At 38.3% G+C, this 115406-nt stretch overlaps 4 protein-coding genes and 1 long non-coding RNA gene across 6 annotated transcripts; 1 reads left to right on the top strand and 4 right to left on the bottom strand.

The window, feature by feature from the left end:
• Positions 1 to 10176: 10176 nt before the first annotated feature.
• Positions 10177 to 24477, bottom strand: golph3a (golgi phosphoprotein 3a). Its single transcript, XM_084414317.1, has 4 exons — positions 24021 to 24477; positions 16587 to 16718; positions 15735 to 15849; positions 10177 to 12460 (listed from the first exon to the last, which is right to left on the bottom strand). The coding sequence occupies exons 1-4, from the start codon at positions 24234 to 24236 to the stop codon at positions 12036 to 12038; spliced, it is 888 nt and encodes a 295-aa protein (XP_084270443.1). The 5' UTR covers positions 24237 to 24477; the 3' UTR covers positions 10177 to 12035.
• A 1805-nt stretch (positions 24478 to 26282) lies between these two features.
• On the bottom strand, positions 26283 to 45846 carry mtmr12 (myotubularin related protein 12). The gene is made up of 16 exons (XM_084413909.1): positions 45576 to 45846; positions 42547 to 42604; positions 40989 to 41128; positions 39461 to 39533; positions 39207 to 39343; positions 38990 to 39077; positions 37278 to 37401; positions 36776 to 36845; positions 36536 to 36633; positions 36064 to 36188; positions 35856 to 35934; positions 35694 to 35764; positions 35262 to 35431; positions 32725 to 32901; positions 32286 to 32444; positions 26283 to 28573 (listed from the first exon to the last, which is right to left on the bottom strand). The coding sequence occupies exons 1-16, from the start codon at positions 45798 to 45800 to the stop codon at positions 28001 to 28003; spliced, it is 2367 nt and encodes a 788-aa protein (XP_084270035.1). The 5' UTR covers positions 45801 to 45846; the 3' UTR covers positions 26283 to 28000.
• A 275-nt stretch (positions 45847 to 46121) lies between these two features.
• zfr (zinc finger RNA binding protein) lies at positions 46122 to 68100 on the bottom strand. The gene is made up of 20 exons (XM_084413908.1): positions 67928 to 68100; positions 67627 to 67708; positions 64948 to 65230; positions 64366 to 64510; positions 63926 to 64141; positions 57266 to 57504; positions 56446 to 56646; positions 55842 to 56142; positions 55536 to 55729; positions 55312 to 55431; positions 55050 to 55195; positions 54807 to 54969; positions 53719 to 53930; positions 53485 to 53635; positions 53043 to 53184; positions 50381 to 50478; positions 49424 to 49519; positions 48323 to 48434; positions 48007 to 48104; positions 46122 to 47822 (listed from the first exon to the last, which is right to left on the bottom strand). The coding sequence occupies exons 1-20, from the start codon at positions 67962 to 67964 to the stop codon at positions 47640 to 47642; spliced, it is 3219 nt and encodes a 1072-aa protein (XP_084270034.1). The 5' UTR covers positions 67965 to 68100; the 3' UTR covers positions 46122 to 47639.
• A 5366-nt stretch (positions 68101 to 73466) lies between these two features.
• sub1b (SUB1 regulator of transcription b) lies at positions 73467 to 78626 on the top strand. Of its 2 annotated transcripts, none has more exons than XM_084413258.1 (5): positions 73467 to 73610; positions 74910 to 74979; positions 75101 to 75220; positions 75854 to 75962; positions 78268 to 78626. In XM_084413258.1, the coding sequence occupies exons 2-5, from the start codon at positions 74911 to 74913 to the stop codon at positions 78345 to 78347; spliced, it is 378 nt and encodes a 125-aa protein (XP_084269384.1). In that variant the 5' UTR covers positions 73467 to 73610; position 74910; the 3' UTR covers positions 78348 to 78626. The 2 variants fall into 2 exon arrangements, with proteins under 2 accessions (XP_084269384.1, XP_084269385.1); XM_084413259.1 differs by having other exon boundaries at positions 73538 to 73610; positions 74907 to 74979.
• On the bottom strand, positions 75998 to 78261 carry LOC311293177. Its single transcript, XR_014627898.1, has 2 exons — positions 77727 to 78261; positions 75998 to 77583 (listed from the first exon to the last, which is right to left on the bottom strand). It is a non-coding gene; the product is annotated as an uncharacterized lncRNA (long non-coding RNA).
• Positions 78627 to 115406: the final 36780 nt, after the last annotated feature.

The following is a 115406-nucleotide window of genomic DNA, read 5'->3' as shown; positions in this document are numbered from 1 at the left end:
AAAACAAATCGCCTCCCTTTTGGTCAACTTTGACAACTCTTTCACAAAGGATGCAGCAGAAACAGTACAGTAAAGGCTCAGTTTTAACACATGCACGCGATTCGCCGTGAGGAGTGACGCAGGGAGTGGGCGGAGCGACATCGCTGCTGCTGGATCTGTCTGTAAACACAGAGCAGTTGTAAAAATGCCTTGTGGTAGATTTATCTTTTTATAGCAGTTTTAAGCTTTAAAAGATTTCAAGTGGAATTGAAACTGTCAAACTGAGAGCCCATACAGATGTGCCTCTTTTTTACATTAACCCCTGAATAAAATGTTTGAGCTGGTTTAACTGAAAGCAACTTTCACTGACATAGGCTATCTCATAATATGTTAGTGCCAATGTTTTGTCTCAAGATGCACACCAGTAATGCTTTTTTCTAAGAAAAATGTAAAAAAAAATCTACTTAAATGTCCTAATTGAGCTAAGGCTTAATCCTGGCTTAATCTAAGCCCTGTCTGTGCAGGCCTAAATGTCTGAATTGTGTGCTGTTAAAGACTTAATGATATTGTAATTGTTCTAACAGTCGATATTCGACTATAATGTAAATCTGTTTTATTCTGTTTTATCATTAACAGCAACAATTGGAATCAGATTCGTTTTTTTCTAACTTTATAAGTAAGTGCATTTTTGGCGCTATAGTTAAAGAACCATAACCACTGGGAATCCCCAGCTGAGTTTTGTCTGGGCATGGCAAATCAGATCATACAAGTCTTTATTGAAAGGCTTAGGACTCTTAACTCCTTTTCAGATCAGACTTGCCCTGCTTTTAACTATCTCATTCATTATCACATGCCTATAAACTTAGATACACAAAATACCTTTTTAAAAGTGGCACTTTTGTGAGGAACTGTTAAATGTATGAAGTGATTTCTTAGGCTTAAAGGAATTTCACTGTTTGTTTCAAACAGGAACGCGAACAAAATGTCTCAGAACAAAAACTTGCCAATATTTTCGTTTGCTTTCAAACACAATTGCATGTGAACATTTTTGTTTATGATTTAAATGGTGATTAGAAATATTATGACTAACACAGGGCTGTTGATTTGTTAGCTTTAATTCTGCTTGACTACAATTGTTTCATATCACCTCAAAATGAACATGTTGTGTTTATGTACTTGTCAGGAGATGGCGCTGTAGTTCACATGTTGATACCTATAAAAGGTGTAGAGTAAGAATGGAGGGGTGCACCTGCTGCCTAATCATGTACATGGCTGGCACTGTTATATTGCTTGTGGGTTTGAATAAACCTTGAAGAAATGAGAACTTTCTTGTCTTCCTGATTACTTGGACCTAGACATAACAAATTGGCGACGAGGATTTTGCTGTTCTATATGAAAGATGTCTGCTGTTGCTTCTTTTCCTACGCCATTCTTACCATGTCCGGGTGAGCCGTCTATTCCATTTGGCGTCTGGTTGAAGATGTTTGAGAATTACTTACTTGTCGTAAATGCATCAGGAGATGACTGGCCAGTTGCAAGAAAGCGAGCGTTGTTTCTTCATTGCCTGGGAACAGAAGGGCAGAGACTATTCTATACTTTACCAAACCCAGGAGAAACAATGGAGGATGCTATTGAGACTTTGAAACTACACTTTATTCCTCGACGTAATGTTGTGGCTGAGCGTCATGCATTCAGAAAACGAATTCAAGCACCAGGTGAAACAATCCTGCAGTATGTTGCTTCTCTTCGGGACTTAGCCACCACATGTGAGTTTGCATCTAATAATGATGAAATGTTGCGAGATCAATTAGTGGAGAATGTAAACAGTCATCGTATTAGAGAACGTCTGTTGTTAGAGACTGATTTGACGCTTAACAAGGCTATTACTATTGCTACACAAATGGAGGCTGCTGGTGAACAAGCTAAACTTTTTTCAAATCAGACTTCAGTACCTGTGCAAGCAATACAAGCAACAAGTGTGCCTGCTGTTGATCGTTACAAAAGACAATCACTTTTGAAACCTCTGCCTGTGCCTTCAAAGTCTTTTGCTACTTCCTTGGCTCGTGCATGTTATCGATGTGGATCTACAAAACATCTTGCAAATGATTCCAGATGTCCTGCAGTTTCTGTAAAGTGCAATAATTGTCAAAAGTTGGGACATTTTTCAAGAGTGTGTCGTTCACAGCAAACACATTCTGTACATGAGATTGAACTTCCTGAGCTTCAGATTCTTTACATGCATGATTCAGTATCTAATAAGATAAAGTGTACTACTACTATCATGACTGCATCAGTCTCTGTACCTGTGGAGTTGATTGTGGATTCTGGATCTTCCGTTTCCATTCTGCCTAAATCTGTGTATGAAAAACACTTTAAACAAGACTCTTTGCTGCCTCCTGCTGTTAAATTGGTGACGTATTCACGAAATCCAATACCAGTGCTTGGTTGTCTACCTGTTACTGTTACCAGAGATAATATGACCTGTAATACTTCAATCTTTATAGTCGAATGTGGCACTGCTCTTCTTGGAATGGATTTAATAAATGGATTGCATCTCAAGTTTGAAGGTTCTTCCATACTTCCAGGACCGACTCCGTCTTCAGCCTCTGTAATGCGACTTTCTGCTTCTGTGCCTGTTACTAAGCTAGGATGTGCAAAAGGATTTGAGCATAAGGTAAAAACTTCTTCAGTGGAGAAACCTGTACGTCAGAAACTCAGACGGTTGCCATTATCTGTTCGAAATGCTGTCAGTGATGAACTTCAACGCCTTCTTGACTTGGGTGTTATTGAACGAGTGGATGCATCACCGTGGATTTCTCCAATTGTAGTTGTTCAGAAGAAGACCGGTGGTATTCGCATGTGTGTAGACCTGCGAGAACCAAATAAAGCTGTTGTTGCGGACAGTTATCCTTTGCCCCATATTGATGAGATGATGTCTATGCTGCGTGGAGCAACTGTCTTTTCTACAATTGATTTAGAGAATGCTTATTTCCAGCTCTTGTTACATGAAGAAAGTCGTGATCTGACTGCATTCATCACCCATGAAGGACTATTTAGATTCTGTCGAGTACCTTATGGCCTTGCTTCAGCTCCATCTGCATTTCAGAAAATGCTAGCAACTGTATTACAAGGATTGCCAAACGTAGCCAATTATTTGGATGATGTCATTGTCTGGGGACGCACAAAAAGTGACCATGACCACATGCTTAAAGTGGTTCTTCAGCGCATACATGATGCTGGCTTACAGTTGAATGATTCAAAATGTCACTTTAATAAAAGCAGTTTGCGCTTCCTTGGTCATACTGTGTCTGCACAGGGTATTCACCCAGATGAGGATCATCTTAGTGCAATGCTTCATGCTCCTGTTCCTAAAGATGTACATCAGCTCCGTTCCCTTCTTGGATTGTTGTCATGGTACAATAAATTCATTCCAAATTTCGCTACAGTTGTAGAACCATTGCGTGCTTGCATCAGACAAGGTTCTGAGTTCAGCTGGTCAGATGAGGCTCAGAAGAGTTTCAGTACTGTAAAGGAGTTGTTACTCCAAAGCCCTGCTTTAGCATTGTTTGACCCTAACTTGCCTATTGTCGTTTCAACGGATGCGTCAGATTATGGACTAGGTGCTGTATTCTCTCAAATTCATGAAAACAACACAGAGCACATTGTTGCATTTGCTTCAAGAACATTGTCTACTGCAGAACGCAAATATTCAACAATTGAAAAGGAAGCTCTAGCATGTGTCTGGGCTGTTGAAAAATGGAGAACTTACCTTTGGGGTCGAAAATTTCTTCTACGTACGGATCATCAGGCCTTGACAGTGCTCCTCTCCTCTAAAGGCACAGATCGCGCTGGAATGAGGATCGCACGTTGGGCAGAGCGACTTTTGTGTTTTAACTATGAGGTGAATTATTATCCTGGCTCTCAAAACCAAGTTGCTGATTATCTTTCACGCCTACCCTTGCCTGCTTCTGATGAGGATCTCTCTGATACTGAGCCGGAGTTTGTTGCATTTTTGTCTTCTGAAATGTCTGCTGTGTCTCCAACTGAATTTGCTCTTGCCTCTGCATCATGCTCAGAAATGACTGCATTACGTGCTCAGATTGTTCGTGGATGGCCCTCTTCATCAGCTGCTGTGGGGGTTGTTCTACGTCCATATTTTCAAATACGTCATGAACTTGCTGTGCAAAAGGACTATGTGTTTAGAGGGTCACGTCTTGTTGTTCCTGTTGCATTGCGACGTGTTTTGGTGAATCTTGCCCATGAAGGTCATCAAGGAATAGTGCGTACGAAACAGCGCATTCGTGAACTTTACTGGTGGCCTGGTATTGACTGCTTGGTTAATGAACAGATCAAGAATTGTGAAGTTTGCTTGTCTTCTGATAAGGTTACAACTGTTCGTGCTGCACCTTTACAACCTGTACCTTTTCCAACTATGCCATGGGAAAAAGTGGCTGTTGACATTGTTGGCCCATTTGAAACCGCTACCTGGGATTGTCGGTACATTATGACATTGATTGACTATCATAGTAAGTGGCCAGAAGTGGCATTCACTTCTTCAATCACAAGTAAAAATGTGATCAACTTCTTGACGTCAGTTTTCAGCAGATTTGGAAATCCTCATTACATTGTATCTGACAATGGATGCCAGTTCAAGTCAGTGGAGTTTGCTGCATTTCTGAAAGATCGAGACATTCAACATATATATACGTCAGTGTATCATCCAGCTGCAAATGGAGCTATTGAGCGATTTCATAGAGTACTGAAGAGTTCTATTCAATCTGCTATTCTGTCTGGAAAGCCATGGAAATCAACAGTGACAGACTTTCTTCAAACTTACCGTGCTACTCCCCATGCTGTTACTGGACGGTCTCCTTCTGAGTTACTCTGTGGCAGAAAGTTGCGTACTCGTCTAAATGTTCTCCCTCTTCCTTTAACTTGTAAGGATCCTGCTGTGAGTCAGAAAGTGGCATTGTCTCAAAAGAAGATGAAAACATACACAGACCTCAAACGAAGAGCCTGTACTCCTGAGTTCAAACCTGGAGACTGGGTGCGTATAAAAATTCCAGTTCATGTTCCAAAGGGACATCCTAGATTCTCAAAGCCTTTGAGAATTGTACATCAACTTGGTCCATGCACTTACCAGTTATCAGATGGAAAAAACTGGCATGCATCTCATCTTTCTCCAGCTTGTGCACCTGTGGAAAATGCCATTGATAGTGAACTGGTGTCCTTGCCCCTCCAGTCTGTTCCTTCCTCTACGGTGTTGCCTAAAAATGAACTTGTGAACTTGCCTAATCAAATTGCGTCTCCATCTGTTCCTGTAAGGTCTTCTTCAAGAGTGAAACGCCCTCCGCGTTGGTTGCATGATTATGTTACGTAGTACAAAAGACATTGATTATTTTGTGCTAAATGAGAAATTAATTCTAGTTCTAATATGTCTGGTTACAGAATGTAGAATATACTGTTAAACTAATTGAATTGGATGTACATTTTGTATAGATTTTGCCTATTGCACCAACTATGTAATTTGGGTGGAATTTACAATTTTGAGTAAAGGGGGAATGTTGTGTTTATGTACTTGTCAGGAGATGGCGCTGTAGTTCACATGTTGATACCTATAAAAGGTGTAGAGTAAGAATGGAGGGGTGCACCTGCTGCCTAATCATGTACATGGCTGGCACTGTTATATTGCTTGTGGGTTTGAATAAACCTTGAAGAAATGAGAACTTTCTTGTCTTCCTGATTACTTGGACCTAGACATAACAGAACACTTGCCTATTTATTCACCTGCATTTTTATTTATTTATTTTGCTCCTGCAAAAAAGTCGGTAAGTCATACATTTGTGATTTTGAGTCCCCAATATGGCACTTAATACAACTGATGGAGATGGAGCTCAAAAATGTGCTCAAACCTTGGCTTCTATTTAACTTTTATTTTTACTATTAATATTTCACTATTTTACTACTATTCAAAAGGCTGTTCGGCAGATGAAGTATTGCACTCTTCAACTGCAGGAGTCTATAGAAACAATGGACTCGCAGGCATTCTTGGGCCCAGGTGGTTTTGATTTGGGAGGCGCTTATGTGCCTTTAGGTCATTTATTATTTCAAGGGAAGTGAAATTAACCATGAAGACAATGTTGCACTTTCAGACTGCTGGACACCCACAGATTGACCACTGGTCCTGCCAAGTTAAGGACAGCACGTGAGGAATAAATTTCATCATAAAGGAAAATTATTGAAATGGAATAGACATTAATCGAAAACTGAACAGGCAATGCATTTACAGAGTACTCACCCCTTGATTTTATTTCTGCATTTTGTTATACTTCCAAATTTTAGCAGGTTGAATAAACAATAAATTCAACACAAAGCAATCACCCCCTATAAAATTCATGCTGTGCACATATTCCTCTAGTAGCAACTACATGAGTCGTCTTAGTTATGCCTGCATGAGCTTTCCACATCTCAATTCTTCAACACAAATTCACTCCATCTCTGCCAAATTAGAAAGTGTTGGCTTGCAGCAATGTTCAGGTCATACCTAAAAATATTAAATTGGATTAATGTCTCAGCTCAGTCGGAACCATTCCAGAATTATAAGTGTATTTAAACTATTCAATCATACTTTTTTTCTGAGTGCTTTATCATCCTGCTGGAACATGAATTTTTAATCAAATCCAGAATATGTTGCTGCCACCATCAAGTCCCATAGAGATGTATGGTTTTACCAGGGTGTCTGTGGTAAACATGTGCTTTGCTTAGACTCCTCTTTAATATATTTTTACTTTTTTCCCTTCGGGATTTTGTTGCATGCTTTCTAGTAACTTCTACACATGATTAAAGGTTTGCTGTTCTACACACACTTTAACAAAGATGCCCAAACTTTGAAGTGCTAAAAAGACAAATGGACATCTTTGCCCATTCTGTCCCTTGATATTTTTTAACTAAGAAACTTTTATACAAAACCATCATCACCAAGTTTTTTTGTATTTTTTATTTATTGCATTAATGATTGTAAATAACGTTCAGTGTCTTTGCAACAACATGCCGTGTTAAAGTGCCCCTATTATGGATTTTTGAAAATGGCCTTTCATGTAGGCCTAGTGTGTAACATAGCTCTAAGCGAATGAAAACATCCTGCAAAGTTTTAAATCTGAAAGTGCACCCGTATATAAAGTTATTGTCTTTCAAAAGGAAGAACTGAGTCTGAGTCAATGAAATGAATCGTTTTTCAAACAAGTCATAAGCCGTTTCGTTGTGACGTCAAGATGAAATGTTAGCATATTGCCTGCCCACTTATTGCGCACACAGACACCAGGAAAAACTTGAACCTCAAACACTGCAGCTGATTCCTGTGGATACTGGATAGCATCATGTCGAGAATACACTGTGCTCTACAATGTGAAGGTAAAGCCAGTTCCACTGCCCAAGGACGAGCATGTGAAGAATCAGTGGTCAAAATTCATCTTTACCATGATACCACAACAGTATAATCCTAAACTTTTGCTGTGTTCCCTTTATTTTAAATATGACTTCTTCTCAAATCTCGGAGTTCAATGCAGGATTCACAAACCGCTTGCTCTTGAAAGATTTTGTTCAAAATACTTAATTTTGAGTTTTACATTGTGTAGGTCTCCTGCTAACTGGCTAACTCACGTTATCACTGTCTTATGCTAATCAGTTGTGGACCACTATTACCTAAAACCTTGTCTATTAATGCAGATTGTCTGTCGTTCTCACTACTTTGAGTAAAGTTTAAGCATGGAGCAAGATTTGTTTTTACCAAGGTTTATGTTACATCAGTCATTCACGCTTGGCTAATGTATGCACTGTTATTGATACAGTTTCCACGTGTTCACCGCAATAAATTAGAAAAATACTCGGTAAATAAATAAGTACAAGTAAAATAATCGGTTTGTTGATGGGTATGCACTTGTTAATGCTGATGGTGAGGAATTACAGTTGCAACATCTCATAATGTACCTCAAACTGAGTAGTGTATCACTGAGAAACGTCCTGCTCGAGTCGTCCTTGAGATGGAGGTTCGGATTGAATAACTAGTTCTTCGAGTGTTTCATCATCGGACTCGAGCTCGGATTGATATGGTAAAATCGACGTCATTGTTCGTTACTGTGTTTAGTTTACAGTGTAGCCTCAGGACAAGCAGAGCTGACTTTGTTTTGGCTATGGGCGTTTTTGTTTTCGACGCGCGCGCTGTACGCGGTAGACCAATCACAACAGACTGAGCTGTCTGGCCAATCAGAGCAGAGTAGCGAAAAGGAGGGATTTAGAGAGACTGATTCATCTGACGAGTCGTTTGAGAATCATTGAAAATGTGGTGATGTGCAAATATATGAGAAAATGAAAGGTTTTTTTATTTTATTTTTTTACCTTTGAGGCATGCAAACCTGTTGTAGGAGACTCCAAAATAACATTAGGAAACTTTAAAATAGCATAATAGGGGCACTTTAAATTGTCACTTAATTTTTTTTTTTTTTTTATACAAAAATCACTATCATGTTTCAATGGTTTTGAAACTTATGTATGTATTTATTTATTTATTGCATGATTAAATAAATTAGTGTTCAGTGTCTTGGATTAAAACATGCAGTTTCAAAATAAATTATCAGTGATGAGTCAGTGAGATTAATTGTGCAATCAAGCAGTTGAACAGAAAAGTATAAGGTCTTCATAAGAGATTTGCCAAAACAGATAATGATTTATAAATATTTCTTGTGTTGGTAGGTTACAGCAGATAAGAGATTACCGTGAAGCTAATCCTTACAACGAATCTAATCCTTACAACATATATTTTACAACATTGCCTAGATTCTTAGAGATTCTCTGAGATGCAAACAGGAGCCAGTATCACATTTGCGCTTACTTAATTCTGCATTGGTTTAAGCAATTCTTGCAAGTCTGTCAATCAGATTGACCACATTATCATATTATGAATCAATTTTCTGAGAAAGTTACAAAGTATAACAGAATCCTGTCAGCTAACAGGGTGAGCTGCGTGTGTGTGTTTATATATATATATATATATATATATATATATATATATATATATATATATATATATATATATATATATATATATATATAGCAGAGACTGGTTTTTAATCACTGGATAAGTCAACATAATCACACACTTCCAAGTCTCAACATTTCCAAGTGAGTTTATGCATGTCAAGCGCTTTCCCTTTAAGGAAAAGACAGAATTTTACATAACTATGAGTCATCATTGACAATGCCAGAGAAACATGTTTCAACCATATTGAAGGATGAAGGTGTTATGCTCGCTTCTGACCCTTTGGCTGAGCATTTTCTTTCAGCGTTAAGAGATGAGCTCAGCTGAGATGTTAATGCAGTGAGGCTATTGCGTAGGCAGACACGGCACAACCTTCCACCACAGCTGGCCAAACGTCTGCAGAAACCAGACATCACACCAGGCCAGGCACAAGAATAGACCAGACTCAACAACACTATATATTGTTTGTAAACAAACATCCACTGCTATTGGAAAAATACCACTCAAAGACTAATTGAAAAATTACCAAATGAGAAATGTGTGTAAATACAAGAACCCTGACGTAAGAAAACCCTACTCACAAAATACAGTGGAATAAATCTGTTTACTCTCAACAGGGTAAACACAAACTCATTCTCAATAAGCGTTTCAGCTTTGGGCTTTTATTTTTCTAGTATCATAGCAATGATTCTTTTCATGCTATGGAATGAAATGAAATAAAACTGTCAGCAAGCCAACATACCTCAACTTAAATAGCTGAAATGCTCATTAGTGGTTGTATAAAGTAGTTATATAAAGAGTGTTACTCAACGGTATAACTAACAAGTTTCAAATGCTTAACTTTAAGAGTAAATGCATCTGTCCTTCAGAGAATATGCACAATGCAGAGGCCAACTGTAGTCTGACATGGATGAAGGTGAGCTGCAATCATGTCCCCACTACCGTTCAAAAGTTTGGGGTCAGATTTGAAAGATATGTATATTTTTATTCAGTGAGGGTGCAATAACTTTCTATTCATCAGTGAATCCTGAAAAATAAGCCATAATCATGGCTTTTTGTCTTCTCTATGTGAGAAATAAAACTAAAACGCCATGGCATGTAACTAATCTGATGCATCAAAAGCAGCACTTCTTCACAAAATAAATAACAGATGATGTTTGAGGCACTTTCAAGACCATAGTTTATTTCATTGTAATAAGAAAGTATATACATTGGGGTCCCTTTATATTGAGTCCTAAAGCTACACACGATCTTAATTGTCTTTTACTCCGAGACACTTTTCAGACAGGTGAAAATCCCATAGGTCGACTCTTCCAAACAATTGGTGGATTTCCCAGACCATCGCTACATACAATTAACTATTGTGAAGCAAGCATTTAGCATCATTGTGAAGAAAACAAAGAACAAAACAAAAGCATGTTGATTTAAATTATTGCTATAAAACTGAATAAAAATCTGCATAATGACAAAAAAACAACAACATTAGAATATGGTGATTGAATGAAGGCTTTCTCAAAAGATTTTCATAGCGTAAAAACAAAATTAAGACATGCTTGTGTAAGCTTTTACATGCCAAGCAAAATTAACAGGTTTGATACAGAGTTTGCTCATGTGGTAAGCAGCATGATTACATAAGAAACTATATACAGATTTAACTAGATTGGGACAGAATGCAATGTCAATCAGCAAATGATAATAAAATACTATCAAAAATATACTGACTCGAGAAAATGGTGGAATCTGCTCTTACATATAAAAGTCACATTATAAAGTCTATATATATATATATTTTTTTTATCCTATGTTTGTTTAGAAGTGTGAGTACATGAATTAAATCTTTTGACATTCAAAACCATTTCCATAAAACATCTCTTAAAACCTTGAGGACTTGCCCTTACATAAATCAATAGAAAAATATGAAAAGAAAATTAAGCTGTATGCCATACAGATGTTTTTTTATTTGCAGGGAGGACACAGATTCCTTTATTAAACTCTTGTGGTCCTCAAATTAGTTTCTGGTAGGCATATACAAAAGGTATGAAGACTACTGAGCAACCGAGTAACAAACGCTTTCTGAATCTAGCTCCATTAATGCCACGTCACAAAGAGCTACAGTACATCCTGCACCTTGAGAGCTATGCATCCTATAACCAATCTCAGGCACATAAAAGTATTTGAAATTCATAAGTAACACAAGAGAAAGCTAATGAGGAGTCACAACAATAAATGTGTGAAGAGGTAGAGTTTGAAGCATTCGTGGGGTGTTTATGGACCAAACGGAAGGAATCGCAATGGTAGAGCTCTCATAAAAGATTGCTGATAATCCACCCAGTAAATATACTTGACAGGTCCTCTAACAGCCTGAACTTCGTCACTCCTCTCTAAAAACACTGTTTTTTTGTTTTGTTTCAGTAGTGTTTTTTGTTTGTTTCAGTAGTGTGAATGTGAAGCTGCTAGCGCTAGCACACTTGCCACAAACCACTAAAATGTTATCACATCAGGATTTACCTTTTTGGTTTCTTTTCAGGCCCCATTATTAGTATGAAAACAAATTGACAACAAATTGAAATTAAAAATATGATACACGGTAGTGTACTTTATTTTCTTAAGTATCTGTTGTGTCTTACCATACGCAGATACTGCTTTGGCGTACACAACTTATGTCACAATGAATCAATTCCAATTAAATGTATGAAACTGATGACAAAACATTGTAAGATCTGTTAGGTACCCATCACGGATGTCCAGGCAAGGAAACAATGTGCAGCAATGCAAAAATGTAAATGTTCCAACAGTCTATGGTGAGAAAGTACCCAATTGCATTCAAATGAACAAACGATTAAAGGAGGACAAAATACACCGGACAAACAAAAGAGAGAAACCCAATGACAGATCTTGCAGAGAGAGTAGGGAGGAAGGGAGATATCTACAAGGAAAGAAACCAAGACTCCATTTTGATGCACCAGGTCAACCACTTCTCAAACCTGATTTAACCAGTCCAACCGTTTTATTTTCCATTGCTTCATTTAGTGAAGGCGGCCACCACAGCCCACAGCAGCTCATTGGTGTTGTTCTTCATGCTCTCGCCCTCAGGCTCCAGGTCCAGCAGCTGTCGTACTCTCTTCATGGCCAGATCGTACTGGTCATCCAGAAGCGGGGCAAACGCGTTCTCTAATACATCAGAGGAATGGGCTAGGAATATAAGGGCCAGAATGCGTTTGTCCATTCGATGAGGGTCGTTCACCCACTTGTCCAGCACGGCCTCCTGCACCTTCTTAATAAGGCGCTGCTTAATATTATTATTGGTAAGGGGGTGTGTAGTCATGTCGAACAATAGGAAGTTTTGTTTCTCTGTTGTCAGGACGCCCTTCTCTACGAGATTCTTGGCCAGGCGTTCTCGGACGTTACGCAGCTGATAGTGAAGCTTCAGCGGGTTCCATGTCTCGCCTGCAAACGACAAGCACTTTCAGCACCAGACATCAACTAACATTCACTTTACTTGACAAGGACAGAGATCCTTTTTTTTTTTTTTTTTTTTATTGCTATGGCTACAACTTACAATACCAAAAAGTATCACGAAAATAATAAAAACTGACAGAAAAGGCACTGTGGCAGCCGTTAAAAAGTCTGGCGTAAGAGGTACAGCTCCCATAAGGCTTGTATATTTGAGACATTTCACTGTGAAGGACAGAGATGGAACAAATCAGGCCTGTTTGCACCTTGTGCAGTTGCTGCCAAAATGTATTACATTTATTTTAGGAATTAGGAGTTTTTAGAAATGTATTAAAACAGAAATGTAAATAAAGATGATTTCATCACTCCTTTGACAACAGCAGCACAAGGTGAGTTCAGAAGAAAGATATTAGTGTGTTACTTGAATGGACTTCACTGTTCTTAAAAATGCTATTTTCTATTCCATTTATTGGCACAGCTGTTAGACATAAGTCTATGTTTACTTATAATTATTATTATAAACGAAGGGTTGCACCATAATTCTAATTCTAGTCAATATCAGTAAGCTGTTATTTATTTTATTAGGGCCAATAACCGATAAACGGTTAATATAATAATTCTACATTATGCCTAATTAAATAAAATAAACACTAAGAAAAAAAAAAAGGTATTTAAATGCAAGTGTATTTAGGCATAGCAATATTAAATGTACTGTATGAAAAAAAGGATATTAATTTTGTCATTAAATTTATTAGTGCTTTTATTGATTAACTTAACTTTAATTGAGCATTAGATGACAGTAAAGGTAATCTAAATGTAAAAAAGGGATACATGAGCATGCACAATTAAAGGGACACAAAAGAAGATATTTTGAAGAATGTTGGTAACCAGACAGTTGATGGTAGCCATAGAAGTCTATAGCCGCTTTCCGACCGGAGGAACCTTTTCACAGTTCCTAGAACTATTGGCTAAAGTACCCGGATGTCGGCGTGTTCGCACCGCAGGAACTAGGAACGATTTTAGTTCTAGGAACTCCATTTGGAGGAACTAATTTAGGTCCTACTTCAGAGTAGGGTCTAAACCAGCACTATAGGAACTATCCGTGACGTTTGGTGTACGCTGATTGACCGAACGCACGCGGAACACCAGCAGCCGCCATTTTTTAAAACAGCTAGAATGTAAACACACAGATTATAGCCTATATATTTACTCCATAAACTAACTATACAAACATGGAAAACAGTGATAGATGGGTCTCTAAACCTTTATGCTGAAGAGAAAATCCAACGCAACTTTGAGGGGACCAAGCCAAACATGATTATGTTTATCTGCCCAGCTAGCAACACTGGACATCAACCACACAGCATAGGCTAATAACCTTTTTTCATATACTGTCTACTTTCTATAACAGTTCTATCTAATAACATATTAAACAGTCTGTTAGACAGATCGCTAACTTATAAACACAGAGAATGCGAGCATTGTTTGCTCTGGCGTTCTCAGCGCCGCCAAAATAAAGGTCCGTCACGCCGTCAAAATAAAAGTCACCGTGCCCTTAACCCTCCTACCAGTTCCTATGGCCGCTTGGCCAGTGCGAACGCAAACAGCAAAACTGAGTTTGGGGGAGAGTAGTTCTTAGAACTGTTTAGAAGTGGACAGTTCCTAGAACTAAGTTCCTGTAACTACTTGGTCGGAAAGCGGCTAATGGCTACCGTCAACTGTGGTTACCTAAAAATTTCTTCTTTTGTGTTCAACAGAGGAAAGAAACTCATACAGGTTTGGAACAATTTGAGGGATAGTAAATGATGACAGAATTTTATGTTTTTGGGTGAACTGTCCCTTTAAATATCTAATATCGACCAATACCATTACCTATATAAAAAACTGCTATATTGTGCATCCCTATTCTAGTTTTCGGGTAAACACTTTTTTTCAAGAGTATAATCCCATTTATTGACAGCTGCTCCTACAGGCTCATTACATTATTAATAGTTTTAATATGTTTTTGCCGATGTTTTGAGTCTTTCACAAGTTTCAGACAGAAATTTTGAATGCAGAAGTCTAGAGTCCCTTGAGCGAGTACCACCAGCTCAGTTGGTCAGCTCCTGTGCTGAAGCAGAGAAGCACAGACAGCACAGGATCAAAGCTGGCTGTGCTCAAGCATTTGCTAGTCATCAGCCTGCAGTAATTTATGGCTCTGATCTAATTCTGAGCACATTTTTATACACCATCTAAACGAGGATGGCAGCTCCTTCTCTCAGGTGCTTTGATCTCACCCTTTGACCCTTCGGCTCTCCATACTGAGACATTTCCAACTGAGCTCATAGCCACAGTAGGTCCCAGAAATCTCTCTCAATCATTGGACTGAGATTGGAGTGAGTCTGGATCCAGATGTTTTATGCGCACCAGGCAAAGTATATTTAGCAGGTAGCAATGGTTAAAATTGTTCAATTTAATACAATTTGGTTACACTTTATTTTAAAGTGTCATTGTTACAGTGTAATTATATATTTAAGTACTGAGTAATATTTAGCAACTACATGTACTTACTATAGGGTTAGGGTAGGATTAGGATTTGGTTGAGGGTAAGTTGCATGTAATTATGCATAATTTACCGTTATTACTATGGTCACTGTAAAATAAAGTGTTACCCAATTTCACTATTGTTCAAAAGATTTGTAATACTTTTATTCAGAAAGCATGCATTCAATTAATCCAAAGTGACAGTAAAGACTTTTATAATGTTACAAAAGGTTTCTATTTTAAATAAATGCTTTTCTTTTGAACTTTCTATTCATCAACATTGATAATAATAAGAAATGTTTCTCGAGCACCAGATCAGTATATTAGAATGATTTCTGAAGGATCATGTGACATTGATAACTCTAATAATGGTTGCTGAAAATTCAGCTTTGCCATCACAGGAATAAATTGCATTTTTAAAATATATTTAAATAGCAAATAGTTATTTTAAATTGTAATGGTACTTCACAATATTACAGTTTTTACTATATTTTTGATCAAACAAATGCAGCCATAGTGAGCTTTAGAGACTTCTTTCAAAAACATTTAAAAACATTACGACCCCGAACTTTTGGACAGCAGTATAATATAATAAAAAAAATAGCCATTAAATAATAATTCAATAAGAGTTTAAGTTTTTAGAGTGTAAGCGTTTTACAGTAATATTTATGCTGTTCTCTAAAGCCAAGGTATGGTATTGCTGAAGTAATTAGGGGAAAAAATTCAGTTCTCAAATGATACTCACCACTGAGCAACTCTATCCAGCTCTGCACGGTTTCGGGCGGTTGAGTGTCTTTTATGTGTTTTAGAGCCTCGTCCAACAGCACGTCCCCAGTTGGAGCATCAGACTTACATATAATCTAAGAAAAAGGAGAAGAGAAACGTCACTGAACACATTAAAACATTATACTGCACAAAAGCACCACTGACATCAAGGCAGAGAAATCATGAGGGTAAAATCATGTGAAGCAGATGAACTACTTCAACTGAAGACCAAAGAGTTTTAATTCATGTATTAAATCTAATGCATTTTCCAGGGATACATCTGAGCCCAGTTTAATAATAAAAGTTCTCACTTCCAACAGCCAACACCAACCGCAAAAAGTGACCTCCTGACACACAATTAATATCAAAGTGCTCCCTCTTGTGGTAGAAAGTGTCCAACACAACTGTAAATGTAATGACACCAGAGTGCTGAATTCTACAAGCACATAAAGAATATCATCTGAATTTGTTCAGTCCAGCTGTGTTTGTAGAAACCTGTGCAACTGAACCTGTACCATCAGTACAACCTATCTGAAATGTTTAAATGACGTTCTGGGAGGATATTTTTTAAAAACATGGCTCTGTATTTTCTTTTTAGTCCATACAATGAAAGTCAATGGGATCCCGACATTCTTCGAAATATCTTCTTGTAAAAAGTCACACAAGTTTGGAACAACATGAGGGTGAGTAAAAGATGACAGCGTTTTTGTTTTGGGGTGAACTAACCCTTTAAATGTGTGTAGCAAGTGAACACAGCTGAAGGAAGCATCCAAAACAGGAAGCCTCTCCCTATCGTATGATCATTTCCAGCGTGCTGAACAGTGTGCCTTACCTTCCGGGTGAGCAGGCTTTTCCTCCTCATGCCACAGGCCTCCAGCTGCAGTCTCCCTCGTAAGGCCAGCTCAATGAGCATGCAGCCCCGCAGGCCTGATGAAATGCAGTCATTCCAGAAGGAGGTGTAGCCCTTGCACATAAACAAAACCAAGAAAGTCAGTACAAATGCCCCATCAAGGTTCAGAGCTTCAGTGCAGCTATACAACTTCCATCCGAATGGTTTGTGAACAAAGAAAACTTTTCTAAACAGTTTACAGATGACTCAAAATGATAAACACTGCTAATATGGACTCCAGTTGTTTTGTGTGAAGACCCATCATCACACAAGGATCTAATTTATGCCTGCACAAATAAGACACAAATCCTAAAAATAGCTTTATTGTAATTTGTGAAAAAAGAACTGTAATTCAAATATGAATTTAACAAAGAATTGCAGTCTAAACATGTTATCAGACAAAATATGGGGAAGATTGATAAAGTTAATAATCAAAGTTTGAAAAGTCACCTACAGAAATTTGTATGTAATTATACTTAAAAACTAAAATGTCATTTTCAAATCTCCCAAAATACTCTAATTTATCCCCAATTTTCGTCACCATTTATTTTTAGGGTGACAACGTTGTCAAAACGATCCTTGTTCACACAGATCAGCGAATACGACTAAAAACACTGTGTTATGCTGCCAAGTCCAGTAGTTGGCGATGTTACTTTGTAAAGAAAGCCTAAATGCCTACAGACTGAACACGTAATACGCATATGCAGGACGTCACCGTTTTCATAAATTCGCGTTTTTGTAGTTTACACTGAGAAAATAACGGTATCATTTTGAAACCCGTTTTCAAAAGTTTGCATTTCAGGCTCCCAAAACGTTGTTGACGTGTAAATGAATGGCCAAAACGCATAAACGGTCTTACTTTTTTAGTTAAAAATGGTGTGTAAACAGCTCCTTAGAGTTATCTGAAACCATAGTGAACATTTTGTGGTGCTGTGTGGTAAAACGGAAGAGGTAAAAACAATGCCTGTTATTTTCACTTTGTCTAATCAGCTGAAATGAAAATGTATACTACATACCATAATAGTAATGATCACACAACTTGTTGGAGTAAAACATTTGTGTAACTATTGCATTTCTTTGAATTGCAATTCAGTAAATTTCTCCTGTTGTCATGCCAGTTCAACTTCCTGTGGGGTGTGGACAATGAAATTGTCAATACTTGAACTAAATTTATGAAATAAAATGGGGAATTTTCCCCAACACTGAGGGATAGTTATGATGTTAGTTTTCATTTTTGCAGCTCCATCTGCTGCAGCGTCATGTTCAGCAGTGGATGAAGTGAGCGATGGATCCTTCCAGCACTAACAAGGCCTGCTTTGTGAAGGTCCAGCCTCCCTATCCCAGAGGCCACAACCGGGAAACAACAGGCCTCTTTTAAGGCACTGGCAACACAGGCAAGTTTGCTCAACACATGCAAAACCCCAGAGTGATGCACAATGAGTAAATAATCAAGTCAATCATTTTGCACACATCAACAGGAATAATAACGTAATAAATCATTATATGTTGTAAGTTTGAAAAGTTCTAAAACCAGAAATCTAACTTTTGTTTCCACAGATAATTTGCTTTAAACTGAAAATTAAGGATGCACCGAAATGTCAGCTGCCGAAAATTATCAGTCAAAAATGTCATTTTCATTTTTTTTGTCCGAAAGAGAAAAAAAGGCAGAAAAAATATGGCGCCCTGCCCCTCCTCTCCGTGTTCAGCGATCAGGTTGCACTCTCGTGCAGCATGTTTTGTAACTTAGCAAGATGCACAGCTTCGAAGCAACTGCTCAGTGTTCCGCTCTGTGTGTGCGGATGTGCTCTGCTCCCTACGTTCTGTATGTGCACTCAATGTTGCGCTCAGTGTGCACGCTCTTAAAGGCCCCCTGAAATCAAAATTTAAGTTTGTTAGCTTTTAGTATGAATATGTTAGCCTTGAGTTTATGAATAAGCTGGTGTGTTTCAAAACAATGACAAAATTTGCAATTACGGATTCGCTTCCATGACGTAGTCTGTGAGGTAAACTAAATGCTATTGGCTATTTGAAAAGGGGGAGGAGCCATTCAATATGTCCCGCCTTAGCTTCCTGTTTCAGTGGAAATGACGTCAACGCCTCATACAAAGCTGCAAGTTCCACGGCACTTCAGTGGGCCTTTAAGCCAGTGTTATACTTTCTGCATGCGGAAGGATCCGCTAGGGTCCCCGTGACGTAAAAAATCGTCATCTGAGGGTGTACGCAGAGGCTCTTTTGGGACATCCGCGTGCCTCACTAGGCTACAAAAGCATCAACTGCACATGCGCTGGAAAAACAGCATGGACGTCGAATTTGAAGAGAGGGTGTATGAAGAAGTCCGTCGCTACCCACACCTCTACAATCCGACGTTAAAACAATATAAAGACAGCCAGAAATTGGAAATTGCATGTGTTTAAGTGTACACGCCGATCTACTGCGCATGTGTGGAACACGTCTGCCGAGCGGAGCCCAGCATACACTTTCAGTAGTATAAATACAAGTAGTCTGCATCCGTGCTTTCCAAACGCTCCACTTATGCAATCACGATCACCGCAAAAGCAAAGGCCGCTCAAATAACGTGCCAACATGAAATTTATCTGGACTTGTTTCTGTTTGCAATAGCCCTCCTGTGGTGTAACATGGTTCACTGATCCACTCCCTGCTCTGCTCAAATGCTTTGATAATAATCTTTCTAAGACTATACTTTATTTTGATATTTGTCAAAAAATAAATCTGTTAAATCTGATTCTGTTGCATAGAACTGAGTAAAGAATTATACAGTAGTCAACATTTGAAGTGGATCAAAAAAGTTCATCAAAGTTGTCCTAAGACAAGAACAGGTATTGTTCAAAGTTCATGCATAACTTTGATGAAAGGTTTTGATCCACTTCAAATGTTGACTACTGTATATTGATTTTAATATTTTAATATGGGCCTATTTTCTGTCCATTTTTTGTGTTACTTTAAATAATTTTTTTTAAATTTTTTTATTCAGATTCAGTAACATTATTGATTATTTAATTTAAAAGTCTAATAAATAAAAAAACTAATTTAAAATGAGACATTAATAATTATTTAAAAAGTTTCGGTTTCGGCCCAGAATGTTCATTTCAGTGCATCCCTACTGAAATTGTTCAGAAAAAATACATTAAAAAAAACATGAGATTCAAGCCATGTGTGTAGTGATGACATACATCACGTTTTTTCTTTTTCTTTTTTTTTTCTAGTGGAACTTAAAAAGAATCATCAAATGTCAAAGTTGCTTTTTCATACAACAAAAGTGCATGAGGAACAAGTTCAGCTGAAACTGTGCTTGGTTTATGAAAAAATAGCTCATATTAAGAACTACTTTACACTTTAAAGACATAAAAGTACTGTTCAACTGTACTGTACAGTACTGTACTCTACTGTTCAAAAGTTGTTGTTTTTATCAGCAAGGATGCATTAAATAAATGAAGTGAGAGTAAAGAATTGTCTTTTCTTCCCAATTGTGATGTATATCCGAGGAGTGAAACTAGAACTGGCAAAAAGATGTATAGGACAGGATTTTGTCCATTGGGAATTGATTGGATCATTGTGGTTTGCTTTTGCTGTGGCAGGTTACAACATTGCTTCTTTAAACAACACAGCACTCAAACTCAGGAAAGGTTGGTCATGGTTTTCTTGTTGACACTGTGCGCAAGTCCTCTGTCCTGCGAGTACACTAGATGTACTTTGTGCTCTGACAACAACATAAAGCCAGAGTAAGAGCTGAGCTGAGACACAAGCAGACAGTCATGATAAAGGCTCAGTAGGCAAAGGCAGCTGTATTTAAACATGGCACAGTCACAACTGTCGGAGGAGATTAACCACATGCAAAATAGCCCCTTCATTTACTTAAAACTGAATTTTAATGTGTCTTTTACACAAATAGATATACTGTGTAAAATAAACAATATGGACATACTACAGGTTTAAGGTTTGGTTTAGTTTTAGTTGCTTGTTACTGTAGTAAATACAAGTAATGAGTAACAAAGAGACATGAAAGAAAAATACAAAAATAAAATAATTAAAACCATTAAAAGGCAGGATGAGCAATTTCAGAGAGTATAGCAATAGCAAGCTAGTTTTAAGAGTATCCCACCCTCCCTTCAGAGAGCTCTCTCCAAAGCGTCACAAGAGACAGCGTTAAATTACCTCATGTGTCAAAGAACATAACATTACAATAATGAACGTAAACAACTTATACCACCCGACTGCAGCGGATTCATTTCGTCAGTGATAGTGTTGGCATAGAAACACATAATTCCGAGGACGTAAACAGCTCTGAGTAGAAGGTCACGGGTTGCCCTCTCTTAATTAGTGATACACCGATCATGATTTACTGGTTGATAAAGCAGCAAATTTATTTGTTGTTTATTGGCTCTATAACAGGCAAACTGGCCTTAAATATCAGTAGCCATTTGAAATTAGAGGCAACCGCTGCATTTTAATCACGATCGAAACAAAGATGCTACACACGTAGCATGAGCAGTTGTTTTTGATTTGAATTAGATTGCATAATTTCAAGCAAAAACAGAATGGTCTGACTTTAGATTTGTGAAATAATGTTACATTAGACACCTGCACAAAACAAAAACAGCATACGGACTGAATGAAAATGTAAATTCACTCTCTGACAGTAGGTGGTGCTTATGGAACATCAGCGGTTTCTTTGGTAACAAAGTGTTTATGAAAAACATTGGCTTTTCATGTCAAACACATTTCCCCCCCAAATTCACATTACTAAAATGCATTAGTGTAATATAATAATAGTAATGTGCATGATACTAAAAAAAATCTCCAAGGTTTCTTTTCTTTCTTTTGACTGTGGGATGAAATATGACCCAGACATGTTTCAGACAGGTTTTGTGAGATTCTCCTAGAATCAAGCAACATAACCAATAGCCAGAATATATTACAATTTTACAGAATATTTTTTTTGACAATGTTTCAACTTCTACATTTGTTGCCAACTGCCAACCATAAGCATGAGCAAACTGTAGACCTGGAAGTTGGAACATGCTATGTTAATCCATTTATCCTTTCTGCAACTTTCCATACAGATAAGCAAATCTTAGTGAGGCCTCGACAAGATATTCAATGTCTGAAAATGGCAGTAATCTAAAACCCAAAGGAAAGCTTTGTGAACAAGCGACAGGAATGCTCCCTTCTGTGTTGTTCTTGGGCAAAACAATGTACTGTTGTTAAACACACAAGGAAGACTTCTGCAAAACTAATATACTGAACAAAATGTACAGTAGCATGACACTTCCAGGAACAATGTAAGATGTCGAACTGATCTAAACATGACAACAGGGAAAGACACTATATCTATCTAAAAGTCAATTCGTTAGAAATCTCTCTGTTGTGTGTTAATGTGTCTTTTGTTGTCCTGACTGTTTTATGCTTTTGTGTTTGTTAATATAACTAATAATATAAGAAGAAATCTCTGTTGTGGAAAAATGACACAATGATTCCAGGTTTGAGAGGCCAAGATAAAAAAAAATGTACAATTTGATTGCAGTGTGTTCTACAAATGTATTGACAGTGTCTCGAGTAACCATTGATCAATCAAACCATTAAACTCCAAAACCTTGTATTTGACATGTAAAACACAAACAGAAACCTGCTGTGTGAGGTTTGTGGACAAAGCAGGATCCAAGACATATTGCCTGAGTAAAACACTGGTCATTTTTCTATAAGCTACAATTAATTTTGAATAGTACCCAAAAGCCATTGCTGTTGAGAGCATAAATTAAAGTAGGGAGTAATTCGATATGAATGAGCTGTAAAGAGAGGTGTCTTCAGTAACACTGCCCTGTCAAATGCTTGCTCAACCAAAACCTAACTACAAAGGCCAGACAATGAGCTAGGTGCAATTCACTACCTACTATAAACCTTAATTAAGGGTCGGTCAATACACCAAACTGGCTAATTTTAGATGCTTTGCCTCTTTCCCTTTATTAAGAACAGTCATATTTGTTAATCCCCAAAATCAAAATACTCATGACCTTCCCTCTTAAAACTATGAGAGTAACAACCAATAAAACCCACATTTAGAAAGTTCTACATTTGTTTTTTTTTGTTCATAGTTTAACGCCATGATGCCAGCTACCCCGGCTATATTCATGGCGAGAAAGAGATTACAAATTCTAAAACTAGATCTGGTCTTTCTTCACTTAAAAAAAAAAAAAACCTATATATCATAAATCATAAGAGTCAACTGAAAATAAAGAATTCTTACAGAGTGGTGTGATAATGGATTAGAAAGTTCTACATAATTTTATGGAGTATGTCCTTCGCTTTTCAAACAGATCCTCCATGTTGGTGACCCTCCCTCCCAATGAATGGTTATGATCAGAAGTTGTACTAGCTTACAACTTACTAAATACTATTAGCCTATTGCCTATTAGCAAGTAAACAAAAGGAATTGGATGTTTAACTCCACGAGAGATGTTAAGTTATTATTTTAAATCAATATTATCTAATTTAGAATAAAAATGTCTTGACATTTGGCAGTCCAAACAAATGATTTGATGGATGGTTATCAACGGTTGTCAATGGTTATCAACCCACTTTGGATATTTTCCTTATTGTTGATTTGATATATATGCCTACTTAAGTAGTAGTAGAGGTTTCAAGTTTCAGATCCGCATCAAAAGGCAAACTATATAAATAAAAAAGTAAAATAAACCTTGGATTTGTCCAAAACACTTCATGTTGTGAGTTTGGATTTACATGCTTTGTTAGAATATGTAGGCTAGAACATGTGGGTGACTAGTGACACTAATCTCAGTGGGCGATGAAGGCATTTCAACTACATTAATTCATCAAAACTACATTAATTCATCAATCTTAATAATAAACAAAGACTTCACATTTTAGTTTCTTAAAGCAGCACCGTATCTGAAACCATCATACTGAGCTTCATTTGGATATGACAAGATAATGTCATAGCATCTTAATGTCACAATGGTTACCATTTTCTATAGGAAGAATACGGTGTACAATTTAAGTATTAGACAGTTAAAGGCATAACTCGTTATTTTAAACTATGGTCTTTACGCAATGTCGATTTGTTTCGACAGTCTGATGGGTCAGAGAGATAACTTGTAACTGCAGTGGCAAGGCAAGCTAAAAGCTACATTGCATCACAGAAATATTGTTGTTTGCTTTTAACTCAAAACGTCATCAATTTAGAAAAGAAAAGGAGTTTAAAACCCCCCAGATTGTTTCCAGCTGCATCTTTCTTTAAAGAGCTCACATATTAACTATGAAGCACGCGATCGTGGTGAGTGATGATGAGAGATAAGAACAGACAACTACTAAAAAAATAAATAAAGCAAAAACAACAACAACCTCGCGATCTTTCAAGCCCAGCAGCAGTACTTCCTCCATCAGGGTCAGTCTGGTCTCCTTGGCATCGCCGCTGTCGTCGTCGTCCTGCTCATCTCCTCGGCGGGGCTCGTAGTCCTCGTCGCCGGATCCGCGCTCTCTGTCTGCGGCTGCAGCGCTGCGCGAAGCCTCGGTGCGCCTTTGCACCAGGCCGGAGCTCCGCTGGGTCAAATTACTCATCTCTCAAACACACTAAAACAAAACCTCCTTCCCAGACTCCTGTCTGAGAACAGACTGGATTATTCAGTCCGATGCATAAATGATTCCCGGGGTGAATAAAGGTGTGTTTAGGGATTTGTTTTGGAGAGGGGCCCCTCGCGATCCCAGCCGCGGACCGTCGCTGATTCCGTCAGGTTTAATATGGCGACCTGACGAGTAGCTACAACAGTAGATGTGGCATCTCAACATTCAGGTTGTATCTGAGGAGGTGCACACCGAGACAGCATTTTCAGAAGGTAGCACCACCAGAGTTTTTATAGTTAACTAAAACCATTAAAAAACATTTTCGTTACTTAACCCTCTATGGGGCATCGTTTAATAAATGACGCGAAGAAAATAGCTTTTTAAAATACAATAATAGTAAACAAAAAATAAAAAATACATTTTAGTAATATTCTGTATAACATCCTCTTCAGTCAATACAGTTAAAATCTAGGTCTATGTGCTTGACTTTTTTTGTTGTTGTTTTTTTGGCAAAAAGAAAGTAGAGATATTAGTAAGGTCATATGCTGTCAAGGCAAGTGAGTTAATTTTAAACTAGAAAATGCATATAAATTCCATTATTTTTTTATATCTATCTATCTATCTATCTATCTATCTATCTATCTATCTATCTATATATATCATTGCAAATCCAAATGTGTTTTCTAAAGTTTTGTTCATTTTTAATGCACATTTTGTAAGAACGAAATCTCAAAAGACCAAAAAAATAATAATAATAGCCTCTCGGCCTGTTTTAGGTTGATATTATTACGTTTTATAGAAGACAGAGAGGAAAAGCTGTACCTTTCCCAGAAATTACTGATGGTAGTGATGGCAGTGTATTAGAAATTGAAGTCATAGAAGACAGGAAGACGTTGAGGATCAAGGAGGATAGAAGCAGTCAGAGATGAAGAATATAAGTCATAGATTGTTGTGGAACTCAGGCATTTGGTACATTATCCTATGCTATGCCAGTTTGGAAAGTTTCTCCAAAATGACTAAACAGGTCAAAATCGAGTTGTGTGGAAAGTGTGGGCTACACTGAAAAATAAGTCTTGTTGATTATCACTTGTGTTACAATCATTGATTTGGAATCCCAAGAAAGAAACAATGTTAAAGAATCTTTAATGCTTTTTGAAACACTATAAGACATGGTTTCATACTTTCCAGGTAGTGAAGTTGCATCTGAATTTGAGTCAAGTTTTTTACATTTATACATGCGAGTTTCAAATGAATATTGAAGCACAAGTTGAAATGGAATGTTAATAAAGCTTTTTAATGTTTTTTGAAACACTAAGAACTTTTCACTTCTTTTCAGATAGCAAAGATTCATTTGAAAGTGTGTGAAGTTTCAGACAATTTGCCAAAAATAATTTACCCTATAGGACAAAGTCAGTTAAAAATGACAGCACCCTAAAAAAAGGTAAAAGGTCTGATGTAGAAAACTATTTTTGGAAAATGATTTTAGTCTTAAATAGTCTTAAAAAAAAAATATATATATATTTTTTTTTTTTTTTGTATTTTTTTAGCTGTAATTTCACAATTAGACCCATAGAGGGGGTACAATAATAAACGTGAAAACATTCAGCTAGGTGCCAAGGCAACATTTCTCATTTTCATTCATTTTAACTTGTAGTAAAAATAACTAAAATAAAATAAAAAACTATATAGACATAAATAAAAAAACTGTTAAATGAAACAAAAACAGGAAATATAAAACGAATACTAATAAATATTAAATATAAACTATAATAGTATCTCAATGACACTGGAATAACACTGGTAGCACACTGTTTTGAGACAGACTTAAACTGGTACCATTAATAATAATTTAAATATTTTGTATTTAATTATATAAACATTTTTTTAGGTGACTTTCCAAGTTGTACGGTACATTTCTTTCCAGCCTATTTTGTTTGTCTATATTTATAAATGTGCACTTTCAAGAGAATCGAACGAAAAAACGTTTGTCAGAACCATTTGCATTAAAAGTTGCGTTTTACAAGAACTGATCATGATCACAAATCATTGATCTAATCTTTTATTTCAATCATATTCTGTGGACAAAAAAGAGCAAGTTACATACTCCCATGTGCTTACATAAAAGTATTTAATGCTACTTTTACATGAAAATTATAATTTGAAGTAAATAGTCCAAAATAAGCCAAACTCTGATAATGTGAACTCTAAAGTTGGTTACAGCAAAATACAAAACAATTACAGTAATAAGTTTCTTATCCAGCTCGCATCACTTGTCCTACACAAGAGCAGTGCTGAACTGAAGTGAACAGAATCAGATTAACAGCTGACTGACTGTTCAAGTAACAGTGAATTACTGGCAAAGGAGCAGTAGTGCAAAACAAGGGTGAAAGGGTTGTAGGAATCTGCTTTCTCCACACCTTTGCCAACAAATAACAACTCAGTGCAATGCTTACATCAATTTCATTACATTACAATTATTATGGGGTGGAGGGGAAGGGCAACAGACAGTTGATTTGTGGCAGTAGTTCTGCAGGCACCAGTGAAAAGAAAATAAGAAGAATGTGCACAAATGCAGATACAGTATGAAAATAGCTTATGCCTTAATAGTTATATTTGCAAAGGCTTGCAGTCTACTATGAGGATTTACTCTTAAATTTGTCAGTTGAATCTTGCTGTGTAAGTGCTGATTGAAACTTTCACATCCTGTTGTAATGTCTATTTGCATGATGCATCTGTCATCATAAGAAAAAACAGAGTTACAATTTAATTGTGATGATATTAATATTCAGCTTTGTGTCTTTTAAAAATGTCCCATACAACCAATTACAGCATCTAAGGTTCAATAAAATGAGTCAGCCGGTCATCGGACGGATAAGAGTCACACAGTGTACATCATACAATAAAGCACTGAAACTCTGAGACAGCTGATCTCATATATTGTTCTCTACTTCCTGTTTTCTTACAGAACAAAAGCCATGTAAACATTAAACATTTATATACCCCAGAGGTTGACATGGTATCTGAAAAAAGAAGAAGAAATCAAATTGGTCCATAGTAAGCATAGTCTAATCTTCAATAGATTTTAAATGCAACAGTAACAATAATATACTTGTAGATGGCTTCACACTATTTTCATTGCCTAACCTTTTTTAGACGCATCTCACTGCCATAGATAGCTGAAAACATGCTAGAGTGAACACTGCCCACTTTTAACCCCTGTGGCGGCATGTACAGACTGAGCTCTGAGTGCATGGATGTATCAGAAGTTATAATATGTGAGAGGTCAGAGAAGTCAAATGTATTTATAACTCTTATATTTGCTATTATTCGTTCATCCATAGATCACTGGAATGGAATACTGTATGTTACTTGGTAAAGATTGTATGTAACACTGTGCACTGGAAAGGCTGGAAGTTCAGGACTATATCCTGTTCCTGTTTTGTGACGAGCAAGAGGAAAATGCTAGGTGTCGTTCCATTAAGAACATCAAAAACAACAACAACAAAAACACTCAAATAAAAGAGCTTAAATCCAGTTTGTTTTCAGTATAATAGGGCACAATTGGTTTGACAAAAGCCTATTTTCCTTTCCAAAAGGACTTTAGCGCCAAAGGCACTTTAAGCACCATCATCAGGATTTTAATCTGGATCTGACGAGGCCAATATAATCCTGATTTATATTATAATTATAATTTAATAATATATGGACAAATATTTAACATATGGGTGAAAACAGATTCCCTGTTAAATCAAACTCACAACCTAACTGGCCTCATCCTCCTGACTAGCTAGGTTGTCAGTTACCATAAGGCTTTGCATAAGACCTGTAGGAATGATGGGCTTGAAAGATCGGTTGCGGCTGTAAGCGAAGGGGAACGAAGATGACAATCGTCCTGAGGAGCCAAACGAGAGCAGCCGGTGCTGAAGGTGTGGACGGTGATCAAAGTTAGCAGCTTGCGATGCGTCTCTCTGCTCCAGCACACGCTTCAGATCCTGCACCTGACTTAGAAGTTCCATAAACTTGGTCATGACGGCGATGGAGCCTCCGCCCTGGATGTGCACCTCAGGTATCCAGCGCACGTAGCGCTGCATCCAGACGCGGACAGCCGGTCCATCCAGACTGGGGAGCAGGAGGCCGTGATAGTCCAGAGGACGCTGTTGCCAGGACTCGTAGAACTCACGGGTGGCGGCCACAGGGGAGTCAGGAGAGCCCATCCAGCGACTGATACGCTTCACTCGTAGCATCTTTTTAAGGCTGTCGGTCTCCTCCTTGAAGAAACCTTTCTTGGGTGGGGTTTTGAAGGCTGTGCTGGGTAAGGATAACTGTCTTTGGTGCTGTACATTTTAAAATAAAGAACTATTTAAATATTAGTCTGCAAACAATTTATGCACAGAACGAACTCAACTTAGATATTATTCAATATGAAGAGCAAAGTCAGAAAAACAAATTAAGCCAAAGACACAAAATTAGGGCAAAATTGGGTAAGATGCCCACCTCACCTTTCACTTTCCTCAATCAGCATTTGTGAGATTTATTCCATCTGATATAGATTTGTATGGTAAAAAATAGTTTTTTTTATTTTGAAGCAAAAGATAAAAAAGTGAACAATTGGGTGTTTTTATTATTTAAAGCATAAAGTAACGTTTTCTTCTGAGTGAAATGGAAATAATAATAATAAAAACCTAGGGCGGGACTAAATAAAAATTGTTTTGTGTTCACATGCTTTTTTTACATTTTTTATAAAGATATTAATTTTTATAAATTATAATTTAATATTTGTATAAATAAACACAGCAACAATCCATAAACAATACAAATTGTCAATTTTGATTTAATGGTGACTAATAATAATTATAATTCATTAATAACTCCATGGCTTATATGTAAATGTATTATTCATCTTAAGGTGTAGGCTAACTCAGACATCACTTGATCTAAATTCATAGTTTCTTGCTATTATTATCTATCACTTTTTTTAATGTTCAGTATTTTAGATTTTGTCTGTACATAATTCAGATTAAACAGTGCAATTCAGATGTCACTAAGTGAGATTCTGTTATTTGATTTCTCTATCATTATGCAATAATTCAAGTAATTCTAAAAATGTATTAAATATAGAATAGATGATATCAGATGCATTTTTTAAGTGTTATTAACTGTTATTTCTCTTAATAATATATTGGATGATGCATCATCATCCTGTACATGTTGAACTTATTTCTAAATATTACAATTTAGCAGTAAATTAACACTGTTCTTAATTGGGGGCGGGGCATCTTTCCCTACATTATTAAATTATGTAAGGGCCTGTTTACACCTGGTCAGATGGCAATCCGATCGTGAAAATACCAGGTGTAAATGTCCTCCGAAACGCTTTTGAGACCAATTTAAATCCGATCGCTCAAACCACTTCAGCAGATGAGAGTTTTCTATCTGCTTCACTATGCCCTGAAGAAGGCTCCATGCCGCTACGCGTGGGCATTTTAAAGTTGTCCAGTTAGGACATGTCATTTTTGTAATAAAGACTTTTTAATTAAGGAGTGCCTCGGTTATCAGATAATTCTTTCTCTACACTTCAGCAGATGATTAGAGATGCAATCTAGATGAAACTGGACAAGTGTAAATGCATCTGGTTGTTGAAACCACATTTGTACATTTTAACAGTAAAAAATAAACGTGTGAGCGCGTGTTGTAGGCTATATGACATGTTCTAGCCAGATATGACAGCGCTACTGCAACACGCATCGCTTCAGTATCTCTTCAGCAAGCCGACGTGCAAACTGCTGCAAATGAAACTGAAAGCAAGTCGCAGACGTTCAACACACAATCATCTTCATTAAAAGTAGTGAGACTAAATCGAGGGCTTGGAGCCAGAGGGGCGTAAGTGGCTTTTGACAAACTTTACAGGAGAGACAAAACAAAATTTTAACCACACTTCAATCACCTGTATTATTAACCTTAAAGCGATAGTTCACTTTGAAATTAATTTTTGATATGTTTTAGCTTACCTCAAGGGCATCCAAGATGTAGGTGTCTTTGTTTCCGCAGTAGTTTCAATTTTGATATTTTTAGGTCAAACCGTTCTTGTCTGTCAGTCATATAATGCAGGTCGATGGTCATTGTCTCAAAACACAAGCACAGAGTCCAAATTAAAACAATTCCCCATCATAAGTACACATTGATGGCCTAAGACACGAAACGAGCGGTTTGTGTGAGAAAACGAACAGTATTTATATCGTTGTTATCTCTTGAAAACAGCACACGTCCAAATGATCTGACGCCGCGGGCGGGTATAGATATATACATAGATGTCGCCTTGGCTACTGCAGTTCATTGGAACGAAACCGTAGCCAAGCGGAAGGCGACATCTAGTGTATACATCTATACCCGCCCGCGGGCGGGTATAGATATATACACTAGATGTCGCCTTCGCTACTGCAGTTCATTGGAACGAAACCGTAGCCAAGGCGACATCTATGTATATATCTATACCCGCCCGCGCCGTCAGATCATTTGGACGTGTGCTGTTTTCAAGAGATAACAACGATATAAATACTGTTCGTTTTCTCACACAAACCGCTCGTTTCGTGTCTTAGGCCATCAATGTGTACTTATGATGGGGAATTGTTTCATTTGGACGATGGGGAATTGTTTTAATTTGGACTCTGTGCCTGTGTTTTGAGACAATGACCATCGACCTGCATTATATGACTGACAGACAAGAACGGTTTGACCTAAAAATATCAAAATTGAAACTACTGCGGAAACAAAGACACCTACATCTCGGATGCCCTTGAGGTAAGCTAAAACATATCAAAAATTAATTTCAAAGTGAACTATCCCTTTAAACCACAAACATTGTAACCACAGGCACACTTACATGAATGAGTATTTAAGTAATAAACTTATGGCATATTAACACAATGAACATGTTCTAAAACATTTTAAAATAAAAAAAAAATATATGGAAAACACGTCAGATACGAATTTTTGGCACCAAACATTTCCAAGTCTTCTATGGACATATTGGGCGTATCTGCTGAACAATGCAGAAAATAATTGGTCAAAAGGGGAATTGCTTAAATAATTAACACTTGAATAACACTCATTAATTAATTAATTAATTCATTCATTCATTCATTCATTTTTCATTTCACTTTTCCATTCTGGGCATCTGCTGAACAGTACAGACTGTAATAAAAGTCACTGAACTTGCTAAACACACTTCTGATTGGCAATTAATGAGTTGTTCAATTTATTTCATTACATTCATTCTTTTTTTTTTCAAATACTCTATACAAGTGACAGTTCTCTCGTGTTCTTTTGACTCATTTCACTTTTCTTTTTTGTTCAACCATTTCAATTACTCTGTGCGTCTATTCATTGACCACATCCAAAGAATCATGTCACGTCTTATTTGCTTTTGTTCACTAGTTTTAGTTCTACTCACTGTCCACTGTCAGAGCATTGTAGAACTCTGCGTATGTGTGAGGAACACCCTCACCTACATGTATTTTTCAGAGCCAGAAGGGCGTTGTGGACTTGCGCCCTTTCTGGCTCCAAACATTACTCACACTTTTGTGTTAGGTCTTTGTTTTGTTGCTTTATTCAATACAGTTTGATCTCAGATAGGTCTTTTTGGCACCATTGGATAGAGCTCATCGAGACCTTTATTTTGATATCAATAACTCATATTCGACCAAAATGCCACTTACGCCCCTCTGGCTCCAAGCCCTCGAAATTATCTTACCAGTCCTGACGGTGCTCTCTCTCCTATTGTGGTCTTTGATCTTGAAATTAGCTGATGATAAATAAAATGCAGCTCATATCTGTTACTTTCGTTGACGTGATTTCCGTTAAATTTGCATATAGCCCGGGAATTGTAGATCGGATTTATATTGGTTTTGCGGAGACAAATTGATGTGGCTAAGTGTAAATGGAACCGTTTTAAAGAATCAGATTTCAATCAGCAAAAACACAGGAAGTGACCAGGTGTAAACAGGCCCTAAAACGGGTAAGAGATAGTATAGCATTTCATTCTCTCACCTTGGCCTTGTGAGGTTTGCGTACAGCCTTCTCATGTTTCACCTTCTCTGAATACAGTGGGTTAAAGAAGAAATTCTGGGCCTTGCTGTCAAACTGCACCGACCAGTCCCACACTGTAGGGCAGTTCAATGTGCCGCTTTGTGCAAGTGGTGACTCGGCCTGCCAAGACAAATCAAGCACAGGCAGTCAGCAGGAGGCGTGCCGACTGCATCAGGGAGGCAACGGTCACTAACTTAAGAACACGTAGACTAACGACAGCGTTACAGAGGGCTGACTGTTTTCTTTTGAGCCACTGTACTTCTATAGAGGCCTCTAATACTGTTCATCAGGCAATGGTGAATGCGGTACTCAAAATGCAAAATAGTGTAGCAAACTGACTCTAAGCTGCAATCACAACATCAAAATAAAATATTTTAAAAACAAAATACATAAGTTCTACCTTCATAACACTTTCTCTGTGGTGGGCAGAGTTGAACAGAAAGGTGCTGAAGACTGGCACATGAACACTGTCGGACAGCACAGTCAGGTAAGTCTCTGAGAACTGGAAAGCCGGGCTGTGCTGGTGAACAAGCTGCCACACACACTCCAGGAACAGGAGGAAGACTGGAGAATGACACTGTGCATTGAGAAACAAGAATCTAATTAAAAAGACAACGAGGATGAGAACAGATCATCAATCATTCATCATTAAATGAACGATTGTTGATCGCTAAATAAATCCTAGTAGGGAGACCAAGATGGTCTCATTCTGAAGGGATTTATTTTGCAATTAATATTTTTCATGTTAAGGGACATCCTTATCCACCTTATTTTGCAACACGGAAGTGTACAATTTTCTTGAATGTGCGAGACTTCCAATTCATTAGAGACCATAGGCAAATAACTACTAATAGAATTACAAAGTGCTGTAAACTGTAAAACTATTTGCGCTATAAACTGATGCGTTTATGATTATGATAATAAAATTTAAATAATATATAAAAGTGTGCAATATAAAGCAGTATAATGGGCTGTTTTTGTCCAGTTAAAATAACTGGAAGCGAATGACACCAGAAGCCAGATACAATCAACACATGGCTGTGCCTACTCTAACGTAAAAAAAATAAGGTGGATAGGAACACCCATCTGGAGGGCAAAACAGGGCTTTCCTCCATTGCCCACTAGTTATTTTTAGCAGGTTTGTACTAAGTACTAATGTAGTAAGACAGTGATATTATGATGATTATGGCTATGTCAGGCAAGTAGGTCAAACCAGAATATAAACATAATGCAAAGTTTTCCCATAGTAAACCTTTATAAAGAAAACGTCTCCGGTTACTATCGTAACCTTGGTTCCCTGAGAGGCGGGAACGAGACATTGCGTAGCTACGCTGCGGGAACTCCTCCCTTCTCCACTTTTGTTGAAATCTTATGGGCTAACGCCAGCTTGGAACAGCTGGCCAATTGTCGCAAAGTATGCAAATACTGACAGACTCGCGGGCAGTATAAAATGCATGGGCGCGACAATTAATTTGCGTCAGAATCATGACTGAACGCTGCACAGGTGATCGAACAGCTAACGCAATGTCTCGTTTCCACCTCTCAGGGAACCGAGGTTACGATAGTACATTCCCGGTCCCGCCCACTGCCTACGGCGAAGATCCGGCTCAGGGCGGAGCCGCAGCAGGCTGCTCAGCCGATCTTGGGCGGGACGAGTTGCAGACAAAGAGAGAGGCCTCGACGAGGGCTGGAACGAGCAGCGGGGCAATATTTGTGACTCATAGCCTTCGAGCTTCTGCGCCTCAGAGAAATGCTCAGTAACTGACTTCACGGCGTCACCAAGGAGGCCGGAGGGAGTGATTGGAGCCTTTCTTTTTTCAGTCAGATGAGCCGTGAACTTGCACGGCTTAGACTGCAAGCTGAGATCCGCGCCCAGAGACGAACGGACGGGCACAGATGCATGGCGACGGTCTCCTCGACGGGGAGCATGCGCACAGAGCCGTGGGCTTCCGTGGGCTTGGCTTGGCGACAGTAGAGGACTATGGCCCCAGGCTCGCTGGCGGCAGTGAGCCTCGACCCCGTAATAGCAAAAACCCTCTCGAGTGCGCACCTGTAGGTCGGCGCAGTGCACGCACGTGGAGTACAAGAAGGCCTCCTCGGCGAGGGCCAGGCCCAGGCAGGCGGCGCAGTACTCTTAGGTCTGGGGCGGGTTGATGGGGCCCACACAAATCCTGCAAAGGTTAGCCATTGGATGCGAGGAAGAAAAGGTAACTAGTCCTCAGGTGCAACTTCAACGATGACAGCGTGAAGAAAGAGATTCTGACGCAATTGTCGTGCCCATGCATTTTATACTGCCCGCGCGACAATTGGCCAGCTGTTCCAAGCTGGCGTTAGCCCATAAGATTTATGGAGACAAAAGTGGAGAAGGGAGCAGTTCCCGCAGCGTAGCTACGCAATGTAGAGTTACCGCTCTCGAAAGGGAACGCTTAACCATCTTGTTTTGTTTTTTTGAGAGGTGATCTAAATATTCGTGGCTTGAAACAGATGGAAAATTGACAGGCCTGTGCTGCAGTTTATCTGTTTTGCTCTCCAGGTCTATTCACGAGTAGCGTGACTAAAAACTATGAATAGTGACCGGTTGACTGTATTTATGTATATCACATGGTTACTTAGCAAACAGGTAAATAAAAGGACACTGATTTTAGTTTTTTTATATGACAAGAAAAAACGTCTGCAGGATGGAACAAAAAACATGATACTAGTGCAGGAGATCGGTTGAACGGGCAAATGTGAAATGCTAATATTTGAGGATTTGTTCAGTAATCTTCATACACGAGTCATTAGACATGACATGATTTTACAACCTCATAAAAGACATGTTTGCAGGAAAAAAAGCCTTCAGAGGTTAAGAATAATACAAATAGGAAAATATAGAACAGTAACTTTCCACTAAACCTCTGAAGAAACAACAGGCAAGAACGAGCATGCAATAATTACCTCCTTGTCTTTCTGATGGAGGTGATTACATCGATCCAGGAAGGCATGGCAACCAGCCACCCACTCCTTCTGCACCAGACTCTGGAAACCCATCAGTGTTCTGTAATAAGGGTCCAGCATTATCTGAGCCAGACTGGAGATCACACAGCACAGATCTGTTCCCTCTTCCTCTGCAATCAATCAATAACAATAAAAAACATCAGGGGATACAATCTCAAAGTCACAAAGATCAATCCATCGAGGTTTAAAAGTACTTTATTTTTTAAAGGTGAGGTACTGTAGTTCTCTCAGACACTTTAACCACCTCCAAAAAAACAGGTGGTCCAATCCCAAACTCACACTATTGGCCAACATGTCAGATTGTTCAAACAATCACAACAATGTATTGAAATCACAATACAAGTCAATATAGTTTAAACATGGTTGACTTACCTGTTACAAGGACATTTGTGTTGTCTTTATCAATACATTCAACCACCTCTACTGCTTTGTGGAGACATTGCCTGTTGAGGACATTAAATACAGTTTGTTAATAGTTTCATAGACTAATACTAGTAAATCACACAATCTAATATTTTATCAATGTTAGCTGACCTAATAATGTCTAGCCATCCTGAGCTTTCAAGGGAAGAGAACCATTTCACATCTGACAACCAAAAATCGGTTGAATTATCTAAGAGACAAAAAATTTAATTGAGTCATTATAAAGTGACTGCAAACAAAATACCCATCCTTTCATTTTATATTTGAGGATTTGTTCACATTTCCTTATAAAAGAGATTCGGTGTATTCTGTGACTCACCAATAAGAAAGAATTGTTTGAACTTGTTATATGACTGCTGGATATCTAGGATCGTAGGAAGGGATTCTGAGAGGTCCTCTGTTTTTACAGAGTAGAGGTAATTATGTGCGACTGCATTTATCATTCTGCAAAAGAAGGGGGGGGGGGGGGGGGGGCAGAATTTGTCAATGTGAAGGTACCAGTAACAGTGAAAATAAGACAATACTTTTTTTTTTCTTTTTTTTTGCTGTGAACACCATGTTACATGACTATTTTTTTTCCTATGGACACCATGTTACATCACCAAAACACAAAAAGGTTATATTGGTTCATGCTGATGGTGTCTAGAGCACTACTAGATAACATGCATGTTGTTCTTTGATAAAGAGTGTCAGCACCTAAACACACAGAAACTTAGGGCACAAATAACCATATCACAGCAGTTTGATTGATTCCAGAGGATAAATATGAGTCAAAAACTGTAATCCATTACGTGTCCAAGTGCTTTTGGAAATCCACTTCTTCCTGTGTCAAAGGTGGGAAAGATGCTTTGAAGAGAGCACAACCACTGTGATGAGACCAACACCAGATCTAAAGAGGAAAATAACAGGGAACTGACCTCAATTGCATTCAACAATACAAATGACAACTTGTATACAAATGCCAACATTACAATTATAATAACATTCCTAAAATTATTTAAATGTTTATATTCTCTTAAGATAAAACTCACTGGCAATCCCTTCCCTTGATAGATGAATAAATCCTCAAGTGCTAATGGGATGACAAAGTACTTCGGTAACCTAAAGACAATGTCAGAGCAGTGTTTTTGTTAGATACATTTATTTCACTTTAACATTTTCAACGTGTGACATGCTATAGATCACTGAAAACAATTTAGCTAATTATTTTATAATTAATATAGATGCATGCATTTTATCCTATATTAATTGAGAGAATACATTGGATTTCTTGTGAAAATTCACATTTATTCACTGCAGGACTATTTAACTTCTAAAAACGGACTAAATAAGTTACATCACCTAAAACTATTTACAGTAGTTTTGAACTACCCAAATATAAACACTGTAGGATTGATCAAACAAAAAGCTAGGTCAGTAGCACATAAAGACTATGATAGATTAGAGACTTGTTATGGAAAATGCACCATGTAATAAAAACAGTAGTAAGACTTTATCAGACACTTTATAGCCATCAACAACAACATTAAGTACCTTTGAGAGAGCTCAAAGTTCTCATTTTCTGTCACCAATCTGCATTTCGCTTTGGTCCGTTTCATTTCCTGTGTCCAGTCCTCTGGTGACTCAAACATAATTGTCTCCCGTTTCCTTTGCATTTCTGCAAATACAAAAAGCATCTTGTGTTGTTCCAAAGTTGACTAATGAGAGTTAAGCTATTTAAAAACTAAATAAAATGATCCTTCATTCTAAAACTAGTCTGATAGTCGAGGGGGCAAGTGTGAGAGAGTTTCGAATCAGTTGTTGGAATTCTCACTCTCTCTACCCGACCAGTGCAGTGTTGTCACCAATCTTAGAGTTGTTGATCACATACAGGGCTTGACATTAACACCCGGCAACCCGCCAAATGCGGGTGTATTTCAGCAGTGGCGTGTAACGCAGTCACTCCTACTAGCCACTTTGGTGGGTTGAATTTCATATATAATACATTTTTAATTGAAGTCTTTTGAAAAGCCATCTGAAATAATAAACTAAGTGCAATGTAGTGTTGTCAAAAATATACATGTTTCGATAAATAGATACTGAAATATCTGAAACGCATCCAATACTCATTTTCCGCAGATTAGATACACGATACCAACTGTGCTTTCTAGCTCTCACATCTCTCCGACAGCGAGTTGACACACAAACCCGCCTCCCCTCACTCACTCGTTTCATTTGCTCCGGATGGATATTGTTGGTGTTACAGGGCTTGAATTACAGTGTGGGATTGCGCATAATTTTACTTATTCAGGCAGATTTTGTGCTCACACCCAAAGTGTGCATGCATAAAGCCGCCTCTCAGGACTGTATGGAGTTATTTTTCACTGCCAACTGCGCTTCAACAGTCAAAATACACACAAAATAATGTCAAAATGCCGGTCTTGGCAAGTATTCACGCAAACGCAGTCAGTTGTTGAGAAAGAAAACGCATTTGTAACAGTATAATGGATCCATCGTCAGGTCTTAATGTGACAGCACCCATACCCAAACATACATGTTGCCAAATTATGAGATAGCGTTAAAAATATATATATATATGGCAGTTTTTCCTCATGGTATCGATGTCAAAATTGTGGCCAGTGAAAATGCTGAGTGGCTAGTAACTTTGGAAAAAGGCTGGCGGGCACAAAAGTTAATGTCAAGCCCTGATCACATACATGTTTTTCAACAAAGTTTGTCATTAACTTTGCTATTTTATTTGACAATGAAGACTTTAAAAAGCATCAGTTACAAATTAATAATGCCTTGTTTTTCTTCTCAAATTACTGCAAATTAAATACCAGGTCATTCTTGTAATTTAATGAAAAATATATATTTTTCCTGATACATATAAATCCTTGTTGAGCCACTAAAATCCAGAAAGATGATCTGGAATATATAATGTCTATAAAGAGAAACTGACTGTTGTTCTTGCAACCATCTGTTGAATTCCAGTTGCATAGACTATGATCAGAATTTAGCAGCTGGTGCTAGAAGTCCAGTGCTGGGTGCATGTCTGCATTTCAGATGTGTGCAAAGTTCATGTTCTGCATTAGTGTGACTTCATGAACTTCTCATGGTGGTTTTCCTTAATGTTGCATTAGTGGTTACATGTGCTATCAGATAATTGATACTCAGACAACAGCTGTATTTAACCAACAAGTGAAACTATGGAAAGTAACAATAGTAACAAAATGAAAGCCTCTAATATGAGCTAAAATCTGTACCTGGGCTTGGTGTCCCAGCATAGGAAAAAGCAAAGATGCACTTTAGAGATTTCTCCTCCAAACAATGGTGAGCAATACCCTGAAAGATCTGGAAAAAAAAAAAAAAAAAAAAAATAAAATAAAATAATAATAATAATAATAATAATAAAAAATTGCACAAGGAAATGTGTAACACTTTAAAACATATACATTTCAGTCCTCATGTTAAACAAATTACCTTTTTGGTATCTTCCTCCTTGGTGTATGTTAGGCAGAACTGAAAGACGCGTAGATCTTTACAGTGAATTATTATTTTGGATGGGTATTTGTTCTTCACAAGACTTCCTGTTATCAGTTTCCTTTTTTCATCATACACTTTATAAGAAATGAAACGTTTTTCAGTACTCAAACATTCAAATAAAAAAAAAAGTCCCTTTTAAAACATGAATAGCTCTATAATCATTAATGATAAAAAGTAAAAACGATTATTACCTCCATAGATGTGATCCACACACATTAATGGAATGTCATTTTCTCCATAGAGTTTGTTTTTAAAGGTCTTGGACTGGAACAAAGGTGAGTGACACAACAGCCTCTTATTAAACTTTCACAATGCAGACAATACCAAAGTATATAATGCTTGCGAAAGACAGTGATTAACAAATGCTCAGTCAGCTGTGAAAGGTGCATTTTTATACAGCACACAATAACTAACAGGAAAGGCAGATGCTGTTGCCTTGTTCAGTGGGCTGCATCAAACTTTCACACAATATTTTATTTGGGAAATCACTTCCTGCTTAGCCACCTCCAAATAGAAATCTGAAAGTAGCCAATGAAACCTCTTGATACCAACCAACACTAACATCTGGCCAATAGCTTTCAGCAGCATTGTTTTGCAGCTTTTTGCGATTACTGATTAGATTAGTTACGTCCTCATATATACCGATGTTGGTCAAAAAACGAACTGAAAACAAAAATACCTGGCACTACATGAATACCTGACCATTTGAGCCTGATGTAAGTCACTGGTTTCCCACCAGAATTTCACTGCCAGTGAGTCAGACACTCAAGTTCCTGAAATGGCAGCTAAAGTGAGAGCACTCACAGCACAGTTCCTCATGCAAGGTCACCGAGCATGCTCTTAAGACAGCCAGCGTTTCAACAAAGTGTGATTCACACTTTTTCTGTTTACTCGTTTAGCTGCTGCTTTTATCTAAACCTGACTTATAAGTGGCCTATCATACAGGAGCCAACAATATAAGCCGATCCGCAGTGCTTCATTTATTTTGGCTATAAAGCTTTTGAAGTAACAGAATATTCCTGTACACTGTCATTTATCCAATCTCTCTATAATCTACCATTTAGGTCCAATCTTTCGGATGCATGTGAAATTGTTTTGGAATAGTATAGTATGGCAGTCAGTTTAATTAGTTAATTTAGCACAATTATAAATAACAACAATAATATAATATAATAAACAATAACAACTTTTATTAACACATTTAGTCATACCTTCTGACCTGTCTGCAACTCCTCACTTAACCTCATCTGCATAGATTTTTCATAAAAATGTTTAATTGATAAACACCTCTAATAAATAGCATCCTTATCATTAAGATTACCATTATCTAGATCACTTGTTATCTTTTCTTCCAACCACACTATGTACAAGAATGCTGCAGTCTACATACAGGAAGTACATGATATTTTTTTAAGCACTGTGGCTCTTTGTTCGGTAAGCCTGAATTAGAAATGACACATTGTTTATTAGGTGATTGCATTCTGCTATTCACTCAGTAGATGTGAATCAGCATTACATTAGACCGCTTTTTTCCGAATATATATATGTTGATTAATATTTTTGTACTATGAACAGGAAAACTCTCACTTCAATTCGTAACTATTTTACGTTGTGGTGAATTCGCATGATCTCATTCCTATATTTTCATATGATTTGTTTATACCCCACTGAGGGTTAGGTTTAGGGGTGGGCCTTCATGCTTTTAAAGTCGTACTTTACCTTCTCTTCCTGTGTCAGCTCATCACTTAAGAACGTAACACGAAAATTGGTGCAGAACAACGTGCCAAAGACGCCACGCTGGGAGAGATCATCTTGAGTGTATTTGAGAATGGGGTTGGCGCTACAGAACACCACTTCACCTAAGATGCAACAGATCAGCAAAGTCATGTCACATAAGCCCTGTTCAGACTGTCAGTCCAAATCCAATTTTTATGCATATCCAGTGATGTGGTGTCTTCACTTCTTTCACTGTGCAGAAGAAACGGAAAAATAGAAGCTCATGCTGGCCTCTGTTTCATTAGTTAAGTTAAAGAGGTTATTTAAGACTTTATTGTCATTGTACTGCTGTGCAAAACAATGAAATAGTTTTTTGTATCCCACGTTCTCAGACATTTACATAAAACAACAACATAAAAAAAAGACATATAAAAATGTCAATATAGATAAAACGTTTAAAAAATCAGATAAAACAATTAGTACGGTAAAAAACACAAAACAACAACAACAACAACAGACTGTTTAAAGTGCGTAGTGCAATTACAAATATAATTTATAGATGGAAGCCATTTAGGAAGTGTTCAATAGTTAAACAGCTCTAGCAAAAAAAGCTAATTTTCAGTCTTGCGGTACGAGAATAAATTGTCCTGTATCTCCTACCCGGAGGGAGGTAGTGTGCCTATGCAGGGTGAGTGGGATCTCTGAAATTTTTTGAAGTTCTGCTCTGACAACTGGACAAATAAATGTCCTCAACAAATGGTTCGTTGCAGAGCCCTCTGTTCCTCTCTTCTACAACTACCGTGCCAAGATGTGATGCAATATGTACACTCTCCACTGCACATCGATAAAAGTTCAGAAGAAGTTTCTGAGGCAATCTCCTCAGAAAATAAAGACGTTGTTGTGCTTTTCCAATGACAGTGGAGGTGTGTGTAGTCCAAGAAAAATCCTCTGTAATGTTCAGCCCCAAGAATTTAAAACAGGGGACTCTCTCCACAGCCACTCCATTTATGAACACAGGACCAGTAGTCCAGCGCTGCAGCTACACGTCATATTCTAAAACACAACATTGCAAACCCCTCCATGTTGTTTTTTGGCATAGTCCCTCCAAAGCAACATCATTGCGATGGAAATCAACGCAGATATTCCAGAAAATGAAAGAGAGCCATGGGACACACAAATCAGATCTGAACAGTTACGATACACAGTGTGGACAGTCAATCATTTAGATCTGATTTTAGTCGTATACACAAATAATCGGATTTGGACAGACAGTGTGAACGAACAAGGCTTTAGGCAATAATACAATGTCAGACATAAACACAATGCCAATTACAGTCTTGTTTTGTGGTGTGCAGAGCTTTGAAGAAATGCTGTATCTGCAAAATTTACACTAAATGAGATCTCTGGAAGTTACAGTCTGGATTAAAGAGCAATTATAAATCTGAATTGAAAATTACACCCAGCGTACCACTGACACAAAAATCTATTTTAGATTAACTGACAATAATACAAAGAAAAACCTGAGATAGCAGAACATTGTGTGAGGGATTTAATGTTTTACCTGGTAGCAAATCAGGATGCTTCTCCTTCTTTGGCAGGTCTTTCTCCAATTTTATTTCCTAGAGAAAACAGGAGCAATACAATTATAATATAACTGTAAACTTGATTATCTAATAAAATATCTTACTAAATGACATTTTCACAGTTACCATATTGCAATATAATGCCAAACACACCAGGTCACATTTCAAACAGTGCCAGACTCTAAGTAAGTGAATAAAACTACAGGACATCTGCTCTGTAGCAAAAACTAAAACTGCTGCATGCATAGTACAGTATAAGAATATAAGAGTATTATAAGAATGAGAAACCTTCACTGTCATACATTACATTAAAGGGATAGTTTACCCAAAAAATATAAATAAATACATTATCTCATCATTTGCATGCCCTCACATTGTTTCAAACCTGTATGGCCTCTTTTATTATATTTAAAACACAAAAGAAGATATTTTGAAGAATGTTGGTAACCAAACAGTTTTGGTGACCACTGACTTCCACTGCATGGACAAAATAAATAAATAAATAAACACAGTGACATTTCTAAAAAATATCTTCTTTTATGTTCCACAGAAGAAAAAAATCATGCAGGTTTGGAATGACATGAGGGAGAGTCAATTTTACCTTTAACATAATGACTTTAATGTAATATATGAGTAATATAATATAATATAATATAATGAGAACTGAGTCAAAATTGAACAGCATCTGCACTGTACAGCAACGTCAGTACACTAAGACTGTCAAGCCATAATAATTTTATCTCTGGCACCATGAATTTTAGCAGCAGCCCTGTGATATCCGCAAGGCATGCTTTGCAACTTTAAAATTTAAATGAGGTCAAATCCTTTGTTATTGGTTAGAAGATATAAAAGTGGCTGCAGATAACTGCAAAATCAAAAAACTAATGCCAGTGTGTGAAAAATAAATTGTACAAGTTCAGTCGAAATAAAAAGGATAAATAAAGGAAAGGAAGCCATCAAACATCCTGCTACCACGAAGCCAGCTGAAAACCTCAATGGGTAAAACTTCACAAACAGTCCCAAGCATCTGGGACACTCCTTTTCCTAATGACTTCCTCAGGGTGAAAATATTCTCCTAAAATTTGCCGTAAATGCACATGGTCTTGCCATTTATGTAAATGTTGCACGACAAAAATGGAATACAGTGGGTCTTCATTAATATCCAGCCAGTATCCAGCAAACAAAATGGGGGAGAACGCTGTGAGATCTGACCAAGCCCCAATTTCTGATCTTCAGAAAGAGAATTAGTTGAACTCTTCACATAAGACCAGGGGCCATATATATAAAGCCGCTCAGAGAAAAAAATGTAAGCGTATCAAAATTCTAAGAATGGTGCAAATATTAGTCTTATTCCTAAACTTAAGAATAAATGTGATTAATAAATGTTCCTGTGTTAAGAGCAGCTTCTAAATTATTTAAGAGTGCTGGAGAGGTATCCTAACCTTTTTAGGAGTAACAAGATGGCAGCAGAGAGGAGGAGACCACACACTTTACGAAAAAGATATAATGTATTGGAGTTATATGATGAGAGGAAGTTGATAAAACGATACAAGCGTGATAGTCAAGGTATTCATTTTGTAACTGACCTAGTAATAACTTCTCCCATTATACAATTCAATGCTCTAACTGCAGAAATCAAAGTATTAATGACATTTTTTGGCACCTGGACAAATGCAGCAGTGCACCAGTGATGACCTGGGCTCAATCAGTCCACAGTGAGCAGAAAATAGCACTATTGTGCCACTAACCACACCAAACATACAGTAGTGGCCAAAAGTGAAGTCTGGAGGGGATATTTGTTTTTAATGACCCTACAAGTTCAATTAATCAATCAAAATATGAGGAAAATATTTTAAATATCAGGGAAGAACAAAACTCTAAACTGGGTCAAGGTATTTATCTGACTAAATTATTTGGAAAAAAGGCAAACTACAGCTAAAGGTTTTATTATACTATGCAAAAAAATACAATGAAATTTAACAGTGTCTTAAACTGTCATTCTGCCTAAAGCGACAACATTTACATATGGCAGATGCTTTTTATCCAAAGTGACTTCCATTGCATTCAAGGTACACATTTAATCAGTTCAGGTATTCCCTTGGATTTGAACCCATGACCTTGGCGTTGCTAGCACCACACTGTACAGTTTGAGCTACACAAAATCTTCTCATGTTGTGCTCCAAAGAAAAGAGAAAGTCATACAGGGTCCGAACAACATGAGTAAATAATGACAGTTTTTATTTTTGAGTGAACTATCCTAGTCTACTACACCTTTAATACTGAATTATTTTATAGTATTGTAATGTTTTCATGTACTAATCTCTCTAATACAATGGATGAAAAACATTGATAAAATAAGGGTTTTACCTTTCTATTGTTAAAATATGCAGTACAACAATTCGTACCATCATGCTTTCATTAATGAACAACAAGAACTCTATTGTCCCTCAAGACACAACCCATGACATCGGTTATAAAAGGACGTCCTGCTTTCTCTCTCTCTCATCAACGCACTGCAACTTTCTGAAAACATAATCAAGAAAGGACTTCAAACACAATCACATGTCAGAGGCAAGTGAAGACACTCGTGAGTCGTGTCAATAAACATAAAATCGTTCAATAACATGGATTACTATCTCCAAGTAGACTGGAACGTAAAGTTGAGGACTTTTTTTGGTAAACTTTTTAAAAAGTCCATATAGAACTCAATTTTAGTCGTCAGTGCGAAGGCAGTCAACTTAGAAACTTAACTGAATGAAAATGTGGTGTTGTTCGTTCAATGTATTTTCCCATGTGAACGAAACGTTCGCAAAAATGAGATTTCCCTGTTAGTCTAAACTACTAGAACAAGTCAACATTGTCAACTTCAGCATGGCACACTAACCCCCGCCCAGTGCACGACTGTCCGCTGTTTCAACTCGTTTTAGCCCAAACCAGTGTCTCCGGCTTCTTTAGAAAACATCGTAGCCTAAGAGTATTACTACGTTACTTGAAAGCTTTCGCTTACCTCGGGTGTAACATAAGACACAAACGACGGTTTAGAAGACTTCGCTCCTCCGCTCCCCAAACTCAACATTGTGCCACAGTATCCCGCTTCCCGAGCAGTCAGGTGGAAATCCGGGAGAGTGCGAACACAACTTTCCTCCCTCTCTCTTTGCACAAGCAAGCGCGGATTTCCTTTGGTTGGAAAACAAACCTGCTCTGACAGCAAACCGCGCCCATTCGACGGCATTGGCTCTTTATGGACAAACGGTCCATTTTATACTCTGGTCAAGAACAAGCCGCTTTTTCCTCATTGGATGAAAAGGCTGTCAATCTTCTGCGCTTCCTCGTTGCTGACCAAATCAGCAGTGGTATTCAAAATGGCCTACGCCCTAAAGTTAGAGAAGGTTTATGCTTCAACATCTTTTGTTTTTTTTTGTTTTGTGTTTGCACATCTAGTGTTTTTTCCTCATTTCATCAGTGCACAGACTAAAGTAGTTCCTCATTAGCATAACAGGAAAGATAACCAAGCACCTGTGTGGCAATCTAGAAGTAATACACAAAAATGACCTAGATTTGAATCCTTTAATCTGTGAGTAACATTCTGAAATATCAAAGCAAACAAAACCAATAAAGATAAACCAAACTAAAACTTCTGGTTGAATATGACTCTACATGTATTTCAGTTATATTTCATAGGATGTATAATTTCAGAAATGTCTTTATTATAAGCATTGTAGTAGTACCTTGACAGTGAATGACAAGCATCAAAGGTTAAGTCTACATCAATCTGCAGTTACAACACATATTTCACTTTTGTTCCTCCCGTCAACAAACTCGAACCAGAAATCAAAATTAACAGCAAGCAACTACACATCTATAAACCAGTAAAACAAAATCCATAAAAACAAAACATAAAAAAACATTCCTGTGCTTTAAAACCATACAGGCATTTGTTTTGAAGATCTATTGCAAGATTAGATACAGGCTTTTTAAATGATCATATATTAGAGATCATACAGTTATATGATCACATTTACAGATACATTTAGGGTTTACAATAATATGAACACAAAACACAGGCAGACCTGGGTCAATTACAAGATCGATAGGAAAAACAAAGTCTTCGACCTTAAAACACTCCAAATGATCACCCTTTGAATACTTCCTTGAGTGAATAACTAATCTGAAATGGGCCTGTAACTCAAGATTCCTTACATTTTACAATTGGTAGATACTTCTGGTATTTGGCCCAGGTCTGATTTCAACGGTTGGTGTCTTGAGAAATGTGAGAGCTACACCACAGAGGCACAGCTATCAGCAAACTTACAGCCTAACTTTGGGACAAGTGCAGCTTTACATCACTTGCAAGCATATAGAAGGAATGAGGTCCTAGAGAGGTTAAGGACATTGGTTAGCCAATGACAAATTTACAAATGGTTAAAAGCCAACCCAGCCTTCAGAATGCACTAGCAATGGAAAATACATGCTTGTATAAATCCACGTCCAGTCAAAGTTATCACATTCATCACAACAGGACGAACCCGTTGCATAAACCAACCATCTTATCTTTGATCTTGCGTTTTTAAGAGGAATGTCTCTAAACAAAATAAATTACGAAAACACCTAAACAATTTATTGCAATGCCAAGGAAGCCATTGTCAAAGTTACGTTACATGTGTAACTGGAAGGATAAGATGGACTTTAAAGAATCTGTTCCACATGGACATAAGTGCGCAGCTCAAACTTCTAGAAATGCCTAGCCTGAAACACATAAGAGATCCAAATATGGGGAAAGATCACATCCAATGTGCTAAAAGGAGCATGAACTTAGGCTCAACTTCTCTAGATTGTGCGCATCTCCAATCTTTAAACCAAGACACCAGACTAAACTGAGATGGGCTAGAGTCTGTGTCAAGGAAATAAAGCCTGGCATTTCCCCAAGTGGCCATAATCGGGTCTTTACTAGTTCTTAAAAATATATTATCGGCATGCACAGAGATCAACAGAAATAGCATTTTGTATACCAGGAAAAACAGAATTTGAAACGGATGCAGGGTGAACAGGGCTAGTTGTACTGTAGTGCACTTCAGAACCCCTCGTAGTCCTTCTTGTCCTTCTTTCCTTCTGCTTCAAATCCATCAGTGCCATCACTGTTATCGCGACGCCTCTTGCGGTTATTTCGTACGTTGAAGCGCGAGTTCATCTGGGGCAGGGGGTCCATACCCAGAACCTTGTGAATCTGACGGAACGCCAGAAGCCTCAAGGCAAACTGTGGAGAAAGCGGCTGGTCAATACACAAACTGAAAAAAAAAATGCATGTACCTCTCGAATAATACGAGACCATAACTGCATGCATAATTATACAATAACTGTCAAAATACATTTTAAAATATTTTTAAATGAAGTCAATGCATGACGAAAATATTCTTCAAAGCAGTTACTGTGTACTCCACCTGAGCGCTTGACGTTATGTCCTCTCTCTGCTGCTCTTCCATGCTAGCCAGTGTATCTGTTGGATTCTTCTCACAGGGGTCTATCAATCCTGGAGCACCTGCATTACAAGGAAAGGCATACAAGCCAGAGATCATGTTAAATTAAGCACCTAGATTCTCAAGTTGAATTTTTACGCAACAATACGACTAAGCTGTCAGTAAATTAATGCATCCCACATTTTCATTTTATGCAATGGAAAATAAACTGATTACATAAAACTTAAATTTTTTGACTATCAACATAAAAGCTACAGATATTATCAGAGGGCCCTCTTACCAGACAGCAGAATGCCTGAGGAAATACATTCAAAGACTCGTCGCAGAGCATCTCCAGGGCTCATCGGTCCAGAGGCACTGCTGATGGCCTTCTCCACCAGCAACTCCATAGCCTTGAAAAGTCAACAGTCACTTAATAGAATCCACAATATCAAACTTGCTCTTAATAATGGCACATTAAGCAGCAGTTTACTCATAAGAGGAAGACAGGAGAATGATAAAATGAAGTAGGACTGAAAAGCAGCATTGTGCTTTTACAACCTCTATAGCAGGGGTGGCGAACGTCAGTCCTGGAGAGCCAGTCCCGCAGAGTTTTGCTCCAACCCTGATAAAAGTTCACCTGCCTGTAGTATTCTAGTAACCCTTCAGACCTCGATTAGCTTATTCAGGTGTGTTTTTGAAGCAAACACTTCTGATTAGGGATGAAGCAAAACTCTGCAGTACTGTGGCTCTATAGCAACAGTCTTAGGGATGCTAAATTACAAGTAACAAAGCTACACCAAGGACAGTATAAAGGAGGGAATGAAATTGGGGAGAAACAATCCCTTAAAATAGTCAGAACTTAACATGGTGGTTTGTAGGAAAGGCCTCTCATACTACATGGGATAGCTTTCCAAGCTTGCTTTTCAGTAACGTATGAAATCGTGAGTAATGTAGACAGGAACAGATCTATGCATTGTGTTAATGCCAGCGAAACAGGAGTCAACAGCAACTTAGCATTGTGATATGCTGTGTCCATCACTGGAAAAACTACACCATTTTAAAAACACCTGCGGTCATGTAAAAGTGTGGTCACATTTGTCATTAAAATTCATAATATGAATCCACAGAATCAGGATTTTTTGCATGAGGGTTAAAGATTACCACCTGCAGATTTCATAACTGGTTCAAGTTGGTCACACGGAGTCACAGACCTGCTTGGTTTGAAAGGAACTTGTTTACTACACTATTGACAATAGAAAAAAAGGACCTTCTTTTACATGCAAAATTTCACAAATGTGACCACACTTTTAAGCGTCTAATCCCCAACAGTGTGTAACTATGTATGAACGGAGAAAAATGTGCAAATGGTCAATGGCCAGGCATTTCTGTCTTAACTCACCCAGCTAGGAAAGGCAGACCAGGTGGGTACCCGCTGACACAGGTCACGCAGTATTCGAATGACAATGACACATGACTGGAGCCCATTAGCCCTAGCCTTCAGTGCAGTGAAGTGAAGTCAAGATTAGTTAATGCACAGGAGTAAAGACATACAACATGGCAGAGTTCAGAGAGAGGTGCAACACTACTGTTCACAATGGAAGCTTTTAACTGGTTTAAAAACAGCTGGACCAATTGACTTTTTTTAAAGCTGCCATTCCCAGCAGTATTTTACCTCACCATTAGTACAAGAGTTCAAAGTTTGCAAGATTCACTTGGAATGACTCCTTGGTAATCTTGTAAACCTTGACCTCAATTGTCAAATACTTCACAAACATATACTTTCATTTTACAAAAGATCAGTTTGCAAGAGTAGTTGCATAGGAACTGAAGCAGTCAAGGAAATCTGCTTTACTTTGCCTGTGTATTTGCGGAGATGGCAACAACACAGTAAACTAATCAGATATTCCTTTCCTCTCAATCCCTATTCCCAAGAAAAAAAAAACAAAAATAAAGAAAAAAAAGAAGAAAAAAAATAAAAAAATAAATAAAAAAAACAAAAACAAATGCTCAACATGAAAGCTCTTATCGATGACACTTTATGCAAAGGTATTCTGCAGCCTTATGGAATCATTTTACATGCTAAGTATTTAATATAAGACTTATGAATAAATGACATGTATGCAAGGATGCTTAATTTGTTAGGATCAAATCAGCTCATATATACAAAAACAAAATGGAAACGATATAGTATCAATCACCAAATTTTATACTGCATCCTTGTATCACTTTTTCCTCCCAAAAAAATCAACTTTGAGGTTTAAAATTTAAAAACAAAAGACTAAACAACTTAAATGAACACATAAAAAGGAATACATCTCATAAGGCTACAAGAAGAAAGTAAAATGATGTTCCGAACCTGGAACCACTTAGCGTGGCGTAGGGCAGCCAGAGCGTCAAGGCATTTTTGCCTGTCCAAGACGTCCGCTGGGTCTTTCACCATACTCGAGGTTACATCTAAAAATGGATCGAATTGTCAAATGGTGGTGAGGAATGGGTGTTTGACCAGGTCAGAGAGACTGCCAAGAACACATTGCCACACATACCAGTCTGTTCCTGATCATATATCTTTCAAAACGTAAAAACCTGTATGTGTATTTCACATTTCACCCCATATGCAGAATCTTTCAGATCTTTTCAACAACATTATGGATCAGCTACACTTGCCATTGGGTGCACTTCTATTTAGTCTGTGATGTGGTGTTGAAAGAAACAGGATAGGGACAGATGAGTCCTGAATTAAAAGGCCTTTTTCAGGGATAGAAGCGGGTGGGAAAACACTAGAGAATGTGGCATTGCGATGTAGGATTTTATAATTAGAATAGGAAAGGCACTCATGATTTTTTTGGTACTTTGCATATAGTGAGCATGACACCTATACTAGCAATATAAATCTCTTGATAAAGATATCAGTTATGGCTCGTCAAATCAATGCTCTGCAATCCACCATTTGAAATTGATGGGAATATGACAATGCATGAGTTTCAAATGCTAAAATATAGTGAACTGGCCTTGAAGTCATCATACTGATACAATCCGTAATTGCTACTAATAGCCGATTCACACATTAAAACATCCATCTTATGTAATTTTTCATCATCACATAGGTTTACAAATATTAATTTGGCCTACTACGTACCATCCTGTTTATTCCTTATAGTATAAAAAACCTTTAGGATACATTAATTTGTTTTGTTTTTTTATGCTAATAAAATCCAAAAATTGGTTGCTCTAGTTTTCCAGTATCAGATGTGTTGCATATGTGGAATTTTAAACCACAAGTCCAATTTGAATGTATTCGGGAAGTGTACAATTCCCTCATCTCTTGCCATCTTTAACCAGCTGACTTAACAGTTGAGGCTAAAGTTCTTCTTTTGCTATGGTTCTACCAATTCCAATTCCAATGTCTACATTGTAAAGTTTGAGGGATAATGTTATGAAAAATACTTTGAGGATTCCATTGAAAAACAAAGTCACTGTACTGATCCAGAAACATTGGAAAGATAATGGGCTACAAATGGTACCCGATGTGTAAATCATGATGATGTAAAACAGGGGTATCAAGGGAGATGTGTAATGTTAACAGCTGATGAGTATTTGGAGCAACCCACTACAGTAACATGGCAATGGTAGGTGTGGCAAAGTGTTTGAAGGTATTGAGGAGGGGGACCTTGGTCAAAAATCCTTCCGGAGCTGGTAGACGTAGCCTCAGATGGGAGACAATTTGCTGAAAATGCAAGGAGGCTTTGGGCTGGACTTGAAAAGCTTTGTATACATGAAGGCAGCAATGCGTGCTGGCAAGAAAATATGAAGCTCCCAGCAAGAGGATTAGGACATCACTGCATGCATACCTGTCATGATTGGGTTTGGAGAACCCCCATTTCTCAATTTATACCGAAGGCTGTAAAACCCCAGGTCCAACCAAAGATTCCTCTATCAAAGCCTTCTTCCCAAAAGCTGACTGATACTCCCCTAAGGAGCTAAACAGGAATGGTGGCATGGCCACAAAGCCTGCATTTAAGACTTTCAGCGACTTCTTACCAACTAATACTCTTCGTTGTAAGGATATAAAAAGACAAACGGGTTATTGGTGCTTGATCTACTACTTGGGGAAATGTGGCATTTTGTTTAATCATACTTTTGTTTTGTTTTTTTTCATCTAAAGGAGGAATTAAAGTAACACCTGTTTGAAAGCCAAATTTTGCCATTTATCAAGCTCTATATTTGGATTGCTTCTCTCAGGGGAGCACTTTCATTTTGGAACAGGGGACCTTAGAATGGTGAACATTTTCACCACCAGACGAAAATAAGATTTGTTTCCTGTGGGGACATGGTACACATTCCATTTCTATTCAGGAACTAAATCAGGAATTAAGTTTTGTTTGCGCAGAATATTACCCCTGAACAAACTCTATGACCCCCTGAGAAAGAAAATGATTTTGCATAGGACACAATCCCCTTGAACACAGGAAACAAAAATGAATCTTACCCGGGACTAACTAGACTTACACAATGCAAACACTTATCATGCTTGTTTTGGGTAGAGCTTCAAGAGCACTGGAAAAGGTGTTACAAAGAGAGGACCCGGAGCACCACTGCTGGCATCGGAGATGGTTGGGGAAAACCTGGCAGTGTTGAACTCGGCTCTAAAGCAACTTGAAGCCACTTGAACGGGCTTCAATCCTGTTATAGTATGAACATCACAGGCTTCAAATGAAATAAAGTATAAATAAAGAGAAAGAGGCACTTTACCTCAATGGGTTAACTTTTAAAACTGTCGGTCACTTATGTATGGCCAAGCTCAAGCACATACCAGGTTTAATATTTACTACTTTCAAACCTTTTTTATTTATTTTTTATTAAATGCTCCAAGTCCAAAAGGTGCAAACATAATTGTGCCAGTATTAACATCTACTTCCATCTCCACAGTGCCAACAGATGGGCTCTTTAGGTTGTCAAAATCAGCATAAAAATATTAATCTGATAGGTAGTCGGTTAATGTGAGCAACGTCTTTTCCAACCTCCATCCCGGGGGTTCTCCTCTCGGATGACGGGTGAGGTGAGGGTGATGGTCACTTGCATCTTGGACTCAGTGCAGGAGGTAAGGATAATGGCAGCCTCTTGAATGGAGCCTTTTACCTCATATTTCTCCGGTGTTACGATCTGAGAAACACATGGGTTAGCAGTGTTGAAAAAGTCACAACCATCTATTTAAGATTGGGCAAACCTTGACCCACAGTAACAGGTGGTGCAGTTACTCTACATCCTTAAAGGGTTAGTTAGGTCATAATCTTAATTTGTGTTCCGAAGATGAACAAAGGCTTTAGAGGTTTGGAACGCCATGAGGGTGAGTAATCAATGACAAATTTAATTTTTGGGTGAACTATCCCTTTAAAGCATTTGAAATGAATATTGCAGGTAAAAATCTAATATTTTGCGGTTTACACTGCATTGAGCCAGTACCGTGAGCTGTTTAGGGAGATGTTCCACAATGCGTGTGAGCAGATTCTTGGTTGGCTTCTCAGAACAAAGGAGGACCAGGTTGACATGCGTGTCTCCTCGCAGAAGCAGCCCCTTGGCAAGAACACCTACTCGCATCACTCCTTTCAGCACCCTGCAATGCACAAGAGGTCATGTATAGCTTTGGCCTTTTTTTTCCTCTCTGCTTTGAGAAACATTAGAGCACTCTTCTCCCACCTGTCTTTGGGAGGCTCTTTCTTTTCTTTGTCCTCTTCGTTGCCCTTTACAGTTGTATCTTGGTCAGTAATGATGTCAGAGACAAGCTTAAGTGCTCGCTCAGTGATTGATACAATCTTCTGGATGGCCTGGAGCTCATCCTCAGATGGGTAAATAGCTGCATGTTTGGTCATCACATAACGATCATCCGAAGAATCAGGGCGACGTGGAGGCTGCAACAAAAACACGATGTTATAAACCAAATAGGTTTACGACATTTCAGTAATAGATATATGTTCACAAAATCTGATGATTCCCTCTTAAAAAATCTGATGATTCTCTTAAAAAAACAAACGACTAAATGTGCAACAAAACTAAATTCACTTCAAAACTGATATACTAGTAAAAAAATTAAGCTGTTTAATGTAACTTATTTTAGTCAAGAACTTCCTAATTTTTGATAGGTAAGGGCCATTTGACCATATGGATTGTTTTCAACCAACCATCCGTTTGTGCAACAAAGAACCTCATTTATCAGTCCCATAAAGAAATTTGTGGAAATCTGTGTAGACCTTTTTGCAGCCAACTACACTACCACAGTCACACGATCCTTCAGAAATCAATTCTAAAATGCTGATTTGGTGCTCAAGAAACTACTTACTTTCCACAAATATTGAGCAGCAAAACCATTTATAAAATTGATAAGATTAAGAATACGTTTTTTTCTAGAATTCTGAGCAGAAAGTTAAAAATGGTTTAGTATTTCTCTGTAAAGTAGAACAATGTTAGCAATGTCACATAATATTCTTTGAAACCATTTTCTGTTGCCACCTCCTTCTCCCATTAAAGTAAAATTAATATCATAAACGACTAATCTACTAATGGCTTAAATTTAAGGACTACTAGTAGACTAGAACTTTAGTCGGGGGCAGCCCTAAACTTGATAACTTTTATTCAGCAAGGATGGCATCAAATGTAATTCCTTTAAAAATATATATATAAATATCTTGCACCTTGTAGGTATAATATATCTTGTGTATCTCAAACACAAGCCACATGTTTTGGCAAATCCAGCACATTTTATCTCCATAGCAGTTTTCAGGACTTACCACTGGTCCTTGTGGTTGAGGAATGGGCATCCCAGGCCTCACTCCAAGAAGACCAGGAGGTCCAGGTGGACCCTGTGGATAACCACCATCAGGAATTCTGCGTCTTTCATCCCAGTGGTGCTCTTCCTCCATACGCCGCCAATACATGTCCTCTTCATAGCGTCTGAGGACAAACACTATATTTAGGACCTCTTAAAATTCTCAAATGCAGATACTGACATAGAGGGAGAAAAAGCGTCACACCTCATCTCCATCCTCCAGCGCTCCTCTTCTTCACGTCTTCTCCAATACTCTTCCTTTTGCATCTGCTTCCTCATCTTTTCCTCTTGGATCTTCCTGGCTCGGATGCTAGGTTTCACTTCCACCTGGAGATCTGGGTTCACCTTTTTCTACAATGGTAAAAAAAAACAAAAATCAGCTACACTGAAATATCACAACCATTTAGATTTTTCTGCATTAATCAAAAGGATCACTGCAAACTAATCCCACTAAATCACCCACTAACCTTATACTGTAGTCGATGTCTCCTTCCTTTCAAATGCATTTCCTTGGCATTTGGGTCATTAAAACTGCATTCACACAGTTTGCAGTGGAACCGGATAACCTTTCCTTCATCATTCCTTACCTAAAAAACAAAAAAAAACAACCTTTGTTTGCACTTGGCTACATGACTTAATTACTTTCATTTCCACATAGGAACTTTTCCTTATAATAATTTCCTTCTGATACCTCCTCTACATAGTCATGTCCAACGGGCTGAACATCACTCTGCAGGGCTGCAAGTGCTGACTGAGGTGACAGAGGGTCAAGTGTTTCATTCTTTCCATCCGGTTGTGGTGCAGACACTGCAGACTGTGCAGTTTTAGCTGCCTCAATCTTGGATTCATCATTTTTAACAGCAGTGGTCTGTAATTTGTTTCCACCTGTTTTGGTCATGCAAAGAAAATAATGCAATTAAATAAAAAAAAACAAATAAAATAAATAAAAGTACCATAGGATCAGTCAAAGAACAAATAACATTTGTTCAAGACATACCAACAAAGTTGATCTTGGGTGTGTTGACTTTCTTGACAGTGGTGCTGTTGACCGAGACACTGTTGGGCACTGGACTCTTGCCCTGTGCAGCTGAAGCCATGTTGTTGACCATGCTGCCAGATTTTAAGTAAGAGGCAGAAACAGAGGAAGCAGAGAGGTTGGACGATGTGCTTGTGGAGCTGTTGATGTTGGAGCTGGTAGTCTTATTGGGGGCTGCAGTACTGGAGGTAGAGGACTGGGAAACAACACTGGGCTCGGTGGATGGTATCGGCTTTCCTAGCTTGGTATGCAATTTCACAACCTATAGAAATAGAATGCAATTAAGATATTAGGCGGATTTAATAAACATCCCACCCACTTTTTGAAAGAATCCAGTGCTATGAAGATTTTTTTACTCATTACAACTTGGCATTATATAATCTAGTATGCTTGAACTAACGCATCATTATTCCCCTTCAAAAAACTTGTATATTGTAACTGACAGACTCCCTAAGAGACCCTCTCTACAACGGAGAGCCAGAATTATACGTGTTCTAAAACAGAGCTGCCAAAAACAGGCTAAAGCAGATTATTATGTGCTGAAATCAGAAAGTGAGTCATGTACCTTCTGGTGTTTGGCTCCTCTGATGTGTGCGGCGTAGGCATCTGCCCCAGTACAGGACACATCACAGAGCTCACAGCGTAGCTGATTCTGTGTGCCGCGGGCGGAGCTTCCGCCTCCACTGCTGCTACTGCTGCTCTGCGATACTTTCAACGCGGCTTCTTTCTTTTTGTGTTTCTGACCCTCCAGATGCTCCTTATAGGTCTGAAAAATAGACGATAAGACATATACAGTAGGTGCCACAATTCATGCAAGTATCTGACCTTTTGTTATGAGTGGTGCGGTTTTCACCTACTACAAACACTGTAAATCTGCTTTGAAACAATCTGTTTTGTATAAAGCGCTATATAAATAAAGGGGACTTGACTTAATCACATGACAGATGCTCATTGTGTTTTCGGTACACTATATGAGGACATGACCATATGAACTTCACCTCTAGAGCTGCTCAGAGCTCACTCCACGAGCATTTCATTTAAAAACTTGAAGAAATAATTATAATGAAGCTGTTAAGGAATCACAATTTTTCCTCCATGTTTCCTTTTTTAAAGTACACCTCTGCTGTGTAGTTTGACAAAAAAAAAAGCAATTAACTTTGCACATCTGCAAGTACTTATGATAATTTTCAAATCCCAATGCAATAAACTAGAAAGACAGTTTATGCTTTTGATGACTGAAAGAAAATTAATTTAATCGAACCATTTTCAAATTTAATTCATGGAACAACAAATAATTAAGGAAAAAAATTAAACCAATTCAAGGCACTTACACATGAAACAAGCTCAAACAGCAATAAATTCATTCATTAATTATAATAAAATACCTGTGGTCCAGCACAACTGATCTTGCAGACATCACAGTAGTGTATCTGTGGTGGTTTAGGGGGCTGTTTCGGCTTGAGTGTTTTGTTCTGGAAGGGAGTTTTCTTTGTAAAAGTGCTGCCGGTCCATGCGGCAGTGGCTGCTGCAGCGACGGCCGCCTGTTTCTGCTGCTGTTGCTGCTGTTGATAGTAGGAGGAAGCAGCCGAATACACTGCAGCTTCATAGCCAGAGTATGACGTTCCTGAACATACAAAGAGTAACAATTATTGGCAACAGCACAACTGGAGATTGATAGGATTGCAATGTAATTTTGAAGTTTAAATCTATAAAACTAGATACGGTGGCTCAACTGGTAGCGCATGACACTAGCAATACCAAGTTCATGGGTTTGGGGTTGATACTAGAGCCCGACCGATATATCGGCAGGCCGATATTATTGGCCGATATTAGGCATTTTCCAATCTATCGGTATCGGCATTTATAACGGCCGATAAATTAATATAAAAAAAATTAAAAAATTAAAAAAACGGACGAAACAGCCTTCAATCATGTCATGAGTGTTTGCAATGTATAGTTTGTCGACCAGAGGGCGCTCTACAACGTCCTAGTTGACAACACTCGTGTATAACGCGCCACATATCCTGCAGCCTGCTGATCCAGCCAGAGTCAGGGAGAGAGAACAACGGTTAAGTGAGTTCATGGTAGGGTGACCAGAAGTCCCGAAAAATTCGGGACAGTCCCGAAATCTGAGCTGTTGTCCCGAATCCGGCCTTAATTGTCCCGAAAATTACACTTAAGCAAAATATTGAGTAGATATTGTCTGATAAAATATTAAAAACTGTCCGTGGAGATTGAGTCGTCCTGCAGCCAGCCCCCGCCGGCTGCTCATTGGCTGCGGCATCTTTTGTTTCTTTTTTCAAAGATACAGAAAGGCGCGAATTTAGATATGCATTGATAAGCTAATTTTAGAGAGCGCAAGTTGCAGCCGCCGCGAGCACAGTGAATGTGCAGGCAGTCATAAAGGAGTGAGGAAACAGAATTGGTCGCGGCACTGTGTGCAAAAAATACTTCGGCCTAATGTCTGATGTCGGGTTACACAAAGCAAATCATCTACACAATTATTTAGTTTTCTTATTTAATGACGACAATTTAGTTGTAGGCTAATAATAATGTTGGCATAAGGCTTATTTGCGTTCGCTATAGCCTGAAAGGTCTGATTTACGCACGGTAACAGTGAATTTTTTTTTATTTTTTTACAATTTGAGACGCCGAGAGAGAGCGAGCGAGAGAGAGAGCGAGAGAGAGAGCGAGAGAGAGCGAGCGAGAGAGAGCGAGAGAGAGCGAGCGAGAGAGAGCGAGAGAGAGCGAGCGAGAGAGAGCGTTGTTTATCAGAACTTAACAGAATTTGTCTCCAGTCCTATTCAAAGTTATATTTATGAACCAAGTCTTTTAAAACTGGTAACTTTGATTTGGTTGTTGTTGTTGTTATTTTGTTCAAAGGACTTTACGTTTCATATCTTAAGTTTGTATATATACAGCCCACATACATAGAACAGGCAGATATTTTGCTATTGAATGTTGTGTAAGTGCAGTTTATAGGAAATGGGACTAATATCCAGTTTATTTTCAAAATCTAAATATCGGCTTATAAATCGGCTCTTTGAGTTAATATCGGCCCCCAAAAATCCATATCGGTCGGGCTCTAGTTGATACAGTATTAAAACATACAGACGGGGTGTGGAGAGGGAAGCCTCGTCAATGAACGCTACTCAAAATTAGGCTGGAATCAAATTTAAGAGTATAACTGGAGAGCAAGATGCATGAAAAATTACTTATGCTTATACTTACACTTTAGAGTGTACTAGAAAGGCATTTTACTTCCTTCAGTTGGATTTTAATCAAGCATTTGGCTGAACTACTCATCTTTTAAAGGGGTTCTTTAAATTATGCCCTTTTACGAAGTCTTGATTTTGTTTTTGGGGTGTACTAGAATGTTTTCATGCTTGATTGATGAAAAAAAGATTTCACATTTTACATTATTATATCATCACATTTTACATATAGCTCCTCTATCTCGTCTGGATGAACGTCGTTTTCGATGAAGCCTTCGAAAAACGAAATGTGCTGTGATTGGTTAGCTGGCCCAGTGTGTTGTGATTGGCATCGCTTAGCGCGTGTTCGACTGAGCATAAAAAAAGATCTGCAAGGTTCCAATGCTCAAACAGCAACATTACACACTAACTAAAGTTGAAAAAGTGAAAAAGCATAATAGGACCTCTTTAAATGAGTAGGGCTGTCACGATTCCTCGATTTAATTTGAGTACTCGTTTAAAGAAAATCCTTGATTGCAATTTACCTGTGCTGATTATCTGACAAAATACCAGAAGTGGCGCAGTCTACGGACGAGAATCCATGAATCTAATTATTAGACTGTTTTCCAAGGCTGCACGATATATTAAAATAGTGCATAACAGTGATATACTGTGAACTCCTAGGCTGTTGAACCCAGCTGTCATGACTAAATTAAAATTACATGCATGCAGGTCACACGAGTCTCAATTCACAGTAAATGCTGCCCCACATAAACTCTATAGTATTGTATTTGTTTGGGTTTCCAATAACATATATTTGGTAAAAAAATATAATGTCTGACGAGCTTTGGGTTTTACTGTTGTCATTTACATTTGTGGAGATGGTCTCAAACTTCATCTCTGCATGCTGCGAGTTTGGATTGCTTCAATTTATCTGAGAACGCAACATGCGGCATCTCATCAGATTTGTAATGCAAATCATTTATAAACCTACGCCAAAACAGGATAATACGTCAATATCCTTCTAAGCCGATGTCCTTTATGTATTTTAGCAGTGTTGTTCAATAAAACCATATGTTTACTTGCTTTTGATACTTTATTTGAACCAATTATTATGGTTTCATTGTTATATGCATTTTAAAGGCTATTGTTCACCTTAGGTTAGGGGTGTAATGGTTCACAAAATTCACAGTTCGGTTCAATACAGCAAAAAGAAAGAAATTCCAGAGAAATTTCAGGGCACACCTGAAATCAACCTGCAGCGCAGTTATTCACATTTTCCACCATTTTGACTATTACTGACAAATACCGTGGTAATAAATAGACTTAACTTACAGAAATGACAATGGGCAGTTTTATTTTAAGTTTGCAAGGCTCCAGATTAGGGATGCACCGATCCACATTTTTTCACTTCCGATCCGATCCCGATACCTGAATTTGGATATCGGCCGATACTGATACTATTCCGATACTAGAGCTGTGTTTGCTTTAATATTATTATAATTTTTGTTTATTTTATATGATGCTGAAATAAACTTCTCTCAACAGGCAACTTGAGGCAAGTAATAATATGTTATGTACGTAGCCTATGTATGCATGTATGTCCCAAAAGGCAACTTGAGGTAAGTTATAAGGTCAGAAAAACAAGAAATCCTGTTAACAGGAATAATCCCATTCTGAAAACAAATATGCAACTGGGGTTTCAAATTGATTGTCATGTCAATATTTATTACATTCCCAAAATGTCAAATACTTGCGTCTTGAAATATAAGAAAAGTGCAAGTGTAACGTTATACATCTTACACACACACTATCTGAAGGGTGATCCTCGCTCCGATGCAGTAAATGCTCGATCAACATCAGCATCGTGCAAACAAACAAGTGGATTTTGCCTCAGACGCGCGTCGATTTCGCTTCAAGCTTTTGCTTTTTACGCACGTCAATTTTTCTCTGGACGCGCGAATGGATTCAAAATATTCAAGCGTCCAACTAGACGCGAATTTGACGCGCTATTCGCGTTTGGTGTGAACGCACAGTAACGTGGTACTTTTTTAAATGTTTGATTGCGGTCGTTGTGTTGTACGACGCGAGGGAGCTTCAAAGGACTCATATTATGGCGTCATTGCAAACATTGCATTTTGCTGTCTTGCTCTGCGGTGTTTCCAGTGTGAAGTATATCCACACAGCGGACGTTGTTGGCTAGCCGCAAACTGCGGAATGGATTTCCTGAGCGGGAGCGTGTCTCATAACTCTGTGTCTCATTGAGCCGCGCCTCCGTTCAGGAAATCCATTCCGCAGTTTGCAGACAGCTAACAGACTAGCCGGCAGGAATCACTTTTGGAGTCATTTCAGCAGACGTTAAAGCGAGCGCAGACATGACTCATGGATATCGGATATCTCCGCAGGTTGGATCGGGAAAATCCGATACGTGAATTACGCTGGTATCGGGTCCCGATACCGATACTGGATCGGATCGCCCCATCCCTACTCCAGATTATGAATAAAAATGCTGCCCTCAAATGTTAGTTGAAATAATTCAAAAGCATAAAAAAAAACCTATTCATTTAATTTATATTTATATATTTCATCCTTCAAAGATTACACCATTTATAAAACGACATTTAAATATGATAATATTTAAAGGTACAATATGCAAAAAAAAATTGCCGCTAGAGGGCGCTACATTCCAAACAACAACGGCGTAGCTTGATGACGATGTGAAGGAGCGTGGAATGATGGGAACTGTTGTTTTCAACTCCACCGTGGATGTAAATCAGTCAGACGGGAATCGAAAAATCATGTTCATGGATGAGGCTAAGTTCTAGTTTTATAAATGTTGCGTTTAATGACATGCTTTTTGTGGCGAGGAGGGCGTGGTTCAACGCGGTCTGTAATGGGAGAGAGAAGAGACGAGCGGGACGCAAGTAGATCAAGTGCAAATGACGAACACCTGTGTCTTATTGCAGTGATCGGCGTGGAGAGACCGCTTATAAGCCGCGCGCTGGAACGAGAGAGAGAGACTGAAGAGAAAATTGGACGCAGAGAAAGAAAACCGGTGGATCCGAGCTCTCATTTTTGAACTGTTTTGAGCCGTCGCGGTTGCCACGGTGAATGCGCGACTTTTGTTTGTTTTGCTTTATTTTAATAAAGTGTGAGTCCCAGTCACGCCGACCCCTGTCTTCTTCCTTCCTGACTCTTGAACCTCATCACACTTTTATTTCATTAAAACGAATTAACCGCAAGAAAAGTAAGGTTTAATACTACATTGGTTATCATAGATGTTACTGTATGTCAAATTCACTGTTGTGATAACGCTGCGCAGTTTTAATTGTGTTCTAAACAAATGTTGTAAAAGTACATACCCACATCATTTGACAAAATATTGATTAATCTTTGTATAACACATGCTATTTACATGGCCATAATGTATTGGCCAAAATGTATTGGGGGGTTGTTTTGAAGAAAAAAAAAAAGAAAAAAAACACACTAAAGTCTGTAAAGCATTGAAATAAATATCAGTAAATACTGGTAACTAACATAATATAATAAAGTTGAATCTATTTTTTTTTTTTTTTCGTTTAATATTTCCACACAAAGGCGCGTGATATAGCCTACCGCTCTGCGCTTTGAGAGGGATGTGGGACACGAGCAGGAAAGAGACCATCGATCTCTTTTCTGATATCTTCATGTTTTCTACTTGTAAAAGGTATGAAGAGCGAATTTATCTTCTACAAGGGCAAGGCATTTAGGCTGTTTGCGCGCTGCCAGAGAAAGCAAAACTAAAATTCCCCGCGCGTGTGAAATGAACTTTACGCGCCTTACCAATTACCATGTCTAATAACAAGCACAAACTGTGTTAAAAAGAATTTGACGTACAAGTAAAAATGTAGGCTCTGACCTACAGCGTTTTTCTAGGCTACTTTACCACAGTAAAGAATACGAAAATAATCGACCTAAAAGCGAAGGAAGAAACGTTTATAATTTGGGTGAGACGCGACACGCGAGTGAAGATATGGGAAAAGAAAAAAGAGATTCCATGCAGGGATGAGTCGCGATTTTTGAATATTCGATTAGTTGATTTAATTATAGAATATCTAATGTTCTAATGTCTGTCGTGCGATCATTCTCTAAAATAAAATCTCCATGTTCTGGTGCCGATGCAGCGGTGACGCGTTCATGTAACCGGAGGGTGACGCTGCCAATAACGCACATAACAGCTGTTACAAAGAACCGGCAAAAATAATGATTATGAACATGTCAAATATAGCAAGGAGACATTTGAATTGTTTATTAATAAAGTGTTTTGTGTGTGTGTGTGTGTGTGTGTGTGTCAGTGTCGGGCTGCAAAGATGAAGTTGACGATGCTCACTCTTCGCAGTGAACGCGAGAGAGAAATGCACACTTCATACGGAATAGAAGCATATGCTAGTCGGTTTATTTTCCGTTTTGAATTGTTTTGTTTAAAAGTAGACAATTCAAGCTTTCTATAAGGAATAACTATTGGAATATTTTTCAATTCGCTGATAATCGGGTGACCAGATCGCAAACCAGAATTCAAAGCCGACAAAGCTTAAGTTTATGGGCTCACGTACAACTCTCTCATTCGTCATGAATTAAAACTTTTCCAAGGCTGCGATATAACATTTAATTGCTAACCTATTATTTCTTTTGTAAACAAAGCTTTGTGTGTCATAATATTAATGTAAAACAGCATTCATATACAAAAAAATTTTTTAGGCGAACAACCGCCGGTACTACTCAGCCACCGCGGTGGCGCTTTACAACCGCGGTGGTGCGGTTGTCAAGTTTACCGGCACAGCCCTACTTTGAATTGAAGCATGCTATTCTTACCAGAGTATGTGACTGCATTGGTGCTGTAGGTGGGACTCTGAGAATATGATGGGACTACAGAGGCAGCTGCAGACGGCTGTACGGCAGAGGACACTGGGTAAATGGAGAAGGTTGAGGTGGCAGGGCTGGGGGTGGCTGGCTTTATAGTTGTAACCTGACGCGTTTGCTGGGTCTGGGTGTAAGGAGTGGCGCCTTGGCTGTATCCAGTTTTAGGTGCTAGAGGGAGGAGTAAAACAAAGTTGTAAAGGATATTTTGCAATACAGATCATTTAAAGGGTGACCTGAAGAAGATTATTGATTTCATTCTGTGCCCTCAGATAGCATTGGAACACAAAGGCTTTTCACATTTGGAAATGAACAGATAGGAGAGAATTTACAAAGATAAAAACAGAACTATGAAAATATTTTTCCATTTAAATGCCAAGATGTGTCCAGCGTACCGGTCTGATAGTAGGATTCGGCCACAGTCTGTTGTGGCTGGGCTGCTGCAGCAGCCACAGCCGGTGTAGCCACAGGTTGCTGGTAGTATTGTTTACTGTCATATGCTACAGCCGGAGCCGTAGAACGCACATATGAATAGGAGTCCTGCAACAGTAAAGGGACATGGTCAAGTGTTTTTAAAAGTTATGCTCCACAAGGCTACATTTATTTGATCAAATACAGTAAACCTATTTCAATTTTAAATAACTTTTCTATTTTAATTATATATTTTAAATTGTATTTTATTCCCGTTATGACACAGCTGAATTTTGTCAACAGTTGTGCTGCTTAATATTTTTTTTGAAAACAGTGATACTTTCAAGATTCTTTGATGAATAGAATGTTCAAAAGAGCTATTTTTCAAAATGGAAATCTTTTGTAACATTGTAAGTGTCTTTACTGTCAGTTTTGATCAATTTAATGCATCCTTCCAGGATAAAACCAATAATAGATTTTATTTTTAATCTTGCTGACAAACTTTTGAACAGTAATGTACTAAAGTAGAACTAAAAGTAAAAAGCAAATTTGCTCCTTTCTTTTACCTGATAGTTTTGTGAGGTGACCGGAGGTGGTGGTGGGGGTACCTCCTGCTGTCTCTGTGCATACCCGTAATCCGTGGCAGCGTGGGCTGGCTGGTACCCTGCATAAGCAGCAGCAGTAGCCGCAGCTGCTACAGCGACTGGTGCAGGCCTAGCAACAGCAACCGTGGCGGCTGTAGGGGCGTATGCTGCCGCTACAGTGTGCGCCGCCACCGGTGCTTGATGCACAGTATAGCTGGCCACTGTAGTGGGATGGGTGTATGCTACCCCAGCGGCCGGCTGCTGACTGCAGGGGAGAGGACCAGAGTCTTAGATGACAACACTGACAGCTTATAGTCTGCCAACTTACCAACGTCTGTGCTGAACTAAAGCATGTGCAATTATTTAATATAAAATTAACAATTGCAATTAATATCTATAAGACATAAGGGTAGCTGACAAAATACATTTGGGAAGTTGACATGAGATCTAAAATGCAAGGATTAATTATACATGTTAACATTTTTTACTTTATTTAAATGACAAGAAAAACTTTAGAATTCTGTAGATATGATATTTTGGGATGTTCACGTTAGCATTCAACTTGCTCCATAACATTTTCCCCCAGTTTCACAGAGAAGGCTTAAAGTCCGCGTGAACCGGAAGTTGAAAACGAGTTTTCTCCAGTGCTGTGACGTATTTCCCAGTGAAAAGGAATATTGAACAGAGGGCAGGGTTTTACTCTAGCGCTCCTCCTCTCCATCTCTCGCTCATTACAGACTAACGGTTTGAGGGGAGTGGTTAAGCGTTTCCCAAACCAAGCCGTCAAACATACGTCATCAGGGAAGGTCCTCCAAGGCAGAGGGGAGGGGCATTTTCAGATTTTGATTAAAGATTACAAAGCCAAAAAAAAATTGTGTGGATTGACTTGCACGGATGAATTGTTCACCACAAAACTAACAATTTAGGCAAACAAAGTAAATATGGTCAATTTTGAATTCATGTGGACTTTAAGTCTAGTCCTAGAGTAAAAAGCATTATTTGAGCAGTCTTAACTGAAAGCAACATGTAATGACATATCGTAAAATGTGTCAGTGCCATTGTTTTTTCTCAAGATGCACACCAGTAATGTTTTTTTTTTCCTAAGACACGTTTATAAAAGCTACTTAAATGCCCTAATTGAACTAAGGCCTAATACTGACTTGGACTAAGCCCTGTCTGTGAAACCGCGCCATTATATTGGAGATTAATTCATAATAGCCTTTTCTGATAGCTGGACTTAATGCACCAAATCCATTGGCTTGACAGAAGATACATGTAGAAGATCAAATCAGTGGATTAAACGATTTAGTGCAGCATTTTCTTGATAAAAAGGCAGACAAAATGTCATCCGAATACTAATTCTCTCTTGCTCTAATCGTCAATCGGTCTAAAAGCTGAAATCACACATCTCGAGCTATAACACACCATAGGCATCTACAATCTAGGCATCTAGAAGAGCTAAATTAATCAACTTGTCTAACCACTATCCACCCATGTATAAACTGTAAATATTTCCAAAATGTCTAGCCATCAAGCTCAATGTAATAGCAAACACTAAGGCCTTGGAAAACTGGTCAGAAATATGATCCAGCTTATGAGAAATAATCAACACATGGAGCAGTGGCAAAACACCTAAACAGGAATAGTATAATTACTCTTAAAAACAAGTAACTGAAAAATGAAAAAAACTACTCAACCTAGGCCTACTAAACCCTTTAAAAAGTGGATCAGGACAGGAGTGACATTCAAAGGGTCCTTGAGGCGCAAGACGTCGCCCTTCCAAAGCACACACAACATTTATAATTTATTCGGCTAGATTTTACATTTTAGTTTAACGACGATAAAATGTCAAATCAGGTTTTGTAATATTGTGGCGCGACCACGTAAAATTGCCTTTTGCACTTATGTGTAAAGAAAAACGTCGAGCTGGACGCGCATGCGCAGAGCTGCTCTAGTGCAGAGCTGGAGGAGAGATGACTGACAGCTGCAGTCTACTTCATTTTGGCTGCTCGGACTAAACTCAGTTTATCCAAACAAGTGAATATCAGAATGAGTTCACAACAGTGTTAATATCCCAAAAACGTCGCGTGTTGCAGATAACTCAGAGATAGGAGTCGTGTCTGCTCCTGGGGCAAACCAGTCTGAAGGGATTTAACGTAAACAAGTATTTACTGAACCTCGGCCAAAAGTTTCAAACCAAAAATGTTACATTTATAACTAAAATGTAGATATTATAACACCTGTTTATTTTAAACTATGATCACCGGTTTAAATTCTGCACCTGCTGGTCACAACACCGAATGTTAATATACAAAAATAGCTTTAAATTATATAGCGGTATTATAACCTCTTATTTGTAGTTTGTCCAGTAATTACATTTTTCCCTATAATGCTCCCCAGAATAAAAAAATGTAAACGCCTCTCCCTATAAAAACAAAACAAAACAAATATCACACTATATATAAACATGGGTATGTAAAATGCGTGTGAGAATGCATTATTTTCTCTTCAGCCGTTTATCTCGAGGCATAAAGCATAGCCAATCGCCTCCCTCCCCTACCCCCACCCAAATCCAGCAACAAAGGCAGCGGGGACAAATCCCACCATTACTGTACCATCACCACCATCAGCGCAATCCCCATTAAACATCGTGGCCCTTACCTGTACTGGGCCGCCGCACCGTGGGTAAATCCAAAGTAGTTGCCGGTGGCCATTTTGGCATCTTCACCAAGCCGGCTGGGCACTGAAAAAGAGACAGATTCATGGAGGGTAAGCGACTGTGTGAAATGGCAACCATGATGAAGAGCCGTATCATGCGGAGGAAGAAAACACGCAGGAAACTACGACGACAGAAAGCCGACGATCCCCGCACAACCGTAACATGATCCCAAACACATCCTCTCCCCTTTTGAAACGCACACTGATATCTCAATGTGCTTTTAAAAAAAACAATTGTACTCACCATAGGTGAAGGAGACTACTGGACATATGGGAATCATTGGTTTCCTATTCTCTAACGAACTCTGACTCGTAACCCTGCCTTTTTATATGAGAAGGTCGTACCAGGATATGGCGCTTACCGCTCATGCGCGTTGGGTCTTGCGATTGATGGGAAGTGTAGTTTTTCTTAAATCCAGTTTCAAGGTCGTTGACTACAATTTGTTATTCTGCCTTCACGTGCAATCGGAAGTTTCCTACTTCCCACTTCTGAAGTCGTGATTACAAATTTTGACTTGAGAGGACGCAAACTAGTATTTACGATAATTCCGAGCACGTAAATGGCATTAAGCAAAACATCTATGATTTTGATTCGGAAGTGATAGGAAGCAAACGAAACGAAAAATGGGCCATTCTACAGAATTGGAGCAAACTGCTGTCCCACAACCAAAAAACACATTAAAAAAGCATTTAAGTATTCAAATTTTAGATGTTTACTAAGATCCTTTTATTATCTATTGAATCCCACAATTGATATAAATATAAATTGATATAAATTGGTAGGTGGCTGTCCTGAACCCTAACCCCTAAATTTCAACTTTTTTTTTTTCATTGTTGTTTTTAAAAATATATTTTTGATTTCTTTTAAAAAGTCAAGTAAAAAAATAAAAAAAATAAATATATTTTTTATTTTTAAATCATTAAACTTTAAGTAAAAAAAATGTGTCCCGCATTTTCATGTCACTACCGAAACAGTGTGTGTTTGGGCTAAGACTGATTTTAACCACACCCCTACATTTTTGATCAGGAAATAGTCTCTCATCTTTCGTTGTAGATAGGTACCATCATTTTGAGGGAAATGTGTTAAAAAGTCTGAAAATCTGTGTGTAACTTTAAGGAACATCACTACCAAACAGTTTTTTTTTTTTTTTTTTGCAATTAAGCAAACTTTTTTGGATGTTATTCCATAAAATTTAGTTTTTATGTGTACAACTGTTCAGAACTGTGCTAGTTAACTGCTGATTAGCATCTTTGAGCTATGCTCAAAAGTATAAAATTGTCACTACTGAAACAGTCATGACCGAAACATGTCATCATTGTTTTGGTAGTGACAAAAAGGAACACATAATCATTTATTTGGCGGAAATAAACAAAATTTTAGTACAGTTTAGTACAGTACATTAGTATCTTAGTATGTTTTAGTAGTGTTTTAGTATGTGAGTTAAAATTCTGTAATGTGATGTGGTCGCTACCGAAACATTACTGTCACTACCGAAAATGTGCCATTACGACCGAAACATGGATGTTTTGTCTAAAATAAAGTATATTGAATTATCAACTAAGATACATATATGTTTGGTTCAATGTATAGGCTATTCAAACTAATGAATCCTTAACTTTGAAATCAGTATGATTAACTTAATGCCAAAGAAAGATTGGATTCAAAATACAACAAATCTTATAAATTATACTTGAAATATTGTTAAAATTGTAATTGTTATTGATTTACCTGTGAAAACATTTTTTTTTTTAAATAGAAAAATATATATTTACAAGGTAGATGTAAACAAAATATTAATAGGTCAATATAAGCCTTCTTATGAAATTATTTATTATTGTGTTTCGGTAATGACCAATTTGGGGAGAGGAAAAATATTCCAAAACTTTCTGAAATTACAATATGATAATTAACTGCACAATTACCAGAAACGTGTACCTTGGATATTATACAATTTGCATACATACAAAATTTGTGGAAAAAGACTAAAAAATGTCAAGACGTTTCCAACTCTGACTTTGAACAAATTCTGTAGAATGGCCCATATACGAAACAAACTTAAATACTAAATATGCTGAGTTTATTCAAAATAATTTGCCATAATGTTTTAATTGATTTTAGATCAATTAAAATTTGAATGTACACCATATTATCACTGTTGTTTGATTCCTCTTAATGTCTCAGTTCTTTTGAATCTGTTCACTATAAAACATGTTTATTTGTTTCAGCATTACATTGCTATTTTGTGTTATTGTTATGAGTGAGTGATTCACTCAGCCAATTATTTGTAAAAAATACTGAGCTGATAAAATATGTATGAAAATTGCTCCCTCTGTAGACAGAATACGAAGGTATAGGCAACAAAAAGGCTTGTTTTGCATGCATGCCTACAAACTCTGGAAAGAGTGTTTAAAGCTAGCATGAAACAGAAGTTGTGATAGTGTTTTCTTTCCTATTGTGATGTATCCAAGTGAAACGGCTTACAAGAAAAAAGAAAATTGGGTGGGACTTGATTTTGTCCATTAGGAATTGATTGGATGGTTGTGGTTTGCTATTGCTGTGATCTCATGTGAGTGACAGGTTGTCCCGCCCTCACGCCACTGACGCCAGTGAACACACCATCAGAGAAGAGATACTGCGTTCAGGAAAAGTCCCTTTCATGCAAGCCATTTCACTCTCCGGCCATCTTTGAAATGCCTTTCAGGGAGTTCAGTCATGCAAGTAAAGCTCCTCTTTGAATGGAGAAATATCAAATTCTCCAAAGCTGTTCACCAAGCTTACGATTAAATTTCATATTTGAAATCTGACAACAACAGTATCATAAATCTGATTTCATTCAAATAGCGTTAAAAAGCTTTTTAAGGCTGGAGCAGCTAATGCGCATGTTCAGTCCTAAGCGCGCATCTCAGAACACTGGCCCTGTCCCAAATGGCGCACTTCATGTGGACTTTCAGTCTCGTGGACTTAAATTGCCCGTGCTCGCCGAGTCTACGAGTCCGTAGGCCGTCCCATTCAGCGTTTTAACGCTCTGAAAGTGTGCTCAGCAGCGCCCCCTTTGTACCCTTGAAGCGGTCTTCCGCGAAGCCCGCATAGATGCAGGCTCCACACATTTTAACTACCCAGGAATCCTTGCGAAAGGCCAATCAGACAACGGATGGGAGGAGATTTCGCTCACAGATAATTGTTGACATGGCTGAGAAGAAAATATTACGTTTTTTATGACCTAAATGTACATTTTACCAGTTGTTACCTACAGTTTATACAAACATTATGGTCATCGACCAGTGGTTGATGTCTCAAACATAATAATAGTGCGTTGAATAATACGATCACATTATGATTCATTAAATAAATAGAACCGAATGTCAGGGCTTTACTGAGTCATATGTAAACATAGTATGAATATTGAAACCTGTAAATTCATCTGAAACTCATGCACATTTTCATTATGTGTTAAAATTGTAATCTTAGTTCAAATGGAACATTATGTATTATTATGTACAACTGTATACATCATTTAAATAAGCATGATGTATCTATTGTCTAATGCCCAGGTGGCATGCACAATATCAAAATATAGAACTGTAAAATTAGGCTGTGTAGTTGACATGGAGATAAGACGTCGGAGCGCAAAAATGTGATTTCTCCTGTCCAACAACAACCAGACCGTTATTTCCGGCTTGACGATCGACCCCTCGTGGACTCGCGCCAAGGGCCCTATAGGTCTGCACTACATGACGTCACCAAAGTGTGGACTCTGAGGAAGTCCACAAGTCCGGAGTGTGCCATTTGGGACAGGGCCACTGACTGTTTTTATAGCATCTGGATTCGGAACTTCTGACAGCAGCTGCAGTGACGCGATGACTTTATCAATCGCCGATTGGCTCTTTTATTTAAAAGGCGGGACTTATTCCGCCAAATTGCGTGTTGCACTTTCTCCCATTCGAAGGCTGTGTCCATTTCCGAGACCGCTGGTCCAATGTGGCTACAGTGTAATGTATAAATTCGTTTTTAATTGATAATTAAATTGTTTAATTAAAGTTTGTACATACTTTCCATGACAGGGTTCAAGATAAATCTTTTCATCTTACTGTAGCTGCCATTTTGCTAGGTTTTAAATAATTAAACAGCAAGCACAAACTATGCAAAAGCGGCAGCACTTTCCGGCACACCCAGTGTTCGAATTCGCTCACTTGTTTTCATTCACTCTCTCAAGAGAACTTTATTAGTGGACTAATGCAGGGAATAGTGAATGAGGGTATGGGGGCGATTTCGGACACTCAAACCTTCGGACATTCAAATGGCTCCTCCAAATGCATCCTTCCTTCGTTTCCCGTGAAATGAAGGGCATAACAGATGGATCCTTCGCGGCCTTGCCAGAATTCAATGCGCGCTAGTGACGAGAGGATGTTTTGAGAGAAAATGCCGAATTACACTTTTAAATGTAAGTATTAGGTTTCAACTTACTCAAATATCTAATGATACAAATGTAAATAAAAAAACAAGAACAATCCTCTCTAGGCTAGACTGTCCCATTCAACAATGCTCGGTCCGACCTTCGCGGCCTTCGAAAGATGCAGCCTCTGAATTGGGGCACAGCTATAAAGTCTTTAGTTCAGGGCAGGCCATGTCGTAATTGCATTTTTACGAGAAGACAACACGTGACATTCTGCTGTTCATGGCCTCAGACTCCTAATTATGCGTTTCTATGGCAACACTATCAAAGCCAATATGAATCTGCAGCAGTCAGGAGGTGCAGCAGCCATTCCCAGTTTACAAGTTGTAATTACGAGTTCTACGAGGACGTGAGCGCTTTTTACAATCTCATAATTATGACATGGTGTGAATGCATCTAGATGTCATTGCAAGCTGAAGGGGAAGATTACAAGGGCACGTGAATAAAAAAATGCACAGACAAATCATTTATAATAAATACTTATATCCATCAAAATAATAATAATAAAAAAAGATTTCATGGTGACTTTAAGCATTGAAAGTGTATCCCCACACATAACATAAGAGTTATAAAACCCAGATTTGTTATTTTCCCACCATAATCCAACTTCTGGGTATGACTTTTATAACAGCCGAACAATCATAGCAAAATAAATTATGAGTTTCATCAACAGCATTACTTTAAAACTCTCTCGCCTTCTTGTGAGAGACATTGACAAACGTCCAGTGTGGTGAGAAATCAATCCCCCCCAGGAATCGGGTCTCCTTTAGGACGCCCGAGTGATCCCATTGGTTCAACTGACTTTTGATGGTCTTTTATAGCAAAATAATAGTATTTTTAGCGCCTGATTACAATTCCTGCAGAATTACGTTAGGCTATGATCTATATTGTTTGAAATGCGTTATAATGACCATTAATGTCTTTTAAATTGCATGGTTCATATACTAGCATATAACAGAAGCTATAGGTTGTGAAATCAAGCATTTCTCGTTCTTACTGTTTTTTAGTTAGCTTATGTACTAGTCTATCATAGCATATATATACCCGATTAGTCTGCTAGCTTAGCTTATATTAGGTATGTTTTTTTGCTTACAATTTAGTTCCCAATTACATGTTTCAAATTAATGATATTTGTGTGAAAAAGCATTCTATTTACAATGTAGCATTCGTTTTATATTTCAAGCACGTTGTTTGTGCACTTAATGTAGCCTAATAAACATCATACAATAGTTAAATAGGTAATGATTAGTCGAGACACCGTGACAACAACTTTTTTCAGGCATTACCGCCTGGGTCCTAAAGGAGACCCAATTCTTCGGGCGATTTCTCATGACACCGGTCTGAAGAACCAATGAGAACTACATTTCCCACAATGCCCTCTAAGACGTTATTAGCCTTTTGGTTGGTTCTCGATTCCTCGACTTCCCGCCGCTAAGCGTGACTGACTGTTACAACCCACTGCACTACGTAAACGTAAGTCCTATTCAATTAATATAAAAGCGAATAGTAAACCGTCACTTTTAGATATGCACTTGTTAAATGAACGCACAAACTTGAAAAATGATATAAAGACCAATCATACAAAAACGGCATGTGTCATTCAGGGCCTATTTTTCCCACCTTAGATTTGGGATGCAAGGCCCTTGATCAGCCCCGCTATACTCGCCGGTGTTTGAACTACAGCAGTTAGTCTTGTTTGAACAAACCCAATAAAGCAATTTGATGTCCCCCGTCCCCGTATGTGAAAGCAAATCGCTGAAGCGAAGGCATTATTGATCGGGGAAGCGTCAACTCTCTCTTGCTTCATCTTGGATCACCAAGATGACAATCCTCTCGTAATTACTCTGCGATCGGCGAAACGGAAGGGATGCGCAGCTAGTTCTGACAGCTTTTAAAAATCTATGCAAAATTCAAGTAACGTTAGGCTAGATTAAGAAACATTGAAAATCGTGTCTCTATGGCGCATGTTAGAGCTAGGAAATGTGTGTTGCATGTGGTTTTAGAATGTTTGCTTTAGTACTTTTTAAGAACCAATATTGGTCGACTCGTTAAAATAAACCTCATATTCCCATAGTAATAATGCAAACCCTGGGAATATCAGTGAATCTTATAATTGGATTCCAGGTCAGAGAAGGTCTCGAAATTCAATAAAATCTTTAAAAATCTCATGAAACTGTTTACAGTGCCTGCCCTCAGATTTCACCCATTACAATATGATTATTAATAGTTAGTAGTTGAACCATTACTTTTAATAAGTAAACATTTAAAATAATTTAGTGTCAGATACATTATTAGTTTGTTCTGAGTAATTTTTTATTTTTATTTTTGCATAGAAGCAACATTGTGTAACACTTGTGCAGTGATGACAAATTATATAGATGTATGGCATTTGTTGTTATTTCATGATTTTTTTGGTTGGAAGGTAATTAGAAGATAATTCCATTAAGTTCTGTAATGTTAATATAGCAGGTAGTATAAAGCACATGTTTTCACACCACGGGCCCATTTGGTGAATAGAGATTATATATATATTATAAAACAGGGTTTTGACTAATGAATTTACACAGATTCTTTAAATGTTTGTGACTGTTGGATAAGGATATAAAAAATAATTATTTTGTTGAGATTAAAGCTGATTATGCCTTGGAACATGTATATTCACAACAGAAATGTGCATGGTTTTTAAGATGATTGTTAGGTTCTTTAAGTGGCCATATGGGGGCAGTGTTGAATAATGTTTACATAAAAATGATTCTTGTTTGTGTTCAGCAGCATGCCTAAGACTAAAGAAGTGCTGTCTTCCTCTTCTGGCAGTGATTCAGACAGTGATACAGAAACAAAGGTATGAACATGGATTTACACGAATGCATCACAATTAATTTAGCCTTTGCAGTTGGAGACTATATATAGTAATTTTTAGTTCTGATTTAGTTCTTAAATGTGTGTCCTTATTTTCACCAAAGGCCAAAAGAAAGAAGGCCAGCGCTCCTGAGAAGCCTGCAAAAAAGCAGAAAAGCGGAGAGACCTCCAAACCGAGCGGCTCTGCTAAGAGTGACAGAAACAGTGATGATAACATGTTCCAGGTTGAGTTTTTTTTTAATTATTATTTTATTAATATACTTTATCTCACTTATTACAAAACTACTTTGCAAGTATGGGTGTAAATCGTCACTGGTCTCATGATTGAATTTGATTATAATGATCAAGTCAACGATTCGATTCAATATCACGGTGTGTCAGTATTGCAAGTAAATAAATACATGAGCATGTAATACTGATTTGACTTGAATTATCTTACTCCCAGTTAGCAATAGTGTAATCAAAATAGAAATCTGCTAGCAAAAATATATATATTTTTTACAAACAATTTATGTATTATTGATCTGTATTGCAGACTTACTTTTTCTATGGACTAGTCAGCTAACATATTTAACTGTGGCATATCGTCTATTTTTAGTTTCTTTGTGTCTCTTATCAATTCTTTGTTTTTCCGGTTTATTTAAGGGCAAAAACTCCTACAGTATACACATAAAGGTTGAATATAGAGTATGCATAAAGTAATTTTGCATTGGAACCAGCATTTTATACTGTTTTGATGTTCTTCAAATTCTTCAGTGTTTGACTAAGCAGTGTTATTGATTAGGGATAAATCTGATATTTACTGTTCTTCAAATTAATTGTCATTTGTGGCTCATTCATGTTCTGATATGTGTCAGATTGGGAAGCTGAGATACGTCAGCGTCAGGGATTTCAAAGGCAAGGTTTTGATTGACGTTCGAGAGTACTGGATGGACCAATCTGGTGAAATGAAGCCTGGGAAAAAAGGTAACTATGCAGGCATTTATTTTTCTTTATATATATATATATATACACACATACACTGAACAAAATTATAAACGCAACACTTTTGTTTTTGCCCCCATTTTTCATGAGCTGAACTCAAAGATCTAAGACTTTTTCTATGTACAGTACTGTGCAAAAGTCTTAGGCATGTTAATACCCCCCCCCCCCCCCCCCCACACACACACACACACACAAAACAAATGGTTTTAAGTCAGTTATTTATATCTTTTGCTGTAGTGTGTCTGTAGGAAATATCACTTTACATTTCCGAACATTCTTTTTGCCATTAATTGTAATAATCCAGTGAGATCTGTGTATGCACAAGGAGTCTGACAACAGCCAGGATGATCAATGGTGATTAACATGCCTAAGACTTTTGCACAGTACTGTACACAAAACGCCTTATATTTTATATATATTTATTTTATATTGTGTATAGTGCTGTCAAATTTAAATTTGATGTAAACATATGAGAATCCAATATTTCACCAAATATGCACACTTAAGAACTAAAAACCCTGAGGGACGTTGTTTTGTCAAGCGCTTTCATGACAGAGTTTTTTTCTGAATTGGAGCGGCTGACGGTCATAATTCATATTAAAGGTATCGTCTCCTTTTTTCATTTTCATAACTCCTAAAAACAAATTAAAGGTACAATATGTAAGAATTTTGCATTAAAATATCCCATAATCTCAAGGCCAGTGTTATATATTTTGTTAAGTTGATTACTTACAATATCCCAAATGTTTCCAACTATTTTTAAATCGTGAGAAAATTGCGATTTTAACCAAGGAAACGGGGCGTTAGAGCAGGGGGGAGCTGGGAGTCGCCAGTCAATTGCGTCATATCCGCGTTACCCTCGGTTTTCGCTCGTACTGCGTGGAGTCCTGGACAAATGCGGAAGTTGTAGCGTCTATCAAGCAACAAACGTTAGCTTGTTTCGTGCAGTCGTTATGGAACACAATTATTCTTTACCGATTGCAGCTGGTTCCGTCGACAAAGCATGCTTAATTTTATATTTTCCAAATGTAGCATTCGGTAATAGTTATGTTTATGTAAGGAAAGTATTATTGCTTTAGATTTGTGTTTAGTTTATTGACATTGTTTATCACGTCTGTGTTTATGGCCATGTAAATAAATATAGCATGTGTTATACATAAAGATTAATCAGTATTTTGTCAAATGATGTGGGTATGTTCGAATGTACTTTTACAACAATTGTTTAGAACACGTAAAACTGCGCCGCGTTATCACAACAATGAATTCGACATACAGTAACATCTATGATAACCAATGTAGTATTACACCTTACTTTTCTTGCGGTTAATTCATTTTAATGAAATAAAAGTGTGATGAGGTTCAAGAGTCAGGAAGGAAGAAGACAGGGGTCGGCGTGACTGGGACTCATACTTTATTAAAATAAAACAAAACAAACAAAAGTCGCACACAACGCGCATTCACCGTGGTAACCGCGACGGCACAAAACAGTTCAAAAATGAGAGCTTCGGATCCACCGGTTTTCTTTCTCTGCGTCCAATTTTCTCTCCAGTCTCTCTCTCTCGTTCCAGCGCGCGGCTTATAAGCGGTCTCTCCACGCCGATCACTGCAATAAGACACAGGTGTTCGTCATTTGCACTTGACCTACTTGCGGGACGCTCATCTCTTCTCTCTCCCATTACAGACCGCGCTGAACCACGCCCCCTCGCCACAAAAAGCATGTCATTATAAAAAACTTAAAAACTTAACCTCATCCATGAACATGATTTTTCGATTCCCGTCTGACTGATTTACATCCACGGTGGAGTTTAAAACGACAGTTCCCATCATTCCACGCTCCTTCACATCGTCATCAAGCTACGCCGTTGTTGTTGTTTGGAATGTAGCGCCCTCTAGCAGCAAAAAATTATTGCATATCGTTAGCCTCATAGCATAATTGCCTAAGTAATATAAAAAAAAAAATGACTTAGGCAATTATGCTATGAGGCTAACGATATTGTACCTTTAAGACACAACTGTTACTATAAGTTTCTCAGAATAAAATAGGTCAAATACTGAAGCTTGAGTCTTAGATCTTTTTAATGATGTATAGTTTGTCAAGGTAATTACATTAAATCTAATAGTACTTTGAACTAATTTAAACAAAGAACAATTTAGTGTGTCGGCGTCCTCGTGAAGGTTAACAGGTTAAGTGCAGGTAAAACATTTCATTTAAAATATTTCTTTCATTTGATTACTGTCTTATAGCCTAGATGTTTTTGTTCCATCAATTGTATTGAATCACCCTCAGGCATCTCGTTGAATCCTGAGCAGTGGAATCAGCTGAAGGAACAAATGTCGGACATCGATGATGCAATTAAAAGACTGTAAGACCACTTTGTGCAGTGAATGGTTGACTGGTTCTTTTTAGAGTTCCATACTTTGGTACATGGGGACTTAACAAAATGTTTGCTGTTTCAACTTGTACTTTATGTATGCTGTTAAATTTGAAGAGACTTCTTTTGTTATGTTATTGTTAATTTCCAACAGTCTGCTGTTAAATTTTGATGTGTGTGCATAAGTCTTGACTGGGTGATTGTTATTTTAATAGTCTAATAGCTGCATTCTTCTCGTACTCTGCCTACACAATAAAGGCTTTTTTGGTTTGGAGTTTTCAGTGTGTCATTTTGAGTATGACTTAAATACAGTGTGCTTACTAGCTATAAAAATTGAACCCATGTTATGATGTTTTGTTCCCTAAACTAATGTTAAAATGCAGATTTTTAAACTCTAACTTGTTGTGATCCTGACAATAAACAGAGCAGTAATGGATGACCTAAAATGAAGGCGTTTGGCACTTTATGATACTTGTTGTGTCCAGTCCTGAGTGATTGTGTGTAATTTGCTCGCCTTCGCGTGGGAGCAGGAATTATAATGGTCCGTACACCCACTCAAATATAGACCAGACTCCAGAATAAAAACAGCCCTTTCACTTGACTGTCCAGAAGAGCCATCTTGCATCAATTGCATTTGCTGTCTAAATTAAATCAATCTTAAATCATGGTAGCCACTGTATTGCCAGCATGTATTTGAGACAATATGGTTTATGGTGTTGCGTGCAAAGGAAGCATTATTCAGACAGTTACTGTAAGAGGAAACCACAGTTTGAGCACAGTTTTTTTTTTTCAAGATTCAGAGGTCCAATGTGAATAAACAATTATAAAATAAATTTTATTTGTATATCTTTTTTTCTTTTCTTTTTTTACTCTTCAGAACTGGTTGACTGAGCAAAATTCCTATTTCAGACATATATATATATACACACACACACTTATATACAGCACATATATATTTTAGGGGTGTAACAATATATTGTGTCACAATATATAGCAATACAAAACTGTAACAATATGTATCGTGGATAGTGACAATATGTATTGTGTATAAGGGGGGGTCCTGATAATCCCAAATGTATTATGTTACCAGTAAAAAGTGGCCTACATTATTTTAAATATATTTAGTCAGTGACAGTTCAAGCCCAATTCGTTTAAAATAATTCTGTATTTTCAGCTTCAGAATCATGAATATTTTTATTCTGGTGTCACCATTGTCCTGTGCTGTGGGTTATCAGCACCAAGTCCAAGCCTTTCCATTTACACCCACAATGTAATATCAAATTTAGCATTTTAATCAACAGTAAATTTTTTTGTTAACTGGCTTTTACTTTATGTCTTGGAGTATCGCAATAATACTGTATCATGAGTTCAGTATCTTAATATGTTTCGAATCGTGACATGAGGGTATCGTTACACCCCATTATTTATATATATATATATATATATATATATATTCAGAGCCGGACAGTAACGGAGTACATTTACTTGAGTACAGTACTTAAGTACAATTTTGAGGGATCTGTACTTTACTCGAGTATGATTTTTGGGGAGTACTCATGACTTTACTCAAGTACATTTGAGAGGCAAATATTGTACTCTTTACTCCGCTACATTTCTATCCATAACCGTGAGTACCCGTTACTTCTTCTAAAAAAAAAATATATATTAAAAAAAAAAGGAAAAAAGAAAAACCTCGGAAACCCTCAATTTGTTGTTTCCCTCTCAAACGTGATTGGATTGTGCAGGCGCCACTGATTGGGACAGCCTATCAGCAGTCACCTTCAGCTTTCCAAAGTCAACTCCATGGTCAGATTTAGATAAGAGACGAAACCATGGACGAAACAATGGAACCCGTGGCCCCACCTCGCCAGACTATTTCAATTTTCGCTCGCTCGCGCAGTTCGTTTCGCTTTTGTCCAGTCCGGCGCCTCATACACATGCGCCCTGTCACAAGCGCAGCAGTTCATCTACTTTACTCACCGATCAAATAAGACTTTGGCGGGACAAAATTTAACTTTGGCGGGCGCTAAAATAAGTTCAGTGCAGGAAAATTCATGCGTGAATTTAACTGAGTAGTAGGCTACATGACCATGCACTCGCACAAATGCGACCACATAAAATTTTAACTTGCACATTCTCCAAAAATGGTTGCAGTCTGGAACCCTGTGATTTGATTGATGAGAAAACAGAGAAACTCACATGTACACAAAATTGTTAGCTGAATTTTCTTTTCTGATATTACACATTAATGTAAGCTGAGCATTTGCTTTGATGTTCTTGAGAATGCGGTGTGTTTAACACAGTCAGGTTCAAATGTGGGTGCAAAAAATCCATTAAAACTCTAGCAGAGGTTTGTCAGAGCGTTGCCATTGTGCTATTGCCTTGTGGGCAAGTGAGAAATGTTAAATAAAGCAACATGGTAAAAATATGAAAATGACTTGATTTTACTTTCAATTCCTTTTACATTCTCCAAGGTATTAACATTAACATTTTTCATAACTCCATGTAAGACGTTTCTGTACATAAATGTAAGCACTGTGGCAGTAGTAATGCAATATTTAGAAAATGTACTCTTGTACTCTTGATACTCAAGTACTTTTAAAAACAAGTACTTCAGTACTTTTACTTAAGTAGACATCTGACTGTAGTACTTTTACTTGTACTTGAGTAAAATTTAGCAAGGGGTATCTGTACTTTTACTCAAGTAATGAAGCTGTGTACTCTGTCCGCCTCTGTATATATTATATATATACACATATATATATGAAGAGTTCAGATGCAAAAACCTCTAAGTGCCATCTGAAATTTTCTTCTAGAATGATCATTTTTATCAAGCTCGTATATTTAAGTTAAGTAATTTCACTTAAATGACAATTAGTCGGTCATTTGCATTGCCATTTAAGTGAAATTATTAAACTTAAAAATACGAGCTTGATAAAAAAGATCATTCTAGAAGAAAATTTCAGATGGCACTTAGAGGCTTTTGCATCTGAACTCTTCATATATATATATACACAAACACAGACTGCTTCATAAGTATCAAATGCATCTTAAGGTTTGAACATCAAGCTTTTTCCGTTTCACTGGCTGCACTTCAGGTGGTGGTTACTATGGAGATCTAACCATGGAGGTTGATTGTAGTTCCTGAGAGGTAATCGTTTCATGTTTTGATTAAGATTGAACTTGCATTTCACTCTTTTACCTTTTATTTCTTTGACCAAATGCTGGCATAATGCTAAACTATGAAATATCAGGCTAAAACCATCTTTCGACCTCCTGTGCACAACCAATAATGAGCGTAAAACGTGTGCAAAATTCCCACGATAAAAAGAAATAGAAACATTTTATTGGTGGATACGCTATATAAGTCTGAGTTTGGCATAGTGCCCGTGATTTGATAATCCAAACATCAGTTAATTTCCACATTGCTAAAATGTTCTGAGTTTAATACAGTAAAGAGCCTTAGATTAAAATGGACCATGCACATTCATATATGCCAATTTGAAAATGTCTAATGTCATACAAATAAAAACATCACTAGGTGGCACCAATGCTCTGTTGAAATGAAAAGTTCTGCTAGTTTTTAGACACAGTAAAACCACACTCAACCTGTCAACGTTTTGAACAATGAAACAAAGGTTTCTTTAAAATGACTGACAATTGTAGAGTACACATTTCCATTTTATAAATTGAAGGTCTTTAGTTCTACTTCGTAACTATCAATATAACAATTCTAATAACAGTGAGTCAGTGTGTTTGTGACATGCTGATGCGAATTTCTTTCCATCACATGTTAGTTGTTGATAGGAAAGGAATTTGTTTCACAACTCTTGGCAGTGCATCAAACACTGTTAATGCATGAGAACTTCCTTTTCCATCAGTGTGTGATAGGTATTTCATATGAACTCATTAAGCTGAGTAATGTGGATGTCATGAGGAGTCACATTCAGTTGTTCAATTAGAACGTGTTACAAGTTGTGCTTTGGTCTGCAATCATTTTAATGAAAGCACAAACACGACGCAAGATCTCTACCATCTGTCCACTAAACAGGAATCGGTGGAATGTCCCTGATAGCTGGAAGCGGTATTAATTGCCCATGCAACCTGAATTTTCTTTGATTTCTTGTACATCACTTTGATGGTTTTATGATGGATGGAGGAATATGAAGAACATCCTGCAAAGAGAAGCCAAACGGGTGTGTTGCACTAGTTTACCAGTGGAGCACTTTAGGTCACTGATGCCTCAAAAGTCCAACATCTGCTTCCATTTGAAGGGTCTGCTGTGAGCCTGCCGATTGAACATTGGTGTCTGTGGTTCTTGGACTGGTTCATGTGTCATTGAGTATTGCATCGCATATTTCAGCGCTTGAGTTTCAGGTTATGTTTACATCTGGACATGGGAATATACTGGGGCGTGTAGCTCATCTTTGGGCTAATATCAAACCGGTGTGGATTTTACAGAAGAGAATAACGCATGAGGAAACCCTTTCAGCCCAGTTTTGATGGATGTCTCAGCCTCTGTTGTTTTACTCCATGGTGGCTAATATAACGGATACTGTTTCATGGAAGGAATTTGTTCTTCCATTGAGATGTGAAATGCATATTGATTACGGGGCGCCTTGAGTTTCCTGTCCGTGACAGGGATGGTATTGGCTGGAACCCGCTTTGGCTGTGAACTACGGTCGGTTATTGCCAATTTGTCTACAGTTGAATTATCTTTACAATGGACAAATTATATTAAGAGGTTTATAGGCCAGAATCCCTCCTCTTGACCCTCTGGCAAGGATAAAATCATTCATCACAAGCGCGTCAGATGAAAAACAAGTCCACTTAGACTTTACCCTGGCTGAAGTGTTCTTGCTCTCGTGCATTTCTGCCAAATGTACTGTCATTCTGTGTATAGCACTAATCATACAATTAAAAAGCAGAGAGTGTGTTGGTATTCTGACTGGATTCATGGAATGTCCAGAGAGTGTCAGTATAATAATGGCTGCAGTTGTCTTTGGCATGGATACGTACTGCTTAGATGTGAGATCAGTTTTGGTGAAGCTGCCACAGAAGTGAAGATAGATCAAAACAGGCCCTTTGCCATGATTAATGAGTATAACCCCAAAGGTGGTCAAGGAATCAACCGAGGATGAGATGAAATACTGCTTTGCTGACTGTAATGATAAAACGGACATCTAGATGTTCCAGCTTGAAGAATCCGTTTGATTGCGCTTTCATCTTCAGCTTTATGGATTCAAATCAAAGAAAAATTATTATACACATAGAACTCTACTTGTAAATGCTATCTTAGTTCATTAAATGAATATCTGACTTTAGGGACACCAAATTCATCTCTTAGTAAATATTTTTGTAGATTATTCATCTGAAAATACTTACAGATCTGTTACTACTCAGACTTTTGAATGGCAAATTCCATCAAAGAAATAAAAAACATCTGCAGTTAAAGAAAAATAAGCTTTTAGGAGCCTACTGTTAACTGTACAATTCAAAAACCTGACTCAAGTGTCTTTTATTGTGTCCTGATCAAAGTTCTGTTGGCAGTATTTTGCTCAGGCTCTGACTGGAGTGGAACACATGCTGAAGTGTATTTCATATTTCGTATTGGAAGTTTCATTCTTAGCACAGAACTTAGATGCAGACATGGCTGCTCATGTTGGCTGGAGAACAGTGAGGAATGTAGTGGGCTCGTTGATAACTTATATCCTCTCAGCTGGCTGCGGGACGCTGAGCAGTAGGTTAACTGGAGGTGCCCTCGACCTGACTGTCCACACCGCCTCGTAAATCTGCCTGTCCTGGACCAACACTTTTTGTTCAGAATAAAGGTTGTTTGCCAGGATTTCAAGTTTCACCCTCAGACAAGTTGTTTGGGTAGTCAGTAGTGTTTAAATGTGCCTAAGGGTATTGGAATGTGTAAGCCATTATTTCACAGCTCTCTGGCATACTTGATTCTGATTGGTCAATCCATGGCAACAACGCGGTGCATGTCCACAGCAGTGAGAGAACTCCACTTAGCGTCGCTCCAAACACTAGAATGCCTCTGCTTTACGATGTGTCTGTAGCGATTGTGTTTAAACTATGGTCGTTTTCAGTACACAGCCGGCATAATCATTATGTATATAAACAATTATAGTCGGAATGGTACACACTTTATTTTCAAATGTCTAAAATAAAATTTCTATACACTTTTGTTAACCCAGCCAGTTGCTGAAATCTGCTTTTGAAATCTGAATGCACTAAATTCAGCAGAAACTCCAGCACATTGTGCAGATTTTCAAACGCCAATGATGTCACCGCCTGCATCTCGTAGCGATTGGCTGCCGCCTCGTTTTTTTGGCCTGGTATTTGTATAGAGTCAGCATGAAATCAAAATGGTTAATTCTTTTTTTATATATATATTTTTTTATATTGCGGTATTATTATAAAATATTTATCCGTGCACATCATTATATTTTTGTTTAATTCATGTGCCCTCTTAATCTTTAAAGGTGCAGTAAGCAATTTGTGAAAAACGCTATTGAAAGTGGATTGGACCGAGTACCACAACATATTTGTAGCTAGTCAGCAGTAGGGGTGTCAACTCCTACTGGGAGAGGAGAGAGAGTGAGCTGAGCAAGAGGGAGATTTGAAGAAAGACTTTAGAAAAAGAGATGGCTAAGAGACATTACAAAAGAGAAAAGGTCAGAGGAAAAAAATCACTGGAAAAAGGAGGGTTATGATCAGACAAAAGCTTTAGGACCCGCATTAATTTTAGAAAAGCTTTCCAGCGCTGGAGAAACGTAAGCAGGAAGGCGTGAAAACGGACACCAAGGTTGCATTGTTTCCACTCCATACCCGAGTAACGTTGGTTTTATGTGTGTGCTGCTGGCGACTAACAACAAACTTTTGCTTGTACTGTATAGGCCTTATTCGCGAACACCGGAAGTAGCTAACCGCGGCCATATTGTTGACATGACATCTGTCCTGCCCCTAGCCGCACACAGATTTGAGTTGAGGGGAGCAGTAGCCTAATGGCTTCATCTCGTCGGTATCAAGAGAAGATAAGCTTGATTGGTGTGGACCCATATCAAATAGACCCAATAGCCTTAAGTAAAGATCCGTCCTTATTGCCAGCCGTAACTTACGAACCTATTAGAAACTAACTTTTACTAGGAGCGCTGTTATATACATGCTAAATAATACAGTTTGGACATTGTGAATAGGATTATTGTGAATAGACTAGCTTACAAAAGTTAGATTTTCCAACTGTAGTTGTGTTTATATATGATAATTATAGTGGCCACATGCAAAAAAAAAAAAACATACATTAAACACACTCGCTAGTACAGACCCCAAAGAAAAAGCGTTGTAGCATTTTGAGCGACACTGAGCGGAGCTGTGGCAGTGTATTGTACACGTACTGTCAATCCCACAATACCCCCTTTGCTCGTATAAGAATAAATGGAAAACATCCACTCTACTAGGCTCACTCTGTGCCAGTGGACAGATATGCATTGTAAAAAAATAAAAATAAATGGCACTACTTTCAAGTTTGTTTTTGCTCTGTTTTTCCTGTTCTGTTTATGTCTGTGTTTCTAGTTAGCTTTCTGATTTGTTCATTAGTTCAGTTCTCCTCTGTTCCCTGCCTGTTTGTTGTCAGTTTGTTTGTGGTTACGTTTTCTCTGTGTCATTCTGTTTTGATTCTTGAATTAAAAGACCTATTTCAGTATCTCATTAGTCCTGCGCTTCATTACAGCCACTGACCGTGTCAGAATACAAGTCCTGATACAGATGGATTTAGCAGCAGCCTTCATTGATCTTCACCACCGAGGACTTCCTCTCAGGGAATAGTCCCTCAAATTCTGTGAGTTGACTGAATTCTCAAATCTGGATGATACCAGCCTTAAGACTATATATTGGGTTGATGCACAAGGTGACCAATCATTGGACTTACAAGATATGAGAAAGTACTCATGGAGGGAATACGTTCGCCTCTGTATGTGTTCATTCCAAAATCCTGCTCCATTCTCTGATCCAGCTCCATTCCAAGTTCCTGCTCCAACTCATGAGCCCACTCCAGAGTCCGCTCTTAAGTCTATTCCAGTGTGTGATATCAAAGAGTCCATTCCAGCGAGTGATATCCAGTGGGTCCATTCCTGAAAGTGAAATTCCCAAGTCCATTCCAATGAGTGCAATTCCTGAGTCCGTTCTAAAGACTGAAATTCCAGAGTCTGTTCCAGTGAGTGAAATTCCCGAGTTTGTTCCAGAGACTGAAATTCCCGAGTCCGTTCCAGAGACTGAAATTCCCAAGTCCGTTCCAGAGTCTGAAATCCCAGAGTCCGTTCCAGAGTCTGAAATCCCAGAGTCTGTTTCAGAGTCTGAAATCCCAGAGTCTGTTCCAGAGTCTGAAACCACAGGATGATACCAGTCTGAAATCCCAGAGTCCGTTCCTGCTCCCTGGCTCCCAGTGAAGCTGGGCCCTCCCAGGATCCCCGAACTGCAGTGAGTGAAATTTGAGAGTCTGTTCCAGAGACTGAAATTCCCGAGTCCGTTCCAGAGACTGAAATCCCCAAGTCCGTTCCAGAGTCTGAAATCCCAGAGTCCGTTCCAGAGTCTGAAATCCCAGAGTCCGTTCCAGAGTCTGAAATCCCAGATTCCGTTCCAGAGTCTGAAATCCCCGAGTCTGAAACCCCAGAGTCCGCTCCAAAGACTGAAATCCCAGAGTCTGTTCCAGAGTCTGAAATCCCTGAGTCCGTTCCTGCTCCCTGGCTCCCAGTGAAGCTGGGCCCTCCCAGGATCCGCGAACTGCAGTGAGTGAAATTTGAGAGTCTGTTCCAGAGACTGAAATTCCCGAGTCCGTTCCAGAGACTGAAATCCCCAAGTCCGTTCCAGAGTCTGAAATCCTAGAGTCCGTTCCAGAGTCTGAAATCCCCGAGTCTGAAACCCCAGAGTCCGCTCCAAAGACTGAAATCCCAGAGTCTGTTCCAGAGTCTGAAATCCCTGAGTCCGTTCCTGCTCCCTGGCTCCCAGTGAAGCTGGGCCCTCCCAGGATCCCCAAACTGCCGGCACCTTCCTGGCTCCCTGAGTTACCGGCACCTCCCTGGAGGCTTCCTCTCCTGCCTAAGCCACCCCTCATCAGCCTCCAGGGCACCCACCCTCCCACCCCTGTGGACTTATATGGCGCTAGGACGCACCTTCGGGGAGGGGGATGTAATGTCACGTTTTGAGTTTGTTTTTGCTCTGTTTTTCCTGTTCTGTTCATGTCTGTGTTTCTAGGTTAGATTTCTAGTTTGTTTATTAGTTCCGTTCTCCTCCGTTCCCTGCCTGTTTGATGTCAGTGTGTTCGTGGTTACGTTTCCTCCGTGTTTATTCTCCAGTTTAATGTTTTGATTCTTGGATTAAAAGATTTGAGTATCTCCTTCGTCATGCGCTTCATTACAGGCACTGACCGTGACACGTCTCTCATATCATACCACAGATTAGCTTCCTCTTATTTCATACAAATACTTTAGATATACAATGACAGTACACACACACAGTGCAATTTTACTATCAATGGGAGTAAGAGCAATACGCAATACGGCCAAAAATAAGTTTTGCCTTCTAAATAAAATAGCCAGTTGCTGATTGGCAAAGTTATCATGTCACTGCAGCTGTAGCTCTGGTTGTTATAGAAACAGTCAGTGTTCTGAGACGTGCGCTTAGAGTCCAATTCACACTGCACCGACAGATGGCAACAGACACTTTGTTGTAGTGTTTTGTCGGGTCTGTTGGCATCTGTCGGAGCTTGTTTTTGCTGACTGAATATGCTGAATCGAAATTAGAATGTCTGAGATGTGATGTGCTGTAATCTGGTGACTGTCGGCTTTAGTCTGTCGGTGCAGTGTGAATTAACCTTAGGACTGCGCTGTCTGAAAAATTTTTTTTTCATGATTTGAGCTTTTAGAAAGAAAATTTATGAGAAAGTTGTTGTTAGATTTCATTGGTGATTTCATATTTCAAATATGAAATTTAAGCTTTATTAAGCTTTGTGAACAGCTTTGGAGAATTTGATGTTTCCCCATTCAAAGAGATAGGAGCTGCACTTGCATGACTGTGAATTAGCTGCCTGAGAGGCGTTTCAAAGATGGCAGAGTGAAATGACTTGCCTTAAAGGGACTTTGTTTCATACAAGCGCAACTGACACCATCTCAGTTAACAATTGTCGTGAAAATGACCTTAGAAGACTTTGTCTTGTTACTTGGCTGATTGTTTTACATTATATTGTTATGGGCTATTTTTTCTTTAAGATAAAACACAGGTAAAAGTAAAAAGTCATTTCAACTCATTAGGCTGTTTCATGCCCACATATTTATTTATTTATTTGGTAATTGTTTTGTATAATAAACAGTACATTATGCCTTACATAAGCCAGATTTCCCTCACCTGCATGCTACACAGCAGGACAGAATGTTACATCGCAGGGAGGACTGATTCCGCCTGGGCGCCAATATGCTCCCTCGGTGTGCTGCAGCAAATGGCTGTGTGGCGAAGCATTATGCAATGCCATAACTCGAGCCATAGTTTAATTCCTGTGATTCCCCACGGACACAATTAAGATAGTCATGGTTGTAATTTTGACGCAGCGGTCCAAATGTGCTCACAGGCGGAGAAATGTCTTGCCAAAGGGGGGAAATATAAGGAGTCATGTCTCATTTATCTCGTGTACACAACACAGTCTCTGTAGCAAATCATCTTGTTATTTGCCTGGGTGTATCCACAGTGGAATTTCTTATCGAGGATCAATCCAGATTGTGTTATTAATAAACAAACTGTGCAGACTTCAGATAATGAAATCACACATCTCTCACTTAGTTTGGATTAATAGTGGAAAATACAATCAACTGAAAGACTCCAGGTAGCACTGGAGAAAAATTCACTGTGATTAATGGGGGAAAAAAGTTTTTGGAATAGTGCAGTCATTAAATATTCATGATTGTGCTTCCCGTGTTTGCGCTGGGTTATGTTAAATCACTTTGGGGATGAGGGTTTTCCACTTGACCTGTTCATATCCTGTTTTCCCCCTTTTTTCCAGCTTAAAGACTCTTTAAAAAATTCTTTATTACACTAGGTGCCCCCCAGCTGTATTGTTTCATTACGTAGCAGACTATGTGTATATATATATATATATATATATATATATATATATATGTGCCATGCTTAATCTGATTTTCTTTAGCAATATCACACAAACAATCATGCTGTAGTACTGAATCTGTCAGGTATGGGTGTGATGAAAGTAGCAGGGACAGAGTTGATGGGCTTTTAATGATAATAAACAAAACAGACAACAAAAACTACCCCGAGGGGGAAGAATTGACTTGACTTCACTATAGGGATAGGGAGAGCAAACAAAGCAGGTAACGAGGGAGGACAGGTGGGGCAAATGAATCAATAATCAGGTAACAAGATGATGGGGCAAGACAAATTGACAGGAGAGCACATGGCACAAGGAAACGCATGACAAGCCTTGTGCTCACACCAAACAAGACATGAACACGCAGCCAATGAGAACACTCATAAGCCACGCGTTCACACAAAACATGACAACATGAAAGCACACCTAGTGTAAAACACAAGCTGCGTGCTACAAGACAAAAAAATGACATGAGGGCACATAAAACAAGGCACACAGACAAGACAAAACAGGAGTGTCAGGGCTCTGTCACAAAACCAAGAAATAGACTAGACAGAACCCTGACAGAATCAGCACGATTGTGATTCGACTGTAGGCCTGAGCCAGAGACTAGCACTATTGGAAGTGTGATTTTGCTTTTATATGCAAGAGGTTAATATTGAGTCACACAAAATTTGACTCATTAGTTTGTGTTTTTCTCAACAGAAATGGTTCCATAATGTCCAATTCCATGCTCATTGATGAGAAACCTGCTTTTGAGGCAGCTGAATGTGGCCTAAATCAAATTTTCTGCTCAAATCCATTTTTTGTTCTGTGATGGATGTGGTGAGGATGTTCACATGACCTTTTAAATGTGGCCCATATCAGACACTTCTCTGACAGGTGATGGCAAATGCAGTTGAGTATCTTATTTATTTCCACATATCAAAGAGCCGAAGGTCAGTTTAAAAAAAAATAAAAATAAATGCGTTTCAGTGGTGTTCACACCGTTATCCAATTAACAGATCTGTATCAGATGGGTCTGCAATTCCATTTACAGATATGCAACTTGGTTACTTTGGACATGATATACTTACTGACAATGTAAATACCACAATTGAGTAAATTACATCAGCTCTTTTTTTTTTTTTTTTCAGACCTCACAACACTCCGTCTGCCCACTGACTCTTTTCTAGCATGGACAGAATGTAGACAGGACCAGACAATGGGAAGCAATAATACACCATTCAAATAAACAAAGATTTGCAGAAGAGGCAAAAAAAGAACCAGAGAATCTCTTGACGTAAAAGCATACCGCACACGCAGTGTCAACATAAAGTGTTTCTCTTTGACCGTGGGACATCAGAGCATACCATTTGGAGGATGTTTAAACAGAGATCTGCTCGTCTCTTTACTTTAGCCTATCTGCTGCTCAGACCACAGGAATTCCAGGACAATCCCTGCTTGGACCGGTCTCCTCATTATACTGGGAAACCGTAACTCTGAATCCTTGCTTTTGGATGGGTTTATTCTCTAAAGTATCATTAGAAACATGGACTAAGGCTACATATACGTATTGTTGCATTACTGCTCCAAAATATTGCTGTACAATGAACTCAATGAAATCAAGCAGCAGTTTGCATTGAAGGAGCGAAAACAAGCAAAACAACACCCCAACTAACAATTTTATGTTCAAAGATGGTAACACTTCAGTTTAGGGTCCAGTATTAACTATAGTTGCTTATTAGCATGCATATTACTCCTACCCAATTCATAAACTTAACACTACCTTACTAACTATTGATAAGCAGTAATTAGGAGTTTGAGTTAACCCGTTAACGTAGTTAATACTGAGAATTGGACCATAACCTAAAGTGTGAACATAATCTATCTATATAGAACATAACTTTGAAAGAACATTCTGGGAATGTTCCTTGTTAGCTTGGACCGTCTTCATGTGAGATTGCCTAATCCACTAATACTAATTGCTGACTAATTCAGTTAGCAGTGGGAAGAAATGTAGTCAGTCACACTCTCATGCAGGGCCATTAAGTCATTCACTGCCCAGAGGCAAGCCCCACTACACTTAATTAAGTCACAAGCCCCATTTATAACATTATTCTACACTTCACATTTCCATCTCTTTTAAAAGCTTTAATAAATGGAATATTTTGGATTTCAACAAACCCCTAACGACTTGGAGGGATTTTTAATGTGTCCTCCTGGGGAAAGGAGGCTGTGTCTGCTCTTCGGAGGTGAAAGGAAGTTTAGTGGAATGTCTGCAGCACAATTTGAAGTAATGGACTTGGGTTGTGTTATTATTTTGTTCCGAAAATCATTACTTTTACGATGTCACATTCTTTATTTTATTTGGACTCAAGTGGACTTATATTTCTCTTTACTCCTGGTTGGGGCCTATTCGGTTACTGATTTGCACATAGTTGACAGATACAAATGCTGAAGGGAAACAATTTTGTTTGCTTTGTATAAAAATCACCATATGTTTTACACGTCTAATATGATTGAATTTTATAGAGTCTCATTCAACTGCTTTAAAAACATCTCTTACGCTTACTAGGTGTCCGTATCTTGGGTTTAGTTACTAAAATCAAATGCCTGCCCGTATGAGCCATAATTGAATGCTGGACTGTGGACTACTTGACTTCCAGACTTGAGGGCACAGTGCCTCTTCTAATCCCAATGAGGACTGTGGGTCATATTAACCTGTCCCTGAGAGTTTGTTTTTACATGCATATGTGTTCACTGCCATGGCCTCTTTTAAAAGGAAACAGGAATTTTGCCAAATGTGTTACCCCATACTGTAGATTGCTCTGAGAGGAAGAGGAACGAAACAACAGGGGGTGTCTGCTCTACAACAAGGCCAAACATCCAGCGCTGTCAGGGGCCGGATTGAAGAATGCACTCTGTATGCATTAAATATTTTCAAAACATGAAACTCAACTCTTTAAAACATTGCTCACGCCGTCTCCCGGGTACCTGTCTTTGAATATTTGCATTCCAGGCACATCAGGGAATGAGTGTGAAAGTGAAATGTTGCTACGTGTGTTCACATATTTTGATGACACTTGCACCTCTGGTGTGCTGTGCACTAAATTACATTGCTCATTATTCTCAGGACCTTAATTCAACGTCGCTAATGCTGAATAATTTTTGAAAGTTTACAAATAGATAAATCTGCAATGTAATAATTTTTTTCAGACAAAAACAACTCTTAAAGAGTTTTTATTTAAATTGTACATTTTCATATTGGTGGTGGTTGAGGACGCTATATAAATGTAACAAATTATTATTATTACTCAGATCAATCCCTGTCCCCGTCCATCCATAAAAGGTTTAAAATATAGATTTTATAAAATAGCTTTTTAAAATCTGCTATAAAAACCACATGATATATCAATAACTAACTAGGGTCATTCATTCAGCTGGATCTCTCATGAACATCATACTATTTTAAGGCTCAGTCATACATAATAAAGTGGACTTTTATATATTTTCTGACAAAATGTCTGAGAATCAGAATCCCTCACACCAGGAGTCAACATCATGTTTAAAGTGTATATAGTCCATTCAGATCCTGTTACATTGGATCTTTAGTTGTGTATGTTACGTGATAAAGGGACGAATTTCCCACTTAATGTGGCATAAGACATTTGGTTGAACTCAGATAGCACAAGCTAAAAAGAGCAGCGTATCCAATCAGAACAGGTGCCTCTCCTTCTCATCCTGCATGTTATGCTGAGCTGAAACTCCTAAGTGATTCTGTCACATTCATTTTTTTCTACTGAATCAGGGTACTTTGATGAGCACCAAGTTTTGTTTGCAACTTTAACACAAAGTCAGATGTGTTTGCTGTTGTCTCAAGCAGTCTGAGCATGCACTTTGAATTATTCAAGCTATATGCGTCCATAACATCTGAATTAGTCATGCAGTGAGACCAGCAGCGTAGCCAGAAAAGAGACTCTGGGTGTGTATCTTCTGGAAATTGAGTTGAACATTATATGGAATAAGTATGTGCTACAAGTGAATTTAGGCATAAAATTTAAAATGATTATTTATTTTTTATTACAAAACCACATCGCTTCACTTCAGAAGGCCTTTATTAACCTCCTGGAGCCAAATGGATTACTTTTATGCTGTATGGATGCACTTTTTTGGGCTTCAAAATATAATTTACCATTCACTCCCATTATAAAGCTTGGAAGAGCCAGGATATTTTTTAACATAACTCTGATTGTGTTTGTCTGAAAGAAGAAAGTCATACACACCTAGATGGCTTGAGGGTGAGAAACTTATGGGATAATTTTCATTTTTGGATGAACTTAACCCTTTAATTCTAAGATATGTTGAAGGTTACATTTTCAACAGTTGTATTAAATAATTAGTTATTAAATATTTTAAGTAACTTTGAGAGAGATTTAGATAACCCAGAGGTAATCTAAATGTAAAAACAGAGGAAACTTAAATGAGTGTGTACTTAAATGAGGAAAAATCAAAGATAATGTCAGTAAATTATGGAGTGCCGCAAGGAAAAGTGTTAGGCCCTCTGCTATTTTCAATATATATGCTGCCACTTGGTAATATTATAAGAAAGCATGGAATTAATTTCCACTGTTATGCCGATAATACTCAGTTATATATTTCATCACGACCAGATGAATTCTATAAATTGTCTTAAGTTAACAGAATGTGTTAAAGATATAAAATATTGGATGACCTGTAATTTTCTTCTATTAAATTCAGCTAAGACTGAGGTATTACTTATTGGACCAAAAACCTGTACACAGAATCTCTGAGAATACAATTTGCATTTGGAATGTAGGCCTACTGTAACTCCATCCTCTACAGTAAAAGACTGGGCATTATATTAGACAGCAACTTATCTTTCGAAAATCATATTTCAAATGTTACAAAAACAGCCTTTTTTCCACCTCAGAAACATCGCTAAGCTCTGGAATATGCTATCTGTTTCTGATGCAGAAAAGCTAGTTCATGTTTTCATGACCTCTAGACTAGATTACTGTAATGCATTACTAGCTGGTTGTCCTGCATCCTCAATGAAAAAGCCACAATTTGTCCAAAATGCAGCTGCTAGAGTTCTTACTAGGTCAAGAAAATATGATCATATAACACCAATTTTATAATCTCTATCTCACTGGTTATCTTTTAAGTTCTGTATCAGTTACAAAGTATTGCTACTGTCCTTTAAGGCCCTAAACGGTTTAGCTCCTGTGTATTTAACTAATCTTCTATCGCCTTACAATCCATCATGCTCTTTAAGGTCACAAAACTCTGGTCTTTTGATAGTACCTAGGATATCTAAATCCACTAAAGGAGGGAGAGCGTTTTCACAATTGACTCCAAAACTCTGGAATAGTCTTCCTGATAATGTTCGGGGTTCAGACTCAGTCTCCAAGTTTAAATCAAGATTAAAGACGCATCTCTTTAGCCTAGCATTCATATAATGCATCTCCTACCCTTATACTGTTATATCAGATCAAATGCACATGATTATTCTTGCTTGATGTTATGAACAGCAGCTACGCTAATTATTTTCTATTTGCTTCTCTGTTTTATCTTGGGATGCTCATCCTGAGGTAACTAGAGAGTATGTCAGCTCCAGTTTGGATCCAGCCTATTATGAAGACTTCAGATGCCCGACACCTATGAAGAAAGGGGCCAACTCCTGCGAAGATTTCAGATGATGCAAACACTGAATCAACATGCACCAATGCTATATTTTCTAAATGTCATAATCATTGTATATGTACATTTCTGAAATACTTAACTTAAGCAGTTACCTCTGATAACAGAACACTCTAAATTGTAATATGGACTCATGCACTTTCTGTAAAGCTGCTTTTGAAATGATGTGTATTGTGAAAAGCGCTATACAAATAAATGTGAATTGAATGTGTCTTCTCTGATTTGTGATGCTTCATGAGGAGTGTAAATGAACCAGAGAAAGCTCCAGTCAACTCAATCCAGCTCAAACAAAGTCTAATGATGAGGGCAGTCTGGCTGTGTGGAGAGGGGCTTGTCCAGACACATAAAAGACACTTATTAAGATATTTTACAGGGACACTGACACATATTTTGACCAAGAGAACAATCACTGTTACTTTCTGTCCTGAACACCAGCTAATGTGGTTCAATCCAGTAAAAAACAGATTACTTTGGTACGAGAAATCACAAGTATCAATTTCCACGGTGTTTTAAAGGTAATTTAAGTTAATTTAGGCTAGTACAGGGAGAAAATGAAACATCTTTAAATTATGTGAAAATGTGGTTCGAAAATGAATGATTTTATGTATATTACTGACCTTTTTTGTTTTCCAGTTTCCTCAGCAAATGTTTCATTGTGCTCATTCATGACACAATGACTGGGTGTGAAAATGAATAATGCAGCCAAATGATGTTAAATGTCATCATGAACACTTGGCTTCAAGCAAAGATGTCAAGATATCATGGCAACCCATTGTTTGTTTGACCCATATGTGAAAATGATCCTACCAGCTTTGGCTGAAACATTTTTAAGTTGATCCTTATTGCAGTTAACCAAGCAAACAAATCAAATTCTTGTTTCACATGCAATGTCATTTGATCTTATGTTGCCAGAGTATTCAAGCTATTAAATGTGAGAGAGGGGTGCTGTTTGCTGTCATGACCTCCTGATTTCCCATAATTCTGTTGAAACACACATCTGCACATTATTCTCCATTATTTCATCTCATAACACTCTTCGAAATGAATAAAATAAAACGTAAGCTTAACAAGCATCACAACAGACTTTTGCTAGGTCAGGACTTCAACCAGAACAACTTTTATAATGGAATTTATGACTTTCAGAAAAGTGGTTGTCTCTTGTTGTGCAAATGTCCTGCATTTCAAATGAAAGGCACTGAAAGTGTGACACTGGCACCTTCAATTAAAATGCTTGGAAACATCACTGTAGTGGTGGCCTTTCCAGTAACTATTGAGAGGTCTAGCGTTTGTTGACATTTCCCAGACTTTCGCTTTGTGGTGAATGTCTGTATACAGTATGTGCTCACCAATGTGTGTCCAACAAAGTTCCTGAAAACAAGACAAAACACTTAACCTTCTCTACATCTCAGCTTATTACAGGCTTACTTGGTTTACTCTTAAATGGCAGAAAAACAAAGGTGTTTTTAATGTGGTGAACTTGAATCTACAAAATACAAAAGGGAAATTTATTGCACAGAGCAACACAGCTGAACATCATATTCCCAGAGGTATCATTTGGTTAGTTATCAACATAACTGTGGCTCAAAAATGAACAACAAGGGGCACAAACTGGACGATGGAATGACACTTTCAGGCAGCCATAATCGTGAACACTGTGTCAGGCTTGAATGATTTGTTAAAGGGGTATTTCACCGCTGACAAAATTGGCTTTCAGTAGAAAGGCAAAAAAACAAAAACAAAAAACAAATTGAAATCGGGGCTACAGTACCTGTCCTGGCTAGAGAAAACAGAGAAAAAAGGCTGTTGTCTTCCATTTTGACAGATAAGGGAAACAACTTCAACACCCATTATGCACTGGGCATGTTGCCTTCCAAGGCCACTCCCACCAGTCTGCTATGGATACGGTTCACAAGAGTCAAATACCGGATTGCTTTAATAGGAAAAAATTCTTAGCAAACTTTTATTTGTAATGGTGTCGGCTTGTATTGTTCCCAGGTGCAAAATTTTAAAGAGTAAACATTTAGCAGGGCTGAGTTATTTTCTTTTTCCAGTGAAAAGAAATCCACCGAAAGAATAGTAAATACGGAGAGAACGTTGTTTGTAGTGAAAATTTTAAACTGGATTACCACAAATACAACCGAAGGGGAAACACTGAAAGAAACTGCCATTAGGTCAGTTCTGCCCAACCTCCCAAAGAAAAATGCCGTCACATACAGGTAAAAGACAGCTGTTGCCATAGAGTTTCATTTTTACCATGAAGCTGTTTAAAGAGTAGACAAAGTATGATACATTTTTCAGTGATAAACCTACCATTACAATAACTGTTCTGCTTCACGTGCTATTGAGATTTCATACTTCCCACTTCTGAAGTGATTTCGAGCTTGTCGCATTCAAGTGCTTTGTTGTTGGAAAGAACAGGAATCATGGAGGACACCAGGTTTATTCTTGCCTATTTGATGGGAAACTCTTATTAAAGCCAAAATGATATTTCCCACTCATTGACAACCACAAACATCACCAGGCTAGATCATCTTGCTGACAATTTTGGAATTTCGGTCAAACACAGGCTATTTTTGCTGTGTATAAAACATACAATACGCTTCAAAATGATTATTCATATATGTAAAAAATGCACCTCTTTAACGACAAGACAAGGCGATGTAGCTGTTGTGAAAAAAAATAAAATAAAGAATACCAGTCACAGCAGCAATCTTTATCCCGTCTGCCATCTTTAGAGTTTATGGCATGCCCAACTCGGTAACTTGGGTTTCATAATTATCCCCAAGCTCCCCAGTGGTAAATACGATTTGAGAGGGCATACATGTTAAATTTTTAATGAGAAAACTCATCGGACTGTCGGGTCGATCGGACTGTCCATGGGTGCGGATACAAAAATGCGTAAGTATGATCTTTAGGGTGATTCTCAAGGCTGCATATCTCGGCTGCCATGCGCCATCTCAGTTTGAAGGATCCTTCGTTTCCCGTCCTTCATTCCAGCCTGTTTTGAAGGATGCATCAAGTGTACCCTTCGCGTCCTCCAAACACCCACAATACTTTTCACACATTCCACATTCCGACGATATTTTAGAGGTAAAAACATTGTTTTCTGTTGTTTTGTTGTAAATTAATCACATAATGCAAATTAATCACATAATGCTAAACTGTGCGCAATGTAAGCCACAGGGAGACCACAGGTGCCATTACCTATACTCCATTAATAGAAAAGCAGTTAACAAAGATTTTTAATATAAAGTTGTTGTTTTTTTTAATTGTAATTGTAATACTATTTTCACGCCATGACCGCGGGGGCAGAAACATTCATAACGTAGCCATGCGCAATTACTAGACCCTCTCATTCTAGCATTTAATGGCGGGTTGAAAATCGGCAAAGTTACACTTTAAGGGCAAATCTCCAAAATATTATTACAATATTGTGATGTTGATGCATTAGTTATGCTAAGATACTTAAACTTGCTGGATGCTACCAAATTTGGACTACATGGTGGCGTTCCTGAGTGAATCAATGTTTATAAACAAATCGTTTAAATGAGTAATTCAATGACTTGCTCATTAAAGACAGCATTTGTTCCTGAAAGAAACAGTGGTTTTTCACAAATCTACTGAACCATTGACTTAATTATAAACAAAGTCACTTGTTGCCCCCTACTGGCATGTCAACGTAACCCGAGGAAAAATCCTAAACACAGTCAAGCAGTGATCCAAATAGTGAAAAGTCCCAGTGCTGTTGAATTGTATATGGACACTGTTGAAACGCTTCTCGACCAAGGACTAATAGTTGTATAATGCACAATTTCTTCTTTACTCACATGACATTATTGCCAAAGATGACTCTATCAACCCATCTAGGACAGCTAAACAAATTAGATGATTCTGTTCTGGAGAGGTCGGATTTCAAACAAATCTGACAAACAAACAGCTATTAAAGGCTTCTGTGATTCACTATATTCCCAAACTTTCTCAAAGAAAACAAACATACTCAACCCATGGACAGTGTCTGTTGCAGTGGGAAGCTGGGAATGTGTCTGATAAGCGTTCTCTCTCTGTCTCTCACCGACAAACTCAAGGCCCTCAGCCCCTGTGGAGTACCAGCATCCCCCACACAGAAGAGTCTGAACATGTCGAGTGATTTAAAGCATGTACCTCTATTTAAACAGGCCAGAGAGCAGAGTGACTTTGGCTTTTAACCCTCAATATCAGCGTGAGTTAGAGAAAACTTTGTTTTTCTTTAGCATTTTTTTAATTCAGATAAATTATATACATGCAACAATAAATCACATGCACATCTGCCTAAATCTATCAAATCAAAAACTTACTTCAAAATAATACACAGCCTGCACATTCATTTCCAGTAGACTGGAAAAATCAAGCCAACCCAAATCAATATTAATGTGCTTTTAGTCCTAGTAGTAGTATTTCAATTTAATAGAGCTCTTTCTGAAAAGGATGTTGCATCTAATAATGCTTCCCTTGAGAATATTTGTTCATAGTAGCTAATGCCAAGACTGGGATACTACAGCTTCATTGCTTGTATTAAATAGTTCCTTGTTAACAAAGCCACAGAACATTGTTGATGTGGACCCTTAACATTTAAAAAAACAAAAAAAACATAACAAACATAATAAAAAAACACATAAGGCATCATGTTGAGTATTCATTTGATTGCAAAGCAATGCAGCGAATAGCCTCAGTCTCAAGAATTTTGCACAGAGCAGATTGTCTCACTTAGCTTTTAGTGTGAGTGACGCAACATAGGGCAGCGAACATCTTGCCCTGATTATGAATATTATTATTATTTCCTCTCAAAGTGCTTTTAATAAAAGTCAGATGTGCCCCTCAAAACAGGTACTGCCATTATTTAGGCCTTTTCATTGTATTTGCTTTATTTCCCCTGATGATCTCACAAATGCTGGCACTCAATAGATGCGCTCAGACTGGCCAAACCATTTAGCACCTGTATTGTTACTTGATCTCATTCGAATGTCATTCAGTGCCAAATGATTATGGGGTGTAACTGACTACTCAGCCCTCTACATGTTGTTAAATACATTGAATGCCTTACAGTCATTTTAAGAAAAGACAGTTTGATTATGGTAACTGCTTCTGTATACTTGGGTGATCTTGGGTGATCAATTATGAATGTCACTGCATTTAAAGGGTCATGAAACCCCAAAACACATTTTTTGAGATGTGAACAGATATGTACGTCACTGAAAACACTAAAAGCACTAATCAATTTAATCAACAAGTGGAAATTGGTTATTTTTGCGATTTTCTGAGCAATTTTGTTCTTCCGAATTGAAAAGCAAAGTTGAAGCAACATCACGGAATCTGACGTAGAAGCGTGCATCAGGTGTCTGTGATTGGCTGCCGAAGCTGGAGAGCATGATTCTACGTCATCCGGTTCTGAGCGCTTCTCTGCATTTATTCATGAGAATAAATTATTTTAACCCAATCACTGCGCTTTATTATGCATGAGATCGCATTACAGTGGAGAACATATAACAACATGGTCTCAAGGTGATTCAATGGATGTATGAATTTTGTTCCCCTAAGTGTCCTAGTAGAGTAACCACAGGTGAAGGTCATTAACAACCAGAACGCCAAGTGCCAAAGCTTTTTGTGAAGCCTGTTTGATCTAGGCCTGTATATATATATAACTTTCTCAAGTTTGAACTTTCTCTTGTTTTAACCTACTTAGGGTTCAGAATATAATTTTTTTCCCACATTAATTTCACACGTCTAGTACAATTATGTGGCTTTGTCTCATTAATACAGTGTATAGTTTTGTCTTGATTTACCCTGAAAGAATGGAAGTGAAGAGGGGCACATTGTAACATGACCATATGACAGCTTAAAATGCTATCTGATCTAAAAAATATATATATACAAGACAAACTAAAATATTTTCTCAATAAAATACATTTATTAAGTTTTTCATATAAAATAATGGCATTTTTTAATAATTAAAAATAAAGTTTTTTTTTTAGTTTGACAACAAACACACGGGAAACACAGCTATACAGCTAGTTCAAAACATAATAATAATAATTAATAATTTCTGAACATTGACTCTCAGTCTTTATTCACCTTCTTCTCATGGTTTCTCAATAAAATTCATAAAAGTATAGAATAGAATATCATAGTTCTAATAGGGGCACATTGTAACGCAGTGTTACACAACATGCCCCATCTGCACAACTGGAATTTAACCCTGCTAGTGTCTTCTGCTAGTTAGCGAAGCAATAAAGAATTATCTTAACTGTTAAATAACATATTGGAGATTAAAATAATATCCGATTTGTCTAATTTTAAATAAAAAATAAATAAAAAAAATGAGATGAAAAATTAACATAAGCAAGAAATTTACTTTTGCTATGGTTAATTAAATATTCAGTGATATCTGATTTGGCGCAATTTTTTTCTCTATATAGTGTTGATATGGCTAGTAACTAGTAAGTACACTAAGTTTCATCATGCTAGCATGTGTGGAAGTATTTAAAACAAGTGTGTTACAACTAACCCCGCGTTAGTTTGTGCCTGTCCTGTCCTGTCCTGTTAGTTTGTGTACTGTCCCTGTAAATGCAAATGAGCTGCTGCTCCCTGTCCCCATGACGGACGATACTTTACACAAGCAGTTTCGGATACAAACAATAACAAAACACTCGAATAATGTCACTTATCCAAAATCAGAAATAACCAGTAGCGGAGTGCAGCCTTATGGAGAGACTCAAGAAGAGGTTGCAACTTTTAGACGCACATGGACGTTTCTGAAAGGTTAGTGGATACATTTATGTAGTTGTTCATCTTATCAACTTGCATGTACCGTTATGTTTAACTTTTACACAAGTTGACACAGTTGCCAGAGGTCTTTATAAGACAGCTGTGACCATTTTTGGTCAAATAGTGTTCTGTGCTTGTCTGTGCAGCCAAAGACAGAACAGTTTGCATGCTTTGCTCGAAATTTTGCCATTACGTTAGAACTGGTTACACTGTTGTCGCTTGCGAAAACCAAATGGTGGCGCCGTGGGTGGAAAAGTGCAGATTAAGGGGCGGTAATATTATAATAAGATCCCCTTCCTATGTGAGAAGGGGAGCGAAATCTGATAGGCTTATTTTTTTACATACTTGCTGAGAAAGGCTTACCAAAACAAAGTTACTGGGTTGTCACTTTTCACGTTTTCTGGGTTGGTAGATGCACCAGGGACCCGATTATAGCACTTAAACACGGAAAAAGTCAGATTTTCATGATATGTCCCCTTTAAGTGATAAAGATGTAGAGAAAGCCTGTGGTACTTTTTTGGCACATTTAAAAGAATCCTTATGTAACGTATGTCTGATAAATATAGACACTTATTTATACACATATACACAATAAAATAAAAATAAATTGAATAAAGTAAAAATAATGTAAGTAAATGTTTTAATACTTACATATATCCTGCAACAATGCGTTCCGTGTCCTCCTGTAATTCTGGGCTGTGACTGAAATCACATACTCACTTGAGTAGGGTATTTTGAATAAGTAATTACTTTGCAATTGCCAAAAAGTATGTACTAAATAGTATGAATGTGTGTGGTATGAATGTAATCCGGATGCACTACATTCGCCATGTTGTCATTATCACGTGACCTACCAGTGTCAGTTGCGTCGCTTCACTGACATTCACAAATCCTCTCCTGTGGCCTCATGGGATAGTAAAGTGTCCATCGTATGCACACTTCAGAATCAGAAGTAAGAGGTCATTCGAGTACTTTTTGCCTTTGAGTATTGTGAATTTGGACATACTTTTTTGTCACATACTGTTTCTCACCTACTATACTGTATAGTTGGGAAGTATGCGATTTCGGATGTTGCTATAGGTTGCTTCTCAAATGTAAGGCTGCATATATCAGCTGCAATGTCATCAAGTGCCGCTGAAGGCCATCTCAATTTGAAGGATCCTTGGAAGGCAGCCTTTGTTTCGCATCCTTCATTTGGCCTGTTTTGAAGGATGCATCAAGCGTATCCTTCGTGTCCCACAATCCTTTTCACACATTCCAATTCATGAAAAAGAGCGGACGGAAAATGAGTCAGCACTGAGCTTGTCTGAGTTCATTATGAAATGTTAGGCAAAAATAATGTTTTCGGAAATGAAGGCATACTTCTTTTGTTTTGGTGTAAATGAATCACTTAACACTAAACTTCCAATATTGTAAGCCACTGGGAGACCACAGACGTGGACATTATCGAGTGCACTCATTCAATCCCACAATGCACTGCAATAATGAGTGTATAGAGAATACCCATAATGCGCCCACAGCTGAATCATCCATCCATCCATTTTCAAACCACTGGTCCAATGTGGCTACAGTGTAATATCATACAGGTATAAATTGCTTTTTAATTGATTATTCAGTTGTTTTTATTAAGATTCATACAAAGTTTTCATGACAGAGTTCAAGATAAATCTTTTCATCTTACTACTGTAGCTGCCAGTTTGGTAAGTTTCAAATGATTATTAAACATCAAGCACAAACTATGCAAAAGCAGCAGCCGTTCCAGTGTCCAAATTTGCTCACTTGTTTTCATTCACTCACTCAAGTGAACTATATAGTGGACGAATGTAGGATAGTGAATGAGGGTCTAGGTGGCGATTTCGGTCCCAACCGGCACCCTAAGCACTCGCGGCCTTCCCTACGAGTCCACACTTTCATGACATAACGCCGCTTTGACTGTCGGCAAAAAGTCTGCTGCGGAGTTCACTTCTGTGAGGACTCGGCAAAAGTGTGCATCGAGGGCGCATATCGACCATAAAGGTGGCGCTCGCGAGCACCCTTCTGAAACCTAAAATGACAAATGGGACACCCAAGGACTTAACGGACACACGCACGTGGCAGCCATTGTAAGTCCACAAAACCGTTAGTGCATATGAAGTGTGTCATTTGGGACAAGGCCATTGTTTGATCTTTAGGTAGCCTGTCTCTTCTTTGCTTCACAGTATTAAAAAAACAGCTGCAGTCACAGTCAATGATATAACCTGAAAGTCTCTGAGAAAAATTCCCCAGTTACATTTTCACTGGTTTTCAATTAAGGGCATCACAAATGTGAATATTTCTTAAATATTTAGCTATAGATTTACTTTTTAAATGTATGCTATATATAACATTTAGATGAACCACCATGATTGATATGGAAAATGTAAATGTAGATTTAATATTTATCTTTTTGTAACGTGACTTTCGAAATCAAGTCTCTTTTGACATTTGTTTAAAATAAATCTGGAAAATTGGGTAGTGATATGCAATACTTTTGGAACTCCATACAATACCCCAAGGAATATTCAGAATAAAGCAAGCAAGAATGATGTGATTTCATGTCAAGCAGTGTCAACTGGTTTATAGAGTAAGAATATGTGGTGCTCTGGATCCCATTCAAACACATGTGGGCCTATGCAGTAACTACAGAGCTCAGTGCTGGAACTCGATGAAACCAGAACAATAGTCCCTAAAATAAAGTGTATTGTCAACAGAAACATTAGCCTGCACTACCACTACCCATGTTGCTGTAAACACAGGTCGTTTCTAGCTAATCATTGCGGAAACAAATTTATCCCACGTGGAGGTAATCGGTTTAATAAAGAGCATTAGTCTGGAGGCCATTTATAAATGCAAACTGTGCACATCTGGAACTGATCCTGAGTTGAGATAATCCTAGTCTGATGCTTCTCTGGTCCACCTGTAGTCCGGCAAGGCACAGGTTGTGCACGAACCCTCTAGATGGATGTGTTTGCAAGCAAGCCCTTATACCCACAAACATTATGTCGCTGACTTCAGTGAGTCCTTTCCAAACTATTTGCCTTTTTCACGACAATGGAGCTCTTTATGACTCCCAATAGATGTTTCGTAGCCCAGCACTGAGTCCCCCTGTGGTTTTATGGAAACAAAGTTTACAAAACAGGGGCATATGTTTCGACTCTAAAGCTGCATTTCACATGGGCAAATGCAATTCTGATGATAGACATGGGGTATAGAAATGCTCCCTTTAGTATTAGTTAAATATTGACTAGATATTCAGCAATAAGAAATGCCTAACTATTGCTTCTTTTGTCTCCTCAGCCAATAAAACACATTTTAAAGGATTTCTTGAAGGTTTCAAAGTTTTACAAACCTGACAAGTATTGTAAGGTCTTTTAATGAAGAGGAAATATGACACATCTCTTACTGAGACCTTGTCATTCAGGAACACTAGTTTTATATGGCAGTGCACATACTATATGTCAGGATTATAATGAAATGCTGCCTGGAAACAAGGTTATTGCAGGTTTCAGACAAGACAAACTAATTAAACAAGGACGGGAAGGGAGCTGTTTGATTTGCGATGGCAACATCACGCAGCACATTCTTGCAGTCGAACATTACTGGAACTAAGCAGTGCAAACCCTCACTGGGTTCTTCATGTTAGCTCACAGCTACTTGCCATTCTTGTTGTCTAAGTTACCGGTTAACAACACAGTATGTGTGTTTTAACATACTACACAGTATCCTTAGAAGCAGATTAGAATGAGATCTGAGGAGGATCTGTAAAAAAGCGCCAGTGATCGAATGCAATAATTTTAAGCAGTGTTTATATAAAGATATACAGTATATGTTTATATCAAAAGGGTTAATGTACTAAAGGCCATTTCACATATGGCATCTTATTTACTAACTTCACCTAATAGAGTGGTGCAGGTATGACATCACTTCGTAGGCCAACCGCCAATGGCTAAATACACAAAAGACTAATGACAAGACAAGGGACACCTGTGAACAATTAAACAATGACAACATGACACAACAGACAAGAAAACACATGGCAGGATCACATGACTAGAACAGGGGATCACATGACAGACAAGAACAAGGAATAAGAAACAAAACCCACAACGTGACATAGCCTACATAGGTGTAGAGGTGGCCATCGTGTCCGAAGACACAGGTGTAGTCACAGATGTAGAGGCGGCCATCTTGTCCGAAGACACAGGCGTAGAGTCGGCCATCTTGTCCGAAGACACAGGTGTAGAGTCGGCCATCTTGTCCGAAGACACAGGCGTAGAGGCGGCCATCTTATCTGAAGACACAGGCGAGGTGTTGGACATCTTGTCCGAAGACACAGGCGTGGAGTCGGCTATCTTGTCCAAAGACACAGGCGTGGAGTCGGACATCTTGACCGAAGACACAGGTGAGGAGTCGGCCATCGTGTCCGAAGACACAGATGTAGAGGCGGCCATCTTGTCCGAAGACACAGGCGTAGAGTCGGCAATCTTGTTCGAAGACACAGGCGCAGACACAGGTGTAGAGGTGGCCATCTTGTCCGAAGACACAGGCGTGGAGGTGGCCATGACGGGACGAGACTATGGAAGGGCGGCCATCGCGGACAGAGACAAACTCTCAGGCGTGGTGGCGGCCATCTTGGCCGGAGACGAACTCTCAGGCGTGACAGCCAACTTGGGCGAGAGCTCGCGGGCTGGAGAGCTCGCAGGCTCGTGTGCTGCCCACACACACACAAAATAGCTGCGGCGACTATCATAAGTGCTGTATCATCCAGAACTGTCTCAGATGCAGCGGCCACCTTGTTCGAAGAAACAGGCATGGCAGACCTGGCGTGAACAGTCTCTGGCTGGGCAGGCATGACCAGAACAGTCTCGGGCTCGGCAGGACTGACGTGAAGAAGCTCTGGCTCGGCAGGACTGATATGAAGAAGCTCGGGCTCAGCACGACTGACGTGAAGAAGCTCGGGCTCGGTGGGACTGACGTGAAGCTCAGGCTGAGGGGATACTATGGGCTTGTGGGGCTTCTCATCTGCAAAGCCCACAGTAAAAGATGAGCCACTTAACAAAAGGGCAACGTCCACATACTGCACCAGTGTGCAGTGAGGGGTATTGGCAGGCATGAGATAAAAAATACGCTCGTCCATTCCACGGCGAAACATATCCTTCAAAACACCATCACCTAAATCCACCCCATGGCAAAGCCCACAAAACTCCTCCACATTCTCTTCCATTGGACGGCTATCTTGGCGGAGGCGGAAGAGGTGAATTGCTGGGTCCATGTTGGTCGAGTATTCTGTAACGAATCAATCCACTGGAGGCAAGCTGGTTGAGAACCCAAATGCAACTTTAATTCCAAAACGTGATCAAACATAAAACAAAGGCATGAAACTGGAAACTCAAAACAAAGACAAGAACAACTAGAAACATGACAGTCAAGAACAAGGAACAAGAAACAAAACCCACAATGTTACACATTGGTTCCCTCGACAAAAACCCAATAGGATTTTTCCACAGGCTTTTGGATTATCACAAAAAACAAGCTCTCCCAGCAAGCAATTTTGCATTTAAAAGACATCTTATAGCTGTCCAAACACTATGACGTCTAGGCCAAAACAATGCAAAATCTGGGCTGTCATTGAAAATTGAATAGATGTCTAACCATAGCCCAAGAATTCCTAATTTCAACTGTGACCATAGACTGTAAAAAAAGATGGACATCATAAAGATTTAATGGATCTGACCCACCCCGTCTTTATAGCATCAACAAACTAACTAAAACCTATTGGGAAAATGAACCCTTGAACTTATTGTGATGAGAACTATCTAAAATAAGAGAAAACAGCGTTGGAAATTATTTGAAATGTAATTGGATTTTTTAGTTTGACTCGTGTCCCGTTCAATCACATGGAGAGGGCGGAGTTTAAGACCTATTCTGCAGCCAGCCACCAGGTGGCGACTGGAATACTTTGGCTTCACTTTTCAGGACTTGTGCTGCACACTTCCACAACTTTATCACACGTGAAATCAATACAAAAATGGTATTGATTACAATTGTATTGAGGAAATTGAACACTGTTCGCCATTAATACGACTTCTGGTAATGCATTTGGTGAGTGCTTTTTGTGCTTGTTTTCACATTATGGATATTTTATGAGAAGAAATTCAGTTGCAAATGAGACAAACCACAGATTCAGATCGCTCTACAAATGCAAATTAGGCCTACCGCAAAGAACAATACTCGTTGTCTTTTTTTTTCCCTTTCTTGTAGCTACATCCATCATGGTTTATAGTTTTCAAATGCTTTACATTATAAAAACTGGTAAAATGCCAAGAAGCTTCTCTCAAAAGCTAAAAACATGATAAAGTGTCCTAATATTAGTTTAATTCATTCCAAATTATGTAAATGTTTTACTTTGTATTGTAGCACAGAGGCTGCACTGCACGTACCGCATTTATTCACAAAACATGATAACAAACCATAGCTATGGTAAAAAATCATGTTTGGATTTATTACAGTTCATCTCACAGATAAGGTTCACTCGCAGATTTAGTAGCAGCAAATCGCACACACTGCCTCGTAAATGATCACAGACTTCATTCAAGCAGAATTTCACAATGAACATGGCTAAACTCCAACATACATGTTTGAAGGTGTTGTTAGAATCTGTGCTTTTCTGCAGCGCAGGGAGAGCGCATGCTCTTGGTTGCCAGATTGAGAAGATTAAGTAGAATAAAACCAGCTCATCTGTAAAGGCAATCTGAATCAAATAATACATTGTAAATGTGTTCAGAATTCTGCTACAATTTTTTTTTTTTTTTTAAGGTGTAAAGTGGGCAGGCAAGTATTATTATACGAAGCGGGGCAGAGAGTGCCTGAGCCCTGCTTAGATCTACAGCGCCTTACAATTTTCCAATGTAAATCTATGGTGAAAAATGGAACTGCAGCGCGTTCTAATTGAGAGCCATTGGGGCAGATTTGAGACTGCCCCGCTTATTTTCACGTTACCTTATGTAAAAATCACGCAGCCCTACTGTTTATATACGTAGGCTATTGAAATAACCACCTTCAATCTTATAAAATAACAAAAACTTTGTATAGAATTTTATTCACATTTTCTTTAAAGTCACCATGAAATCAAAATGGCCAAGTCTTGTTTAATTAATTTATTTATTTATTTTTAGGAATATTGGAGCAGGGCTGTTAAGAACGTCGGAGCCGCCCCGATCTCGAATCGTAAATATTCAACATTTTGAATATTTACGATCAGAAATCCTGTTGTGTGAGGACAAACTCGTGCACGCTCAGGAGATTATCACGTGAAACGAAACAATAATCAGAAAGCGAGCTGATGAAAGACTCACCTCCAGCTGAGAAGGTTACTACAGTACTACAAACCATGCCCCTCCAAGTTACACCTTCTACACCTACTAGTTACTCCTCCTGTGAAGAAACAAGTGTGGATGTCATTGACTAAAACAATCTTTTGAAGTAAATTGTTTTATGTATGAAATGTTTGTAAGGCTAACTTATTTTGCTTTCGAATCTTATGAAGTATGAAATAACAGCTTAGTAAAACATAAAATAAATGTTGTTAGAAGATAAATACACTCATGATAATGGTAATTATAGGTAAACCCAATGAGATGGCCAATCATAGGGCCTTACTGTTCACAGAAGACAAGTGTGAATTCTACACAACGCTTTAATTTTAACGGTGAAAGAGTGCATGGTAAGATGCATGAAGTAAACATAATTTCTGACAATATGTTTTATGACAAAAAAATATGAAACCACCGACAGTAACATCTAGTGGTGCAAACTACAAATGCAGTGCATGTGGTGAAGGAGTAGTGTGAAGCTTAGCATTATTTGTTGTAAGGAATAACGAGAAAAAAATTACCACGGATCATTCAAAACGGCAAAAACTCAAGTGAATCACCAGCTGTAACCCATAAGAAACCGTTATTTATTTGTCTCTCGGCTCTGATAAGATATTCTGAATCCATGTTCACACCAGTACCTCCAACCACATTCATTGGTAACTAAAACAAACTACTTTCATAAGATGCATGCAGTTGTTAATTTTTTTACCGCTTAAGGGCCAAGAGTTGCGTATATCTAAAGATCTCATAGTGTATCTTTAAATAAGCATTGTTAGTTTTTTCCATAAGATGTCTCAGTGTTAAGATTCAATAAATATTGGATATGTATGAGGACAAGCATATCAATCCAAAGAGTGCATATATTATTTCAACATAAATAAAGAATATTTGGTTTATTCTGGTAGTAGACTGGCACAATGCTTGTTTTTAATCTCTGTGCCACTATCACCTGATTGATATGATGCAAAATACTTTTTCAAGACCATTTTTCCAGTTTATTCCAAATCTAGCAAAATTCAAATAATCTCAATTTATTATTGTACTTGTATTGTAAGTACAACACAATACAGTGCATAATTCAAAATACAGGGGAAACACCTGTGATAAATCAATATGGAAATTCCTTCATATTAACAACATTGGACACTACTTTTTTGTGTCTGTAGGTTAACTGGGTAGAATACTAAAAATACATTTGACATACTGCAAAAATATTATCTGTTGTATAGTAGTTTTGTATTCTAAACATAGGTAAAGAAAGTTTTACCAGAGAATGAAAAGAAGTCACTTGACTGGCTGGTCAGACTGCTTTAGAGAGTCATTTGAACCAGTGGCCACAGGCTTTCAGGCAGATGGACCGGGTTATTGCATGGTCAAATTGTTTCAGCACCGATGGTGTGTGACCACATAACACTCTACAGCTGCCTGAATGTGTTTATATCAAAGATGTCACATTTCTTTGTTGCTGAGTGCTAAGACCATAATTCTGCCCCTTAGAAGAAAATAGACCCAAGCATCAAACACTACCATTGTTTTCAGCTACACAATCTGTCAGCTTTTCAAGTGGGTGACAGAGTCTTGTTAAATTATGTGCTGTTCTACTCAATGTGTCAGATATTTATTCATGCAGCTAACAAACCACTTAGAGCTAAGAGACCATATGATTTATCTCCCTCTCATGGATATTAAGGGGATCTGGCATCATTCAGCCCTGCACATGGTCTCTCTCTAGATGATTTTCTTCATCATTTTAGAACACAAGCTAAAAGCTCCCTATTTATGATTAAGATATAAATCAGTGTGGCCATGAAGGAGTCAAGGGCCATGTATAGTCAAACCTGTGGGCTAAATATGAAGCATGACAGCTGCCTGTGGATAGATGGTTGTCTAATTTTTGCTTTCCACATGCAAGTATCCATACAACACCTTTATGTAAAGTATGTTTCATTGTTCGAAATGAATGAAAAGGAATACAAAACACTTTTACCTATTAAATGAAACACTCACTTCTAAATCACAAAATCTTTTTACAATCATACGCCCCCATATACTTGGCTACAGTCATTTTAGCACTTTAATTAAAAGCAATAGGACGTTCGCTCTGGAGAAACTCTGGGGTTAAGCACCTTGTTGAAAAGCATAATAGTGAGATGCCCTGTAATTTCAGTAGCTCTCCAGGGCTCAGCTATTGTGAGTGAACCTGCAGCCAGAATTTATTTAAAGGGGTACTTCACCTCTGGGAAGATGAATGTGTATTTAAAATAAGTCATTTAAGTAGAAGAAATGTGAAGAAATTTTTGAATTTGGAGCTTTCTAGACTGAGAAAAGCCAGAAAAAGTATTTTTGGCTTATGTGGATGAAAGACAACAACTCCCAGAATGCACTTGCTTCACTGCCTTAGGAGGCCACGCCTACCGGTAAGAGTGCGCAGATGAAAACAACAAAGCTAGCCAACGTGATGAGTTTGCGAGGGATTTAGAGATCGTCCAAAATGTCCGGGATTCGGCTTTTGCGTTCTACAGTCGCCATTCATCATGTTTACTGTGGCGAGCAGGACGAGGCTGACGGCCGCGGGAGAACGGCGCGAGGCCGGTGGCGTGATTACTGAGACGCGCCGCGTCTCGCATCTCTCACGGAGGAGCGGGAATTTTTCTTAGCAATGGTAAAACGCACATCAACCGATCACTTGTTTAGCGTTCATGTAAACACTACATTCAAATTCACCAATCGGAATGAATTCAGTTAGATTGAAAGGTGTGCATGTAAACACTGAATGGCGACCGCAGAAAGCAAAAGCTGAATCCCGGACATTTTGAACGATCTCGCCCGCCGGAGAAGTCCGGGAAAAGGAGGATGGTTACTTACTCAGCTTTCTCCTACTATTCAGCTTTCTCCACAGAACAAGAGCCTGCTAGCTTAGCTTCCAAAGAAAGATGGCTGACACTGTGTACATTCTGACTGAGTGAGATCCCACCCTGTATGGGCGGGCTGAAAACATGCGGAACAACGCCATCTACTGGCTGTAGTCTTTAGCCTCTGTCCAGAAAATCCTCCGATGACGCAAAATGACGATTTTTGCGTCATCGGAGGATTTTTTCCAGACAAAAAATACATAAATCTCTTGTCTCAGGGGGATATGAGGGTGGAAAGCATGGTAATTCAAAAATACTACAGGTTTTCTACTAATACAAAGCTTAATGCTAAATCCTGAAGTAACCCTTTAATTAACAGGAGGATTTACAGAGAGACTTACTATTTAAGAACTATCCTATTTAACACTTTAATTATGTAAAATAAAAAAAAATTCCTTGATAAATATATTTTATTTTCTCTCTTTCTAAATTTAACTTTTATAATTAATTTGCTTTTTAGCAGAATACAATGTGCATATATTAGAGTTTCCCAAACTCAGGTTCCCAAACTGTCACGGTGGCTAATGATGAGCACAACGAAGGAATATAGAAACAAAAATGGTCTGGAGAAACAGTAAACACAACCACGTTTAACATTGACAATATCAGACAATAAAACACAGGAAACTGAGTTTTTTTTTTTAGGATCAAAAAGAGGATGTTTGACTGAAACAGAACAGGTGTTAACTAATTGAGAACCAAGAAGATTAACAAGGAACTAAGAAAAACAGGAACACAGAAAGTAAACAAAACAGAGCATACATGTAAAAGGAACTGCGGGAGAGGATATGATTTGATAACAAGTTCTACCAGAAAGACTCGGGAGATAAAATGATGTAACGAAGTTTATTGACAGCCCAGCAAGCATTATAAAGTTCTTTGGCGTAGGCCCCGTCCATAGTTCGTAATCCGAGGGTAGCGGATCTGCATTTTCCTGCCTGAAGACGAAGGCAGGGGCGCAGCCGACCCCCCTGGAAGGTATGGACAGGACCATCCTGGTGGTGGTGGGGAGGGTGGAGGTTGTTGTTGCGTCGGCATCTGCGAACTCAAACATGTGTAAGTACCAATCTTTTATACAGAAAGTATAAAGACGTGATTGGATAGAGATGAAGGTAATAAGTGACGTAGTAATTAAGTCTTCCTGGCAGAACTTAAGCTAAAGCTTTCATTTTTTAATTAAAGGTACACTATGTAACTTTCTTTTGTTCAAAAGTAAAAAAAAATTGGATAACATCTCGGTTACGTATGTAACCCTAGTTCCCTGAAGAGGGGACGAGACCCTGCGTCGAAACGCTGTGGGAAGCCTTTGCGTGACTGTGTCATGAAGCACTTATGAAATCAGTCCAATGGCGTGATGGAACGTTATGTGACATCATTGACCAGGAAACTATAAAGCACACCTGAACCAAACAGCGTCAGCTTCTGATAGGCTGAAGCAAGTCGATCACGAGCATGTCGGGAGTATGGCAGGGTGACGCAGCGTCTCGTAACTGAGACGTTCCCTTTCAAGGGAACTCGAGCTGCGTCAAAGCAGTGGTTAACGCTAATACCCACGCCGTCATAAGAGCAAGTGTCCGTCTGTGTGAAATCAATGCGCACATCCAGGCGAAAGCACCTGCGCCCCTGGATTGGAGCCGAGGTCAAGGTAGTAAAGCCTCACGAATGTATGCGGTGAGGACTGGCCTGCCGCATCACAAACATCTTGAAGGGAAACTCCTGACAGTAATGCTTTGGAAGCAGCCATACTCCTAGTGGAGTGGGCCCGTACAGTGAAGGCTGACTGGCCGACTCATAAGCAAGTGAGATGGCCTCGACCACCCACTTGCTCATCCTCTGCTTAGATGCTGGGCACCCCTTTCTGGGTACCCCAATTCAAACAAACAGTGTTCAGACTTTCTCCACAGTTCTGTGGACGTAAGCATCTAAGGCCCTAACTGGGCAGAACAGAAAAAGTTTCTCTTGGTCTGACGTCCGGAGGAGGACAGAAGGCCTGCAGTACTATACACTGTAAAAAAATTCTAACCTCCCTAACTCAAAATTTTCTAGTGACTGATAACATCTAAATTTTTCAATTGGCCCAAGTGAAATTCTGTAAATTTCAATTGGCCCAAGTGGAAATCTGTAAATTTAATTTGATAATTTACAGAATTTCACTTGGCCCAATTGAAAAATTTAGATGTTATCAGTCACTAGAACATTTTGAGTTAGGGAGGTTAGAAATTTTTTACAGTGTAGGACTTACAGTATTAGTAGGAACCTTTGGAACGTATGGTCTTAAGAGTGAAGAAAAACCTTTACCATACCAGGAGCAAATTCCAGGCATGAGGGAGATACCGAAAGTGCTTGAATGTCTCCAATTCTCTTGAGAGACGAAATAGCGAGGAGAAAGACAGTCTTTAGAGTGAGATATTTCTCACTCTACATATATATATATATATATATTGCGCCGGGTGTAAGATATATCTAAGCGCATAGTCTAAAGTGCAGGGCGCAAGTTCACTTAGGGCGTGTCCGAATCCACTTTTGCTAGTTTAACGACGGGAAAAATGGTCAGCGAGCCAGGCACATGGTCTAAAAGGGTTGTCCCTATATTCTTAATGAGTAATGGGTGTGTTTTGGGATTTACGTGCGTTAAACCAATCAGAGTCTCATCTCCCATTCCCTTTAAATGCCAGTTGCGCTCGCGCCATGGCAGATTCACTATTTACCTGACAGAATTTGATAGTGGAAAGACCAAAGCCGTCTCCATAGCGCAAACGGAGCTGCTCGTATGCGAGGTAAAAGTGCGCAAGCAGATCATCTACGGGACAAGCCGGATTCCACCATATCTTTATGTACACAATAATAATAATAATAATAATAATCTTTTACATTGTAATCCTTATTTCTATACATTGTAATATTTGGCTGTACATGCGTCCCTGTGTGTTTAATAAGCAAAGTGTACGCGCATTGTGGACCCGCCTATAGGTGCACATTACTAACGCGTTCTTTAAATAAAAAATTAAAAATATTGCGCCATTGAACAACTGAAACCTGGTCTGAAGTAAAAAATTGTTTTGTTATTTAGTCTATTGCTGTTG

The sequence above is a fragment of the Rutilus rutilus genome, assembly GCF_951802725.1.
Source record: "Rutilus rutilus genome assembly, chromosome: 7".
In the NCBI taxonomy this organism is placed as follows: domain Eukaryota; kingdom Metazoa; phylum Chordata; class Actinopteri; order Cypriniformes; family Leuciscidae; genus Rutilus; species Rutilus rutilus.
This window is presented reverse-complemented; position numbering and strand designations above follow the sequence as displayed.

Coding starts and splice junctions, on each gene's coding strand:
- zfr (XM_084413908.1), bottom strand. CDS start 67,964: ATGATTCCCATATGTCCAGTAGTCTCCTTCACCTATG. Junction 56,647..57,265: donor TCAGTTGTGCTGGACCACAG/GTATTTTATTAT, acceptor TCTATTTTTCAG/ACCTATAAGGAGCATCTGGA. Junction 47,823..48,006: donor ACATAACGTCAAGCGCTCAG/GTGGAGTACACA, acceptor CTTTCTCCACAG/TTTGCCTTGAGGCTTCTGGC.
- sub1b (XM_084413258.1), top strand. CDS start 74,911: ATGCCTAAGACTAAAGAAGTGCTGTCTTCCTCTTCTGGCAGTGATTCA. Junction 75,221..75,853: donor GTGATGATAACATGTTCCAG/GTTGAGTTTTTT, acceptor GATATGTGTCAG/ATTGGGAAGCTGAGATACGT. Junction 75,963..78,267: donor AATGAAGCCTGGGAAAAAAG/GTAACTATGCAG, acceptor AATCACCCTCAG/GCATCTCGTTGAATCCTGAG.
- golph3a (XM_084414317.1), bottom strand. CDS start 24,236: ATGAGTAATTTGACCCAGCGGAGCTCCGGCCTGGTGCAAAGGCGCACC. Junction 16,719..24,020: donor TGGGCTTGAAAGATCGCGAG/GTTGTTGTTGTT, acceptor TTTATGTGCAAG/GGCTACACCTCCTTCTGGAA. Junction 15,850..16,586: donor AAAGCCTGCTCACCCGGAAG/GTAAGGCACACT, acceptor CCTTTTTCTTAG/ATTATATGTAAGTCTGATGC.
- mtmr12 (XM_084413909.1), bottom strand. CDS start 45,800: ATGCCGTCGAATGGGCGCGGTTTGCTGTCAGAGCAGGTTTGTTTTCCA. Junction 35,935..36,063: donor CAAACAATTCTTTCTTATTG/GTGAGTCACAGA, acceptor TTTGTCTCTTAG/ATAATTCAACCGATTTTTGG. Junction 28,574..32,285: donor GCAAACCTCACAAGGCCAAG/GTGAGAGAATGA, acceptor TAAAATGTACAG/CACCAAAGACAGTTATCCTT.